Genomic DNA, 102,198 nt, shown 5'->3' on the forward strand with positions numbered 1-102,198 from the left:
GCAGGTCTGAATTTTAAATCTTTAATCAACACTCTTGATGATAAATGGCCAAATTTATCAAAAAATTGTTTCCGCTTTTACGAGTAGCAAACTTGGCTGTCTCGCCGTCGAGGGCGCTGAGTAATGATTTAAAATTAGTTTACTCCATTGTCTGCTAGATGGCTGCACAGTCTTTTACAAAATAGATTAGCTCTCTATGAAACTTACGTTTCATTTATATTATCCTAAATGATGAGTTACAGAAAGAAATATTAAAGTTCCAAATATCATTCTGTCATTGCTGTTTTAGAATATAAGATATATAATACAGAATAGGAGAATAGATAGAATTTAGAAAATTTTAGTAGATAAACTGTTAGACAACTTTGAAAATATTCTTGGTTTCATGTTATTAAAATATTCCAAGTTTCATCTGTGAAAAAGAACCGAACTTATCGTTACAATATTTTTGAAGACTGACAAATTTGATAAAATGCTAAACGATGTTAAGAAACGAGTTTTCTGTTTACTATATTTGCCGACTAAGGTGATTCAGTTGAAAATATAGGTTCTTAAAGGAAGAGGTCGCTGCAGAATTACTGATAGTTTACGAGGTCAAGCATAAAATATGAAATATCTCGTAATGTATTACGTTCTCAATGGTCGTACGTCTAATATTTTTGCATATACAAATAAGACGAATCAATTTAAGGAAAAGTATAATGCATTGTCCTATTTGAAAATAAAAAAACAAGTGCAAATTCATATTGAACCTGCACCATTTTATCAAAACGAAAATTATGTCACTGAAAAAGGGTCCTCGTTGGGGAATTTAACTTTTTGCTTGATCAATTTTGGATATTTTCGTTTAAAGAGAAGTTATTGCTTGATCCAGTTCCTAAAATCAGCCTGTGTAGTGATGTTACTACATACCATCTATTATGCATCAAATTAAGTTTTGCAACTGTTGAATTCGTTACATAGGATAAACTTATAATTAAAAATTTAATTTGTTGCATGAACTACTAATTAGGAATAAAGTTTTTATAAAATTTCGTAATTAACATATATCAAAAAACAAATTGGTTTCATGAAATTAATTATATTAGGTGCTTGAATAAAAAAAACTTGTTATTATTAAAGTATATTATTTAAATTAAAAGTCGCAACCATTAGATATGTTTGGTGATAGAAGACATCATCATTTTTGTTATAGCTACACCTGTGTCACTTGGGTCACTGTGTGATTTGTACTCGTATTTCCATGGCGTTCTATAAAAATTTGATTCCCAGTGTTTCTAGGGATTTTCCAACTTTTGCAGAATAGTTCATTGAACGTTTTTCTGAACTGTCTGCTCATTGTGCAGTAAAGAATGAAGTTTATAGCAGAATTTACAAGGGTCAACATATCGATAACATCACCTGAAAATTAATAAAGAATTTATTATCATTTGTTCCAGATTTATTATAGATATATATCAACCGTAAATTGATCTTTTTACACTTATATTTTTCTTTTGTAATTAACTCGATTAATTTCTCGATAAATTTGTTTGTAAGTTTGCAATATAATCTTCCTTTCTTTTTTTATACGAAAAAAGTAATTGAATTTAATATGCAAACTCTTTTTTCTTGAATCTAATAATTATTTATTCAATGTTTACATCAGCAAGTCTTCTTCAGTAATAATTAAATACACAGGGCGTATGTGCTTACTATATAATACAAAGAAAAGTTGTATTAAAGTTGTAAGAAAATTCTTTTCAAACAACTACCGCCATCTATACGTCAGGTCGGATATTTCTAGGACTAACCCCTTATATATGACTATCGCATACGTATTTGCAAAGAGGACCAACTTGATCTCAAACTCGAATACGGTGGAAACGGATCTGAAGAGTTTTCTTCTCTTTCTATAATTGATTCTTGTAAGATCAACATTTCGATTAATCGACGTTCCAGTAATCGATTCTATTCTATTTACACGTTGCACTTTAATTTTCGCCCTTTTAACCGTGCAACGTGCTTTTAGCCGTGATGTAATAGCGTATATCTATAGCTGTTGCATCAAAGAGACGGTAACTCCCATTTTATAAAAGCGAAAAATCAATTTCCACGTAAAAAGTTTCTTGGCTGTGCACTGTAATAGTGCACAATGTTTTTTTTCATCGTGAATATATTTAGAATCAACAAGAAAATCGGAGTAATAGACATTTCTTTACGACTGCATAATCTTTTCGCGTTAAGACAACGTGGTAAATAGTTACCACCTATTTACTCAGTACTTCTAGAATTATTAATTAAATAATATACATATTAGTTTATGGCACACGAGCAAAATTATTTACAATAGTAACGGTATTATTCAAGAATCTTGAAATAATATGTTAAAAAAAAAAAAGATTCACAAATGCCACAGACTGAAAAGTAACGATCCCTTATTTTTTACAAGGAAAGTATCAAACTTGTCCCTCTTTGATTTTAATCTATTTCTAAAGTACGGTAGATTACAGGTCACTGTTGCTATGTGTAAAATATTCAGTGCAGTATGACTCGATAATTTTAAAAATATCAATAATTAAAATTACATTACCTTAGGTTCTAGAATAAGACAAAAACTCTGCTCACTTTGAAATACGAGACATTGTATCGATAGCTATTGTATCCTCGCTCCACCATTTTCTATAACTTCCTCTGACGCAGATGGACCTTGTATTATAGTTGATTGAAATTTTCTAAATAGTTGGTATCGCGTTAAGGACAAAAAAGTTCGAGGTTACGTTGAAAAGAAAAATAAAGTTGACCTTGAGATGTCCTCTATGCCTTCGCTCGAAAAAATCTAACGCTACCGTAATACACTCCTATTTGTGTTGTAAAATTGTTTTCCATGATCAACAATAATATAAGTATCTCAGGTGGACAGAATCTTTGTCTCACCCTGTAATACAAGGTATCTCTGAACTTATCGAATTAATACACCTAATATTTTATACACAGCAATAGTGACCTGCAATCCACCATCTTGCAAAAGTGGATTAAGATCAAAGGGGAACAAGTTGAGTGTTTCCCTTGACAGACGTCGACAGTATTCAATAAAAGTAGCGATGGGAGCTCATCGTAATTGATCTTTGTTTCTACAAATATTACTTTTTATGAAACGAACCTGACCCCTTCAACACTAAATGAAAATGCAGAAGTAAAATTTCCATCTTATACTTTATACCACATTTATTAACATTATTCATTATTTCATAAAATAATTTTGTATTTTAACAGTAAATAGTTAAAGTATCCCTTATTTTATCGAATTATCAATTGTTTCTTATTTCCTTTTTCGGGGACAGTAAATACCATTATATGAAAATTAAACACAAGTATGTTTCAAATCAATTTGAACTAATTTCAATTTTCTGCTTTAAAACTTATTGTGAAACATTACTATTAATTACACGTATCTCTCGCTATCGGACGATTGAATTTTCGTTCGAGAATTATTTAAAATATTTGTCAGAAACTATTTAAGTAGTCTTGTGATACTGACCTAACATCAGGTAACACGTTCGAAAAAAATCTGGGCCCAGCAGTACGCTAAACAATCCTAAAATTCCCTGCGGCAATTCTGTTAATAAAAAAAGAAGTAAAACTACGAGCAACATCATGGTGGTTCTATCGGTTTGCCTCTCCTTGTCCAGTCTTCTCGAACTCCTCTTCCTTTCGAATTTCTCCTCGTGAATATTTGTTAACTTCTGACTTCTTCGTTTCGCTTCTAATAGAACTTGAACGAGTTTTAAACTGATGATCGTCAGTACGGCGCAGGGAAAAAGTTTTATAACGACACTGTAGATCCAAAAATTTAGTTCTTTCAGTATATCGTGATTTTCTACCGTTTCCGTTAATCGAACGAAGTAGAGTGTCACGTTTATCGTATTCCCTAACGGTGAATCTAGAAACAGGAGATTTTCAATGATTGATTAATTTGCAATCGTAGAATATCAATCATAGTTTACTGCACGTTGAAATCGTGGAAAGACAAAATAAGTCGTTAAATTCAAACATTGAGATAGAAATCGATATAGTAAATGCATTACTTTCGTCAAAATAATATATCGAATAATAATATTTAGGTGTACGAAGTTTTCTCGACATCGGAATATATTACAGTTATTGGAGTTATTAAAATAATAACAGTGTTGATTGAAGAATTACAGATAAAAATATACGTATTAGTCGCAAGAAAATACGATTGAAATTATTTTTTATTATTAAAAAGTTATTAGAATTTTAAGGCTATCCGTATGATAATCAATCTTCCGATGTGCACAAAAGTGTTGTTAACCACGTATTTACGTATGTACATGCGCAGGAAGTTCATCGAAGGGTATTTGTTTGTTTTTATACGCGTCGAATCGTATAATGCTCGTTTAATTCTTATACGTTGCATTAATTGATCCCGAGACTCTGAATGTTTTCGCTATAAACTTTTTCTTCGATGCAATCGCGCAAATAAAAATCAAGGAGTGTAAGGTCACGCGATCTTGAATGCCAGGCAATTCTTTCTCCACGACTGATTCAACATCGATAATTTACATGTAAAAAGTAGTCTTTTCTCTTATTTTCTTCATAAGGAATCATTCGAATACACCCCATATATTCTACAAACATCCCCTTACAGTCTGAATCAGGCTTATATTTGTTTCTCGCGTCTTCTTGCGACATCGAATCGAGGGAATTTTCTAACTTTCGATTGGAACGCCAAAGAAAGACTATTCACAGGATTTCTTTTTTAACGAACACAGTGATTACGAAAAATGTTGCACGTTGTACATATATCAGTTCCTCCTTAATTTCTTTTCAGGTTATCATTTTATGTATCGTCGTTTCGCCTTTAGGTTTTATTTCAGCCATCCCCGCAACACGTAACTCCACAACACCTAGTCCAGCCCTATCATCCATCTAAGGTATCTTTCGTGTAACCTCTCCAACCCCCCTTACCTTCCATTCCCATATCTGTCCTCTTTACATTATCGTACTTTTTACGACTGCATCCAATAGATTCTGTCTCCGCCCTTAAATTTCCTTTTTTCGATCCTCGAATCTTTCCCCATTATCAGGCTCGTTTTCTTTTTCGGTTCAACTTTTACTCGCTCTACTACCTCTTCTTTCGTATCAGCGAGTATTCCAGGTACTTACCAAGTTTACTTACCTTCCCTACCTCTATACCTCCTTCTCTCTTTACCAATGAAAGCTCATCCTCTCTTTTCTCTACGTTGCACACTTGCTCGTAGATACGTCGTGAAAATATATTTTTCTCCCAATAAAATTTCAATTAATCGAAAAAATATACAAACCGAAAAGAACTTCGTGAAAAGAAAAGGACACGTCCTCTTCGTTTTTATCATTTTAGTTTCTATCAGTTTTATCATTACCTCTATACCTCTATACTTCCTTATATCTACCTCTATACCTCCTTCTCTCTTTACCAATGAAAGCTCATCCTCTCTTTTCTCTACGTTGCAAACTTGCTCGTAGATACGTCGTGAAAATATATTTTTCTCCCAATAAAATTTCAATTAATCGAAAAAATATACAAACCGAAAAGAACTCGGTGAAAAGAAAAGAACACGTCCTCTTCGAGTTTTGATTTTTTCAATTCTATCAATCCGAAACGGAAAACAACGACGTTGTTTGTAACTCGTACGAGTGTATCTACGATCGGGGCTGCAATGGAAAGAAATATCGAAAGTTTTCGAAAACGACGATACCTTGAAGGGAAATATTGAAAATTCACGGTTAAAAGTAGAACAATTCTTTTTTTTTTTAATGGAAAACTAGCACCGTGGGATCCCTAACGGTCGTAGCCCCGGCGATAAAGTTACGTTTATACGAGTAGGAAATTTAACGAAAATTGGTTCACTCGTATCGAAGTTTTTAGCAACATCCGCGAAAAAGAGCGTTAAAGTTGGAGACCTCGACACGCGACGGTTTAATTCGCGCCAGCAAACTCTATGTACTGTAATAAACATCGCCACCGAAGTTTAGCGATTAATTTAATCGCATTGTGATCTTTGCTAAATGTGAATAAAAATATCGAAAAATAAACCGAATCACCTTTGCGTTGTACCTTCGAGTAACCGCTTTGCGTGCACGTCGAGCTGTTCGATTTTTATCTGCACGCCATAATCTGTCAATACTCGTAACATCGACAATTTTTCGAAATTTAATCTAATCGTTTGGAAATAGATATTTTTCACCATAGAAATATCAAGTTGATATTTTCGAACGTTTGGAACTCTTAAACTTGGAAACATCGATATTTATCGCGTGGTGTCTCGCCAGTTTGTTATATCTGATTTGTTTTTTAACGATTCCGGGAGGCAACTCTATAGATTCAAATTAATCTTAAATTCGTTGCTTCGAACCAACAAGATGAATGGTATCACGAAACCATGGAACAACTCAACTTCAAGATACAGCTTATTGATTTTTTTTTATACATAAATCAAAAGATGAACGAATACATCGACGATAAAATTTTTTTAACCATTTTAGAAGCGAATACCTTCTTATTATTTGCCCTTTATAGAGAATATTTTTAAATCCCGCTATCGCTTCTCTTTTACGGTGAATTTTTATTATGCAATATTTGTTGCAGGACTGAAATCAAAGATGAGGGCAATTCTTATCCAGATAGAAGCTTCGAGTAACGAATAAAAGGTAAACAACTTTTCATTCGTATCCCGTTGAAATAAATTAGAATTGGAATTATAGAATGAAATATTTTTTTTTGCGACGTGGAAATAAAAATTGGACAACTTTTACACGAACAAGATATCTCTAAAACGATGGATAACGTTCGCCAATGTGTTTTGAGAATGAATGCTGCAATAACGAAACCTAAACACGGGTGTCTATAAATGAGAGCAGTACTCTATCGATATGTTTGTTTATAATAGAGCCAAGTATTAAACTATTGTTTGGGAAATACGTATTATTGGAACTTAAACACGAGTAGACACTGAGTTAACTCTGTTTAGGTTCATAGACACGAATGAGAACAGTACTCTATTCACACGTTTGTTATAATAGATCCAAGAAGTATTGGACTATTATTTAGGAAATACGTGTTATTGGAATGTAAACACGAGTGTCTATAATGAGAACAGTATTGCGTTTTGTAATTAAATTTAATACTAATCGAATACTATAATCTAGTATCAAGAACAACATAGAAGAGAACAACAATAATATAGGTACTGTCATTGGTTTTACGGTATTTAAACATTATAATAATTTCCAGCGATCAGATGTTTATCATATCCGTATCGTACAACTAATATTTCGCACAGTTTGTACGAATGATATATATACAGAAATGTATTATTAAAATGCAATGATACACGTTTAGTAAACAATCGGTAGATTGAGTGGATATTCTAAAGTTTAAAGAACACCATCTAGCGTTTTGACCGTGCAACAACTATGTGTATCGTATTTCCTTAAAATAATGAAAATAAATGAACTCCTGTGCATGCACGATACGTAAATACCCACACACACATTAATATTAATGTACACATTCCTAAATAATTCGTTACACGATATTGTTTCGCGGAACACGAAAAAAAAAAATCGTAATTAAATATTGAAAGGAGCAAAAAAAAATGTTTCGTTAACGTAACGGCATTTGTAATTCAAATTTTATAATTACTGTTAACATATTTCGCGTTCGTAACGCAAAGAAATTTTCTCTCGTAAAAATTTCCGAGATCACGCGGAAGCATTACTTTGTCATCTTTACCCTTGAGTGCACTTTCCAGATTGCATCAAAGAATCGTAAAAAAATTCACGTTACTTCGCAACTCGTAGAAATACAAGGATCACGTAATTAAGTAAAACAGTACTCACCGATCAGAGTTCCATTTTGAATATTAACACTCATTCCGTTAGTATCTAAGATCTCCGCTTGTTCCCTTACTTCCGTCGTGATGTATAACGGTACACAAAGCACAGGACAGAAAACATACGCGATCAGAATCGCAAAAATAGTTCTTCTGTAACTGCACCACTCTCTGTTTTTCTGTGGCCTCGCTACCGCCACGTATCTCCACACAGCCAGTATTAAAGTTAAACAAATCGAGATTGTGTGACATACCTGTGAAAATTAAGTCGAGTCCTATGAATTTACTTGTACCTCTTTGTTTGTTTGTTTGTATTTTTTTTTGTTTTTTTTGTTCTTAGTCTGGAAAGTCTCAGTTGGGGGTTGTGTATCTGTTTCTCCCTTTTTTTTTTTTTTCTTTTTTTCCTTTACAGAGAACTATTATTTTCTTTACGTTTCGAAACACCTGAAATCACCGTATACTTTTCGTTCACTTCTTCGTTTTATTCAAATTGCACGGAACACGTTGCGGAACTTTAGAAGCCACGTTGTATAACTTTGACTACTATCGTTGTGTGAAATTAGAAAGGATACTTAATCCACTTCTCGTTTAAGCGCAGTATATCTTTAATTGAAGAAGAAGACTGACACGTTCCGTTGAATTGATTGGTTTCCAAACATGTAGGTCAATCCTTGTAAAAGAAAAGAAGGGAACTACGGTCCGGGAAGTATTCGATAATCCGTAAACAACAAAATCAATTTGCAACTCGCCGGTAGAAGAATTTTTTGACAATAGCGTTTACCGTATGCCCTCGAGTGTCTCCGAACACACACGCGCCCACACAAACATACCTACGTACATACGCGATCAATTGTTAGAGACCTGTTCCATTATCGAGCTACAAAATGATTTTGTTCTTTTTTTTTACAGTTATATATTTTTTTTATCTTCTTCGATCTGACGGTATACTGTATTATAGCGGAGAAATGTTGTTTCACCTTTTCCTTCTTCCCTATTCTTGAGCTCTTATTGTTAAGAAAATTTCCAAGACAAGGCAAGTTCATAATTCTATTTCTGTGACAAGTAATGATCGCCTGTTACCTGTGCGAAGTGTGAATGAAATAGCACGAAAATTGCCCATCCGTAAGTAAAGGTGTCTTGTCTTGATCGACGGTACAGGTAAAGATGAAAGGAATAAGGAATGTATTCGATCATTACAAACAAATCTGCCAGGGCCAATCCCGTTAAAATCAAATTCGTCGGTGATCGCATTTCCCGTCGCGTTAGAACGAGGATGTTCAGAACGTTTGCGATCGAACCAAAAATACAAACGAAAAGCGATATCCATCCGTGTAACTGAGAATAATACGAGTGAAAAGATGATAACTCGCAAACGTAATACGTGGACGAGACGTTAAAATCCATGATTCTTTTTTTAAATGCACCTCTCCTTCTCTGTTTTACGTTAACGTACTTTACCACGGTCTATCATCTGAACAATATTCCGAAAGCAATTATCCAAATACAGTAATACTCAGTAATTTCCATCGATATTATCCACTACAGAAAGATCGTCTCGGTTGAATCATCGAAGAGAAATTTTTCGACCGAAGATTCCTCGAATATCAAAAAATGTTCTCTAACGTATCCGCGAATAATATTTGCAATCTCTCCGAGAAACTTGTGTTTTTCTAATAAAAATTCTAGTATCTCCGTTTCATCGAATATTTTCAGCCTCGTTTGCGTTCATCGAATCACCCACGACCCTTAAAATCGTCTTTCGTATTTCTTCTAATTTTCTTCCAAAAATTGAACAATCGTGGGCTATCGAACAAGATCTTTTTTTTTTCCAATTGTCCGTTATTCTTGAAAGGCTGTGCGCACTTTCGTCTTCGGTCTTCGTGAACGAAATTCTTATACTTTGTTTCTGACTCTTGAAAAGTATTCCCCTAAACCGTGGCGCTTTATACTATAAAAATTCTTAGGAGGTGGCCTTTTATACTGGAGGATATATTTCATATTGGATGAAAGTACAATTCCTGAAAGCTCGTTGGTCTCATAGGGATTGTTTCCTTTCAATTTCCGCGCGATGATCAAAGAACACTGCCCCTCTCTCTAATACTATCGACGTAACTAACAAGGAATTCATAACACTATACTTGTATTATTATTATTATATTTTTGTCTCTTCTTTATATACAAATTGTCGTCACAAGTTTTTCTTTTTTTTCTTTTAGGCGTAACTCTGTGAGGATTCTTTTATTGCGTGTAATTATTACGAGGTACGCGTTTCACGGCATTGTTGATCAAAATTTCGGCAGTTTTATTCGGTTTTTTGCTCATTTTTAAATCGTAACGAAAACGAAAGATGCGGGAGTGGCATGGTGTACACTACGGTAAATTTAATTTTATTTATCGAGTCAAGTATTAATGTACGATTTTATTCGGATAATTAACAACGTTTAAACTTGAGTAAGGTAACACTACGAGATGCAACAGGCGTACGATTGGACAAACGAACGACGCTTCGGCACAACGTCCGAACGCTGCGACGACGGTCGAGCTTATGTAGCGTCGCGACGCTCACGGTGTTTCACCGAAATTTCAACGCAGGCGCAGATCATTTCACCCTTTCCCGCACTCTATTTTCTTTTCTCATATTTTACGAGAAACTCTCATTTCTTTTCACATAATTGTTGGGCCGTTTACCAAAATGGAGAATATATAATTCAATAAAATGTTTATACGTTCGAAAAAAATCTTTCGACTTTCCGAACAACCCAATATAATTTAGAAATAATTTCTACATCGATGTTCCGTTTACACCTACTTTTCCTACATGTTCATTTCATGTATCATTTTTGTTGGTTTGAAAAATTTCGGCAAAGTAGTTGTAAATGTTTCTTGTTGCGTGAAATTTCAATTTAGTGCAATTAGCTTAGGAAAAGAATCCCATAAATAAAGAAAATAAGAATCAATGGTACTGTAAGTTTTATCAGGGAAAACAATTTATGAACAGCTTGTAAAACATACTTTTATTTTACAATTGTTTCGAGATATAGTATGTAGAGGATGTAACGAAAAGAATATTAAAAGTTCGGTGTATCCCTTTAGTAATATCGATTACACGAACATCGCAGAAGTATTTGAAGTAATTGCTAAAAAGAAACATGTTTGTTAAAAAATTGAGGTTCGATTCTTTTCGTTTATTTACATGTAAGCTGTTATTATCGTGTCTTGGAAACAACGTTGCATGTTGTGCGCCAAAGTTTGAGTCTACTTACAATATTCCAAACTTTTACAACGTTTTCTTTCAGTGCTCTCTTGCATCTAATACTAAAGTTATTTCATTTTCTGTCAATTTCTACCCATAAATGTTAAATTAGGTTACGATCAAACTTTGTGGCGAAGTTCCCAGAGCATGAGATGCGCTGTACATACAAGATCCATTCTTTAACAGTACAACCGATACACTCTCGTCATTTCCTCGTTAAAAACGAAATTATTAATTTAAAATCTTCCAGCAACCCCAGTTTGTCCGCAATTTGTGTGAAATTTGTAAATATTTTTATTCATTTAGAATCCTTCAGTAGTAATTAGGACATTTAAAGGAAAGCTCTTCTTTGGTAATTAGTACCTTTAATTGAAATAAAAACTTTTTACCACGAACCTGGTAATCGTCAAAAATCTATGAAAAATATTTTTCTCTGAAAAACACAAATACTACGCAAACAACGTAGTTAATAATCATAATATTGATGGAGCGAAAATAAAAGAGAAGACACGAGAATATCTATTATTTTCGCCTCGTCAATATTGTGATTCTTAATTGCGTTATTTCTACATTAATTGCACTTTCTGAACAAATAGAAACCCCCTTTTTTTTCGTAACTAACGATGACCAGGTTCGCAATCGGAAATAATTCTATTTTATTTTAAAAGTTTTATTTTGAATAAATGATTGAATTGTCAAAAAAAAGAGTTTGGTTTTAATTTCTCTCTTAAACCGTAGAAAAACAGAGATTTTCAATGATACTAACTCTCATACATACTCTCACTGTAATTGAAACATTTCCGTGACGTCGTCGTCGTATACAAAGTTATTCTGCAAATTTTATTATATCCGTTTAACGCAAATATACGAAATTTACTTCCGTTGTAAAAAATGACACGTATGCGAACATTCATTATTTTTATTCACGTATGTCTTAAATTTAATTTCTCGCGTTGGAAAATTTTACCATGCCGAAGCAATAATTATGTCGAAATTTTCCATTGTTCGAATACCTTTTCGGTCTTCTTCTATATTTGAATTGTTTATATTTAAAAAAAATGCTTCGTTCACTTTATTTTCATTGTCGAATCCTGATACTCGTGTATCAATGTTTTAATAAAATTAATTCAAAAATCGTAACGTCACTTCAGTTTTCTCAAATATGAAACGTTTAATTCAAAAATGTTCGTATATTTTTGTAACCCATTGTAGGTCAACTCAATAATATAACTCGTTCCTTTGCATTAGGGAAAAATATTTTCACTTGGGTCTCCAGAACCCAGGTGTATCAGTTACGGGTTAACCTAACGTTGCTGCATGAATTACGATAAATCGCACGCTGAAAATTTTAAAGTTTTTCGAGAATAATTTTTTTTTTTCTTTTTAAATATAGGAAAGTTACTATATTCCTAAAAAATCATTGAATACTCTAAGAAGCAATGTACTTTAAGAATTGATCTTAAGAAAGCAATACCTAATTTGTTTTTACAAATACTGGTTTCACATCTTAAAGTCCAGTGCAACGGTATCGTTTAAAAAATTAATGAAAACGCACATAAAAATTGGATGCACTAAGTAATTAGTCTGTTAATTATTTAAATTCGCTCCTGTTATATCCTGGAAAATTATTTCTCAAAGATTTTCTCACAGGGAATCTAGCACTGTAAATAAATTATTAAAACCCCTCAATACTTTATACCATTTGACGTCCAAATGGGTAAATCTCCTTTTTAGCTATCAATATTTAGCCAAGACATTTTTGCCACCTTCATGATAAACAGTAAATCTATATCAATATTTCTAAAGGTACAAAATCTTCTTTTAACTTTTAGTTTTCTGGACCGGTTACGTTTGAAAAGTAACAGTGTTAATTCGTTAAGCAACAGTGTTCTATTTAGATGAGATTTAGAAAAACATTTTTTTCTCGTAATAAAATTATTTTTCCTGTTTAATTAAGTATTTCTAAATATAACACATAGAAAATAATCATAAATTTTGAAGAAGAAATATAATTTAGAATTGAATTAATCGAGAAAGTGAGTTCCTACATCTCGTTGCACCCTTCTAAATTAAATATTAATTACATAAATTAAATTTACAGAGATGCAAGTTATTTGCGATATCGTATGAAAAATAGAGCATGAGTATTTTCATTAGTCGTTAAAGTTTCTTCGTTATACGTGTCAAGGATATTTGTATAAGAACGCCAACGTATAAGTCTATAGTGTTTTCCAATAGGTGACAGAATTAATACACTCTGAAGTTTAGATGTAGGTAAAAAGTTACGTCTATACATATTCTGGTAAAACAGTGTCTCAAGAACGAATTAATGGAAGATTTTCGAGTTTAAGTGACTTATAGTCGTGTGGGAACGTGCAGAAAAGTGGAAGATAATAAAGTGCACTTTTGGCGCACGTTGACGAACGTAAACAAAAATTTGTACCTTATATGGAGACTGTACCATGGGCAAAATGTAAACAGGTAAACAGTAAACAGGTAAACGTACGCAGTCACCTAGGTAAGTGCCTCGAAAAAATTAGGGCTCTTGGAGTTCCACGAAACATAACAATTATCGAACTTTTTATTATACATCAAGACAAATTTTTCAATAGTACAATAATTTTAATAATTTCAATATTCTATTTTTATTCACTATCAAAGAACTGATGTAATAATATTTACCTAGAGACATAAACGAAGCAAATGTGACTCTGATACATTGTAAATAGTTTTCTTTAATTCGAAGTCAACCATTTTTGTCTCGGAAGATTTCAAACGTTTCTCTACTTGATTTAATGTTGAATAATCTACATCATACCAGGAAAGAAACCGTGTCATTTCTTGTTTTGTTTCAAATATTCAAATGCATTTAAAATATTACGAGTTAATGTGCTGTGAGTATATACTTTTTGATAAGAGTAGCACTCTATGTGGTTCGTACTATGAGTTTGCGTAGTGCAATCACAGGGTTGAAATCGATTAGTCGAGTGTTAAAATTTCGTTCGCAACGTTCGAATACTTTAATTTGACCAGTCATCTCGACGCTTCGAATAATTAAATACTATTTACCAGCCACCGCCTCGTAGGTACATTTAATAGATTTATCTACATGTTACCGTATAACTAAAATGATAGTATAGATCAACGCTGTCTGAACCAGGTCTCATGAGATCCCTGGGGTTTTCCCAACTCCGCTTGAACGCGACACTAACCATACGTCGTGCGTAACGTGTACTTAGATAGAAGCGTCCTTACGACAAAGATGTTACATATCGTGTCATGGTTGTCCCTTTAGCGTACCGCGGTTTCTCTGGCGATACAGGTATACTACACGGGTAAGGAACAATTGGTCGGGGGTTTCAGAGAAGCAAGGGGTCCTTTTTCTAGACAACATTGTATTTGGAGGAAGTTTCAAGCGAACATTTATATTTCTCGGATTTTGGAAAAACGAACGTTTTTATTTTTCGCATTTTTAATAATACTCTTTCCTCGGCTCGAAATTTAACATAATACAAATAAAGGAAGCTTCGAGCAACACGCTTATGTTCGTTGAATTTTTAAAAATATTTTTCCTGGGATTGAATTTCAAAGAAATAAGAACTTCTTTATAATTTCTCGCTGCACAAACGATTTTTCAGACTAACGAAAATTTAGTTCGTTAACTAGTCATTTTTAATTTCTGAGATTAAAAAACGAAAACGAACTCGGTACAGTCGACTGATTTTGAGACAAAAATTCATTTTCAAAGCTCCGTTTTGTTCAAATGGGTAAAAATCGTGACGTTCAACTTCCCGTGTTTGTTAAATAAATTCGAAACAGCGAAGTAACAATTTAAATCCTCTCCTTCTAATTTTTACGTGAAATACACCATGTAATAGTTTCGTCAAAGTCTTTGACCCTCTGTAACCTAATATTTAACGACAAACGAAACATTTTAATCGTGACACTTATAGATAAGTTAGTCACACATAGTGCTAAATGGAAAAATAATGAAATTGAAGTAAAGGGAAGGTAGTTACGTTAAAAGAAAAAGAGGTAGAACAATATTTGCGAGAGAAATAGGCAAAATTTTATTCGAACAATAGTTGAATTCTTAATATTTATTTTATTGAACAATTAGTAAGATAAATATTGATTTCTTCAACGTAATATATAATTTCATTTTACAATTCGAATTGAAATTTTTTCCAAACGGATAAAAAATTGTTTATCTTTGATTCGTTGTTCAGAATTTGTATGTAAAAGAAATTTGCCATTTTTAAATCACAATATGCAAATGTCATACAGGAATAAATCAGAAAAAAATATGTCGAACGAATTATGGTTAAACTGAGGGTCGTGTAAACAAACCATACTGACGTAAATCAATACCAATAGAAATCTATTCGGACCAAATGCAAACAAATTCGAAGATATAAAGTCGAATGTCAACAAAGCTGGAAAGCGTATAGAAAAACCTAATACCATCGAAATAGAAAGGCGTCGTTTACACTGAAAGCATCTGTGGAACTATGTTGACTAAACAGTATTTTACACGAGACAATTGTTGCAATCTTAAATAAACGTATCGCTTTATTTACGTTCCGATCCTTGATTCTAGATCATCTTCAGAATTAATCAAAGAAATAATAGTAAGAAAAACAAATTGAAAAGAAAATTGATAAAAGTTTAACTAAAAAAAAGTAATAACTATCTGTGGTGATTAAAATATTCTCAAAACCGAACCACGTAAATGTGAAAGTAACTAACAAACCATATATTACTTGCTAATGTCAAGAAAAAAATGGTATATTTATAAACGATCATTGTATTACGTGTAACAAACAGTAATTTAATTTCAATTTTTTAACAACGGTACATCGTGAGCATTCCGAGAGACTTTCCTTCCAATAATACTTTTACGTGTATCACAGTTAGTATACTATCCCATAATGTCAAACAATTTAACAAAGCAGATATTTTACGATTACACATACATATATCAGAGAAAACAGACGGAAGTATACACATATGTATGTATATAAACGTTTACACAGAGTGTTTCGGGGCAGGTGGTATAAGCGAGCAGAAGATGATTCTACGTGTAAAAATAAATGGAAAATGCGGAATAAAATCTCAAATATTGAACTTTGAGTTTAAAAATTCACTTACCGAATACACGTGTACTTAATTACATTTCCGCGTTACGTGTACCTCAATGAGCCTATACTTCCTCGCGTTTTAGTTCATAAGCGTTAACACTCTCGATCACCGTCAATTGTGTTTCCTTAGTTTCAGTTTGAACTATCGGTATCAAACGAGGCTTTTGCAACAGCCTGATACGGTACACTGACATGGTATTTGTATTGGAAGCTTGTCATAGCAAGCTTCGACCGCGGTTAAATACTACAGAGAGCAATTTCTAAATCATCGTCGTTCACATAAATGGGTACTATGCACAAAGAACGAACTAAAAACTGATAGAATGTAATCCTATCGAATTATTAAAGTAATGGTCTTTTCGAAGTAATTCTTCGAAGCAGCAAGTAACGAACTTTCTCGTCATATTGATCTCAAAGATGTTCTTCGAATAATAATTTTTACGTAACGATAGAGGCATTAATTTCAATCATTCTTTAACTACTGGACGTAATAGTAATTCTTGGTTAATATTCTCGGTTAGATTCTTATGGGAATAATGCTTGTTGAATTTCGTTGAATCGAGAGTTAGACCAAGTGTGTCCGACGAAAAAAATTGTATTCCATAATTTTCGATTTATTTTCACACATAGAATCATCCGCTGTCTGCTTGCACCCCGGAACACCCTATCTATATTCCTTTATATATATTTAATAAATTCTATGTACTACTCGATCCTCTACTGTCTACGGTCAATTTTTCCCTAGAGACTCCAATTCCACTATCAATTGGAAAATATCAAAAATTGTCCAACAAGCGATGAAATAGAAAATAACCGAGAAATAAATAATAAGTTCAATGATAAAGATAGTGTTAAATTTGGTAAGAGTTGGATATTGCTTTCCTGAAGTAATGATATATTTATTTTTATTTCATTGCTTTTTCAAAATCGAAGCCTCGAGCGAAACGATAGCAAAATTCTTCTACGTATCAGTGGATAGAAGAAAAAATATAATGGTCAAATGGGTGGACAATTTTTTTTATAAATACCTTTTCGAGCACCTGGAGAGCCACACACGTGTAGTTTTAGATGCAAAACTTGAAGTTCTGTGAACTAATATACATAACTAAACTGTTATAAACTATTATGTAAATCGAGTGTTTGGAACATGTATCAAGTACTTAATGGAAGTGTAAGGTATCGAGTTATTTAAATAAATTTATACTGTGAATTTGTATCGTGCAGAAAAGGGAAACATTGAGGGGAATTGTGTAAAGTTAAAAATACGCTCCGAATGTGCTTTTGTTAACTCGATTACGCTTGGTTTAAACATTACCGTGTCTTCAACGAATTAAGCTCGATCAAAATAAATTTGTTACTAGGAACAAACTACAAAATAACATTTCTATGCCTATACTGATCCCGAATGGCCTCGATTTCGGCTCGAACTCTGTTTAAATATCCAAATTTGAGCAATATTACTATTTTTTAAGAAATTCTCTGTCGCATAACATACGGAATTTTTAAAATTCAAAAAATGGTAAAAATTACAGCATCGAAAAGAAACGAGCCCTTTTCACGAAGAACACAATTTCTTTACATCGCTAATTGTAAAAAAATTATACGTCACGCGATAAACAATATAATCGAGAACATTGGTACCAAATTTCATTAAAATCGGTTCAACGATATTCGAGTTACTCAAGTCGCCAACAAAAAAGTATAGTTTCGTGAAAATGGACGTTCGAAGTATTGTGTATCCCTCTTTCTACAACATAATAAAATAGTTTACTGTACCTTCGAATGGACCAATTCTAGTTGACGATACGATCCTTTCCTTAAACATTGAAGCATCAATTTCTCGATAATCTTCCTCGCCATTTTGCAATTCTCCTTCGTCAACTTCGAAATTCGGTGCTCCGCAGATGACTGGATCGTAAAATTCGAATGCTATTTAATTGTTCCGTCATCGAGTTACCTTCAAAACCAATGACAAAGTTACGGAACATCCAATATTGTCGATTTTTAATGGACATGTATTTCTAAACGTTGTTGCACAATTTGCACACGCGACTGCAAAGTTGGAGCTGCGTGACCGCTACATTCGAGAAAATTAATGTTTCCTTCCCGCGTTTCTCACGATTCTACGTAATTGGCAAGAGCACTGGAGACTGTCGAAGAGTCCAATGTTCATTGTTTCCTCGCGAGTGCGCCTGCAAGTGGAGGAGAATCGTTTTTTTCATTTCCAAACGATTAAACGACCGTTTCGGCTTGTTACCACGGACTGCATTTGCCGCGAGTCAACCACGCGGATTTTTAAATGAATCCTCCTGGGGTTGTAGATCGCATAACTGACCGTCGTTGACGCGTTTACTCGACTATCGCGCGCCAATTTAAGGAAACAGGACGGTTTCAAGTTTTAAAGAAAGGAATCTTTTCTTTTTCTCTTAAACAGTGCTTCGAAGTCTTAAAAATAAAATGCGAAAGAGTCTATTTTTGGAGGTACAAAGAGCCTAACTGATTCGTATACATGCGTGCTCGCAACGTTTTGGCTCATGCGTAACAGACCGTTTGGAAACTTTAAACTCGTTTCTCACGAGACTAGGTTTGCTGAAACAGTGTGCAAAGTATCTCAAGATCCAGCCAATCGATTATTATGAAAATAGTCTGAAATTTTACCGATATCTTTACTACAACAATTGCTAGAGAATGACAATAGCAATTTTCAAAGAATTTTAATTACTCCGGGAAATATAAACAGAAAAACATACAAATCTCTCGTCCAATTTTCACTCCTCAAATATAATACAAATAGATTTGGCTGTAAAATAATCATTGGAAACGATAACGTTGCAAACCCACACAAGGAGCATTTTTTAAAAAATTACTATTGCGAATTAAATGACGAAAACTTACATCGATCAAATGTTCAGCTTCGCTTTGATATTGATCTATAATATGTATTATTTTTATTATTATTTTACAAACCCAGGCAAGAAGCATTTTTTTAAAAATTACTATTGCGAATTAAATGACGAAAACTTACATCGATCAAATGTTCAGTTTCGCTTTGATATTGATCTATAATATGTATTATTTTTATTATTATTTTACAAACCCAGGCAAGGAGTATTTTTTAAAAAATTACTATTGCAAATTAAATGACGAAAATTTACATCGATCAAATGTTCAGTTTCGCTTTGGCGTTGATTTACAATACGTATTATTTTTTAACGCTTCAAGCAACGGTAATGTTCGCGATAACGTATACAAGAAATTTAAACTCATTTAACGAAGATCAAAGAGTGTTAAACGTTTACTCGATTGAAAGCTAATTAACAATTCCTAGAACCGATCACACCCTTGTCGGGGTTGACTCGCTCGAGTAACGTTTTATGGTGGTATTCTTTGTGGTATTGTTTTACCAGTCGACTGGTACCTGGTGAAAATCTTGATTGGAGAACAATATTTCTTTTTTTCTTCCAGTGTGAATGACCCAATCGTTTCTCTCTGTATATGGGGCAGAGCATACTGCCTGTGGTCATCGTTTTATCGACACTTATCCGTAGACACTGTACATTATCTTTTACGAACAGAAACAGAAAACAGAGGAGTAAAAAATGGGTGGAGTATTTGGATCGTGGATCGTTGTATGTAAATTATTGACACTCGATTGTAGTTTTTCAAGGCTTCGATCATTTTTAATGGTTAATGAATTTTTGTAACAATGGAAGGGTTCGATGGAAAACATTTCTGAAAATCGAGCTAACGTTTGAAGCTGTATCGATGAAGGACGAGTGGAAGTACTTTTTGTTGAATGTAGAGTGTAGAAACTTATAAAGAAAAGGGAAGAGAATACCGATGAAACGGATGTTGTGGAATAAATGTTATGTTACATTACCTTTGTATTAATTGTAGTACGTGACAGAGAAAGATGTACGAGTATTTTTTTTCTTCGGTGAACTGAATCTTTTGGACGGTATACGTTTGCAGGTATAAAATAATATATAGAAAAAGAGTCTTGTATGGTGTAAACAACGTGTATGCATTTTATTTCAACATTGAACATTCACTAATGTGTATACAATATAATATATGTATTTGTGTATATAATATACATATGTCGATAATAATAATATTATCATTTATGTATGTATACAAGAACATCGTTTATGTTGCAGCTGTTAATGTATACACGCACATGTATGCATTTAATTAATCAATATGATAATTATTCTAGTGTATAATTAATTATACATATTGTATACCTTTCTATCGCCCTCTAATTGTGTCGGTAAATACAGCCCTTAATAAATTATCTTAATCATTTATCTGTTTCGTGGATAAAACCTCGCTTTGTTTAATTGTATACACACACGCGTACGACTAATAATTTTTTTTTCTGCATGCACGCGTATGTATAGATAATAATATATTCCCTGTATCTTATTCTCATAATCATCTAAAAAATTACCTACTTCTATATGTTCGTTAATTAACTAATTAATTGGTAATTTTCGTTTTTTTCTCCGTCATTACGGTTCTTTGTCTTATATCACAATTACCTGGTATTATCGTGTCGAACGATTATTATTCGAACTTCGCAAATGGTTGTTCTTCTTTGTTTTCAAGGTTGTCTTGAGTCTTTCGATGGAACAAGAAAGAATGCGGAAAAATTACATCGATAACTAAGGTTATGACCTCAAAAACTTGTAGAACGTATCAGCACGGTTGAATCGTCTCTGAAAACGATAAACGTTTATGGTTCTTCCTTATCGAAGAACAGCAGAAGAACTACAATTTTGCAAACACGAATACGAAAAGGAAATTTACGAAGCAATTTGATAGAGTTTTCACTTCGTATAGAAATCACGTGCGAACATAATATTGAAATTTAAATACGATTTCTCCTTCGAATCAAATCTAACTACTAAATAATAAATACTTTTCTCTCGTTTCGGCAATAATTTTGTATCGTAGCTCGAGTGTCAAAACCGAAATTAGTTAAAATTAATTTAACGGTTATCAGCTTCGTTAATTTCGTTTCTTAATTTTCACAGCTCGATTACGTAACTATAATTAATTATCATTAACAATATCGGATAGTGATCGCTTAAGAATCATCTTTATTGCTGTTGTTTCGTGCATTGATATACATCGGGACACTGTGAGAAATAGCGCTGAATAACATAATTGTACAAAGATTTACAGTCGATGAAAAAAAAAAAAAGGTTATCTAACGAGATGAATGAAAATAATATTGGCCAAATGATTGAATCGGGGATTAAAAAGTACATTTTCAAAATGAAGTAACACATTATGATTTCAGACAAATGATGTTACAGCCTAAACTAACTTCGAAATCAAAACAAAACACGTTTAACATCGATGACACAACAGAACCAAAAATAACGACAAGGTATGAATTGTATGATACTTACTAAACGTTAACAATGATTTATATAAGGTTTGTAAAAATTCTTCTGTTAATCGCTATTTTTAAATCGTTAAAATCTAAATACAAATTACTGTTTCAAGAGACTGTTTCATACTTACAATGAGGACAGGAGGTCTTTTAACCCTTCACGCTACAAACAGTGACTATAATCACCCGTCGCAAACTAAGCACTACGAGTCATACTTTTAATGTTTATCTATACAGTCGATCGCAGAAGTCTATATACACCCTATTAATTGCAATATTATGGACAATGCAAGAGTAATTCGGTGGATATTAAATTGTACGGGTACATATCGGCCGGTCTCTGCCGTAGCGACAAGCTCGGAATTCAAGCATAGAAAAGAATCGAGTAAACGCAACGAAGAAACTGTTGAAAGTCCAGCGTTACGTGTTCCAAAACACAGGATCAAACTTAAAAGAAATACACGTGTACGTTATTAGAAAAAAAAAAAAAAAAAAAAAACGTGAAAATCAGCAACACTTGTTCGTACGAAACACGTCTAAGTATCTCAAGCGATACAACAACGTACGTAATCGAGATATTGTGCAACTGCACGGAATCGAAATTATTTACGAAAGACATTAACGAAAATTGAAAATATTTTGTCCGAGTGAAAGCAAAGTGTCACGTACAATAATTCTCGCTTTTAGCAGAGATTAGAACCGCTCGATGAACAAACGAAACCGTGCTAATATAAATGATTCGAATAATAGAGAAGAAAAGGAAAGGTAAAAGTGTAAGGTAAGGTGTAAGTTTAGAGTACCTCTGAACATTTAAAAAATGGAACTCTGGAAAGTGGTCGGTGTTAATTTATAACTTGCGATGCTTTGTATTTAAGATTGTTAACTCGTACACTCGGTTACAGAAGTTCCTGCCGAGTCTGGGAAACGTGATCAGCTCGGTGCTGCCATTTCTCATTGACAACCTGGCGTCACAGGTGCACGAAATCGTTATACCTCTGACTACACTATGAAACGAGTCGAATCTTACGGAACGTCTGACCTAAACGCGACCAATCTACTTACGCGTACGAGTCGTGTAAATCGCTATGAAATAACAATGCTTTGTCTATACTTCCACGTTGTTTAACGTTTAAATAAGGTTGAAAATGTATCGATTAAACTATCGTTCACTGCATTTACATTCAATTGCATTTTTAAATTCCATTTCATATAACCAAGACGAGTCTGTACGAAATAAGCACAACTATCTGTCAACAGCATTGAAATGATTAAAATTTGTAGCACGCTACTAACCTGATGAACTTTTTCATTAAATACGAAGAAGAAGAGGTAGCGTAAATTAGGTCATACTCGCCTATATTGGTACGAAATTCTGTAACTGTGTGTACTCCCCGGAACGTAATTACACAATAATTATCAAACACATGTTCTATATATTAACACAGATTCCACAGACCACGTAAACGTGAACCGATACATCGTCCCGTGACACGAATATTACCCTTTTCTTACGCCTTTTTCTACGAAATGTAAGCATTTTGAAAAGATGTTTAAAAAAGAAAAAAAGAAACAAGTCGCATTCTACCAAGTGTCGTTAAAGCGTCACGAATCTTTAATTTTCAAACCTATCCCTTTGTTGCAAGCGTTGAGGGGAAAAATGAAAATCTTTGGGAAGGAAAATTGAACCAATAAGGTGATGTGTCGCTATAGCTTTACGCGAATCAGCGATGGGTGTTAATTTCGTTTCGTCAGCTCCAATAGTAATCATTAAATGCAGCATTTACACATTTGGCAACAAACTACACCAGAACAAATAATCCTAGCGCTTATTAATAACACGAGGCAATATTTAATAAAGGAAATATTCTTTGCGGTTAACCTGTACATTTCGGGATATGGAGTAAGATCAATAAACAGGGCTAAATAAATAAACAGTCAGACATTTAAACAAAATAATCCGTGAATTTATTAGAAATAACACAGGAAAGAATAAAAGAAATGACAAACAACAAATCAAAGACAATGAGGCTGTACTAACCGGTTAGGACGATTGTCCAATAAATCAACTAGTGAAGCAACTAATTGTAACTTAATTCTAATAGCATATCACAACCGCGAGTTCTTCTTTCGATGTTTTGATAGTTTCAGCTTTCGAAAGAAGACCATCGGTATCGCCATCACTTCATGTTTATCTTTTTTTTTTTTCGCACGTGGGCCAATTGTACTAGCGATATTTCCATTCACAATGCTTTCTAGCCTATTTGGAGAAATTCAACTGTAGTTACATAATTATATTCCTCTCAATCACCGTACTAGCCGTTCAACGATAGAAATGCCGAGCAATCGGTTACTTGACAATAAATTGTTTTGTTGCCGCGTTTGCAAAATATTTCCCACCAGTAATTGTAATATCGCACTAAAACTTTCGTTCACTTCGTTGTAAAGGATATCGTAAAATCGTTACCTGAAAATATTTTGCAATTACAGAGATTTCCTCGTAGATAATTCTATAACGATGACAACTTCGTTTAAATGAAAATTTCACCGTAGACCGTTCGCCGCAAAAATTCCTGGAAAATCGTTTGCATTTTCAATAACGTTTACCGAGTCTACGATACCGAAGCAAAACCTGCACCAAAGGTCAATCAATTACGAGAAAATGAAACCTCGAAATAATGTAGTCGGTCGCAATTCTCCCACGTGACACAATTGTTTCGATTCATTTATCTCTTTTTGCGGAACGAACATTATTGTTGTAACTTCACCGATACGTACAATCAATCTGGTTAAATGAAATTTGGATATTTTACTTGGAAACACCTACTCGATTGGATTTATTTAAAAGTAACAAGAAAATTCGAAAGGGTCGTATCAGTGTTTCTCAACCGATAAAATATTCGAAGAGTTTCAATTTACTCTGAATTCAACGAACAGAGTGGCCGATAATAAATTTAATTTTCACGTTCAATCGTAAAATTAATCCCGTTTTAAGGTTGAGAAGCACCGCTGGTATATACCCTATTCAGTAAATTTGTGCCGTTTGAGGAGAATACGTTTTCCCTTTCCCATTTTCACGCAGCTGAAGCGTTACGATCAGATGCAACGCGCATGCGCACACGCCATCAAACGCCATCAGTTGCGTGAGAATGGGAAACACGTCAATAGGGGAAAGCCCACAAACGAAACGGCACAAAAAGAATCCGTATCACCCATTGTATGTATGCGTACATACTTTAATATACATGGTCCTACATGCGAATGAACACCCATCTCCAGAATGTCTACATATTGTTTAATTAATTACACTATTTTATTTATATAATCGAACGAAAAAGTTCCTCAATTTATTTCATCTGTATCTATTAAATTGAGTTTAATATTTAAGAAAGAAACAATGTTAAAAAGATTTATAATAAGCAACTATTCCGCTTATTCGGTAATATTAGTTAACTGATAATGTTATTCTTTTATAAATGATTATTTCTGAATTTTCGATTAATTAGTGTTTAATAGACATTTCGTTAAACCAATAACAATACGATCCGCCAATTAATCTATCGAAATATTTAGTTATTTAATTATATAATTATTTAGTTATTTAGTTATTTAGTTATTTATTGAAATAAATTTGAAATATTTCCTTCCAAATTATTTTTGCGCTAGTGACTTATTTTAATCACCTATTTAGACTATCACAATTAAGAGTTTACCGGGAAACTACTATAGATATTATTAATATAGTAAATAAATTAATGAATGAAAAATTATTTTTTTTTTTTAATATTTCCTTCGTATAAATAAACGATGTTACGGTAAATAAATATTTGTATTTGTCTTATCACACGGTAACTATGTAGAAATCTTTCTTTGGGGAAATAAATCGTCGTTAAAGAATAAAACTATTAATATGTTATTTAGACAATGTTTAATTGCCCGTAGAATTATTATTTAGAAACATTTAAGTTCTTTCGTTTAAGATTCTTTTGGAATTAAAATCTTTAACATCTAGTTTACCGATCGGACAATTCGTGTAACAAATTTATTAATTTTTATTGCCACAAAATTATACTTGACTTGTGATACTCTCAGAAGAACAGTTCTTAATGAACCAGGTGAAAAAACGATATAACAGAAACATCAACGAAATTTATATGGAACGCTTTTGTAGAAATTGTTTCTTCTCTTGCATACTCATGGAAGTTACGCTGTTATCGGTAAGCTCTGTTCGAAGAGAGGTCCAAGTTTGAAAAAATTTTAGTTTGCCAACTACCGCAATGATTTCTTGTTAATCAGCGCCACTTTCCACTCTAATTAGGAGTACAAGTTGATTCAGAAAATAGCTCGATCAACGACGAATTTGCTCGCGTTCATTTGTTCGTTTCTTGGATTTTCCATCCACAATTTTTATCGGTAACAATTGGAATCTAAAGGCATATTAATATTTTTAACTATTGTACACTTGTTCGTAACAAAATCCTGGATGGAAACACTTCCTTAAACAACCGCACGGTTTTGAAATCATAACCTTTCGTTTAACAATTTTCTTCCCACTTAACATTGAAACGAAATCAATACCGTTTTAGAGGATGGTGTTTTTCTGTATTTTAGGGAGAAAACGACTTTCCGTGAATAGGTGGATCATCAACAAATCAGAATGTTTAAAATTGTGTGTGTAACATTAGCGTTAAACGACACCATAAATAGTGTCACGTATTAACCTCTCGTCCCATGGACGCGTGCCTATTACTTTGGCACGTTTTCAAAAGTCACATGCACAAAGCTACTCAATCTCCCTAGAATACGTTTATACTTGAATTCAATCTAAAGTGTTTCATTGTAACAATACATCGCATCGTACTCGTGCTAATAATTTCTTGGTATGGAATTTAATAAGAGAAACGATGTATCGCGACATTAATGTATCTAATCAGGACCAAGGATATAAATTTTGCAATGTCGAACGCCGATTACGTTTCAATGACGAGCGAAATCCGTAATAGATCAATTCAATTTGCTTTTAATTTCGAAGAGAAACGATTTCGTGCGTCCTCAAGCTATAAACTTTGTAAACAGTTTACGACACGGTTTGATAAATTTGAAAAAAAAAATTGTTTCTTCAGTCAATTTCACGAAACTGTACAGTGAATAATTCTACATTACTTTAAAAGTTTTCCGTAGCTTCACTGCTCATCGGATTCTTTCATTATTCAATTCGTCATTGACCATTGCATTTTCCTAATTGATTTCGGTTAATATGTCTAATTAGATACATCTACTTAGGCTTAGATAATTCTATATAAGGCATGGAGTATGTTATCTCGTTATCAGGTATGTAGATTATTCGTATATCTTTATTTCAAAATGTTGTTTCCTTCTCTCTCTCTCTCTCTCTCTCTCTCTCTCTCTCTCTCTCACTCACTCACTCACTCACTCACTCACTCACTCACTCACTCACTCACTTACTCACTCACTCACCCACTCACTCACTCATTCTCTCACTCACTCACTCACTCACTCATTCACTCACTCACTCACTCATTCCCTCACTCACTCTCTCACTCACTCACTCACTCATTCGCACTCTTACTCACTCACTCATTCGTACACTCACTCACTCACTCACTCACTCACTCACTCTCTATCTCACACACACACGCGCGCGCGAAGAGAGGAGAGAGCGAGGGGGAGAGAGAGAGAGAAAGGGAGGGAAAAGAGAGAGAGAGAGAGAGAGAGGCGCGCGAGGGGCGGGGAGCATGCGCACACACCATAGACGACCGTTTTCGCTTATTTGTGTATTCCTATTTCATCGTTTATCTAATTAAACGGGCAATTTTGTATCGAAATCTTCCTCGGACGAAAACGGTTTACACGATTTCTTTGTCGCGAAAATGCGTCCCCTATTATCTTGCAATATTCTTTCCTTCTGGTGTTTTAAACTTGACTCGTAAATTTCTAACTATTTGAACTGTTGTTATTTTCTTTCTTACTTTCAATGACATTCAATCACGTTTCGATTTATGTTCAATTACATCGCCTAATCGATTAATCAAAATATTCTGTCCCATGATTTATATTAATTTTACCCATTCGTAGAGAAACTTGGTTTCGCGAAGTGTAGACAGCGTTTCTTAATCTCTGGCGAATTTCGGATGTGCACGCGTATATATCTGCTTATACCATACAATCGTCTCCCGATTTTTCATGAAAATCACAAGTAAAACGTCGAGAAACAGCTACCATTCTTCTGCAACTCCTATTTAACCTACAATAAAACTCCGACAAATTCTCTGTCCTAAGTAAATTAGCTCGTTGATCAATGACTAACTTGTCAGTTCCCTATTAATCGATTAATTAACAATAAGTAAAGCCGGTGAGGCATATAAAATTATTCGTTAATTATTCAATTTTAGTGGAACCATCCATCACAAAGGTTTCTGTCTTTCATTACCTCTAATTATTTTTATTATTATTACTATTATTTACAAATTATTTAGTCTTAGAAAATATAATTGGTGAGAAATAGAGAATTCTAATAATGAACAACGTTGTTCCACGAATAAATATATTTGAAAGCAATTCGCAAATAATTTTTTATCGAAACGTTCGGCAACAAATTAATTAACTTCGTACAAATTCCGTTTGAATTTGTAAACGATTTGGGCAAATTTCAATATATCGTGTAATAATCGAACTGCTTGTAAAAATTTGAATTTATATATCGAGAAACTTTGATTTATAATATTGTGAAATTATTTACAAATTTTTGGAAAATATTTGGAAAGTTTATTACACAAAACAGCTTTGCTTTGCAATTTACTTTACAAGAAATATACAAATAATCTCTTCTTGGAAACAAAAAAATAACGTTGCAATATGGAAAGCTAACTTTCAGTCATGATAAAGTAACAGTTTAAAAATAATCGAAGTAATGATTGAATTTTCAGATTTTTTTGGGAAATTTTAATTACTGTCTATCAATTTAGAAAAGTTATTGCTACGTTCATCGTTTTATATGTAAAATTTTTGTCCAACTTTTTTATTCGTCGACATTACTTTTGTCTTTTAACAAAATTCATCGACTTTTCATTAATCGTATGAAAAATAATCGAACACTGCTTAAAAAACAATGGGAAGATTTCATAATAATTCTTATCTGCATTTAAATGCTTTATGTTTATAAAAATGTATAACAATATATAAACGAATGATGAAATTTTATCTATGGACAATAATTAAATATTAACATTGTTAACAGAAACTGCAGATTATTATATTTTAACTATATATCGTTCGTGATGACAGAAAAATTAATAAATCTGGTAAAAGAATGAAAGTAACTGTTTTAAAATTTACCGAGATCGATTCATTTTTTAAATGAGTTTCTACAGTCTCATCTGAGACAATTAAAATGGATTAATCAAATTATTGCACACCTTACGAGAAATTAAAGTAATAATATTATAAAAAGCAAATTCATTAGGCCTTGCATCTTTTCATTGACATTTCATCGGAGGCGTCGCACAGAAATACCAACTGATATCGAACGATAGTTAATTGCACTTTATTTAAAAAAAATGTAATCCATGTAATGATGATAATGCAGTAAAAAGTTTTATACTTCGGATACACTTCTCGATCAATCTGACCAATATATATGTATATGTAAAACTTAACAGAGAAAATCGATCTCGATAAGAATAAAAAAAATTCGCTAGTTTATAGCTTGAATGAAAACTAAAACGACAATAAAATTACAAAAAATAAACAAAACAATGTTAACTCATGTAAGTGAACAATCGATTATTTAATTCCCCGTCGAAATACCATGTTTTACTTGTTTAAACCTTTCATAGGCCTTGTAAAAATTATTTAGCTATTTATGTGTATATATATATTTATCTATATTACATATATATATATATATATATCACCAAATCAACAAATAAATATCCTAAATATATTAAATATCGTATAATAGATGCTCTCCCAACAAATAATATATAACTTCTCAACTATTCTCGTTAATAATAGTTCAATATAATTATATCTATGCATATGTATCTGTATATGTATATACACATACATATACGCATACATATATAAATTCATTTATTTATTTATATTTATATTTTTCTTCATTTCTTTAATTCTTCGGTTCATTTGTCTATTTATTTATTTGTTTAAACCTTAGGCGTTTATCTATACGAAAATGACTACCCTTGTATCCCGGTAGCTTTGCTTTTGTTTTTCTTCTTTCGTTATTTACTTTGCAAAGACGTAAAATTGTTAAAAAAAAAATTTACGAGGACACAGTAATCGACTTTCTAATACAATCGTCATTGTTACGACGATTAATAAGTGACGAACAAATAAAATTATTTCAAAAGTTATACGAACTTTCTTTTCGTCGCACTATTAGAAAAAGAAGGATAGATTAGTTTTTCCTAGAAATAAAGTTAATTAAGTCAGGCATAAATTTAATTTGTTTCATTATCCTAATTACCTCATCCATCCAATGCCTTTCTAAGGGGTTACTAGCGCTACATCTGCTCGCATGTTATTATTAACAACATTTTATCGTTTCTCACGATTTCTACCGACTCTGAAACCAGTTGATTCGATCCGTCTTCTGGATAATTACTTAAAGAGCATTCATTTTCTCTTGCTCGTTGAAGCTATTTGCTTTCAAATTAGATACATACGTTAATAGCGTTTTGAATTCGTGATATATATATTCTTTATCTATTTATCTCTTGCCTCGTTTCACGTGTTTGTTATAACTGGATCAATTTAAATTCCGTTCGTCACAATGACTGCCGCGGTGTTGGACGAAATCATTCCTGACGCAACTCGTTCGCTCAGGAGCCAGCTACCAGGTAACCAATTATTTATTTCATTTTTTTCACCAATAAAATATCCGATCCTCTAATCCAAACTAAAGATTACTTTTCTTCGAACCGCCAATTATCCATTATTTACTCTGTAGGTGGCATCCGGTAACAGATTGTCGGCTACGAATTAACTCGTGCACGGCAGTCAACGCGTTAAATTTAATTTTAACGAACCGAGTTTAATATCAATTTAATTCACGATCTCTTGTTTTTACTCGTAGCGTCCAAGCATCGAATGACGCGCGTGTTTATGGCGTTTGAACAGATCTGGATCAAACGAACGTTTCCCTATGGTCGAAAACAATTTCAGCCGTGGTTTTTTTTTCTTTTTTCTTTTTTTTTTTTTTTTCGGTGTACCTGTGTTCCAATCTCGAGAAACGAAATACAAGCTGGGCCAGAAACTACCTCTACCCTCTAAATATCTTCGAAACTATGGGAAACAGTGAGAACACTTTCCAAGCAAAAACTCCGCGGCTTAGGGGAATCTGTATCAAGCCAGAAATAGAAACCCACATTATTTCGTTTATAAAGTAATGGTAAACTTCGCGTCTCAAGTGCACTTAAGTGTACAACCTCCTACAGTTTCAGGGACATTTAGTTGGCAATAATCGCTGCACCGTCGATTACACGCGCTAATGTAACCTCGAAGCTTAAAGTAATCAACGAACTAACTCTATAAATACATCAATTTTAGGGTCAGCTTCGACGTACGTTCCAATACAAGGTGGTCAACAATGACTACGTTCGTCGGTGGCTCCAAGCTTCTGGAGTCACCGGCTGAATCATTCGAGTAACTTCGTCCAGCGGTTATTATCGAATACCATGAACCGTGGCGGGCTTGAGCCATGAAGCAATTTAATCGAAGAAAATAAATCGACGTGGGTCCGACGGCCGAGATTGGGTGAAGCAGAAAGGTTGGTTGCAAGGAGCCCTTAGAGTCAAATGAACGCCCCGAAGTTCTTCAAATGTCCAAAGTTGCACGTTCAACGCACCCCTACCACCTCTCACTTATCCTCTGGATTTGCTCTCGGTGATCTTTCTGTTTCCTGTCTCTCGCTGCGAACAAATACCAACCCTTCCAAACATCTTTCATTTTTTTTTTTTCCTCACAGCGTGTCTGTGCTGTAACAGTGGTCATTCGTTCCGAGGGTGAACAATTGTATCAATCTTTGATACGAGAAACAACGCAAATTTAATATTTTCCAATGCCCTTTCGAGTGTTAACCCTTTCCACTCGAGAGGCGATTAATTCGATATACTTTCACCGATTGGGAAAACCATCGTGGTTTGGAATTGAAATTAAAATTCAATTACTCCTTTCTTGTAAGATGTAAACGTATACGTGAAATGTTGGAATGAAAATGTTCCGTTTGAAATTAATTAAACTGGTAGCAGAAAAGCTTCGAGTGAAAAGGGTTAAGTTTCGCGAACATTGGTAATCCTTGATCGAACGATGTTCTTTGTCTGCAACTTTGAAAATCTTTCGAGCATTAGATACTTTTACGACTATAAATTATAATTTACACAGTGTAACGATAAATTAGACGTACAGGACGGTATTGGGAAAATTTTAATCGAAGTAACGATTAACGATCACGGTTCGAGTGCATAATCGTTAATCGTTCGCGACGATTGACGATTAAATTAATCGTTAATCGCTTCGTTGTCGATAAAGATTTGATTTGGTTTGTAAATTTACTGCGTTATTATCCTGCGCTGAATGCATCTACGGAATTATTGATTCGTCGACAAAGTGATTATCGGTCCCTTAAATTTAAGCAATTCGATATAAGAATGTGGTTTACATTAATTTGGAAATTAATTAATCGACAATCGGTCCGTTTTACTCGAAACCATTTTTGATTGAATCACAGATGGCTCGTGACAGCGTAAGTGTTTACTGTCACTGGGAATCACGTAATCACGTAACGAAGGCGAAACATTTTTGCATCCATTACTAACGATTCCATCTACGTGCACAATTTTAATTATTGCTTCGTTCGAGCAAAATTCAAGGACAAAAATCGTTACACGTATGAACGTGTTTTACCAAATCTTTTTCCTCTTGATAGTGTCCTTCTGCGTCTATTATGGAGGATATGACCCATCAGAACCGAAACAATCTACCTCTAATAATTTCCTTTATTTCAGACAACACAAATAAATACCTGACATACAATTTTTATGGTTGTAAAGTTTGAATACGATTTAACGAGACAAATTTTGGAAATCCATTACAACTTGCAAGAAAAATGTGCTATATCGGTGATTATTAAAAATTATTAAAAAAATTATCCAATTCATGAACTTTTTTATATACCGTCGCTCTTTGTACAACCAGTTCAATTATGTCTGACACATTTTATCCGTATTGCCAGAAATAAAGGAAATAATCGGGTGCATTGATTTTAGTGGAGACGTTATGTATTATTGTCTAAGTATAACGTTGTATCGTTCCTGCTGTTAATTGAGTAACATAAACAAATAAAAAGGAATTATTCTCTCATTGATAATACGTAGAAATAGAATGCATTAAGTGTGACGCACTTAAACGCACCATCGCGTTGATTTACTTCGATATCTACGATCTTTAGAGAAAAATAAGTTAAACAAACGTTTAGCAATTTCAAAGGTGACATAAGTCGGATCGATCGAAGTCTTTCAAGGTGAATGTGTTTCAGTATTTGAAAATGATCTTTGTCTGATTCAAACGTTGATATACATTTTATAGCAGAATTGAAGGTTACACATTATTTTCAATACATTGATCATAGATGTTTGCGGTCAGGCATAATGTGACTGGTTCGTAGTTCTTTCGTTTATACTGACGTAAATAATAAAAGATCGAGTGTTGCGAGACGCACACCAGTGAACGTATTAATTTCTTTCTGTAGTTCCTCCTTTCTCGTTTCAATTTCTTTTCTACCATTTACGTCCAGTATTCCATTGTTATTTTCTTCTTTTTCACTCCCTTCCTTCTTTCTTTCTATTTCACTAATATCCTTCCTATTTGTATTCTTATTCTTTCTGCTTTTATTTGTTCCAATAATATCTCCCAGCAGAAAGAATTGGAACGCAAATAAAAAGGATAGCAGAGAAATACGAAGAAAAAGTCAAGACATATATACATACATACATACATATATGTGTTTTTGTATATATGTACACACTATATATATGTATGTATGTATAATATATATTTATATTTCTCTTACTCTTTCTACCTTCCCTTCTTTTTCTCCATTCCCATATTTATGTCAGGTAGAACAATTTTTTTCAATCAGTCTTCCTTGAAACAACATTCTTCCTCTATAGTTGTTTTTAAACTTTCTCTGTCCAATTCTCCATCCCACACTTTGTGTTTGTACTGCACAATGTATCCGATATTAATTCAAGAAATTTAGCAACGTTGACGTATATCGTAATCATTTTAGTCAAAACTTATTTCTTCTTCGTGGCCCTTTGTTCTTCCTGCGACCAACTGCACAAATCTAACTGCACAGGTCTACGATGATTGCATTCCGACAAACTTGTACTTCAATCTTGCTATAAAAAATCTATGTTTCAATTGAATCCACTGGCCGAGAGATTTTACGACCCGTTCTTTAAGACCGTTTTATATCAGAGTCGGGCCATGTGTTCACATTGTAGTTCGCGCCACACACACACACACACACCACTCTCACCCTATACTCTTAATGCAAAAACGATCCAACTATTCACGTCGACGAATACATTCTATTGACAATTTGCACAGCGGCAGCGATTCTCGAAAAGACGAAACTCTTCTTTCGTACGATTTCACAACGAGAGAGTCCACGATATTCCAATCGATAACACAGAATTCGAGAATTGAAATTCGATACTTCCCGAACACGTTTTATTTATCAATTCGTTCACGTACCGATAGAAAAATGAAACAGGAAGAAATTCAGAAATTTGGAAACGATCACATACTTCGAAGACGACGATCAATTTTACACAAGAACTGATGAATGTTTGTCGCGTATTTCTTGTTAAACTCGTTTAAAAATGAAAAAGAATACTACGCGAATACACTAAGTATCGCTCGAAAATATATTCTTCTTAGTGTACTATAATTCTTCCTTGTTTTTGTCCATTTTCCATGATTTTTTACCATCTTCGTCGAAATCAATATTTTCCGATCAAATTTAATAAGTTTGTCGAAATCGATACTTTTTGGTAAGATTTAGTAGATTTGCAGTTTAGCTTGCGTACTTTCGGATGAACAGTGGATAAAATTACGTATTTCGAAATGATAACACGTTTTTCGATCTACCTGCCAATTGTGTCGTGATTTTATCTGCACCGAGTCACCGAATTTTTTATAGAAGCATTCATCGTTAGCACGTGTTGGCAAAATATCGTATAAATATTCATTGCGAAAAAGTTTAAGTAGATCGAAATAATACGAGAACGCTCGAGAGGTTGCAAACTCGCAATCTTAGGACATGCAGGCTCTACCGAGCTCGTAACTTTCTCAAATAATTTGGAACATTCGCGAAGTGATTAACATCGATTTTGATGAAATTTTGCAGGCTTGTGGAGTAGCCAAAAATAAGGGGCACGTGTTCCTCTCGACTGCAGGAATTCGAGTTTAACGTTTTCGGTTCTGGATTCAACGTACACAACGGTATAAATAATTATAGGTTCAAGATATCTTTTGTAACGTTTCCGCGAGAAAGATTCGGAAACATTGTTAACTTTTCGCATAAATAATTCCAAGTTCAAAATAACTTTCATAACGTTCCATCGACAAAGATTCAAAAACATTGTTAACTTCTCGTGTTCGTTTGAAATATTGCTACTTTCGGTAGCTCATAAATTTCAATTCACGTTCTTAGCAAATTGCTCGGAACATTCCGTGATCTTTCCAAAAATCGGATTAAGATACCAACGATCACTATCTTGTCTTTGCAAGAATGTTCAGAAGTCTTTAAGACTGAAAATGGTACAAATGTGATGAATATGAATATATTATTTTTTGTCAATAAAGCAGAAAGAATCTGTTTGAAAAATTTCCTTGCATGTTTTCAAGACAGTGTTAACGAGGAGTCTTTGGAGGGTAGTTTCACCCCTCAAACATGAGCCAGTGAACAAGGGTTCCTTATTTTTAACTGCTTTACAAATCTTCAAAATTTCATCAAAATCTTTAGAACATCCAACTTCAAACTTACCCACACACACACACACACAAGATTCAACATTCACAAATTTTTCAACTCTGAATACAAAACGTTATGTCTCTCTTGATGCTATGCAACTATTGTTTAACCCATTTTTCTTTCGACATAATAGTATAAACGTAAATCAAGGTGGTTATTTCTAGTGCATTATCCTGTACATAAATGAATAAACAATTCAAGGAACATATGCGAGACAGTGCACTGCGATAAAAGTTTGATCATCTTTTTCTTTTCTAACGACTCCGTGCTATAATTGTTATGATACATTTATGTTAGAAAGAAAAAAAAACGGTTACCAAGAGCACACTTTTAAATCAAAACGAATTACAAAATAAAGGAAACAAATTTTGTCTGTAATAAATTGTAGCCAATACTACACGGCAGCGTTGTCGAAAAAATCGACTCGATTGACAACTTATCAATTACTAAATTGAGGGGAACTCCTTTTTTCTTTACTGTTTCGATTCGTTAGTGACACTCAGTTTTAGGGGGTGTGCAACCCCGTGTAATTGCTAAGGGTACTGTAGACACCAAAAGTGTCCACAATTCTTGTTTACTATGAATGAAAATATATTTGATAAATGAACAAGTATTTTAAGAAACAACCACTAAGAATTTTCTAGCTAAGGATTCAGACTTTGAACCTTTGCTGGTATAAAAGCAAAACAAAATTAATTTTATCGGAAGAACAGCTGGAATGTATTGATTATTTTTTCTCTATGGAACAGGAGAACTATGTTATCGAGAACTATGTTATACATTTCCATCAATACAAATATGGATATTGCAAAACTAAAAGCCAAGTTTCTTCCATCAAATGTTAAATGCATTTACACTTAGGCAAACAAAAACTGTTTTTTTTTTCTTCTGTAGCATAAATCAAATAAATTCCTTCTCGAACAGTTGGGCAACAATTAAGCGGGGATTACTATAGCAATAATAAATATTATTCGTAACGAATCGGATAAAACAATCGATAACGTTACTGACGACCATGAAATCGTGAAATACTTGGAATATTTCAATAAAGATGTTAAGAACAATAGGAATCAGGTAACGAGCAACCGTGCTTGTTTCTGGAACCTTACTAGTCGATTATTTCGTTGACTATGCCATAAGTTCTGTTGTTCGTGATTGAGAGAATCGTCTAACACCGTAACACTCCAATTTAATATTCAAAACGACCGCACAACATTAAAGAGAAACGCGTAAAGTAAAATACAATTATTGTCTTAAAAAGCGGACTTGATTTTGATCTTCAATTACTGTTACCACAAATATTGGAAATAATTTAATAACCGCGTACGATGCAAACACGAGGTGTGGATCATTATTATCTTGTAGTTTGAAAACCCGGTTCATATTTAATTAATGTAGTAATTAATTAGGTAGTATCAGGACGAAGTAAACCTCTGTTCGAAACGTTACGGTTACCGTGTACCTGCCTACATATATAAAACATTTAGCAACACATTTACCGACAGTAAATGAAAAATATATTAGTGTAAAATTCGCAAACATTGATACAAAGGAACTATAATTTAATAAATCATTCGGGTGCGCGCAAACCTGAAGTGTCTAAAATTTTCGGGCTTCGATGCGGGTTTATATTCTGCGTGTCATTCAATTGTCAAAAATTATTTTGGCAAAAAAAAATGATGCACTGAATAAATGACAAAATATTCCGAGTGTGTCGTTCATCTTTAAACTACGATATACTTTTTAGCCGAGCCGCAATTCAAGTAAATGAAATAGAGATACACATTTCTCTTGTTCTAATTTTCACATTTGACAATTGAACGGCGCGTAAAATACGAGAACACTCGAAAACTCGAAAATAAAAAAGAAAAATTCATCCCGAAACGAGTTTCACATGCGCAAAATTTCAAGTATTACGGTATACAGAACATTCTCAAGTTAAACGATCGAATTGCAATCGTACGGTCTCTGAATAAAAAGAAAACGATACTACTGTATAAACATTGGTCCGAAACAGCTTGTCGAGAAATGAATATAATAAAATTTTTGAAAACGAGGAAACCAATTTTGCTGCATTTACATTACGATTAATTCACGATCCTCAATGGAAATGCATTATCATCTTCCGGTATCTGCAACAGGTTTATCTACCCATTCATGAAATTCTAACCGCTTATTCATACTCAGCTGGTAAAAGTTTCCGCGGCGATGTACAATAGTATAGATCTCGATTGTGCGAACAGTAAATCGAGGTATACGTAATTGACACTAAGTTCCCAGAAAACTTCTTGTGGGAGTATTATCAAATAAATCTGAAATTGTTTCGCATCTACAATGCTGATATTGAACGTCATCCATTTGACGTCATTCGGATAAACGACGAAGTAAACCTATCGCGTGTAACTAAGAATGGAATCCAATAAACACAGAGTAATGTGGCATACCCCCATTAGGGAATCCTTGCAGATATTCGCTTACAGCGGCTCAAACGTTCCCATTACAGAAACCGTAAATGAAATGCATTTTCGTGTACCCGTCACTCGGGAAAGATGGTGGCACCATCATTTAAAGCTATACTACGTGTTGATAGTTCTCGATGTTAAGGCAAGTTACGTCGATGACCTACGAAATTCCAAGATCCACGATTTGAAATGGTAAATATTAGGATCGTACCACAAGTTCGTATATGCAAGGAACGATGTGCAAGTGCATATTTGCCACGTGGTCAAGGCAATCACGCACCGTGAGCTGATCCAGCTTTGGCATCGTTTCCATTTTCATCAAATGTCTATGTACACATCATTTTGACACGTTTAGCATTCGCGATACTTCTCACGTTAACGAACCCCTCTCGTTTCGTTCACCATGAGTTTCCCTTTTCGGGACTCGTGCAACACGAGATGACGAAAATGGACATGCATTTCGTTGATTATTTTATCGAGTATCGAATACAAAATTCTTATAACACATTCTATAACATATTCTTACTTCTTCTACTTATTTCTTCCATAGTTCTAAACTGAAGCGTAACAGTTTAGCCACCAAAGTTCTTCTATCTCCGTGTATAGTATTTATAAAACATAACGCGAGAAGTACAAACACACCGCGGCACGAACTTATGGGACGACCTAATGGAACTCGAACGAAGATTAAATTTATTATTACCATAATGTAAATACAGCAAACCAGTTACCGATTTCTCCATTTTTTCATTTATTAGAATCTTTAAACGAAGCTGTATTTATATAATATTTTTATCTTATTCTTTTGTTTTCGCCCACAGAACACAGTATCGCAGTTCGATGGTTCAATACCGTAAAATACTTATGGGATTTCGAGCGAAACCCTAAACATTACAAATTCCCGATCCAACTCGGAATTTTCTGGTTCTCGCTTACCCCTGATAAATTGTTCTCTAACGAAATTAGCGTAAAACGGAAGCGAATAAATTAGAAATTGAATTTGACTCACCAAATGTATCTAATAGATTTCATCTTGAGTGCCGTAGAGTTCTCCTTGCACTTGTAAGCCAACACTTGTTTCACACTGCTTACGTCGACTGTGGGAAATCTCGATGTCACGTAAGCTTTAAAAGTACAATGAAATATGTATTTCGATCATTTTCGTTACAATTAAACACAGAATGGACTGTTATAAATATTCTAGTCCTAATGGATAGGTTCCATTTGAACAATATTTTTAACGATTACAACCACGAGGTGTGCGTTTTCACGCATACGCGATGAAGCAAGTTTTTCACAATTAGTACATTACGACCTAAATTCATTCGACGTGTATCAATTTTGTCGTAGAATAAATTGAAATTTTTAATAGGGGCCAACGTGTGTGTAGAAACGTAAAAAAAGACTATGGACCACTATGGATAGCATAACATCCATTTTTATTTGAATGCCCTACAATCTGGTCATTGTTTGTTTAAACACAAGTATAAATCTACCGTATAGCTTTTTAATGACACGATATGAGTAATAAAGTAATAAAGATGTGAACGTACCTAAATATTTTGAAGCATTTGAGACTTTAAGAAAAGGTTTGAGGCGATACGAGGCACACAAAGAATGTAATTTCATCGAATAAAATTTGCTAAAAAACTTGTGAACCGAAAAGGGAATATTTTATTGTCTGAAAATTCGCTTATTCCCACAGCCATGTTCACCGATTAGTTCGAATAATCGAGATTTTATTGTACTCCTTCTGTACGAGAACTGCAGGTAGCTAAGACCCATGATTTATGACCTTAAATTGTCAATGAATATCATTGCGATTATTAAAATGCGTGTACATATTATAATCGTTTGATACAATTGTAATTATCGAAGACCAAATAACATGAGAAACGTCGAGAAAATTTTGTTCACTCGAAGACGAGAATAAGACTTTTTCAAATGAAACCGCGCAAGAAAATAAATAGACAAGTTCCGTTACGAGCAGTTGGTAAGCATCAAACGCGTTATAAAAACTTGATACATTTTTATTTGTTTATTTATAGATAAGTACTCGCGAGAAAAGAAGAAAACTTAACGATCGGAACAAACTAGATTGCGCCGAGAGGAAAGATAGTGACTTTATAATCATGAATTCCCTTTATTCTGCAACCTATTTTTGTTTCAAGTAAATATTTAGACACCGCCGAGAGTTTTCACCGCTTTATTCTTGGATATCCTGTGTTCATCATGTTTATTGATACGCGTATTTTACGTTCCTTTCCTATGTTTTGTTTAACCCTATTGAATCAATCGTTCTGCGAAATTCCAAAGAACTCGATGCACAACTGTTGCTATTATTATTATTATCTTACTCGGAACACTAAAATCTGTATATTTATTTCATCATGGATAATAGTAATCGTTCTTTTTCCATTTTTTTTTTTTCGATATCGTCTTAGTCACTGATCGAATATCTTTACGAAACAGTCACTTAAATTACAAAAATACTTTACTATTCGCCAGAACACTATTCACGATCAATTTGAAATTATAAACTTATCAGATTGTAGAAAAAAAAAATGGAATTCTTTACGTCGTAGAACAAAAGACATTTGAGAAACTAAAATCAAATCTCGAGTTGATTTCGTCAGACCGATCGGAACGCTATGACGTTATAAGATTTTCAGTTTCTACGATAACAAATCTCGTGATCGCGCGACAAAGAAAATCGTAACTTAATATCAAGTAAACACGCACCTCAAACGATATCATTGAAACGGCTACGAGATCTGTGTAATTCATTTTCAAACTCGAAGCAAATAATATTCGACGGATTGTTGCGACGTAAATTTTCTAATCGTAAATCTTAAAATAGCTTTATCTTATAGAAACAGCTTGGGAAAATCCGATTGTAGTTTTTCCGAATTTTTCAAAGTAAAGCTGACTTGAAATTTGAAACAATGGGAATTTACCTCCAACTTAAATGAAAAATTTCTTTGCAAAAGTCGATTCTTTCCGACGAAAACAAAAAGAAATAGAGAGTACGGTTATTATCGCATTTCAAATCTCGCGCCAAAGTTTTATTTGTACGAAATGATTTAAGAAATAACGTTTGCTCGATCCGTTTAAATAATTTATCAATAGAGATAATTGAAGACGACATTACCCGACAATTGAATCGTGCAAATATTATTCGTGTGAATTTACTGCTCCGAATGGTAGAAAAGTACCGTAGTGAATATAATTACATTTTACAAACGTTCGCTTTATTAATCGGTATTTCTAACTTCGATTCAGTTTTCTTATTACACGACGAAGAAGTTTTAATTAGAACTCGTGCCTTGTATTTATTCATTCGAATTTCAATATTCCAAAACATCAATCGGGACACCCGAAACTTTGTTTGCGCCTCAGGCTTCTCAAGTCGATTCCGTGGCGCTCGTTACAACAAACTTCGAGCGCATTCACTGAAGAATTCGTACAGAATTTCAAAGTTGAGCGATTTAGATTTTGACAGATCGTCTAATTGTAAATAAGTGATTGACCGAACACGAAATGACATTACCGAATCGGTAAACTCGTCTGCATTGTATCGTTTCAGCTTTTTATCGAACAGAAACACGAAATAAATTTAAAAATTCTCTACCTTAAGGGTCTTCCTTCATCGGTAACGTAACGAAAGATCAAAGGTATGAAATTTGTCAAATTTATTAACATAATATGTAAAAATATATGTTCTTCCATCAGTAACTGTTTAGAATCTTCCTTTTTGATAATTGATCTACATGTAGGGATGAAAATAAAATATAGAGAAAGGTATGTATCCACGGTGCGAAATTGAAAAACTCTCTAACTGTTAAAAAGTTAGATTCGTACACAATTTCTTCAATTGTGTTGCAATGAAATTGGATCGTTAATTTCTAACATTTTGTAAATTTATTATGAGATGGAGTTCTCTCGAAATGCGAATAGTAAGAAGTCATCGCATATGCAATGACATATCGTCATTCGGCATTAAAAGGATTAATTATTTATACAGACTAGGTTATGCATGCCTATTACCTGTACAACACCACATGAAGAATTTTATTATACGCTAACGTAATTAGGTCATGCTTGGCCGCAATAAATGCCATAGCCATCTATTTGACAAACAAGCATAGAAATCGAACGTGTTATGTTTGCACAATGTCTTCCTACTTTTGTGTTTTCACATCCAAGCAATTCGTAATTGAAAATAATGAATTTAATATTCTTTATAGCGAACGAGAAAAGTTTTATAATTCGATTAATGTAAAATATCCTGCGAGCAATATTAGACCATTACAATCGAACTGCATACGATTCGAATATAAAAGTGTTTACTACATATATCGAGTATAATAATTCACAGAGTCTTATACTCTGTCACTATACTCATCAGTATCTATCAAATTTAATTTTCCACATTATGGTACGAATACTCGAAAACTGTTTCAATCTTTGGAAAATTGCTGAGTTTTAGAAACGATCTATCCGTGCACGTTTCAAGTAAATCTGACAATAAACTGATATCAATATTTCGAAGAAATCCTTATCTTTCAGTCGCAAAATTGAAAGTCGAACTTGTCCTAACGAAGTATATACAATTTGCACGCGTGTCTATAATGTGCTACCAAAATTCGCGCGGAAATCATTTGAAATTTACATTTGCAGTAGGTACGACCGAAACCGAAACGTTTACGTCGAATAGATTACGACGCGTTTTTTTTTTTTTTTGTAAATTTGACAGTAGTCGAGATTTTAGTCCCAAACGAGCGAGGACAATCGAAAATTCCTTTAATGTACCATGGAAAAGTATGATACGTACTAATATCGAAAAGATCTCTGTCCGACCGTGAAAAGGCTTACAGAAGATAACTATAGTAGTACTTATCGATATCGCTTCTTCTACCTCAAGAATAAAAAGAAATATAGTACAATACCGATGGATACTCGAATCTATGCGTTATACGACAGGTTGAGTACTTTTGGACCTTACCGGATGTGTAATTAGAAACGGAAATAGTTGAAAATACTCACATATGATGGCCTGTACTTTAGCCTTATCTAACGCAGGTTTCACCGGTCTTTCGGTAGCAGTTCCAGCACGGCTCCATCGTTGCCCTGTAACCGAGCAGGTGGCCAATTCGGTGGGGCTGAACAAAATTGCTGCCAGACCGCGTGTCAATTTTCTGTAATCACTCCATTTCACAGCCCTCAGTTGTTCCTCGCAAACTGCTATTCCTTCTCCCAAGTGCACCTACCAATGACAATACATACGTGTTCGTGAAAAATTGGTACTTCCAATCGTTCGAGAAACGTGCATCTAATCGAACGAGCAAACGATTGATAATCGACGAATGAATGACGAGCCGGTTTGGCGAACGATGAATTTAAACGAAAATCGAAAACGATCGATACGGAGTTCGAAACGATATCGTGTGAAAACGTGGAAGGGTGTAAGAAAAAGAGATAAGAAATTTACCACGCCATCTGAAGAGGATTCCTCGAATCCACGGAAAGCAGGCATCGCAGCAGGAGGTGTAGTCCTCATGTCTAAGGGTAGCCATTCACTCCTCGAGGGCGAGTTACCCTGCACGGATGGAGATCCATGTTTTCCACCTTTCGTTCCAAGTCGCGGCCTGCCGCGACGTACCCTTCGACCTGGACAAGTTGTATCATACGATTTATGTTTCGGTTCTTTTCCATTCTCCTTTCACACATTCTACCTTTATAAATACAGAGATATCGGTCAACGTGATCGCAACAACATCAAACCAAGTTCACCAGTATTGAATTCTTTCACCGATACTTCAACGAATCAACGTTCAGACAATAGGACACTTGATTTTTCGTACTCGAAATCATTCGAGGGTCGCACAATCGTACGTGTATCATTGTATTCGTCTTGAGATTCGCTGTAACATCGCAGCAAGACAAATATGTAATTGATACACTTGAAACCTCGAGAGAAGAGATCTCTCAATCGTAACATTTGCCTTTAAAAGATAAATGTTTCCTTTCACGTTTCTTCCTATCATTGCAAGAGTAACAGAAATATGTAAGATGTTCGAGTTAAATGGAACATTATACATATATATATATATATATATATTTATTTATTTATTTATTTATTTGTACTCTTTTGTTCGACAATATTCTCGAAAACTTCATTCGTAATTTTTGCTCATAATGGGGTAAAGTAATTCTCGAACTTTCGAAACGAAAAATCGAGTCCACGAAATTCCCTGTATTTTGCGATGGGAATTGCACAAATCGATGTCCACGGTAAATTCAATTTCGAACTGTGACCCGACCACGTGTGAAATGCCCGACAAAAAAAGTGAATACGATACACCCAGAGTGAACGAAACGGAGCAAGAGCAACGAGGTAACATTTTACATTGTAACTTTGCGAATTGTATTATCAATGAATTGTAGTGAATTCCCTGATAAAAATGAGTCCAAACACAATCTTATTCAAAGGCACGCGTATCCACGGATTAGAAAATTGTTTCATTTAACGCGTAACTAAAAATAATCTGAATAAGGTCGTGTTTTCGTGATTTTCAAAATACGAAGATTGTATGTTTCGTTAACACTGCGGCGCACGATAAATAACAATAGTGAAGTATAGTAGTTGCGATAAAGAACAATGGTGAAGATAATAGTAGTAGAACCGCCTTGAATCCGAGGGAAAACTGAACCTTCACTTCGGTGTGAGTTTTACTGTATATCAAATGGATCGTATAAAAACGAAAGTCTATTAAGGTAAATAAACAAAAACTATGATAGATATGACTCCGTTTCAATTGCCGCGGGTAAAGATTTAATTATCCAAGAAGTATTGCAATCTACTTCGATATTACTTTTAATCGAATCGTGATAAATGTTTCGACACATCGTGCTCATTTGATAAATAGTGCCCACTTAAAAATCTTATTTAAAACTAAAAGTAATTAATTTAAATTAGTGTTATAAATATATCATTAATTATATCTACTTTATTCAACTTGTTTGCAAAACTTTCCATTGATTCTTAAATAGAATTACGAATCCTTTTTAGATACGATTAGGTGAAGAGATACAAAAATTGTAAAGAAATTTTAATTGCAAGAAGAAGAAAGCTTCACAAGTTTAATCAAAGAGATATTTATCATTCTTAATTAAAAAGTAAAAGAAAGATGAAGGAATCAAGAGCGGAAAAACGTTCTCCTGTAATTATTTAAAAAATACGGTTGCAACTTGTAGTAGTACACTCTATGGACATTCTGATCCAATCGGTCGATCGATTACTACAAATTACAGAGTCGTTGTTGATGATATATCTCTTTTTCACTTTTTCACCGTAAATATATACTTTCAATGTGTTTGAAACAAATTTGTTCAACGTAAAATTTAAACAAAATTAATATAAACGAATTTAACGATCTAAAATATTTATGATATTTACCAAAATCTAAATGCAGAAAATTATTTTCAATCATTAATGTTTCACATAAACTTTCATACGAGTGGTAACCACTTTAATTTAAAATCTGAAAAAGAACATGTTGATTAGCATATTTTTCTAGCTAAATTTATAAACTATTTTATCAAAAATAAGTAATTAGTTTAAAAATAGATTAAAATGATTAAATTAACAAGCTGTTTGTTCTTGCGTAATAAGAAAGCACACTTATAAAATGAAAAATATATTACTATAAACATTATATAATATATAATAATCTATGAAGATAGAATTTCCTGTTCACTCATAAAAAGTAAATTAATTTATTTGACATTTTGTTCTTTTCTTTGAACAGAAAATTAAAACGACATTTTAAAAAAATTAAACTTAAAACTTGAATTTTGATTAAAGATAAAAGATTTTTCAGCAAAAAATTATAGTGAACTATATAATGCAGTTAACAAATCCTGTTATACGAATTTCTGATTAACCTCATGTCTGAATAAATTACTCTTCGCTAAACGAAGAATTGATAAAAATATGAACCATGAAATAAGAATATCGAGGTTGATGTACAAATCTGAATATTTTTATTCACTGATATCTTCGCGCTGACAATTAAAAAGTCGCATACAATTAACGTAAATTAAAACACTGATACGGATATATGAATTGGAAAACAGTAGAAACTGTTGTAAAGAAATTTATCGACACGTGTATTCGTATCAATGTTTTAATTTCGATAGTTACCTATGTTAAATATCTATTGTTAATTTCTCGAAACAGGCTTTCTTTCGTCAAGAAAAGTGTTTTTCTAAGTCTTGCTTATATGTATACTTTAAAAGGGGCCCGAAATGGTAGAAAATTGGAACGGAAATAGAAACACTTAATATCAGACTTACACAGATACTTAACTGATAAGTTTATTAACACTAATTTAGACTCCCAACTAAATAGCCTGCTTTGTAATTTATTAATTATTGAATAACCCTTTACGCGCAATATCATGTTACGCAGAAAAATGATCATTCTTTTTAATAAGAACCAATTACAAATTGGACTTTTAAAGCATCTTTCTATTCGATTTAAGGACAACTGGTAAGTAATTGTAATTTCCTTACGCAATTGCAAGCTAGTAAATTCTTGCAACAGAGGAAAATTTGAAACTTAAATTCGACAGTTTTTTACTATACATGATAAGTAACCTCATCGATAGATAAAATTCATTATCTCTGCAGTGAAACCTGCTACGAAGTACGATGATTTAACGTGAAATTATACCTCAAGTATTATTCTTTTCTTTTAGATTTAAATGTTTAAAAAATTATGATTTCACATAAAGAATAGTATAGTAGAATGATAAGAAAGAATTACACCGTCTTGTTTGAAAAGTTATTTCAAAGACGAGCGACATTTTTTTCTAAAACAAACTAATATTATTCGTACAATAGAAGAGATACCTATTAATCTAATTAATGAGAATCCTGAACAGAGTATTCGAAAAATATTTTAAACTAGATTTAGCAATGGTTTTGACATTTAATAATGTACACATGTATTACTATAAAATACAGAAGTTTTTCTAAACTTCTTATTAAATGTGACATAAAATATTTTTTCAATACTTCAAAAAATTATAAAAAGAAATACGGAATTCAATGTATAAACATATAACAACATAAAGTAGAAAGATTTCTAAAAATGTATTAAAACTGTAATTACTATCTGAATTTCAACATTGAAAGCAATCGTTATAAAGAAAATAAGTTGTTCAAAATGGATTCATTTTTGCATAAAAAGAACAATTTGAAAAATTTCACGACAATTCTACCGATAATTGAACATTTTTAATTTTAGCTTCGATGTTTAGAGTCATTTTACACGTATGTATAACCTGTTCGAGTTTCGTAAAGAAGATACTTACAATTAGAAGTGTCACAAATCGAATAAAGAAACCTAACCATTTATTTTTACAATTTTTAGCTTAAACAGTAGATCGAAGTATTGAATAAAATAGGAACTTAAAATAATACAAAACATTAAATATTTTATTACCATGAATGAAAATTCGCAAACAATTGAAATTCGTTCGGTGAAAGTATTATTCAATTCAATGACCGTTTATTAGTTAAATGCTTAATTAAGTATCGCGATAATACTTTTTCTTAGTCAACAAATCCACCAATTAAACGATTAATCAGTTAGCTACCCAATTTAAGAAGCGATCGGAAAAGGAACTCTGTTAAAAACCTTCTTAACCATTTTGCAGTCCTTACACTTAACATAATAATTTGCATAATCGATGATAATTTTTGGAGAAATTAATGTTTTTATCTTGAAAATAGATACTTAATTTTTGCAATCATGAAATCAATATTTTTGGAAAATAAATTGATCGAATTAATAAAAATTACATTCAATAATTTTTCATACATTGCTCTTTTCTTTTTGTCGTACAATATAGTTATCGCCATAATTATTTATTACTTACAATTCTGTGAAATACGAAACTTTTCCTTAACGATGTTTCATTGAACGTTTTTAATTGTTTAAGAATTATCTATAAAAATTTCGTCACACAAATTGTACATAAATCAGTTTAAAATAATAAAAAAGAGTAATATACATTTTTCTTTTTGTGATATCAAAACATGTTTCACAATAGACTGCAAAAGGTTTACAATGTTATCTTCCTTGTTTTATTGCGAATTTTAAACTGTACAGATAATTGCACATTTTAATTGTTTATCTAACTATTTACTAAAATTTTGTATTTTATAATTCTATGTTTCATTTATAATAAAACTAGTAACTAATACGTCACGTTTCATAATAACATAAACTCACTTGTTTTGCATATTTTGAATCGAACTGCATGTAAGCGGGTGAAAATAAGTTCTCTGGAGATACGATACAAGTGCGCAAAAGAATAATTGTCAATATAATTTGTTACTTATTTACTGTACATTAATATTTGTCACATATTCTAACCAAATTTATCTGAAATTAGTTTAACTAGTAGGTACTGTAGTAAAGATGATTAGATAAAAAACATTACATTCAAAAGCGAAACATATCTTTTTACTTCTAAACTAAAATATTATCCATTTACAAATCTATCTCTTTGCGTCAAGTTTAATTTTAAATGATAATATAGAAAGGAAACGTTCACCCATATAAGAAAATAAAAAGCAATTATCTGTCCAGAAATTCTTGTAATCGTAAGTACAAAATCTTATTTCCATTTCTTATTGTAGACATTAGTATTCTTTCACATAAGACAAACAAAAACAGAATAAAGAAAGCGATTATTCAGTCGTTTGTGTGAATAATTATGAATTATTATTATTATTATTATTATTGTGTATGTATGTAGTATTGTATTGTTGTGTTGTGCTGTGCTATGTTGCATTGTATTGTGTTGTGTTGTATTGTATTGTATTCTGTTGCATTGCGTTGCATTGCGTTACGTTGCGCTGCGTTGCGTTGCGTTGCGTTGCGTTGCGTTGCGTTGCGTTGCGTTGCGTTGCGTTGCGTTGCATTACGTTGCGTTGCGTTGCGTTGCGTTGCGTTGCGTTGCGTTGCGTTGCGTTGCGTTGCGTTGCGTTGCGTTGCGTTGCGTTGCGTTGCGTTGCGTTGCGTAGCGTTGCGTAGCGTTGCGTTGCGTTGCGTTGCGTTGCGTTGCGTTGCGTTGCGTAGCGTTGCGTTGCGTTGCGTTGCGTTGCGTTGCGTTGCGTTGCATTAACGTTGCGTTGCGTTGCATTATCGTTGCGTTGCGTTGCATTAACGTTGCGTTGCGTTGCATTAACGTTGCGTTGCGTTGCGTTGCATTAACGTTGCGTTGCGTTGCGTTGCGTTGCGTTGCGTTGCGTTGCGTTGCGTTGCGTTGCGTTGCGTTGCGTTGCGTTGCGTTGCGTTGCGTTGCGTTGCGTTGCGTTGCGTTGCGTTGCGTTGCGTTGCGTTGCGTTGCGTTGCGTTGCGTTGCGTTGCGTTGCGTTGCGTTGCGTTGTGTAGTGTAGTCTAGTGTATGTAGTGTATGCTATGAACTTGAGACAGTATACAATAATATGTCCTATTAAATAAGGTTACTTAGAGTAAAGCAAGAAAAATTTCTACGTCAGAAGCGAGAAAATTCGAAGAAAATACACTTGGTGTTTTCCCTTCTACACATATACATGCAAACTTTTGAGAAAATATGTCGAAAATTTCAATTCCGATTCCTTCTTTTCTCTTGTTAATGTTATTCATTCCTCGTAGAAATTTTAGAAATACTTTTAATACAAATTTGAGCGCCTTATGTATGGACTTTTATTTTGCGCAACTACAGGAAAATTAACTTCGTAGATTTTTTGCAAAAAAAATCTTTAAAGTATCTTAGACTTCGAAGTTTCACTTTTTAAAAATATTTTTCTAACTAATTATTGTATAGAGAATTTTTACATTATGTTTCACATTCTTTATTTTCATATCTTGCAGCTGAAATTTTGAAAAAATCCTACGAGATTATTCGCAGAAATTATTAACTAAACATGTTTTCACATATTTGAGCTGAATATTATTAATTTTCCAGTATTCTTTTTATCTTGCAAAAAACCTAGAAGTCTGGTTTACCTCCGAGCTTTCGGTAAAAATTCTACAATCTAATTCTTATGACTTTTCTATAAAAATTTTTGAATATACTACTTGTAATCCGTTGCAAAGATCTTCGGCTATGATATTTGCTTATAACTCACTTAACACTGAATTTTCAGTGTTTTTCAGATATTTGTTTGCAAGAAACATTGCAATCCTAATCTTCTTCAGATTCTCTGCAAAAATTCTACGTTGCAATGCTCTTAATTGTTCCACAAAAATAAAACGTTAGGCTACGGAGCTAATAAATTTTGCAGAAATTTTAAAAAACATTTTAATTTTTTTCTTTGCAGAAACCTTGACGGTTTAAGTTCATAATTTTTTATTTCCGCAAAAATTGTACTTTCTCCATTTAGCTCTTGTTTTAAAACATCCAGATATCAAAGCATTTCATTAATTGCAATCATAACGTTTCAAATGCTTCTTGCATAGATTGTAACTCGAAATTTTATCTTTCCTCTGTCTTTGAAATATCATGGACTCTAATTTTCTAAATATACGCATTTGCAACAAATTCTGAAGAACAATAGTCTCTATTTATTGTAGAGATATTTAGCTTCAATGATCGCAACTATTCTAAAATGGTTTTCAGATCCATTTTTTTGTAAGACATTTAAGAACATTATGAATACAATTATTCCAAATTGTTGCAAAAATGTCTAAAACAGTAGGTTCTCTATTGCTTTCCTTCTGCTGTATAGCACGGATTTTATTTAATTCGTTCAATTGGCCATCAAAAAGTCTGAAGTTCAATCTTCTCAATTCTTTGCGAAAAATACTGAAGAATAATGGTATCCATTTTTTGCAAAACTTTTTGTCCTTTGAAACTTGTATAAAACATTTGATAAATAATGTTCTACGACATTTCTTGCAAAAATTGCCAAGTTGAAATTCTAGTTTTAATTATAATTTCGAACGTACCATTGTTTGCAAAAAAAGGATTTTCCAAAATAGATTTGCAAAAAGTATTGCATTTTATCACCTTGGATTCTCGTTCGGTGAATTATTTCTCACTGAAATTAACAACCGGGGTCTTATTTAACGCAGAAAGCTATAATTTACAGCTTGATAATTTACGTTATTTTTAGATAAATATTAATAGATAAATATCTTACTAGTAGTGCTTACTTTATAGTAAAGTAATTCATATTGATTTCTAAAACGATACGCAAGCCGAAAATTCGTCGAAATAAATAAACACCACGCCGAAAATGATAATTAAGAAGAAATAATATTTACACGTTCGCCTCGAAATTACTCACAAAACTTGTCCAAATCATAATAAGGAATACGATTTTGGAAACGAAATTTCTTAATGTTAGTGGCAAGTCTTGACTACTAAAATCGACAATAATAATTTCTATTTAAATTAATAATCACGGGTGTCTCATTTCCAACTTTTTATGCGATTATCACCAAAACTACTGATTATATAAAGGAACGGTACCTGCGCATGGTTACACATTGTTCCAAATCTAAGCACTTCAGATAATTAGGTCTTCTCCTGGTTTTTATAAATGAGCCCCATATATTCATTTGTCTCTTACCTAAACGTACATAGACCATGCAACGATAAATCTAACATCTAATATGTGGATCATTCAAATTCATTAAATGGCCAGAAGACCTTCTTTAACATAGAAACCCGAAATCACAATTTTCAACGCCAATAAATTAATTAATTCTGCCCCGAATAATATTTCGTCTTCTTGAACCGGGCTTTCTGTTTTGTATCGCGGACTAAGGGTTCTTTGAACATTTTGTTCTACAGAAGACTGATAAGAAAAAATCGAAAGCTGTTAGACTCGGTGATGTTAGTGGAAATAATGAATGTCTCAAATAACTTTTACTGGTACATGTTATAAATAGAATATGGTCTCATTTAAGTGAAAAATATATATATATATATATATACATATAATTGACCTTGAAATCTCTAAAGTGCCTCCATCTGGTAAGAAAACCGTGTTGACCATTAAAACAAAATAAGTTTTATCTGAGACAGTTATTTAGATAACTAGTACTTTTGGAGATGATCACGTAGAGAAATAAAAGTGAAAGTTATTATATGTATACAGGGTGTTAAGAAACGTGTGGGACTTCTTTTTTCAGGATCAATTCCTTCTGAGAAAGGAAATCGAAATGTCGTTTCTCATTTTGCATGCTAAAGCTTCGTTACCGACATATGAACAATTAAAGTATAAAGTTTACAGGTATAACAGGTGAGCATTTATAGCACAGTCACACATAATATATGCACTCACACACGAAAAACATGGGTTCATAATGTTCACATGTCTGTAAAAACTTAAACTGTTTATATCTCGAAAACGAAGCCTCAAACTGTCAAATGGGAATGTACACTTTTAATTTATATGGGCATAAAGTACTAATTCTAACAAAAATTTAGGCCCGTATGTTCGACCCTAAAATTGAACACCCTGTATATATATGTAATCTAAACTTTATCACCTAAAATTTTTGCTTTACTTTCATTCTTTCAAAACAATATTTTTTACGCTGTTATTTGGTTTCGCTAGGAATATTTTGTAACGAATATTATAAGGTGCGAAAGAAGAGTGGTTAGGACAGTCATTGGCAGTCATCGGCAGTCTTTGAGAGTCATTGTTGGAAAATTGTCGAAACGTGTCGTGTCACGAAAGAACAGCGTAGTCAGCGTAGTCAGCGTAGTTAGCGTTGTTATTAATTGTGCGATTTGTTAATGTTTTGTTCCTACTACTATCTCATTCAATACACGTATATCCTAGAATTTTATTCACCCTTATTTTATAACCATCACTAACTAACTAAATAAAATTTCTACAATATTCTCAAAGCAATTTACGTAAAATGATAAATAAAGTTATTTAGAGTAAAGCTTTAATCTGTCCAACGACGAATTATTTTGTTTAAAGCAAATCGCAATTCAAAGTGATATTGATCCAATGACATCTATCAATTTTGTAACAATGTTGCTATGTTTTATCGTTGGAAAATTTTATTATGAATATTTAATTACAATTTTAGCGGTTGCTTTTATATTACAATGTTCAGAATAATTTAAGAAGTAAATATGCACGTATGTGTTCGTATATTTGAAAAACTTAAAATTCATCCTATATTGTAGGGAACAATTTTTTAGTAGCATCTAATGGCTCTAATGACCTATAATTCAAGATCATTTATGGTCAATGAAGGTCACACGTAAATGGAACTACAGAGATGATTTTTTCGCATAGTTATGGATTTGAAGTAATATAAATGAAATATAATAATAATGACAAGTTTGAAATGATTCTCATTTATGAACCGTCCATATCGTTTATCCACATGTATTTTAGAAAGTAAGAATGTTTATGAACACTCTAAAAAACCTTCAAATAGAGAAATCAAATTGAAAACAAACCAATTACAAATGAAAAAGAAGAGAATACTGCAGTTGGTTGAAAATCATATGTAGTAGATAAATTCGTTTACGCATGACTTTCATAATATTAAAAAATCCAATTAAATTGTAAGTCATTGAATCCGTTTGAAAAGTTTGGTATCTGTTTAATGTTTTCACCTACAATGAAAATGTTTTCATTGTACAATCCTCCCAATGAAACCGTATAACATTATAGAAAACATTTTTTTAGATACTGAAAGTAATGGAAACATACCAGGTGATAAAGTTAGATAGAAACACTGCTATATATCACTCGATAAATGAGTAGTAAATTTTTTTAATGTATAACAATTTCGTTATCATTCGACATCCCTTATCAATTTAATATTAATTGTGGATAATTAAGACAATTTATCACTTTCTTAGAAATACTGTGATATGAACATAGGCTATCAATTTGATTGAAAGTTATTCGATAGCAAAAATTTAATCAGTATACTTTTTCAATTTATGGAAAAGAATTCCAAAGTGAAATATTCGCGTTCAAAACATTTTGCAAAAGAATTATGCCACCGTTATCCAATTAATAATGTTTATTTTATTATTTAACGCGACATTAGTGTACTGATACCTTTAAGTATATGATTAATATCTAATTGCTTATTGATCACATAAGCAATTAATAGACACTAGTAATTTATACTTGAAGGCTTGTTATTCAATATTTCAGTTTCTTTTTGTTGTGTAAAGCTATTATAAAAATTGCACAGAATTAAAGCGTAAATTTGACATAGAAAACAAAAATGACAAAACATCACATTTGTAATTAAAATTTCACTCATTGATTTCTTTAAGTTAAATGCTAATCAATGGTTCGTGCTCGTGTTTAAACAATAAGTGAAAAAAAAAAAATGTTTAATTTTTTTAAAACACTGCATTAATACATCTCACGTACAAGTCTAACAAGTATGAGATAGCAGAAAATTACACGAAAATTACATATACCCCTATGGATTTTTAATACTGATGATCTAACTACGCTTACACTCGAAAGATTGCACTATCGATTACTGTATAGTTGGTGGAACAAGTATAGCGATCTACTTAAATCAGACTCGAGTAGTCCGTCAAGCAATATCCTAGTTTGGTGCAAGTAGCCACCAAATGTTTTTCCTTGAAAAAAAAAGCGTTGGCTACAAGACCGTACTTAATAGATTCGAAATAGGCTCAATTTTTATTTTTCTTGTCACGAAACCATGTTTTTTCATACTCTTAAGGAACATTTTTTCCTTTGCAATTCATATAGCAATACTGCTTGCTGCCCACAACGTATATTCGCGTTGCTACACTCGGACCCAGAAACTTCTAACGTCTAAAAGATTCTTCAAGATTAGCCATGAACTATCCTGCGTCATTGTACAGTCAAGGTCATTACCGTACAGTTTTTACAAGATTGCTATATCTGTTCCATGTACTACACCTTTACAGTTATAAAAATCACTATTAAAAATATAGTGAAATACTGGTCGTTTGTGTACCCTATCGAGTAAAAAATTCCTTAGACACAAGAATGATGTCAGACATAGATGTTTGAAGAAACAGGACGCGCGCGCGCGCAAGAGAGAGAGAGAGAGAGAGAGAGAGAGAGAGAGAGAGAGAGAGAGAACCAAACAACATGAGGTTAACTTGTAATACAATTTGCGAATTCTACGGTCGCAATTTCAGTGAAGTATATTTTGATAATATACTTTTCTTACTCGCGAAACTTGTTTTCGTCTAATACATTTTTGTCCTTTCGTTTAATATCACGTATTTTGAAAAATATTAAAATTATTTTTCTTCCTGCAGACGGTGTTAAAACATGAAAGGAAAATGTCTATTCGAATATAATCGTACTTGTTTCGTTTCCCAAGCAAAAGCTAAGATCGAAATTAACACACACCTTGCTTATAAATTATAAATATCTCATTTTTTTTTCTGCACAGAATGTTTGGTGAACACTTCGAACATGACAATCTTGTTTTCGATGTTGAGAAAAATATTCCCCGGTGAAAATGTAACAATTAAGAAACATAAATGTGATAAGGTAATTTTTCGCAACAAATAATAACGGATCTTATGCACTGCCTATTCCTTTCTTGTTTTTTACCACCCTGTAGAAGTTCTTGAAACTTATTAAAGTGTTTTGCAAAACTTTAATCTGACTAGATTTCATTCTTATGAGTAATAATAAAATCTAGTTTTCATTTCTTTGAAATGAAAAAACTAAAATGTTCCGAACGAGAAACCAACCTCCTCTTTCGATTAACCCTAATTCTAATTCTATAATTAATTACTAGCTCTCGAGTACACGAATTGCTGTAATGTACAATATATACAACAAATAAACAAATGCACTTCCCTTGAAAAAAAGAGGAAAATAGGAAAACAATATGGAATCTAGAATTTAATCGAAAACTTCATTCAAATGCATCTTATAAATAATTTAAATTGTCATATATGCTAAATAAATAACAATTAGAATGAATCGATTGATGAAAAATGGGAATGTCAATATCCGTAGCTACTCGTCGAATGTTTATTGTTATTCTTTCGTTTCTCTGACTGATTAATAAAAAGATAGTTGAATCGAAAATTAGAAAGTTTGTAGCTTTCAAATTGAAGTCTTCTATATTTTGTTGTATTAGATTCTCTCGATCATGGAAGCGTTCCAATCAGACACATTCTTTTATTTATTGACTTTCTATCTAACTCTCTTTAATCTATCGATTATAACGTCTAGACTTATTCTTGAAAGTTTTCGAATCTCCTATCTCGAATGTTTGTAATTTTTAATTCCACAATTTTTTAACGTCGAAACCTATTCGATCGAAATTAAATGAACATTTACCAATTAATCTGGCTACACGAGTGCACGCCGACGACGATCGAACGACAAAAGTGCAGCGCGACAAAAGTTCTTTAACTTAGACTTCTAACATAAGTCCTAATTACTAAATACCATTTAGTAATCTTAAAATACCACGTATTTCATGTTTACTGTTGAAACTTGACAAAGCGTTTTAACTTTCCAATTTTCAAATCGTCCACCGATTGAAAGAAACATAAAACAAAAAAGTGACGACGCTATAAATTCTGCGAAAAGGTGCTTTTTCCTCGCTTGAACGTTTTCTAAACAATGAATTTTTAACTTTTACTCTTGTTGTTAGACAGTTGATTATTCGGCGGTTTCGGCTGGAAAATGGAAAAACTGTATTTTCTATTTAAATGTTTCAATCAATCAATCAACTAATCGGCTGATCGGTATATCACTTTTAATGCCCAGCGAAAGATTGCAAGTTAGAAAAATGATTTCCCTGTAATTGTCTGCTTTGTTTCGGTTTCTTATGTTTTGAATCGCAGTTTTTGCGTTCATTTGCTTTATCCCATTTTATTTTTCTACGTTTGCGGCTCGCTGTTTGATTCTGGTTATGTGTGAGTGAGATATATGTATATGTATATGAATATCGACCTAAGGATCCACTCGTTCGATCAAATCTTAAATTCACAATCGTGTCAAAAATCAATAGAAATTTACTAATTTTTACTAGAGAACATTGAGAGTATTAAACTAATTGGCAACTTCTGAATGATAAGATTCAGATTATAAACAAATAATTTTTTTAATGTATCTAGGCGCATTGCTATGGAATTGTCCAATTTTATTAAATTCTAATAGGTTTAATAAAAGATATTGAGAAACAAATTCAAATCCTTCTTTCATAAAATTCAAATTTTTCTTCAATTTTTAATGAAGCAGATAAAATATGTCGATTAAATTTCGTCTTTTTTTTCTGTACAAGACGTGTTATGAAATACGAAAAAAAAATTAATTAAATTTGAAAATAATTTAATTAAATAATAAAATGATTTTTTAAGTATTCATACAATGAAATATCATTCCTAAAATGTAGACTCTCTAATTTCATATTAGCTTCTCTTATCAGTTTATTTCCTCCAATGGTAAAAATATGACAAAATATTGTTTCTGAAATCACCGATATTCTGAAATCACTTAATCGCAATTTTCAAGAAATTAAAATGAAGAAAATATTAATGAAACTTGAAATTGCAGTTTGAGATCGAGAGAAGATCCATAGACCGAGGTTTGCAACAGGCTGTCTGTACAACAATCTTAATAACATGATATGCAACATTTATATTCTAATCTTAGATTCAGTAAAAACTATGCGCTGGGCACGAAGCTCTCTGTTTCACGTGTTGAAAAAAAGAATAGAAAAATCCTCGGAAAAACTACGTAACGGTTAAACAAAAACCTGTTCACGTAGGAGACGAAAAAATTGGAATTAGTTTGTTTTCCCATCTCTTTCGTGATCAATGCGTGTAGCTTTTCTTTTTCAATTTGATTAGTCACAGTCGTTGCGACCCCGGCACTGTTGTAAAACGGTATGTAAATATACTTATTATAATAATATATAGCTGCATCTGTGATTTGATTGTAAATCGTGAGGTAAGGAGCCTGTGTGAGGGGCGCGATCAATTCGAAAAATATTTCGATTTTCCTCGAATACAGAGTCTGTACAAAAATTTTCAATAATTTTAAAACTATTCGAATCATGACATTATTCAGTTACAACTACGCCACTGATTCATATACCTTTATACAACACGAAAAATTATTAAATTGTTACGCCAGGAGTTTTAAGTGGAAATAATAATCAATGAATAAATAAATATTCAATAAATGTACAGATCGTATAAATGGAACGCAAGTGTGAATAATAATTTAAATAATAACCTGTATCATAATAGACGAGAATAATAATTATTTGAATGTATGTTAAATTATTGAAAATCTTAGACTCTGTATATCGCGAAAAATTTAACGAACACATCGCGCTCACAGAACTATTGTCATCTGTAAAATATAATATAAAAGATCCTGAGTTGTACTGTGTGGTACTATGGCTATGGAGTTCGGCAATGTCTGAGGTGGCTCTATCTTTTCTCTTCATACTTCCAAATAAATATATTACTTCAAAAAATTGTATCAGAAATAAATATCAAACAATTCCTAATTCACATTTTTCAATTGTTGATTATAATTGTAAGATTTTTAAGATACTGATAAACAAAATGTAATCCGCGTATAAAAATGTATGTGACCCACCTTTCCTACATATTTATCCAATGTTAACCAGTACCTTAAAATATTACTATTTTGTGCGCGTAAAAAATATTCTCACGAGTCAAAATACTTTTAACATAGGAATTACTTAGTAATGGATTACTGTAGATAATTAAAAAAAAAAAAAAAAAAAAAAACAGTGGGCAAATATTAAAGATTTTTGTTTCGTTCGAAATAAGTGAATCTATTTCGGAAAGAATTCATTAAAATTTGGAATAAACAAGTATGACTAATATCGTGACGATACTTAATAAATTATATTTATAAAATAATACTCTGTAACTGGAACATAAACACGTTAACATTCTTTTTTCTACGACTTCATATTATCGAAAATAAATTTAAACAAATTAGACTGATAGTAATACCTACTATTTATAATCAATTCCTTTCTAAGAAAAGACATAAACGAACTAAAAATACTTTATAACTGTATATAGTCAAAAAACACTGTCATTATCAAATTGAAAATGTAATAGTGGAAACATGAAAAAATAGTGTAATACATTACAGAAAATTTAAAATATAAAACGATTACTTTAAAAAAAAAAGAAAAAGAATCCATTAAAGAGAAAGTGACTTAATTGCGTTTAATATATTAGAGTTAAGGAAAGATTATTAATTCAGCTCTGAAATATCACATTAGAGCATTGTAAAAGAGTTCGTAAGAAAAGCCACCTCGGACATGAGCCTCTTATAATATATTAAGTTCAATCTGCGGTATCACGGTGGTTTCCCATCGATAACTGTCAATAATAAATCCTCTGTAAATCTGCTTGAGCTGTAAAATCGGTTGGCTGTCTATCGCACCGTTAAACTGCTACGTGGTGAAAAATATATTATAATATGTTCGTACGTCATCCTGGGAGTTTCTGTGCGTGTCACCCAGTCGTGTGACGTAATCAATAAAGTAAATATAATCCTCTGTAAGAATATAATATCGTTGTAAATATCTGTAGTTTATATAACACTGTATAGCATCAAATAAAACAACAAGTTATCCTGGCTCGCGGAATAATCAGTACGAGATGGGATGGCTGCTCCACTTGCGGCAATTGTTTGTAGTTTCTTTCATTTTTTGTTTAAGGAATACTCTCGTTTTTCCTTATGACGACGAATAGGCACGGCACCTTTTGCGAGTTGTCCTTCAAGGACTTTTATTTTATCAATTATTGTAAAACGCTGCGAAGAGATTGTTCTTTCAAACAAAATGTTGCATGAATTTTCAAATGAAATTATGACAGTACTTTATCAAAAATCTTTAGATCATATTTTCTTATTGTGCATCAATTTTTTTGAAGATAAAATATTAAAATGAACCTTTAATGCTCCTATATTTTACTTCAAAGCATATTTTAAAGAACTATAATACAATTACTTGACAAATTGTAAAAATATAAGCGACTAATACGATTCAGCTTAATAAGAATATAATTAATCCATTTAAGGTTTTTAACCAAAATTTTTCTACATTTAAATAAAACTATAATTGAAAACACAACAATAATAGGCAAAATATGGTCTATTGATTTTTTCATTAAACGTTACCTCTAAAGAATTCATTATATATTAATTACTTGCAACAACAAGTAAAAATAAGTCTTGTCATATTTTTATTTTAATAAAAGAGTAGAAATATTGTAACTTGATGTTTATTTAAAATTAAAGTTCTAAATTTTCAAAAGAGATTACGATATATAAAAAACGTGTTTATGCGTAATTATTGGTACCAAAATTTTGTTATGTTAAAAATTTTATCAAATTCTTAACATTTTTCATCTCTGCATAAACTTTCAATCTCTTTGCAACGTCTTGGTCTTTCATTGAAAGACCATACTCAACCCCATTTGGAGTTTATGACTGCCAGAAACTGCTGGTATTAATCCTACTCAACCAAAAAACTATCACAAATGGGCCAAAAAAACTAAGGCGCATTAGTGGTATGTTGCATCGAACTGCATCACACTGCTCTGAAAGTGCTTTGATTCGACACTGGTCTGAATGACCTCATAAGCACCATCTTGGAATGCTCTTGATTTGTTTTCCAGAGTCACTGCAGCTGTGCCCTCTTCTGTTGGGACTCTGGGCGCAGGAAAGGGTTTGATAGTATCTGTTTGTTGTGTCTGGATTTGTAGATGAGTCTGCGCTCCAGTTTGCTGTTGTGCTTTTGGCTGCTGTTGTTGGTAGATTTCTTCTTGACGATGTCTGTCTGCGATGCTGAGCTCATGGAAGCTGACCAGGTGGCGCTTCAGGTAGAGCTTGGTCTTGAATAGCTTGTTACAAAGGGGGCATGTGACACTCTGAGGGTTGTGGATCAGGCGCATGTGCTGACGCAGGTTCGACAAGTTACTGTACATGCGGTTGCAGACAGAACAGGGGCGTGGGTCCAGCGAGTGCAGTTTGCGTGGGTCAGCTGCAACACACACACAACTTGCTCTAACCCGGTAGAGGCAGCACGGAGAAGGGAGTTAATCTTTTTTTTCTTTGTTTTGTTTTGCTGAATGGATTTATAGGTGGTGTCTCCGATTTGCCAGCCACCACCGGACAGCAACAACCAGCTGAGAAACCCTAGCTGCACGATTGTTGTACGCTCTATCTAGTTTAGCAATGGGATTACTTTTAAACTTTAATTAAATTACCCAAATTAACCAAATTAACCAAATTATTAATATTTAACATTTATTTTCATTTATTTTACTCACTTTTAATTAATAGTTATATTTTAATAAAAATAACTATTTTAATAAAAATTACTCCTACTTTAGGAAAGTATATTTTAATATATCTTGCAATATTTAAAATTACTAATTCTGTTTTTAACATTCGTTAATAACATCAAATTTCATGTTTATGATCATTCTTATTCAAATTTAGTTTATGATAATTTAAAGAACTTTTTCATAATTTCAATAGAAGAAGTTTGAATCCAATCAGTGTAATACTGAAGTTTTTTATAAAAATATTCTGATTGCTATCATTAAATAAACTCAATTTTCTCAATACTTTGGGATTTTTTAGTGCAATAATGTATTTAAAATTCAAGAAATTTGTTGATCCCATTGCTACCTGTTATGCGCACCACGATATCGCGCATCACCAACGCACACACATCGGAGACAAATGGTAAGCGTGTTGTTATTGGGTACATGAGGCGTGAGAGTTCGCGCTTATTTTCCAAAATTATTCTACAATTATTTCTCGACAATAACACTCTTTTTCAATTTCATTTATAAATTTTCGCTTAAGACTTAAAATCTAATTATTTAAAATCTTTTACAGTTATTATGATTATTATAACTTTTGTCTTCTCATTATTCTTTATAAATCATATTATTAATGATAATAATAATTCAATTTTATACTAATGGTAAAGAGTAATATAATAACACTTAAAAATTCGAATACTTTCTATTTTACTTAAGTTAATTAAAATTCCATAATTAAAATTAGAAAGTAATACACGTATTATACTCTAACCAAATATTTAAAAAATATTATTTTTAAATATTACAAGTTCATACCAAAGAATGAAATTAAAATCAGTTTAATTTTCTGAATTTGAAATTTATATTATTAAATATTTCATAAATGTACCTTATAACACAGTATAATACGATTAGTAAAGCCAAGGATATTAATTTTTTAATTACAACACTGTAATAAAACACGGACCTCAACCAAAAAGCTTACAATGAAATTTAGCATCAAGCAATTGCTTTGCTATATATGTCAAATTAAGGTGTTCTACCGTGAAATATACATGGACACAGACAAACAACGCCAATTAGATAAAACACCATTTTCTAACAATATAGTTTAATACAAATTAACCACAATTTTAAAACATTTTTTAATGTAGAAATTAAAAAATTAAACCTGTTTAATTTCCAATTGGCGTGGCTTCGAACGGACAAAAACGGAAAACGTGGAAGCAACGGACAGACAGATTTACCAGATGGAGGGATTTATTTCTCTAAATTTTAAAAATCGATTTTTATTTCCTTTGTTTTCCTAAAATATTTTCATTTCTCGAGATTTTAATAACTGTACTTAAATTTCTATTAAATCCATAAAATTGTTGAATTAACAAAAATTTAAGAAAGTAAATAAATTATATTTGCTCTAAAAGTAAACCTTATAGTAATCTAATGTGTACAAAATTTTCTCTATAATTGATATTAACAAATTACAACTTTTCAGCCTCACCTCCAACTCTGGCAAACAAATGGACAGGTAGAGCCCGAGTATGTACACGCAGCTGACTTTCTCACACAACAGCTGCAAACTGCACTCCGCCTGGATGAAATCATCAAAAGATCGCCTCCGAGTGTCAAATGTCTCTCTCTCTCTCTCTCACTCTCTCTTTCTCCCTCTCTTTCTCTCACTCGCTTGCTCGCTCTCTCTCTCTCTCGCTCTCTCCTCTCTCTCTCTCTCTCTCTCTCTCTCAGTCTTTCTCTCTCTCTCCTCTCTCTCTCTCTCTCTCTCTCTCTTTCTCTCTCGTTCTCTCTTTCGCTCTCTCTTTTTCTCTCCTACCGCCTAGCAAGAGCTACCGAGCTACACGAGCTTACCATTTCAAACCGAGGCTCCCCTTCTCCTTCCATGTTTCTACTCGCATCCAAAAAATTCTCTCCGACATGATCGGCTAGGTTGTTGCTGTTTGTAATGGTGCTCGCAACTACCAAAGAATTAGGGTTGGGATGGGTGGCCACTTACCTTGTTGCTCTTGATTCAGCTCAGTATTACTAGCATGAGATGGTCCTGGCAGTCCACCTTCTAATGGTCCACCACCCCCACCGCCACCTCCTCCTCCTCCCCCTGCTCCTCCTCCTCCTAAAAGAATAATTTACAACTGAAAATCATTTTATTATAAAATGTATTTATTACTTATTCTTTAATGAAATTATTTTTTTTATCGAAAGTTGACAAAATTTTTATCAAAAAACATTCCCTTTAATATAGTTTCTTTAAAATTGGTTTACAACTATAGAAATGATATTAATAGATAAAATAGTCAAAAGTTACTAGTTATTACCTTGATAAGAAGGTGGATAAGATGGCAAAACTTCCATGCCACCATCAAGGCTAAGGAAACCACTTGGCAGTGTGTTGACCTCCTGCTTTGGAGAACAGTCATCGTCGCTTCCATACTCTGGTAATTCTATTTTTGGCTAAAACATAAAAAGTATCATAATTTTCTTTCTTTTCCACAAATGAAAATTGTGTCAAATTTTTAACAACAATACATATTCTTCATCCCTCATATTGGAAAGAATATTTTTATAAAAATCTAAGAATAATACTAAATATTTTACTTAAGGTATTTCTTATAAATCAACAAAATTTTATCTTGGTTAAAGTAATATGTATAAAACTACTAACCTCAACAATATCGAGATCTTTGTAACAGTCGAGCTGAACCTGTGGCTCAATTAATGGCCGTGTGCATGGTGTTCCAGTTGTACAGGCCACTGCAGCTGGTACAGGACTAGATATCTGAGGCGAATCACTTCGTTTACACAGCCTTTTCAGTGGTGGAGGACTTGAGGCTGGTGAAGTTTTGCTACGGTCCTCCTCCAAACTTGGTGAGATCAGCCCACGACCATTTGATGCATATATGTTGTTTTTTTTCAAATGCTGAAATTAATTAATCAAAATAATATTAATGAATTATTAACAAATATTTGTATCATGAATATTCAATTAAATTAGAAAAAATATATTAAATCTTTCATTTCAATTTTAATACATTACACTAACCCATGATTTTTCCACAAACTATCACATATATTTAACTTCATTGACCAGATAATATAAATTTTGAATTACCAATAGCATTATTGCGGCACAAACAGAGTTAAATCTTCCTTACATGCTGCATCACATTAATAATTGACTCCTAATACTATGTTAAAAATTTTATATTACTCAAGACACAAGTGATACGATGTAAATGTAATTTTCCATTAATTTTTAGATACAAACCTTTTCGTTGTTGTGCTGAATATTTTGAGAGTCGGTAAGTCCACGGATTTGCAGAGACTCAGCAGTTCGTAGAAATGTAGGCAATTCTGCTTGAGATATGTTAACCTCCCCAGCATACATGAACTCCAAAAGTGACTGTAGATGTTCAAACTCCACATCACGCATAAATATTATTGGATGCTTGCATGGATTCGTCTATGAGCATACATTTATGCAAATATTTTATGTAATTAATCCATCTTTCTAATACAAGTAAAAAGTGGAACTTTTTTCATTTCACTTATATTACAGATTGTCCCTAAAATATGAAACCAAACTATATGAGTATATTCTACTTATAGTGTTAATAAAAAAATGTTAAATGAATATAAATACTTTAATAAATTCATAAATGCTTCAGTACCACGTTTTAATCTTTCAAAATATTGCATTAAAAAAAGTATTTTTCAGTGTTTCAAATTAACTCAATAAATTTTCACAATATAAATGTGGCGATCTACTAAATTAAAAATCAGTTTTTTATGACAAAATGTTTGAGATATTCTCAAATGAAAAAATTTGAATTAATATCCAATGAGCATACAAGATATACAATTGACTCTTGTCTACCAATCCAAGAATTAGAATATTTATTATTATGAATAATTTAAAAAGTATGGTTGAAATATATTGGATTTCCAATGAACACAAATTGCATGTTTTTATGTACACTTAATGGAATATTTTCTAACGAAAATATGTGTCATAATGCTGAGACTAATCACTAATTGTAGTATCACATTAAATGTTATCTGGTACTTAACTACAATTGTTCATGTTATGCTATCATGTTCAAGTGAATTAGGTCATATTCATATGCCTGACATTTTATTTAAACTTCTTTTCTAATATAAAACTTTGAAAATTTGTAACACGGTATTAAAGTCTTTATGAACATATTCTCATATAACAGATTTCTACCGTTATATTAAGTAGAATACTCCTAAAGTTTGGTTTTCTTATTTCAAGAACACACTGTAAATAAAGATAAGTTTCTTTCACAATATTTAAATTTAATATTTATTTTAATAACAAAATTGGTTGAATTTAACAAAATTCATATATTAACTAAGACTAAGATTAATAATTTATATATTATTGCAAATTTTATTAGCAATACTAATTTTAAAGAATTGAATAAATTATTATAATAGTATATATTAATGAATGTATAAAACATATACACAAATTAATATTTTTAAATAAATTCTTAAAAAATTTGAAACTGAGAATTTTGATGTATTATTAAATGTATAGTGTTCAATTAGGAAAAACTCTTATACCTTGAAATCTTACTCAAAATGCCTTATTGTAGAAATAAAAAAAAATATTTTGAGCATTTATAATCAACTTATAATCTACATAAATGAAGAAAAAATAGAAAAGAAATATAAATATATGCTATGATATAAATATATTATTTGTGTTTTTTAAACCACTAATGAACAATTTTTTAACTACATTTCTCTGTAAGTCAAAGTATAATAATAACATAGTCCTGAATTTTGTTAACTTTCCATTTTATATTACATTTATTTAACAAAAAGAAAACTCAAGTAATGTAGGTCTTTCCATAATATAAATCAATTTATTTAATAACTACATATTATTTTGTTCATTTTAAATGTTCTCTGTAAAGGACTATAAGGTAAGAATTCTCTTTGTTATATGTAAAAATGTCAAATTGTGATTTTATTACAAAGTGATAAGAAAAAGAGAACAATTTGCCAAAGAAAGGTTCATGATATTTCAACGAAAAATAACTTCATCTAAAGAAGAAATTAAAAAAATACATAACAAAATTAAAAAGACAAGAATTACTGAAAGTAAGCCAGTACTGAAAAAAAAGTGATATGCAACAAAGCATTAAGAAAATTTAATTTTTTGTAAAGTGAAAAAAAGTCCTTAATGACACCAAGAAAAATGAATAAATATAATGTAGAACAGTAAATTTAAGAATTAGCTGGCAAAACATTTATGACAAGTGATAAATAATTTTGAACTAATTCAGTTATAACCTGCACATGTTTCAATGCTCGAAAGTAAAAGCAAATTTTATCTTAATCATAAGAAATTTAACTTATTTATTAAGAAACTTCTTATTGGTAGCCAATTAACAATATATTTATATCAAGGGAATACATAAATTAATTAAAAATTAATTTATTTTGGTTTGTTCGAAATAAGCCAAAATTTATACAAAAAACCAACAATCCAAAGCACGAAACAAAAACAATACCAGAATTTTGTACAGAAAATAATGTCCAGGTCAATACTGTAAAAATCCTTACTACATCTGAATTTGAATTTTATAGAAAAATTTGTCTATAAATGATAAGAAAAGAACAACATAATTTTTGTTAATGCTCAAAAAGGAAATGATAAAACATCAGAAGCCATTAAAAAATTACTTTTCATTTTACCAATTAATTTAAGCAAACCTATGATGGAATTTAAAAAAATAAAAAATGTTTAATATACTTTTCAATGATATTCTAATTATGAAATCATATATTTTATTTTTATAACAATTGTTATTTGTTATCATTTGTTCAGATTCTTTATAATTTACGTTTCATTATATTATTACATAAATACATATGCTAATGAAAAATCAATCATCATTATTTACCATGTATATTATACTTACTTTCTGAGGCAACTCTCTCTCTCTACTACACACACGCGCGCGCGCACGCGTGCGCGCGTATTGTGTATCAAGCTATTAATTTAAATTTTAGTAATGTCTTTTCAATTAATCTTTTAAAGTAAAGATAGCTATTTTACTTGGATACTTGAAACTTAGAATAATAAGATTAATTACTTGATTAAAGTTTAAAGCAACCTAACGAACTAATACAGATCATTATTAAAATAAGAAGAGATTTTAAATTATATGAAAATGGTTTACTTTATTTTGTATTTAAATATTTATATCAAATAGAAAATTATACAGTACAATTTAATACATTTAAAAGTACAAGATAGAAAATAAAATGTAAAATAATTTTATATTTTCATTTTTATAATGAAGTATTTAAAACTGTTTTACACAATGAGTGTTTCTAATCCTTTGATTAACAAGTTTATTTTAAGAAAAGAAGGTATTTCATAAAGATTATAAATACATTTATATTGTCAAAAAATATACGTTGTATACAACTGAAAAAAGATTTTTTCACTATCTCGATTTTTGTTTTAAGTTTCACAATTTTTTGTATATTTATTGAATTTATATAAGTTAAGTGGAAATAATATGTTAAAGATTATTAATAGTTAAAATCTATAACAATTCACCATTATGGAAGTAATCTAAACTACCAATAATTATTGATAAATAAACAAATAAAGTGTAAAAGCTAGTATTCTTATGCAAAACATATATGAGGCATCAGGGGACATTACACATACACATACATGGAGTCACGCATATATACACATATACATGAGAATTTTGAATAAATACTGTAATTTTGTCTGTATCTAAACCAAAGCATGATTCTCAAAGAATGTAACAATGAACGGTTGAGGGGAAAAGAGAGGGGGGAGGGGGGAATATCAAGCAAGTAACACTAAAGAGAGAAGCAAGGCGGGGAAGGTTTTCTAACCTTGAACAACTCCTTGAAGTAAGGGCTGCACGCGGAGAGGACAACCTTGTGCGCCTGGAGACGCCTACCATCGCAGGCGAAGGTGACATCAACAAAGTCCTCGTCATCCCTGAGGGCCTCGAATTGGCTGGTGATATTAGCTTGAAAGTTGTTCCAACGCAAGCAAAACTGCTGCTGGCTATCCGTCATTCTCCTCGCTCGACTCCCTTCGACCTCCTCTGTCTCCCTCACTCTTAAGCTGAGAGCCCCCCACCACCCACCCTCTGCCGTCTCTCTTTTACTTTCACCTTCTTCTATTTCTATCCTTCTCCCTCTTTCTCTTTCTTACTGGCGGCAACGCTGTTCTTTCTTCGTCACACACTTTGACTTCTCGAGTGTATCTTTCTCTTTTCTCTTGCAGGAGACACTTTAAGAATTTTTGAAAAATAATGAATATGGAAGATTCATTGAGACGAAGAGGGTGAGGGTGGCTTCGCAGGTTAGGATAGCCTGTTTTAATCCACCCTCGTGCTAGTGATTTGAGATGAGGCTCCCATTACTCTGGAAAAAAATGGCAGGTGCAAAAAGTGCAATCGATGACTGAAGAGGTGATGTGTGCGTGGGGAGAATCGATAGACGGCTTACCAACGCTTGAAAGAGAAATAAAGTAAATTTTCCATGTATAGAACTTTTTGTTACAATTCTTTAATAAAATTTTGGTGTTATATTCACTCTGATTAAGTAAATATTAACCAAATTATCATATTTTAATTGCATTACATAAATACAATACAAAAATTCATGTTCCTTTTTCTACTAAAATTTCTACTTAACAAGAAGGCCTTGTAGATATTTGAAAGCAGACCCTGGAACTTTCACCAAAAAGTAGAAGTACACTTTACTTATGAGTCAGCCCACAAATGGTATAAACGTTTTCATTTTTTATGCCCATTATACAGCAGTTTGTGTAGTCTATGGTTTAGTTACTATGCCATTGCTATACAGCCATTAGGATTCTTAGTGAATTTAATAATGTTGGAAGTAATACGACAAAGTAAAGCAAATTATGAGCCTCCAATCCATATGATAGAATAAATTATTATAGAAACACTAATATCTATACATATATTGTCTGTGTTGGAGTCTCTTCTTGTCCCTAGCTTTTCCCTAAAAAAAACATATATACCTGAACGTTACTTTTGATTCAAGGATCGCCACAATAGAGACACTAACACCATCTAGTGTTTTAGCCAAACGACAACTAGAAAAGTTAGTGAAGAAGAAAGTGTAACTGAAGCTGGTAACTTCCCCTCTCAGACAAATCACTATCGCCTGGTACATGTTCCATGTTTCATAGACGTCGCTAAAAACTCTTTGAGAAACATTTCTGTAATTCGTTAGAAGTGTGTAGAGCACGAAAGAGCGGCAGGGGGGGGAGGGACTTGTGACTTACATAAAACAATTACTTATCGCATGGTATGACTTTGTGAGTTGTCGAGCTCAGTTGAGGTTCGTTTTCTTAGGTTACGCGTATGTTTATGATCAAGGTTACCGTAAATGTATAATATTATAATATTTAAATGCAAATCACAGGCATCAAATCTATGTAGAATTATAAAGATAGGATTTTATGTTTACTTTTTATTTAACGATTGCATTTCTCTTAATTATAAAATCCAAACATAAAACGTGCTGCTTTTCATCAATTACGCAGTAAAATTTAGTGTCAACAAGAAGCGCGAATCGTTTACATATCGTTCATATGCACTGGTTATATTAAATAGAAATTCTTTTTATTTGCAAAGAAACCGGAAGACCAAGCATGTCTGCATCACCAATTGCAAGGCAAGCTACTCAAAGCCAAAGTATACCTTTGAAGAAAATCGTATTCAATGATCCCAGTCAGTTACCTGCAGATTATTCATCCACTCCTGGTGGAACCCTTTTTTCAACTACACCCGGAGGTCAGTGCTTTGTTTTAATAACAACTTTTTTCAGTGGTATAATCAGCATGAAATTTTAGTTTTCATAGAAAATATACCATAGGTTATTTATATACAACCTATTCCAATCGACATAATAATCTACTACTAATTGATTAAAATTAATATAATTGTAAGTTTATTGTGAAAATATTTTGACAATTAATTATATCCTATGTATATATCATTTGAGAAAGATGTATCTATAAATTTTAATTAATCCAGTCATCATAGAACTAAAATTTAATATCATGAGTATAGTAGACGTATATTGTTCTGTATATTTAATTTTGCAGGAAATTGTAAAATTGTTTTATTTCAAAATTATTTACTATGAAATTAACAAATCTTTTGAGTATTTAAACATAAACGTATTTTTCATACAATATAAGGTTTTACCCATTATTTCATTCAAAAGAACTTTTTATTCAATAAAGTTTATAAAATGTTATGTGAATATTTTCTATATCTCTTATTTTATTAACATATTACTATATATATAACAATTGTTTATATAATAATATATAATATAAAAGATACTTGAGGTGATTATTTAAATTGTCTGTCTGAAATGATAACATATAGGTAACATATGCATGGAGTTACCAGTTCTTAAGTAATTTCATAGTTATTCGAAAATTTGAATACATTCAAGTTTATTTATCTTTATAGTAAAAAGCTATATCATAAATTGATATGCCTTTTTTTAATTATTATAGTTCAGAAACAAGATTTAGACAATGACTACTAGTGAACATACATGATTATTAAAATTTTTTGCTCTGCAAAAAACTTAATTCATTTCATAAATAGCTTATAATAAATTTTCCAAAATTAATTCAGAAAAATTATAATTAAATTAATAAAATGATTACAATTTCTAACACTCAATTATAAGAAATAACAAAATTTAATTTATATATATCGTTAAGTATTTAATTAAAAATTCCTTTGTAAAAGAAGTAATAGTATCCAGTAACTGCAACTAAAAGTGACATAAATAATTTACATTACTTAAATGTTCATATCATGATTGAAATTTAAATAACAAACAATATTAATTAATCCTTCTGTTTGTATTTTTGTGTTCTAATATTGTAAAGTATAATCGAAAAAATTAAAGAATAATTTTTAAATAATTACATGAATATATAATTTGTATCTTATAAGTTTAAGTAAGTGATTTCTTTATCAAGTTCTTGAAAACATTTATGACTTGGGTTCTTGTAATTAAAACTGTTATAGACAACGTCAATATTTTGCAAACATTGCATCTAGCATATTGATTCTGTATGTATTTATATCAGATATGAAATTGGTATGCCCAAAATTCTAATAGTTTGAACTATAATTTCAGTAGGTCTTACAATTTGTTATTATTCAAAATTTTATTAAATATTCATAGATTTTCAATGTTGATTTGAAAACAAAAATTATAAAGGTTTTTTTTATGAAAAAAGTACAATATATTTAGAATTGTGCCATAATAAGGTTAAATTTTAGTAAAATATTAGTTACGCATTTTATAATTATTATTACAATAATTTCATAAAAGCTGCAGACAAAAGGAGATAAGGAAACTTCTAATGAAATCACATATTGATTTGTGTTGGTAAGTACACATTCCACTTTTAGATATAGGTACATTAGTACAGAAATGCACTTGTATAGATTTCTGCACTCATTACTGTAATAATTTTTTAATTATCTAAAGCAAATAAAATCATTTTCAATAGATCTAATCATTTATCTACATTACTTCAAATTTATTTAAAAATGCATTGTTGAAGTATGTGTTGTAAAAGGTATTATCACAATTACAGCTTTACAATTAAATTTTATTTAAAACTACAAATTTATGACCTTAGCCTATGAAGTATAAACCAGACTCTAGTGGTTTTTATTTTTCAATATTGATTTCATACATTTAACTTTAAATAATTTCAGTTGCCTGTAAATAAATTTCTAAATTTTATTGTGTAATCGCAATAGTAAAAAGTATCAGCAGTATAATAGTTGAAATACTGTAAGTAAGAATTCTTTTTATATGTCTTTTAAATTCTAGTATGATTTATGTTACATCCTGGGAAGTATATGTGCATAGGGTGCTAAGAAATTTGTTCATACTACTGTAGGTCTGGACTAGACATGTAAAATGGAAAGCAATTTCTTACCCCCAATTTGTAGAATACATGTTGTCAATTTTATACCAATTGGAAACTTTCTGCCTTTCGTGCATTTGTGTAGTATAGACAAGTTTTCTAATGGTCAGTGTATATTATTGATATTAAAATGTTTCAAAAACTATAATAATATGCAGAAAAATGTGGAAGATTCCAAAGATTTATAATATTATTTAAACATGTAAATGTATTAAAACACATAACAAATTACCATTACTGTCAATATAATTGTAAATAAACAATTTGACAAACAAACGCTGTTGAGAAATTCATATATAGAAAAAATATATACAATTCTAATAATTATATTATAAATTGTATATCATTATAAAAATAAATCAATTATCAACACAACTTATATAAATTGTACAGGTACCCGTATAGTTTATGAACGTGATTTCTTGATGAATTTACAAAATTCTCCTATATCTCGAACACCACCACAAAATATATCATCCATACCAACGGAATTATTGAAGAATACATCCATAATTAACACAGTGCCTGCAAAAATTCAAATTAATAGAGGTCAGTACTTGCTTCATTGACAATATTTTCTACTTATTTGTTTCTTTGTTTTTATTTGATAAATGTATTAATCATAAAGAACATATTTTAACCCATTTGCTATCACATTGCTTAATATTCAATAGTCAACATAGCTACCTTTAAGTAAAATATTTATAATATTTTCTGTCTGATCACTATTATGATTAATAATAGAACAAAGAAAACACAAAGTATCAAATATACTAATAAGTACTAGTAAACACAATTTTTTTGAATGGCAATTGTATTAACAAAAGAAATAATAACAAGAGTACGTAATATAATTTTTGTATATAAATACATTACAGATACACCAATAATTGAAGAATCTGCAGAACAATTTGAGATGGATATGTAAAACAATCTGTGATTACAATGTGTTCACATTGCAACAGCCATTTATATGAATAGTACTAATCAGTGTAATACAGGAAAACGTATTAGTAATGTATCTTTTTGTATAAATATATTACCGGAGATCTTATAGATATAAGTCTTTGTACAATTTCATTCAGAAATATTAAATATAATGATATAATTGTATTGATTCGTCATATTTATTTCACAAATAAATTATAAATATCACAATATATGCACAAAAATCCATAATATACAACTTTTAATAAATAATTACATTAACAAATCATCATTTTATATGGATGCTTTCACACTTTTCAAAACAAAGAAGAAATTTCTGCATCAGAGATTTATAGACAAAAATATTTGTTATATTTATTTTAATTAAATTAAACTTAAGTTGGTTTTTATTGATTTTGATTGATTGAATATTATATTTGTTGAATACTAATAAATAAATGATACTTGTTACTCTAATACAAATAATGTAAAAACTAAGTATTTGTAAAATTTTCATAAACTAAAATTTAAGAATAGAAATATATACTTTTTTCTACATTAAATATTTTTTTTATACCCTCCTTGAATTGTAAAAGATCATTCCTAAAAACTTCTTTGTATGTTTTTCATTGTTTATTGTGTTAGATAAAATTACATATAAAATGTATAAGATCACAATATAAAAGTTTAACATATTTACATGATATTACTCTACCGGAAGTTTAATTTAATTTTTTTTGAATAAAATACTTTGAGTAATTAATTCTGTATGAATTAACTTTGATATATATTTAAACCCAAAAAAATGCATATAACATTTACTTAGTTTATTCTTTGTATTTCAAATACATCAATGCATTTTCAGCTATTAATATTCAATACTGAGCACAAGTATCAATTGTGCATCTATATAAGTTGTAGTTATAGAATCTTGGACAATCTTATTTATATTGTACCTTTTCTTAATCAGTATAAACAAATATTAATCGTTAATCGGAGATCCGCAATTTTAACCAGATTTTGAATCACAAATTTCAGACAACTTCTGGAGAATAACTTTTGCAACATTAGTTTTAATACCATCATTATCATAATCATCATAATAAATTAATTCGCATAAATTAGCACATTCAGGGTCATTGTTTATTAATTCTTTCAATTTGTTATAAAATTTGTTTATAATATCTTTGCGATATTTCTGGTAAACTGTAGTCTCAGGATGGGCATGTTTCTGAACTTCAAAGAAAGTTAATAATGGTGTGGCACCTTCAACCACTACATATACGACTTTTGAATTTAATTTTTTTCCACCAGGATAAATTTTATATACATTGTTATGATACGATCGTCTTTTTATTCCTGCTCGATCACGTATTTCTTCCTCTAAATCAATTGCACTTTCCATCCATTGATAAGCAACTTCCTTTAAATCTGGTGGAATGTGTGATGATGAGGGAATCAAAATGAATAGTTTATGAGTAGCTATTGTTATATTATGACTGTCCTCAATATTTTCTATTTTTTCAATCAGACCTTTATTAAAGGTACCTGTTGAAGGAAGTATAAGTCTTAAGTACCCATAATAATAATTATATGCCATACCAGTTCCATAATCTAAACCTTGCATTAAATTAATAGTGGAGATATTTTCTTCACATTGATTATTAAAATCAATAATTTTCAAGAACATCCATAAAAATAAAATCCAAGGTGTACATAATAATACAATGTTTTGTATCTTTCTGTTTAAAAGATTAACTTTTATCTCTTGATCACTTTTACCAATAGTTAGACTGATAAAAATTATTAAATAAATACTGAGAACTGATGTAGTTTCATCGAACCGAAAACTACTTTTTGTTGCAGTCATGGTGTTTATATTGTAACAATTTGTAAACAATAAGTGCATTACATATTGACAAAATTGTATTAAAATATCAATCATAAGCACTATATTGAAAACAAATACAATAAGTAATAGATATTTGATAAAAATTGGATTATTGTCATTATCTGTCACTTGTATACACATCCCTATTAAAAGAATTACAACACCAATGCAACTCGTCACATATAACCTTAGTTTATTATTCGTGTAGGTATTCATTTTTTTTTATATTATTATATATACATTATAAAATTTTCTTTTATATAGTAAATTATACCCATGTTTTATTAGAGTAACGTAACCTATTATTTTTCAAGTCTTATTTACAGTTTTGAGTTATATTACATTTGTATCAGATTTCTTTCTTTTTATATTAATACATTGGTGTTATTAATGTAATACTTCAAGTAATAAATTAAACAACGATAAATTATTTGTAATAAAATTGCCTCATGCGAAACTTATTCGGTTCGATACTTCGTGGTTGATATGAACTGATTCTATGATACGTGTAAATATTTTGCAGATTACTGATAAATGAAATATATTTTTTTTTTAAGATAATTACATATCGTATACATGTACATACTACATATATTAATTATTTTTGACAATTATTTAAAAATTAGTAATATATAAAATAAAAAGATTTGTATATCTAAAAGATTATAAAAAATTGTGCAATTACAAAAGATTTGTAACTTTATTAGTAGTTCTTGTAAATTGTTATAAAATAACAACGAAGAACAAAAATTGCAAAAGATATATATAACATGTAATAAAAAATAGAAGAATAAAAGATAATGGAAATAGTGGATGATAGAAAGAGATGGTGGAAGAGAAAGAGAGAGATCACATATTGCCAGGTCAGAGCGCTGTTAACGTAAGTGAAACAAGTCGATTGACCTACGGTACAATCGAAAGCACGTACGATCGATAAAACCTATAATCCGAACTTGTCTTGTGCAAAAATTTACACTTTGACACACGGATTTATTTCTTCAAAAGTATAAACAAACATACCTACTCTATTCAAAGTACATTGAGGAATAAATATTCCAGCAGGTGATTTTTGCTGTTGATTAGCGCCATGTCCCACAATGGACCAATCAGCTGCTTGGTAAACCGCCGTAGAACCTCGAATCTGTTCGCAGACGAATGACAACAAAAGAGTCTAATAGAAGTCGCGCGCGAGACAGTGGATTTTTTCACGACTCCGCAGAAGATTTGCGGTTTTTTCCGTTCTGTTACTCGCCGCGAATAACGTCGCTTTAGTCGTGGTGAAAGTGTCGAGGAATATGAAGAGAAGAAATGTCGAGTGCGGTAAGCTTCGGAGGCCCTTGAAACGCAACAAGCTCACCGAGGGAATCTACGGAAGGTAAATTTTCGCCGCCATATGTCTCATTGGAATGGCTAATTTTAAAAATAACCAAAAATTCAATAGATCTTTCTTTGGAATACTTTCAATTTACTAATCAAATACTTTTGTATTTTCCGATTTTCCGTGAGACGTACAAGACTCCGCAATGCACTGTGCCAGTGCGAGATTGTCGGCCGCTTTCCAGAAGCTGCGTGATATAACTTGACATTTGCCAAAACCTTGACCATGTGTGCCTGTTTTTATAGAAATGTGCATTAAATTACTTTTTTATAATCTTTGTTATTTAAAACGCGATGAAGTGCTAAACAATTTTAATACGAAGATCACAAAAAATCAGAAATTCAAAAAAGGATAATTTGTTTTAGTTTTTTAATCATTACCGGTTTACATTGTATAATTATGTAATAAAGATTTTATTAATGTAACTTCACACTCGATCTATTATTTTTCTTCATACTTTATATTTTTAGTACTTTGTTACTTCAGAAATATTTAGTTTAAGAACTTAATTTTAATATGATATTTTTCTGACATTTTTTATAAATTAAGCAGAAAGTATGTGTGTGTGCACGTGCTGTGCATCAGCGTATGCATGTGTGCGTGTGTGTAAAATAATAATGGTATAAATTCTGTAATTTCTTTGCAAGTACAATTAACTTCTGTCTACAAATATCGTTTGTTTTTATCCATTGTATGTGCAAAAAATATATTGTATCAATATGATTTTTAATTAACTATTCAAAGTTTTGCACATGAAAATTAATTTTATATTTGTTATTGTTAACCGATTGAAATACGATATGAGTACATAAAAAGCATTAGTTTTTATATTATGTATTCAAATTAACAATGTATACATTTTTAATACAATAATAATACAGTGTTATCTTTTATTTCAGTACATTACTTTATCTAAAATTTCTTCTACTATGGGCCACGGTAATTTTGGCAGACTTCATTTTAGAATTCCGTTTTGAATTTTTGTGGCCATTTTGGTTACTTCTCAGAAGTGTTTACGATTCTTGTAAATATCAAGGTTTGGTAAGTATTATACTTTAGCTTGCTAAATTTTTCTTTAGCAAGCTCTCAACACAATAAATTGTACCAATGTTTAGAATAACACAATCTATTATTTTTCAGGCCTTCTCTGTATTTTTTATTTGTATTGCACTTACATCAGATATGATTTGTTTCTTCTTCATACCAGTACATTGGTTATTTTTTGCTGCTAGCACCTATGTTTGGGTACAATATGTTTGGCATACAGGTAAATATAAGATATTTATATTAAATTTTTTAGGGAAAGTTATAATTATGTTCAAACAAAAAAAATAATGTAATTAATACTAATATTAAACAGACAAAGGTGTGTGCCTACCAACTGTGATGCTATGGTTATTATTTCTATACATAGAAGCAGCAATTCGGTTAAGAGATTTAAGGCATATGCCTTTTCACTTGGACCTCTGTCGACCATTTGCAGCACATTGGTATATATTTCATCATTTTTATTACTCACTCTTTCATTGTTTATATAGATAATAACAAAAAGAATTTTTAAAAGTGAAGTGTATGCATAACAAAAAATTTATATTCTAAATAATAATGTAAAAAATATACTAATGGTAGTAAACTTTTTTTTAATGGTATTAATGTAAATAGTAATATATTGTTTCTTTTCAGCATTGGTTATCCTGTAGTTACATTAGGTTTTGGTTTCAAAAGCTACATAGGCTACAGAATGAGACAGGTAAATCTAAAGTAGATATAATATTTCAAAAAACAATTTTTCCAGATTTTATATTTATATATATATATGTATATATATATATACTTTGTTCACCAGAGAAAACAAAAAGACGTAGCAAAAGAAAATGAATTCTATCTACAATTATTGCAGCAAGCACTGCCTCTAGAACAACAAACTACACTGCAACAGATTCAGCAAGTTCAATCACAAGCCCATATTACTGCATCGTTAGAGCAACATGTTAAAACACAATCTAATAAATTATGTCCACAGTACAATCCAAGTCCTGAAAAAAGCAGAGGTAGTTTGTATTTATTTTCATTTTTCAATATTATAACTATATGTACATGATGCTGCATATGATGAAAGATTGTATAATTTGATAATTAAATATATTATAGGAAGCAATAATAACTCTGCAGAAGTAGGTATACAAAATGGTAGTTTACATATAGGTACACAAATTACAACCCAAGCGCAAAACGTTACAACAAAAAATAATCACAGAAAGTCCTTAGACAAAGGTGAAAAGCAAGAAGAACAACATAATAAACACAATATAACAAATATATCACAATCTGATAAAAATGATAAAAGGTTTATACATACCAATGGAAGTACAGTCACTCACAATGATATACAATTCATTGAGAGGGTCGGGTAAGTAATGCGCACATGCGTGCACTTTTTATAGTGATCAAGAAATTTACTAAAATTCAAAATGTGAAATCCAGATCTGTGAATGATTTTGATGCAAATGAAATAGAGAAGGACAAATTTGTGAAGGGTGGGAACTGTGGTCACACTACAATGAAATCTCAGAGTAATGGTTCTGTAACAGGCAAGTGGAATAATATAAAAGAAAGTCGAGAATCATCGTCCACCGTTAATACTCAACGTGAACGTAAAACTCGTCAAGTTAAAGCCTCGGTTGATAATATAAGTGAACAACAAAAACAGCAAGATGATTATTGTCAAAGGTACATTAATTATATGATTTTGTTGTTTGTGCAGAGTGTTTCTGAAATAGGTGACCAAACATGAAAAGCATACTTTATTCATTATAAGGATGAAAAAAAAGTGATACAAATATGAGTTTGGAAACATTTTCTTTTCAAGTCATAACTACTCTTTATTTATGACAAAGTTATATACGAACGCTTTCTTTAGAAAATACTGGAAATAATTTTAAATGATTTTGATGGAGTATTTCGAATTTTTCCGCACAAAGCAACAAAATGATTATTGAGTATTTTCACAACAGGTGTATTAAAAAAAGACCTCAGATATCTCCATACATAAACATATAGAGGATTTAAATTAAGGGCAAGTGTAGTAAATAAGTAAATGTATTTGAACTCTATTGTATATAAATCAATGTATATTTAGTGTTAAGTTAACTGTCTAGTCACACATACTATTACTATTTATTTCTAATAAAACAATAATAACAATACTTATCAAATTCTTACAATAAGTAGAATATGCTCCCAAAGTTTGGTCCCTTATATCAGAAAAACTATATTCATTTTTTGTACAGTAATGAAACTGTTACAATAAAGATCTGAAGTTAAAATATTTGTATTTTTATAAGTACTAAATGCATATATATATTCTTATTTTCTGTTTTATGGATATATTTCTTGAAATGTATTTTATGAAATAATGAAGTATAAAGTTATCATATTTTTCTTTAGTGTAATTCGATATCATTTAAATAGGTTACTGGTGTGTCGCAGGCTTGAGGCTGACATAAAACGCTTGAAGTCAGACTTACAATCCAGTCGACAAGTGGAACAAGAACTTCGTTCTCAGATAAATACTCTACAAAATGGGGAACGTCAAACTAAGGGTGATATACAGCAACTGCAACATGATAATGATCAATTGCAAAGCAAGTGAGTAAAAGATAGCATGTAGTTTTAAATTACATGAAACTGTATTTTAGAATTCAGTTACTTTAGAATGTTTTTATTTTTTAAATACTTATTTTTGATACTTGTTTTTAATAGGTTACATGGATTAGTAACAGCTCGTCAATTAGATAAACAAACTATGTCTTCACTGGAAAAAAGAATCGCAGAAGAACGGAAACAACGAACTTCTTGTGAAGCATCACTAGTTTCCGAGAGACGAGCGCGACGAGCTGCAGAAGAAGCACGTTCTACAGTTCCACCTCCTCCTCCACCACTTATTAGACAAGAATGCACGGATACGTGTAAAACTCGTAGAACGCAAATGGAGCAAGATCTTAAAAATTTACGGCGAGAACTTAAAACAAAAGATGAAAGGTAAAAATTTCGAATTAATGATTAAATCCATTATTGCGATTTTTCCAAAAGATATAAGTTATACTTTTTCTATTTTTAAAAAAACATTTACTGTAAATAGATGGTAATTGGCTATTCCCTGCATTGTGGGTTTGATAAAGTAGTCTATACAACATAATGGTTTTGAAATTAGGTGCAGTGCACTAGAAAAAGATGTAACAAGATGTAAGGAGAATCACAAAGAATCTGAAATTCTACTTGGAGCACTTAATGCGCTACAAGACAAAACTGCTCATTTAGAAGACAGTTTGAGTGCAGAAACGCGTATAAAACTTGATTTATTTTCTGCACTTGGGGAAGCCAAGCGACAATTAGAAATCAGAGAAAGTAAGTAAATCTTGTATATACTTGACAGTTTTGATTCTACAGAATGTAGAAAATATTAATTGATCAATAATGTATATATTTCAATATAACTGAGTGAATGATAAATAAGTTGATTAATAGTATTTAATGGTTAATTAAATATTCGATTAAATATAGTTTAAAATTATATGAATTAATGCATATTATTCAGTATTTAAATTTAAGAATGTAGGGTATGTTATACATAATGTATTTTATGTTGAATCAGATGTAATTAGATCTCAAGAAAAGGAAATGGAAACGCTAAAAGCAAAAATAGCCCAAGATTTAGCTGTGATGCCACAAGACACATTTGGTCCTGCACCAACCTGCGCGACATCTAAGCTTCGATTAAATAATGAAGTGCGAGTTGCAGGTACAAAAATACGTTCTAATGAAAGTCCCTGCCCAGGGTGTACAGTGTCGAACTTGGATCCAAATGCGACAGCATATACACCTAAGAATTCCCTAATAGCGTCTACCGAAGCTTAAAAACTACAATTTTGGCCACAATTAAGGCTTCACGGAAATTGGTTATAAATTACATAAACATGTTTCAAGTATGTTTCTCAATGGAAATTTAAATACGAGCTTGAATTTTACAAAGGAATGCAAATATTTTACCCAAATAAAAATTTTATTATTTAAATGTGTAGGATGTTAAAACATTTAATTATCTTAAAATTTACACAAAGAATTTATGCAATATTTTTTCACAAAAAATGTGTTTTTATCAATGGAAATTTACATATGAGCTTGGAATTTAGACACAAATAATTTATTTTATTAAAATAAAAATTTTAGAAATCAAATAAATTTATAGAACTTAAAGCATGTAATTCTTTCAAGATCTATCTAAAATAATTATGTAATTGTTTTCTTAAAACTTCAACTTGTATTATAAGTTTCTCAAGTTTGAAAAAGAGAAATGTCTTCCATGAGAGACTTCTAGAAACATGTTTTGCATCATATTTATTACCTAAAATGATACAATATCATTAACTACGTATGACCATAGGACGTGACTACTATTGGGTTGAAGAATATTTGAAAACTAGTTGCGTCCTGTTAAACATGCTGTAGGTTGATCTTATCTTCATTGACTTTCTGACACATTCTTAAAAAATATTAAAAAGTTAAAAACTAAAACTGGAGCAAGATTAATATTCTCAGTATCTCAGATAATTATTAAACTTTATATTCAATTTAGTATATCTGTATAGATTTTAATATTTGATAAAGTTAGGTTTAACATTACATTCAATATCACTGTACATGTTTCATTATTTCACTATTGAAACTTACATTTTCCTAATTTCTTTAATTATACTTCACTTTTATAGTTGAATATGCAATACTGTATAAATGAAGGAATATGAAAAAGTATAAAAGAAATCAGAAACTTAATGGTATCATATGTTTTATTTATTAGAAAGATAAAAAGATTAAAAATTTAGTCTGTTTTTGATCCTCCTACAGCATATGCCTAAATCTATGACGACTTGTTATAGGCACAAATCTTACTCAAGTCGTAATACGAAGCTAGTCCAGCATACAAACTGTATTTAATGTCTTTGGCAAGTGAAGCCATTTTAAGTCATGTGATCATCCAAAACCAGCCATTAATATACATTGAAAAACCTGCCGTTCATCATTCAAGAAGATTGATATAAATGTCAAAATGCCAAATTCATTTTAAATGGTCATCATTGTATTGATACTCTCATTTCTGTACGTTTTTTATATTTTTAAATGCTTGTAATTTGTTAGTTTAGTGATACGTTTGTGTATTGGCTTTCGAACGGTGTAAAATAAGTGTTAAATATTTTGTAACAGTTTTTAAAATATGTACAGTTTTAATATGATAAATAGATGATTCGTAGAAATTTTAAGTTAGATATACATTCTAATTTGTTTACAATGAGGAGATAAATCTGTTTTAATTTGGAGATTTGACTCATTAAATAAATTTCAGAACATGAAATTGTGTAATGCCACATGTATAATATATTGACCATTAGAATTTTGTAATCTTTAGGCATATATATCGTTTTTGTAAATTACAAATTCGTGATTTTGTTGGTTAGCTGATAATGTCGTTCAATAGTCCGGATGAAACAATGAATCAAAGAGTTTATTTGTAAAACAACTTCTTTGTAAATGTCCTCTTTTCATGTTTGTTTAATACAATATATAGCATTACATCAACAAAGGTTGATGTAATTTAATAAAATTTAATCACCACAAAAGGTATATGCTATATACCACATATCCAATGTATTATTTCGTACATATTAATTTTATACGACTTTTTTAAAATAATTTTTAGTCTTAATATTTGATAGTATTACACTGATTCTTTTTTTAAATTTTAAGATTAATATTATTTAATATTGATGCATGTGCGTGTATAACAATTAATGCTTAATGCTTATTTTTTGTAAAGGTATTAGATGTTATTTTCTTTTTTCTTTTTTTTTTATAAAGCTTTGAAAAGCTAATAATAATGGTACAAAATAAACTGCTATGTTGTTCCTTTAAAAAACGGTGAATTAATTTCATATGTAATAAATAATTCAAGAAAATTTATAGAACAAAATGGCATTACATATAAAAGGTCTTGATTAAAAATATGAATTTTACTTATGCTTTTAATCCGCAAGAAAGCCAGTACCTACTTACTTCAATGAACAATTAACGACTGGTTGATATCATAAAAGTCATTCTTCCATGATTGTATATATAAGGCACTGTCATGACAATTTAATAGCATAGTGGATCATGACCAACTAGTCAAATGGATTTCTATAAGCACAAATATTTATTAGATATCTAATATTCATTTGATATTTCTGCCCTTACATTGAAAAGCAATAACAATTATTACGTGTTTTCTTTTATTATGTTACAAGACATATACAATATTCACAATTATTAATTAATTTCATGTTTCTTGGATGATCCACATACTAACTGTAATTGCAGAATATTAATGCACAATGGATACTTTACAGGTGTTTTTCAATTTACACGATAATTGTACTTGAAGCGCAATTTAATGAAAATATTTGTATGATATTATAACATTAGAAGCTAAATTTGCCTACATTATCATTTGTTTACAAAGTTATTTTTATTTTAAGATCTCAGTAATATACAAATGTGCAAAAGAATATAACACTTTCTGTTAAAAAAATTAAAAGCATATCAATACAAAGGTCGTGTAATTTTGAGGAAACATCTACTTTACTTTGTGTTTTACTATTTAACAGTGCTAAGTTTTCATTTTTCGAGTGCATATAAGTATATTTGAAAATTAAACAATTCACTGACGTTGGCAATTAAACTGTTGAGGGTTAATGTGCTTACTTCAATATGTTAGTGCACCTTGATATTAGCTTTACAAAAGGAAGGAAACAATTATTAATCATACACGTGAGACTGTTCCCTTATTGATTATTATCCAACTGGTATGGAAATTAGTTTTATCTTTAAGTTTAATTTTTTTTTAGTTGAAGTCGAATGAACTTCTATCTATGTCAACTTGTATCATTATATCTATAAGTCCTTATAATGTAATGAAACAATGTAAATAATTACTTAAAATAGACCAAACGCAAAAAATTATTGAAATTGTTTGGGCACTTGCGTAGCATAGTCAAAATGCTATATAAAAGTTGTTAGTTTAAAAGAAAATGTGCTGTTTTAACTCATTTATGATTTTCCATACAAATAATTCTGCAACATGATTCAAAGTAACACAATAAAATGATCTTATTTATTTAGTTTCTTCTTGATTACAATTTTTTAAACAGAAATAAAATTAAGTTAAAACTGACCATTTTAAAAATATAGTACTATTTTGAAATAATAGTGAAATAGAAACAGTATTATAATGAGAAAGCATAAACAACCTGGATACGTTATTGCACTATGCTCGTGTCAAATAAAATATGGTAGCTTGTAAGCAAAAATAAAATGGAAGTCTTCTACAGTAAAATGTTCTGTTTGTACGAACAAAATAACGTGTGCAACAAGTTTAAAATGTGTTAAATTCCATTAGTTACCATGTACTATTTTGTGTAATATACAGACGGTTGAGTATAACGTATTGTAAGAAAAAAATTAAACAATATTTCGAATGCGAAATATAAATGAGTTAATTTAACAAGAAAAATGTAGAACATTTATATGAAGATATTGCTTTGAAACGAATGCTTTCTTCCTAAAGCATCGTGTTATCAAGTGCACGTTAAGTACCTGATCAGGGAGCGTCGTAGTGTTCGCGGCTAATACAGAGTGATTCTCCAAAAACAGGACATCTAACTAACTCTCTTAATTTTAAAGATATAGAAATAATATGACAGACATAATTTGCAATGTTTTAAAGGATAAGTATGGTACACAAAGAATTTTTTGTTTCTCAAAATTATTTATTTCACAAAACACTCACAGTTATCACGGTGTTAAAATGTGTTTATTGATGTACTATGATAAATTTTTGAAATGACTTTATGTTTGGAAACCTGAAATTCAAGAAAAATGTTGCTGCTTTTAGATTTCAGTAATAACATCATTTATTTATGTTGTAAATATGAATACATGTGTCTAAGTTTAGTAATGGAGGTTTCATAACATGTTACTAAAAAAAAGAGAAATATAATATGGTCTTAATGAAAATACTTAAAGCAATATAATTGTATACAGACAAATGTCCAGAATGTAGCAATTGATTGCTGCTTTATGTATTCTTATTTGAGTAAATAAGTTCTAGAAAATAATAATATTCATAATAAAATAATTGTGTAACTTGAAACCATGATATACGAAACTAACACAATCAATATTCTAATGACAGATATTTAAGATTTTTATATTAGTATAAGTATAGCAGATTTTTTATTCAAATATGAATAAATTTCATATTTTACTTCACCAAGAGGTTCATAGTAAAAATTTCAACAGACATGTGTATTGTTGTCAGTTGAAATTAAACAAGCACAAACCGTCAAATAGTAAACTTGTGTTATGATTATGCTAGAAATGATTAAAACAGCAACATAATTATTATATTATTATACATCTCATGAAATGTGTAAATGCTAGAGGGCATCATTTTGAACATTTATTAACTGAATAATGTAACTTCATAATCTTTATCTTCTTACTGAATTTTTAATCTCAGTCATCTCAAAAACACATGATATATCAATCAACTTGTCTTAACATCATCTATTACATGTCTTTCTATTGAACAAAGAAACAATGAACATTGGAAAACGTCGAAAAAGTGACTATGAAAAAGAAATTCTATATACCACATTTGCTCCTTAAAAGAATTTAAATTATATCATAATCAATGTTTCATATCTGCAAAAATTTGAGTTATCTAAGTGTTCTATTTTTAGTGGACTACTCTATATACTTATCTTGGATTTAATTCCACTGTAAGGCTGGTTTCATAAACGATTACTTTTACTATTTAATTAATTCATATTGTTTATATTTAATTAATGTGATATATCGAAACACACACACACACACAACGCGCGCGCGCGGGGCACATAATGCACACATTTACACTGTATATGTTCATCTAATTTCTCTCTAGCATATACATGTACATTTAATTCTTTGCAAGAACAATCTGAAATAGGTATTTACTTTTCATCATATAATGCAAATTATATGAGAAGGTGCTTTTTATATTTGTAACGTGATTGCATTGCAATTATGTCCTAGAATCTACAAAAAATCGAACAATCCATAATACTTTGTATTGAAATTATTAATAATCTGAATTGTATTGGAAAAGGCATACTCTGAGGACAATAAGGATTATTACTTTTTGTTGCAGAATTAAATGTTTCAAATAAAAAATAAATTATAACAGATTGTTGTGAATCCAGAAATGATCAGATTTAAAATGTATTTTTTTATTTTAGTTTATTTGGAAAAAACATTGAAAAGAAATAAAATGAAAATTATTTCTAATTTCATAATGAAAATTTAAATTTTATTTATAATGGAATATTAAATTAGTTAGGTAAATTTTTGAACTGAAGAAGAGATGATTGTAGTTAATAATTGTCTTTCAAAACATTCTTTCAAGATAATAAAGAGGATTTATAAAATAAAGTGACATTAATTTTAGATAGATAATATTGTTTTTCACTACACGTATTTATGTATATTATGGATATATATCTATGTTCATAGTTAAAAGTTCTGTAAAATGGTACAGTGAAACAACAGACAAGTGTAAAGAAGTAAAATGATATTTAACATACTTTGATGAACACATCTTAAAATATCTATGTATGAAAATATGCGTATATAATATTGTATTATTTTTTTTTTCACTAAATAGTAAGAAGCGTAATCTAAACATTAATGAAGTGGGAAATTGTTTATGTATTTTCAGTAATATGTATATAATTTTAAAATGAAATTGAGAATGGAAAAAGTTATTAAAATTTTAATTTTAATTGGTACGTTTTAAAGCATACTCATATATATACATAATAATAACATTTAAATTCTCGTGATTCTTGGCTAAAAATTTTGTAATGAAATGATGTAACAAAAAGTATTTGTTTTGTTATACTTATAAAGATTTTATAAATAAATTGCGGGTTAGGAAAATAATTCCAAACCTAAAAACATTAGATATATAGTTTATTGTGCTTTTTTAAAAATGTATATAGTTATGCGATGTACTTGTATGTGCACCTACATATATATTAATGTATTTATGTTTTTATAGCATTATACGATTTTTCTTGTAATAAATTAATAACAATGTTGTTGAGAAACATCATAACTGCACGGTTTTGGTGCCAAGATGAACGTAATATTTCAAGGTAGAACAATAATCGTTCTCATAGTTATGAACATTTAAATCTTTCTTTTGGATTTATTAACATTATTAAATACGTAAAGTGGAAGATGAATAAAGTTCGAAGACGATTATTTGCTTTTCACTTTGGGAACAATTTTTAATGACTTGTAATTTGTATTCCGAAGGACAATAAACTATTTTTTCATTTCATAGAAAAAAACATTTAATTATATAAGTTACAAAGAGAATTTAGTGACAATTTGTAAAAACAAAATATTTGTTACTTTATCAACAGTATAATTATATTCAAAATAACTTTGATGCAAGTACATTCACACAATGATTTAATGAAAAACATGATAAAGTCCTTCAAAAACGTTTTTATGTATTATAAAAAATGATAGAATTTTTCGAAAGTATGCACAAATAATTATTTTTTATAATTGAAATATAAAGAAAGAGAGATCTTGATATGTATGTGTATATATAGTATCGTTATGAAGAAGAAATTAAAAACAATTTCATAGATGATTTGAATAAACTATTAAAGATATTTTATAGCGTTTAATGTACAAACACACGGTTTTTAGTGTACAAAGTATTTCTAGAATTACAACTATGAAGGCACTTTCTTTTCTCTTTACATCTTGTATCTATATTGATTATATACGCTTACGTTATATATAAGTTGACAATCGTTACGAATAGTAATTGCCTTCAATTGGTAGAAAGTATGTTTTAACGTTTTCATTTTAAGTAGTTTTATAAGTATTCATCGCGTTACTTTACGGATTGACATTATGCTTCCAAAGTTTAACTACGTACTTACTTTGCCTGTTTTTAATTTAACAATAAGATCATCTTAGAAATATTAATAATACATAACTTAATAGAAACTTAATATTTTTGATCTTGCAATGTAATGACAATGCACGCAAATGCCCTTCTTTCTTTGTTTGAAAGTAAGTTTAATCCTAATGTTATAATACATAGTTTTTTACAATCCATTAGATTTTCAAAATTCTTTACAATTAAATAAAACGGTTGGCGTTCCTAAAATTTGTTTAGTTCATACAAGGTGTCCAACAATTTTAAGTCAAGCCGAAATATGCAAATTTTTCATGCCAAACGGAATCGAATAATATTTTATCAATTTATACAATCTCAGGCTTCGTTTTTTAAAAACAGTAATTTCCGCTTTCAAAATCCAAAAGTCGGGATCACTTTCACTAGTTTATGTTAGACCTCGGCTCGAGATCCCGCGAGATCGCTACCTACCCCGCTTTGAAGCGAATTGACGGTCTCAATTTTGTTTTTTGAATGTGAAAATTATTGAATAAGCAATTAAAATTTCAAATCATTTCAAATTTACAGTAAGTGCTCATTTACATACACTCTATTGTTAATATTAAGTACTGTAATACATTTTTAATAAAATAAAGACTTCGCGGTCTTAACAATGTTTTATATGTTAACGATACAAACTCCTTTTACTTTTATGAATTTAAGCATATTTAGTGTGCAATTATGTCAAACATTCTCTCTTTCAACCATAGTACAGAAAGTTCTATTTTGTATAATTTGACATAAAAAAGGATACTTCCGTTGATATATCAGTGAATTAATATATTCTACGTGTTTATTTCCTTTATTATTATCTTTATTACAGAATGCAACAAGTACTATTTATAAAATAAAGCTTGAGTGTTGTATTCGTAAAATAAAATTTATTTTCTTAAAATGATTAGCTTATCGCATTCTATTGTATGTTTAAAGAGGAATATTCATAGCTTCTGTATTATTTGAACATAATAGAACGCTAAAATTCGTTGACATATGATTGTAAATGTCTCCATTGGTATAAAATTACATAAAAGGCTTTATCTGCTATGGTTCTAGAGGCGATTTACAAACTTGGATACTAAATACCTTTAAAATTACAGAAGTAAATGGAATTAAAACTATTTCATATGTGAAAGTGCGTGCGTAACATTTACAATTAGTATCTAAACAACGCACGTCGAGAATCAAATTTTTCAAATTTGAATTGCTTATATATACATAATAATACATAAATAAAACGAACTCTAAGATTGTAAAATCGTAAAAAAATTTTCAATGTCTTCTAAGATGAAAAAATTTATATATTTCACTTTGTTGCATAATTTTTTATATAATATATAAATGTGCACAGTTTGTTAAACATAATTTAAATCAAAGTTTTCCTATACTGGAGAACTGGAAAGAATATCCCTGGATGCAATTTGGATTTAATAATCAAAATTTTTAAAAATGGTTATTTCATTATTAATCAGGATTTCATATCATATGAACTAATGACAAATAGCGTTACTATCATAAAAACGCATTTTGTAGATAAATAGACAAATTCTTCGAACATCACTCAGGGACATTCTTTATAGCTTCTTGTAATATTTGATTGAACAAATTTTTATGAAAAAATAAGATCAAGATGTATTCATTAACCCTCTAAATTCTCTTATAGAAGACTAAGGACAAACAATTTTTGTACAGAACATAAGTAATTCTTAGTTCTCGAAATATAATTTTGAAAGTAAAACTCAATTTGTATAGTTTTTATAATATATATGTGCAAATGCACATGCATGCATGAATACATTCATATATGTATACATGTAAGTACATAAATTAATTTATTTGTTTCTTTATACATATACTTATTTCTAATTATCTCTTCTGATATTGGAAATATGTAAGGTATGAAAACCTTGCATTTATAACAACTTTTTTTACATCTGTTTGTTCATTGCACTGTGAACAAGACTTTATTTTCATGTTTAGGGTACATATACATATGACATTTTTACAGGATGTGTATTAATCTACTGTGTTGTTATATAGAAGTTACAAGATCATTTTCATGCTCCTAGTTAAGATATCATAAATATATTTTGAATATATTAATTGAGTTTTTAAATAGCACTTACATTGTTCTAGATTTTAAGTTATTTTCAGAATACAAATTAAGAATATTATTAGTATAATTTACATTATGTTATTTTCAAAAATATTTTAATTAAATTCCTATTTTTTTTTTATCTTCTCATTCGAGAATTTTTGTTATATAACAATAAAACTTATGAAATCAATAAGATGCTACTCTTCTATGCAAAAACTTCAATCTTCTTGTAATTGCAATACAGTGAACTACAATTCGAATATTCGTGCATATTTAAAAACTCAAATACTTCATAATATTTTCATACATGATAAATATAATATTTTAGTATGCATAAAAAGTATTATCCCAATCTTGTTACATTTTTGTAAATAAACTTTCGTTTATGCTATACGATTTAAAGAAAAACGTACTTCTTGGTATTAGTACTTAATGACTTTGCATTGTGTACTGTGTACCACAATTTATACAATAGAAATATTTATTAAAATAAAATATTGTACAACGATATGTGTTTAATTAATACTTATAATATTTAGGATTAATATGATTAAATTATCACATATATATATGATTATTATTATTATTATTATTTCATCAATTTTCCTTTTCACTTATTTTATTATTGAAAAGAATAAAAATAAATTAATGTGTAATTATTTATTCTACTAGTATTAAAGATAACATTATAGTAGATGTAGAAGAATAATAGGGTTTAAATGTGCAAGACAAAAATAATAAAGTAATCTGAGACATTAAAAGTATTAAGATTTCTAGAAATATTACTCTTTGCAACACTGAATTTGGTGTTTTTAAAACTATAAAAATCTATAAAGTTGTTATTTTATAGCATCTTGGTTGATTTCTTTCCTGTACAATTTATTTTAAAAAGTAATTTTTGGTTCATTCAGGTGTTTAAGAATGTAAAATTCTTAATATCATATATTAGGTATGTATCATATATTTCAGTTATGATCTTTTTCTTAATTTATATATGTTTTATGTTTTTACAATTTTTATTTTCATAATATGTATTCATATAATTAACTTGACAAAAATATAAATGTTAATTGTACAACAATCGAAATTTTTTACATTTTTTGTAAAATAATATGTATTTTTAAAAATATTTTACATATTTTGCAATTATTGTTACAAATATATTATTTAGTATTATAAATTTCTCAAGTTTTAAAATATTGGTTGTGCGTGTGTGTGTGCGCGCGCGCATGTGTGAATAATTCAATTACACAATAATACATTTACACATTCTCTTTAACATATTCTTTTAATTAAATACGAATACCTCAAAAAATATTTATTAATAAAAGGAATTTAATTTCTTAAAAATTCAATTTAATCATTTAAAAATTGTATGATTTTTCTTTGTAATAATCATTATTTCCAATTAGGTATTCGTTCATGTTCAAATTTCATATCAAATTTGAAAAATATCTGCACATTAAAGTAACATTATGTTATACATTGCACAGTTCATCACGAATAATTGATCGCAGTTAGTCGCTTTGATGATCAAATAGTAGCAAAATGAAGGTACATTTTCACATAATGTAAAGTCACAGAAATTATGAATCATGACTTATAAAACAACATTTATGACTAGAGAATCATAATAACGCGACATTTGATGATATGCTAGACACATCATATTAAATAACTTGATATGATCATTTACATAAAAAATATTTAATCCAAATTAAGTTCTTAGTATGTATATTAAATGCTCAATGTAAACTAGCTCAAAGGTGGTAGTGTATTTATCGGCTTGCACTTTCGCTTCTTAATTCAGAAGAACTTTATCAGAGATACCAGTTTCCTTGCTACCGCACGGTGATTGGTTGGAACTCTTATATCACCGAGTAAGAAAGAGCCTTTTGGTTTGATTCCCTCTTTATTACTCTTTCAGTCAATGGCGTAATATTGAATTAAAATGGTAGCAGAGAATCTGGCATTCTTGGTACCTACTGTTGGCGAACAAGAAATTGGTGGGAATCTTCTAAACTAAAACGGTATAGAGAAAAGGGAGTCGTCCACTCGCATTAGTGTGACGACAAATCACACTAAGGTTACAACCTTACGCAAATCATTGTCATTATTGATTAATTTCGGCACATGTAGAAGTCCACCGTGCGACGGGGACCGCGTCAAAACAACACACAAAAAAGTAAAATGCAACAATAAAATTCACAAACGTAGCACAGATACATTTTGCATCATGTGACGGTTTAATGAATATTTATTCGTTTGACTCCTTTCTCGTTGGTTTTTATCAATTGATTAAATATAAAGTGCTAAGAATAGGTCATTTACCTTTTGATTAGCAAAAATCTGCGCGACATTACATTTGGAAAGTTCTGAAATATACATTGAGTCATTTAGTAACTTGTGACTGGCTCGTTTCTCTGATTTCCATCAAAGCGTACCACTATATTACCCAATTATTGTTTATGTGCATATTGCAAATAAGTAAAAAAATCATTTCTTTATAAAATTGCATAAAACCTCTATGGAATGTATACATTTTTATTATGTAACTACTACTATACTTTTATTAAAGAGTATCAGCCGGTATATACGTTTCTTAGTGACTTTGTATATATTATCATATGTTTTTATGTATATTTTCAATAAAATATGTAGTAAGTGCATTTTAAGCTTTAACTGTAACATATATGAAGGTTAACAAACTGGAGAGATAAAAGTGACTAATTTCGATTTACTTGTCTGAGAAATGATTAGTGCTCAATCTGGAGTTTGTGACAACTTTTTAGGAAAAATTGTACATTGTTATCTATTTAATTTATGTACAAAAATTAAAATGAATTTTTGTGTATTAAAAAACTATTTATATTTATAATGAAAAATGTATTGCCATGCTACTTATTTATGTTAGTATAATAAAACATGAAATTGTAATAGTTTAGAATGATAGGGTACAATTATAAATAATATCCATTGTTTTCTATTTTTAAAATGTTAATATGTACTGTATGTAATGTACTTCTTCTCATATATTAACTTGTACAAAATATATTGTTTTAATACATATACCTTCCTAGTTGTACTGTTTTTAAACTTCATTAGATTCAGACTTTATTTTAGGCAAAATTCCTTCTTCTTGAAATTTAATGCACAATGGATCTGCTGTTGCAACCACATACGAAAGCACAGCTTTTGTATAATAGTCAGGCATTAATTCAAGATTTCTTATAACCATAGACAAAAGGTGTGCTTTTTCCACATATATACCTGCATTAAAGAATTATTTTAAATATGAATACTTGTATAATAATACATAAAACAATTTACTTTAAGAAACCATATAATTATGTTGTATTTACTATTTTATTATTCTAATCAAGCAGTTAGTAATTATTTTGTAACAAATTTTAAAATACTAGAAGTAATTAAAATGTTATAAAGTAATGGATTTAATTATTACTTTAAAACATATTTTCAATACTTCATTAACTGTAATTGGAATATTTAATTTAATGTATTTCAAATTTACCTGCAGTTTCGAACATGAGATATGCAAAATGTACATGAAGATAGTAATAGGATGGTTGGTAATGCAAATATATTCTAAGCCGGGAAGCAGGTACATCAAATTTTTTAGCAATTTCTGCTGTTCCAGCATCCCTTATATTTTTTAAAAGTGGAATATGAGATGCATTTAACTCTCTTATTGATCGAATTTTTTGGAAAGGAAGTGCTATTAATTTTAATGTGTTTGGTATGCCGTCCCATTTTAAATCATTTACTAATACAAATCCAATATTTTCGTCTCTATCTTCATATACTATCTTTTTCTGTTCTGCTTTTTGTTCCAAAATGTTATATACCCACTGAAAGAAGTATGAAAAACAAACATTTAATATATGAACATAAAAGAATTTATTAAATTACAATAAATCAATATTAAATTTTATATTACTTTACTAATTTTGAATTACATGAATTTCATGGTTTAATTGAATATTTAGGTACATTGTTTTGCATAAAAATTTTTATATTTGGTTCCATAATCTTTACTTAAAATGTGAATTATATTTCACATAGAACATAATATTATAAATGAGTTATTTATAAATGATATCAATTATAAATGAGTATTTCTATAACCTGAAAATAAATATAATTTTTCTATAATTTTAATACATAAATTATACATACCTGTAAGGATAAGCTATTTGATTCTATGTATGGAAGAGTAATTTTTTTATAAAGTTCGTAGGTTTCATCTACGATATAAAGTTCCTTTCTTTTAAACTTTTCAATATGTTTTGGTGTTGCTGGATGTATTACCATTACATTTATACCTTGAATTATATGAAAATCTTCAATAATTACATAAAAGAAGTGTATAATATAAAGTTCAATTTGTTATAACATACCACTGTACTCTTTGTTTGGAAAACAATCATAATTCCCATAAATATCATTACTATAACGTTTTTGTAATATTGTGTCTGTATTAAAAAGTTCTTTTTTCAAAGATGGTATATCATCTGAGAAATTCTGCTTTTCAAATAAAATAACACTCGAACCTTCATGTCCCTTAAAGATACCTTCAACGCATACTTGCTTTTTCAAGCAATTGTTTTGCAATATTCTTGTTATCTCAAATGTGGACAAATTAATTTCTGTTTCATGTACGTCGTTAACATTTTCAACTGCATTTTCTGCTTCTATTTTGATTTTTTTTGCCGGAGAACATTCATCCCCATCGTTACTTAAAGGTACTTCCGCCATCTTTGATGACATTCCTTTGAAACAACAATTCTCTACTTGCTATATGATTATTGTCAGTTTAACATAAAGATGAAGTACCGGTAAATAAAACCACGTGACTGTGCCAAGGCCGTATTGATAGGGTGCTGTTCCTTGAATAGGTACATATATAAAAGATTTATACAAGTTACTATTTATGTATATAAATAGTAGTGATGTTTATTTCTTTTGAGATTTGCAATTTGTACAATAAAATAATTTTTTAACGGAAGCATTGCCATCGATTTTTCATGCTTCTTATGTTATCACCCATTATGCGAGACTACAATACATCCATGGGCAAAATGACACGCCTGTACTGTGGGATTCCTATCGCGTGAGAATTTGTTGTTTACATCCACTTCGTCTTTAACTTAAACGGACAGTAGTGCAGTATTGAATTAAAAATATTATAAATAAAATTATCCTATTTATTATTCTTTTATTTTTTCTAATGTAATAAATTATATAATTATAGATTAAATTTGCTGCTTTTTCCTAATAATTTTTAAGTTATTTACAATTTTTTTCTTAGGTTATATAAGAAAAGTAAAAATAGTAACAGTTTGTTTAATCTAATACGGTTGCTAATATTCATGTATTGTGCGTGCGTGTGTGTGCGCGCGCGCATGTTGTGTATCTATACACATTATATGCACATGTATATATGTACATAATTAAAGGAACTACAGGATCCGCAGATTGAGTACAACTGCCACATATAGATATACACGAAATCCAAATACAGTGGCTTGGATCCAAAGCTTTTTATATGTGTAACCTTTGTGAGATTACAAAAGACGAACGTTAGAAGGCAACTTCTGCTGGGCTAAGCGGTTAATAACAATGCTGCAAGTAGATGACAGAAAGGTAAAACATTAATTCACTTCCTATCCCCTCCATTTTATCCTTACACATTAGCAGAAACGAATAATAGTTCCGTAGTAATTTTCCATTTTTATCGTTATTCGATCTTAATTTGTGTCGTTTTCGTATTTTTTTACGTATATAAAATATTGTTAGGTTGCTGTGATTAATATATTCCTCGTGTCACCTTGTCCTCATACTTATAAAATTTATTTTGGGTATGTTTTGAGGTTATCTATTCTTTCGTGAACAACATTGCTTGTTACTGCGAAAATTTGTTTATTTATTATAATTATCGTTTCCTTTGATTTAATTTTATGCTATCTAAATAATATCATTACTTTTTTGAAATTTAAATTGTTGTCCTTGAATGATTTTTTATGATGTTTCACATGGTAAAGTATAGATATGTAATTATGCAAATATTAAATAATAGTCTTGGAGGAATCGTAAATAAGTAAATGTGCGAATTATCGTGTTGAATAATATATGCATATAATATTTTAACAAAAAAGGTTAGTTACAATTGTACAGTGTATTGTAATTAATTCAAACACTAAAATGATATGAATATACATCAATACATACGTAATACATAACATATTATAATACAATCATAAATGAATTAGGTCTATTACTTTCAATGTTATATTTACAGTTGTTCACATTATACTAATTTATTTATTGTCGATGATAAGGGTAAGTCATTGTCGAAGATTTATTGACTTCACATGCCCATGGATTTCAATATTTTCAATATATGCGGTTTTAACTAAACAGAGTGTTTTTACGTCATAATATATTATAAATAACATCTACTTATTTGTAATTTGTTTTTTATAATTTCGTGATATATTAAATATTATACTGGAAAATTTATTTTAGTTTTTATTTTTTATTAAAAATAATTTAGTAATTAAGTACCATTGCACGAAAAATGTTTGTAGGAAGTAAAAAGTATACGTTAAGTATTATTTTGATAGTATAGTATATTATCATTTGTTCTATTGCGTCATCACGAAATATACGAAATTTAGTTTCCATGTCGAAAGAATGCGTGATACGATAAAATACCAACAAATAACGTTTTAAAATCATTTTGTAGTATTCAGTATTTTATACGAATGACAATGTTTTCTTCTCTTTTACTTCCTACGTGTGTCGTTACGAAATTTTGGTTTTCGAACAACTGTATCTTCAAGTTTTCATATAACATTATAGATAGATAATCATTGTATTCCACAACTCGTAATGAAATCACAATGACAATAAATAGCATACAACTATTTAAAGTTTTTGTTAAAAAATTGTAACGTTTATCAATCTTTAGTACAAAATATATTGCATCATAAGAAAAAGAATAACACGGAACGACAATTACTTTAAAAAAATATGAATTTCACATAAATTCGTGTGAAAATGATTAAATATAAAGTATCAAAAATTTATAACGAAAAGGAAAATTACATTTGCTCCCAAATTTTAGTTTCATTGATAAGAAATTATTTTGATAAAGAAATCCATCTTGATTGTTTCCCTAATAGAAAACTTCGTGCTCCAACTCTGTCAAAGGAATAGAGCAGTACTTCTCCTCATAGGACGTTTATTAATTTATTACGTAAGATTATGTGGGACAGATAGTCTGCGGTTACACTTCATTTGACTGTTGAAGATGCGGAGTTTACGTTTGCAAACATTAGTGCGACACACATACGTGCATACGTGTATTTCTGTCTATTATTCGTATGCATGAATTCACGTAACGTTTAGCTTATAGATGAAAGATATGAGGAAATGATTATAAAACTGACATCAGTGGTTCGAGCCCTCGGTATATAGAGCATATAAATCAATTGTTTTGAATGCGATTCGTTATTGCTGTTGATACAAAGGAATTATTGTTTCGCCTTCGAACAAATATTCCGATTATATTCTCAAAAATTCAGCATTTCTCTTACATACACACGCGCGCGCAGAGAAATTATATAAGGTGTTCCACAATCATGTTTATGTATAAACTATAAAGGCACATAGAGACTTATAATTACAACAGAACTCTTTCCAGAAAAAGACTAGTTCGTCAGCAAAACATCAAACGTCCTTAACTTGTTAATATTATCAATACATTGTCAATTAAAAATTGAAAACAAAATTAAATATTAGGTTACATTTTATTGAACTTATATCTCTGTGTATCGCGCATCGCGCTTTTTTTTTTTTTTAACATTTTTTATATATTCTTTCAAGAGAATTATCTGCGTCCACTTGTACTACAAATGTACTATGAACCATTTGTACATCTTATATCTTTTTATTTACACTGTGTTGTGACATGATTGTGACAATACGATGCAGTATTACCTCATTAAGTGATCGAAATTTTTGCTTGGTAACTAAATTGGTGTTATCTTCATGATTGTTGTCTTGGCCTCAACCCGAGATAAAACAATACGATTTCTAGAAAAGAAGCGTTATCTTCCCTCGGTAAAGGAATAGGAGGTGACCCGATACGTGATCAATTAGTGATGTAATACCGAGTATTATATCGTCTACTTGAATAAATTTCAACGTTTTCTCGAGTATAGAAATATGCTTCATGAACGTCATATTTAAATTCTAATCACCGATAACCTTCTGATTCTGTCATTAAGATTAATTTCTTTCGGAACATTTAAGAAACTAATATCGACGGAAGGACCTTACGCAACACTTACTTCATTGTAAATGTTGAAAATGCGATAACAGGAAATATCAGTATTTTAACCCTTTCAAGTGAGACAGTTAATCGTGTGATCAATATTGAATAGATACTATTTTTCGGCATTGTACATAGTCGACTCGTTTACACAGAGTTTGTTTTTGATATGTTATCATCCCTTATCACTGTTTTAACCTTTTCAAGGATACTAGCGCATATGAATTTGTACGTTTTATTTTTTCAATTGTTTTGTATACATATTATAACATATATGTATAGAGCTAATCGCAAAAAAATTCTGGATAAATGTTCAGAAATAAATTTTCCAACAAAAGCACTTTGGCCGGGGTTTACACATTCTGACCCATGTTCTCAAGAGCCTCACCAAATTTCTCGAGTCTGGCAATAATTTGGTTAAGTTAACAATTGTTTATGTTAGAGCTAATCCATATCTCGAAGTACATTTTTTCTATTTTATTATTTACGTGTATTATTGAGAAAACTAGCGTTAAATTCCGAAGTATTAATTACTATAACAAAAGAATCACGATTCTAAGTGATAAAAACAAGGGAAGACAGGTATGGGTCTACGGTGACCCAGTGACGGTCGCCACTTGGCGGTTAAAAGCGTTAGCCATTCGAGGTCTAAAGTACAAAATCGTAGTTCCGATGAAATTTTAAAAACGGATACGGACGAACGTCACTGAAATTATTCAAATTGTTCGATTATCTACACGATTTGTGAAATATTTGTTCACGGGAATCAAAAATTATTGTGCACGGACGTGTATCACGTTACGTATTTATTATGCGTAACTTCCGTATTCATTCTCCGTACTTCGGGGTATGCAATTCATTGAAAAAAGACTGCAGACAGTGATCCTTGAATAGTATTGCGCGAACTCTACCAATTATCCAATGAGAAGCGAAACAATTGGCGAAAAGTAGGGTCCGATAAGAAATTCTAACGCTGATGTTACGTGACCTCGCGGAGCATCACAATCGTTCACGGTTTATGATAAAAAGTTCTGCCCGAAGACCGCGTTGATAGTACGAAAATATCGACATTATTCTACGCGTATCTAAGACGATTCCATTCGCTAGTAGCAGCACTGATGGTCAGTTGCGCTTCAGAGTCACGCTAATTTACGCGACAGCGGACACTTCTCTGTCGAGTGTCGATTCAAGTGCTCGTGTCGTGTTGGTTCGCTCGTGGATTGAAACCTCTCGTACGGACAAGAATTTTAAACGTATTTCGCCGGGCGAAACGAAACAATTTTTACGCGTTCTCGCTCTCGTCGCGGAGCTTTGAGAGAAGTACTTGAAACCTGACTGGAATATTATTCGAATGTAAGTGACTGTGTCGTTCGTGGAGCAAAAAGATAGAACTGTCGGTTGTACAAGCGTCGCAGTTAATTTGAAACTCATCGGGGGAGTAAAACGGATCAGTTTCTTTGGTTTGAAAATCTGCTTTCGACTTAATGCCATAAATATATACATAGATGAAAGAAAGTCTCATCTCTGTTTTGCGCGATGCGATCGTAAAAGGCGCTAGAATTGTTCGACAGGCCTGACACCTATTCGCGACGCGACTAATTAGGAAAATTGTTACGACACAATGACTGGCGGCGCACAGTGCGCCGAATCGAAAAATTCAACGACATTTTGGCAAAAAATCAACTTTCTCTTATCTCTCTTTGGTTAATGTATATTGTTTTTTCAGTATTCGTAGATCTTGAAAATGGAAAAACTAATGCAACTTAACATAAACTTTAGTTAAAGCAAATAGGTGAAATTAAACATTTTAAAGATAGTAGTTTTCACCCGAAAAGATTCGTTTCTTTCTACGAGTTATCCTGACAATTCAGTTGAATATTTCTATTTTGATTTCCTTCTTTTTTTTTCTAATGTAAAGAGCATTATTTCACAATAACAAATCGTACCTTACATTAATAATTATAGTAATGTATAAAATATATTGAAAAAGCAAAATCGAACGAAACGAAGAAAATTCCCAAAAATTCTTAAATTTTATCAGCAATATCTCAAGTAGTCCTCAGTTTTTACACATTGGAACACTTTCAGCATATTTTCCATTATATAATTGTACAAGAATCATTTCCTACTTCCTTTTTCTTTGGAAATTATTATTTTTAATGACGTCAGCGTAATATCATTTTATGAGTGAACGTTTGTATTTGCGTTTCGAGGAACTCCATGACGAGTTAAGAGGGAACTGAGAAGAAGTTGTTTAAATTATACTCTTATATTTTAAATATTTATACTATAATGTCGATAAGATTGACAAAGTCGTTTAGTTTTCGTTGTTAGTCAGTGTTTGTTTGTATTCGGTTATTCAGTGTGTGTTGTACATTTTATGTTCAGTTAAGTGATCAGTATACTGTACATTCATATTCTGCTTTTTTTTGTTTATATTACATTTCATTTTCTACGTATTTTTGGTAAGTACGAAAACACTTGCCGATGCTGTGGATGCACATTTTTTTTTTCATTCAGATATTACTTATTTAACAATAATGGCTAGTTTGCGTATCAGTAAGGATTTGTTACTAATATTGAGAAATTCTTCTAAGGACATGAATAATTATTTATTTTTATACCATAAGATATTTTTTCTGAAAATTCAGACATATTGAAAATAGCTTTACAGAAATTTATTAGTAAACTGAAATCAAAATGGGGGATTAAATCTCGTTATATAGAGAGTAAATTCTTTCAACGGAAGAAGGAATAGTTGGAAAAAGATTTCTTATACGCAAGTACCATAATAATATCTGAAATTCCA

At 30.8% G+C, this 102,198-nt stretch overlaps 8 protein-coding genes across 18 annotated transcripts in view; 3 read left to right on the forward strand and 5 right to left on the reverse strand.

Annotated features, from left to right (window-relative positions):
• Positions 1 to 1,106: 1,106 nt before the first annotated feature.
• LOC143153087 (G-protein coupled receptor dmsr-1) lies at positions 1,107 to 10,431 on the reverse strand. Its single transcript, XM_076323906.1, has 4 exons — positions 8,958 to 10,431; positions 7,885 to 8,131; positions 3,521 to 3,922; positions 1,107 to 1,401 (listed from the first exon to the last, which is right to left on the reverse strand). Exons 1-4 carry the CDS (start codon positions 9,279 to 9,281, stop codon positions 1,196 to 1,198), a joined length of 1,179 nt encoding a protein of 392 aa, XP_076180021.1. The 5' UTR covers positions 9,282 to 10,431; the 3' UTR covers positions 1,107 to 1,195.
• Positions 10,432 to 28,951: 18,520 nt separating this feature from the next.
• LOC143153091 (uncharacterized) lies at positions 28,952 to 69,074 on the reverse strand. Its single transcript, XM_076323921.1, has 9 exons — positions 68,508 to 69,074; positions 64,861 to 65,055; positions 64,258 to 64,512; positions 63,911 to 64,046; positions 63,592 to 63,708; positions 43,706 to 43,884; positions 43,261 to 43,480; positions 39,224 to 39,338; positions 28,952 to 31,622 (listed from the first exon to the last, which is right to left on the reverse strand). Exons 1-9 carry the CDS (start codon positions 68,694 to 68,696, stop codon positions 31,571 to 31,573), a joined length of 1,458 nt encoding a protein of 485 aa, XP_076180036.1. The 5' UTR covers positions 68,697 to 69,074; the 3' UTR covers positions 28,952 to 31,570.
• On the reverse strand, positions 60,622 to 63,569 carry LOC143153092 (uncharacterized). The gene is made up of 2 exons (XM_076323922.1): positions 63,447 to 63,569; positions 60,622 to 61,124 (listed from the first exon to the last, which is right to left on the reverse strand). The coding sequence occupies exons 1-2, from the start codon at positions 63,477 to 63,479 to the stop codon at positions 60,813 to 60,815; spliced, it is 345 nt and encodes a 114-aa protein (XP_076180037.1). The 5' UTR covers positions 63,480 to 63,569; the 3' UTR covers positions 60,622 to 60,812.
• A 786-nt stretch (positions 69,075 to 69,860) lies between the features above and the next one.
• Positions 69,861 to 73,743, forward strand: Thor (eukaryotic translation initiation factor 4E binding protein thor). 2 transcript variants are annotated; one of them, XM_076323952.1, is made up of 4 exons: positions 69,861 to 69,995; positions 70,292 to 70,450; positions 73,024 to 73,179; positions 73,509 to 73,743. In XM_076323952.1, the coding sequence occupies exons 2-4, from the start codon at positions 70,309 to 70,311 to the stop codon at positions 73,556 to 73,558; spliced, it is 348 nt and encodes a 115-aa protein (XP_076180067.1). In that variant the 5' UTR covers positions 69,861 to 69,995; positions 70,292 to 70,308; the 3' UTR covers positions 73,559 to 73,743. The 2 variants fall into 2 exon arrangements, with proteins under 2 accessions (XP_076180067.1, XP_076180068.1); XM_076323953.1 differs by lacking the exon at positions 69,861 to 69,995 and adding an exon at positions 69,997 to 70,033.
• Positions 73,744 to 74,284: 541 nt separating this feature from the next.
• On the reverse strand, positions 74,285 to 75,934 carry Sting (transmembrane protein sting). The gene has a single exon (XM_076324211.1). The coding sequence runs from the start codon at positions 75,662 to 75,664 to the stop codon at positions 74,567 to 74,569; it is 1,098 nt and encodes a 365-aa protein (XP_076180326.1). The 5' UTR covers positions 75,665 to 75,934; the 3' UTR covers positions 74,285 to 74,566.
• A 370-nt stretch (positions 75,935 to 76,304) lies between these two features.
• Positions 76,305 to 82,384, forward strand: LOC143153057 (macoilin). Of its 6 annotated transcripts, none has more exons than XM_076323809.1 (13): positions 76,305 to 76,452; positions 76,532 to 76,823; positions 77,726 to 77,867; positions 77,967 to 78,093; positions 78,187 to 78,316; positions 78,510 to 78,576; positions 78,673 to 78,880; positions 78,978 to 79,236; positions 79,311 to 79,556; positions 80,298 to 80,474; positions 80,589 to 80,867; positions 81,040 to 81,233; positions 81,481 to 82,384. In XM_076323809.1, exons 2-13 carry the CDS (start codon positions 76,744 to 76,746, stop codon positions 81,741 to 81,743), a joined length of 2,172 nt encoding a protein of 723 aa, XP_076179924.1. In that variant the 5' UTR covers positions 76,305 to 76,452; positions 76,532 to 76,743; the 3' UTR covers positions 81,744 to 82,384. The 6 variants fall into 6 exon arrangements, with proteins under 6 accessions (XP_076179924.1, XP_076179927.1, XP_076179928.1 ...); XM_076323810.1 differs by having other exon boundaries at positions 76,309 to 76,510; positions 76,600 to 76,823; XM_076323812.1 differs by having other exon boundaries at positions 76,306 to 76,823; positions 80,316 to 80,474.
• Positions 82,385 to 93,858: 11,474 nt separating this feature from the next.
• On the reverse strand, positions 93,859 to 95,932 carry Dcps (Decapping enzyme, scavenger). Its single transcript, XM_076323946.1, has 4 exons — positions 95,452 to 95,932; positions 95,231 to 95,376; positions 94,566 to 94,902; positions 93,859 to 94,303 (listed from the first exon to the last, which is right to left on the reverse strand). The coding sequence occupies exons 1-4, from the start codon at positions 95,819 to 95,821 to the stop codon at positions 94,125 to 94,127; spliced, it is 1,032 nt and encodes a 343-aa protein (XP_076180061.1). The 5' UTR covers positions 95,822 to 95,932; the 3' UTR covers positions 93,859 to 94,124.
• Positions 95,933 to 96,538: 606 nt separating this feature from the next.
• Ugp (UDP-glucose pyrophosphorylase) overlaps positions 96,539 to 102,198 on the forward strand; it is a 15,248-nt gene continuing 9,588 nt past the window's right edge. For 2 of the 5 annotated variants that reach the window (XM_076324555.1, XM_076324556.1), the window contains exon 1: positions 100,517 to 100,742. Coding sequence is in view for 1 of the 5 variants with exons in the window: in XM_076324561.1 (XP_076180676.1) it covers positions 96,674 to 96,697 (24 nt within the window). In the remaining 4 variants the exon portion in view is untranslated. Of the gene's footprint in view, positions 96,698 to 100,516; positions 100,743 to 100,829; positions 100,850 to 102,198 lie in introns of those variants that run through there. The other 3 variants (XM_076324561.1, XM_076324559.1, XM_076324558.1) reach the window with 3 other exon arrangements.

The sequence above is a fragment of the Ptiloglossa arizonensis genome, chromosome 12 (assembly GCF_051014685.1).
Source record: "Ptiloglossa arizonensis isolate GNS036 chromosome 12, iyPtiAriz1_principal, whole genome shotgun sequence".
Taxonomy (NCBI): Eukaryota; Metazoa; Arthropoda; class Insecta; order Hymenoptera; family Colletidae; genus Ptiloglossa; species Ptiloglossa arizonensis.

Bases quoted from the DNA above. Each gene is read 5' to 3' on its own strand.
- LOC143153091 (XM_076323921.1), bottom strand. From the start codon at position 68,696: ATGACGGATAGCCAGCAGCAGTTTTGCTTGCGTTGGAACAACTTTCAA. The intron at 64,047-64,257 runs GTTAGTAGTTTT...TTTATGTTTTAG, and splicing joins AAGATCTCGATATTGTTGAG to CCAAAAATAGAATTACCAGA. The intron at 43,481-43,705 runs GTAAATTTCTTA...TGTCATTGGTAG, and splicing joins AATCCTCTTCAGATGGCGTG to GTGCACTTGGGAGAAGGAAT.
- LOC143153057 (XM_076323809.1), top strand. From the start codon at position 76,744: ATGAAGAGAAGAAATGTCGAGTGCGGTAAGCTTCGGAGGCCCTTGAAA. The intron at 79,557-80,297 runs GTACATTAATTA...TCATTTAAATAG, and splicing joins CAAGATGATTATTGTCAAAG to GTTACTGGTGTGTCGCAGGC. The intron at 80,475-80,588 runs GTGAGTAAAAGA...TGTTTTTAATAG, and splicing joins AATGATCAATTGCAAAGCAA to GTTACATGGATTAGTAACAG.
- LOC143153092 (XM_076323922.1), bottom strand. From the start codon at position 63,479: ATGGAAGGAGAAGGGGAGCCTCGGTTTGAAATG. The intron at 61,125-63,446 runs GTAAGCTCGTGT...CTCTACCTGAAG, and splicing joins GGGAGCCTCGGTTTGAAATG to CGCCACCTGGTCAGCTTCCA.
- LOC143153087 (XM_076323906.1), bottom strand. From the start codon at position 9,281: ATGGATTTTAACGTCTCGTCCACGTATTACGTTTGCGAGTTATCATCT. The intron at 8,132-8,957 runs GTAACAGGCGAT...TAATTTTCACAG, and splicing joins TTCATTCACACTTCGCACAG to GTATGTCACACAATCTCGAT. The intron at 1,402-3,520 runs GTCAGTATCACA...ATTAATTTTCAG, and splicing joins AACGTGTTACCTGATGTTAG to GTGATGTTATCGATATGTTG.
- Thor (XM_076323952.1), top strand. From the start codon at position 70,309: ATGTCTGCATCACCAATTGCAAGGCAAGCTACTCAAAGCCAAAGTATA. The intron at 70,451-73,023 runs GTCAGTGCTTTG...TAAATTGTACAG, and splicing joins TTTTTCAACTACACCCGGAG to GTACCCGTATAGTTTATGAA. The intron at 73,180-73,508 runs GTCAGTACTTGC...AATACATTACAG, and splicing joins AAAAATTCAAATTAATAGAG to ATACACCAATAATTGAAGAA.
- Dcps (XM_076323946.1), bottom strand. From the start codon at position 95,821: ATGTCATCAAAGATGGCGGAAGTACCTTTAAGTAACGATGGGGATGAA. The intron at 94,903-95,230 runs GTATGTATAATT...TACTTCTTTCAG, and splicing joins CAAATAGCTTATCCTTACAG to TGGGTATATAACATTTTGGA. The intron at 94,304-94,565 runs GTAAATTTGAAA...TCTTTAATGCAG, and splicing joins TCTCATGTTCGAAACTGCAG to GTATATATGTGGAAAAAGCA.
- Sting (XM_076324211.1), bottom strand. From the start codon at position 75,664: ATGAATACCTACACGAATAATAAACTAAGGTTATATGTGACGAGTTGC.